General features: G+C 42.2%; 9 protein-coding genes and 1 long non-coding RNA gene across 12 annotated transcripts in view; 3 read left to right on the forward strand and 7 right to left on the reverse strand.

Moving 5' to 3' along the window:
* hoga1 (4-hydroxy-2-oxoglutarate aldolase 1) overlaps window positions 1-580 on the reverse strand; it is a 20,806-nt gene extending 20,226 nt beyond the window's left edge. The window contains exon 1 of one of the 2 annotated variants that reach the window (XM_056371132.1): window positions 1-580. This exon is cut by the window's left edge and continues 28 nt beyond it. In XM_056371132.1, coding sequence (XP_056227107.1) covers window positions 1-189 — 189 coding nt within the window. In that variant the 5' untranslated portion in view covers window positions 190-580. The other variant, XM_056371131.1, reaches the window with a different exon arrangement.
* Window positions 581-2,954: 2,374 nt separating this feature from the next.
* LOC130165532 (metal transporter CNNM1-like) lies at window positions 2,955-24,205 on the forward strand. Its single transcript, XM_056370877.1, has 10 exons — window positions 2,955-5,024; window positions 12,626-12,769; window positions 12,865-13,005; window positions 13,801-13,970; window positions 14,124-14,214; window positions 16,324-16,469; window positions 16,731-17,010; window positions 18,341-18,445; window positions 18,831-18,935; window positions 19,737-24,205. Exons 1-10 carry the CDS (start codon window positions 3,584-3,586, stop codon window positions 19,814-19,816), a joined length of 2,703 nt encoding a protein of 900 aa, XP_056226852.1. The 5' UTR covers window positions 2,955-3,583; the 3' UTR covers window positions 19,817-24,205.
* On the reverse strand, window positions 8,268-16,312 carry LOC130165955 (uncharacterized). Its single transcript, XR_008827076.1, has 5 exons — window positions 14,675-16,312; window positions 13,167-13,245; window positions 12,897-13,039; window positions 9,541-9,782; window positions 8,268-8,406 (listed from the first exon to the last, which is right to left on the reverse strand). It is a non-coding gene; the product is annotated as an uncharacterized LOC130165955 (long non-coding RNA).
* Window positions 24,206-28,048: 3,843 nt separating the features above from the next.
* On the reverse strand, window positions 28,049-32,280 carry LOC130165729 (B-cell receptor CD22-like). The gene is made up of 9 exons (XM_056371121.1): window positions 32,073-32,280; window positions 30,720-31,076; window positions 30,388-30,597; window positions 30,022-30,285; window positions 29,588-29,848; window positions 29,256-29,343; window positions 29,068-29,125; window positions 28,694-28,786; window positions 28,049-28,587 (listed from the first exon to the last, which is right to left on the reverse strand). Exons 1-8 carry the CDS (start codon window positions 32,140-32,142, stop codon window positions 28,706-28,708), a joined length of 1,389 nt encoding a protein of 462 aa, XP_056227096.1. The 5' UTR covers window positions 32,143-32,280; the 3' UTR covers window positions 28,049-28,587; window positions 28,694-28,705.
* An 8,982-nt stretch (window positions 32,281-41,262) lies between these two features.
* LOC130165745 (B-cell receptor CD22-like) lies at window positions 41,263-47,448 on the reverse strand. Its single transcript, XM_056371122.1, has 9 exons — window positions 47,112-47,448; window positions 44,728-45,084; window positions 44,394-44,603; window positions 44,028-44,291; window positions 43,597-43,857; window positions 43,265-43,352; window positions 43,078-43,135; window positions 42,704-42,796; window positions 41,263-42,597 (listed from the first exon to the last, which is right to left on the reverse strand). The coding sequence occupies exons 1-8, from the start codon at window positions 47,179-47,181 to the stop codon at window positions 42,716-42,718; spliced, it is 1,389 nt and encodes a 462-aa protein (XP_056227097.1). The 5' UTR covers window positions 47,182-47,448; the 3' UTR covers window positions 41,263-42,597; window positions 42,704-42,715.
* A 1,220-nt stretch (window positions 47,449-48,668) lies between these two features.
* On the reverse strand, window positions 48,669-52,767 carry LOC130165777 (B-cell receptor CD22-like). The gene is made up of 9 exons (XM_056371124.1): window positions 52,537-52,767; window positions 52,203-52,412; window positions 51,840-52,100; window positions 51,406-51,666; window positions 50,864-51,124; window positions 50,573-50,654; window positions 50,424-50,484; window positions 49,909-50,144; window positions 48,669-49,799 (listed from the first exon to the last, which is right to left on the reverse strand). Exons 2-9 carry the CDS (start codon window positions 52,300-52,302, stop codon window positions 49,724-49,726), a joined length of 1,338 nt encoding a protein of 445 aa, XP_056227099.1. The 5' UTR covers window positions 52,303-52,412; window positions 52,537-52,767; the 3' UTR covers window positions 48,669-49,723.
* A 2,747-nt stretch (window positions 52,768-55,514) lies between these two features.
* LOC130165793 (aspartate aminotransferase, cytoplasmic-like) lies at window positions 55,515-65,304 on the reverse strand. The gene is made up of 9 exons (XM_056371125.1): window positions 65,057-65,304; window positions 62,632-62,813; window positions 60,071-60,194; window positions 59,842-59,954; window positions 59,092-59,196; window positions 58,552-58,702; window positions 58,191-58,356; window positions 57,434-57,576; window positions 55,515-56,791 (listed from the first exon to the last, which is right to left on the reverse strand). The coding sequence occupies exons 1-9, from the start codon at window positions 65,163-65,165 to the stop codon at window positions 56,652-56,654; spliced, it is 1,233 nt and encodes a 410-aa protein (XP_056227100.1). The 5' UTR covers window positions 65,166-65,304; the 3' UTR covers window positions 55,515-56,651.
* A 25,501-nt stretch (window positions 65,305-90,805) lies between these two features.
* On the forward strand, window positions 90,806-94,715 carry LOC130165953 (homeobox protein Nkx-2.3-like). Its single transcript, XM_056371152.1, has 2 exons — window positions 90,806-91,465; window positions 92,891-94,715. The coding sequence occupies exons 1-2, from the start codon at window positions 91,018-91,020 to the stop codon at window positions 93,526-93,528; spliced, it is 1,086 nt and encodes a 361-aa protein (XP_056227127.1). The 5' UTR covers window positions 90,806-91,017; the 3' UTR covers window positions 93,529-94,715.
* Window positions 94,716-105,096: 10,381 nt separating this feature from the next.
* Window positions 105,097-114,910, reverse strand: LOC130165809 (mitoferrin-2-like). The gene is made up of 4 exons (XM_056371127.1): window positions 114,389-114,910; window positions 108,790-109,018; window positions 108,443-108,499; window positions 105,097-107,960 (listed from the first exon to the last, which is right to left on the reverse strand). The coding sequence occupies exons 1-4, from the start codon at window positions 114,728-114,730 to the stop codon at window positions 107,380-107,382; spliced, it is 1,209 nt and encodes a 402-aa protein (XP_056227102.1). The 5' UTR covers window positions 114,731-114,910; the 3' UTR covers window positions 105,097-107,379.
* A 1,202-nt stretch (window positions 114,911-116,112) lies between these two features.
* LOC130165610 (ectonucleoside triphosphate diphosphohydrolase 7-like) lies at window positions 116,113-129,141 on the forward strand. 2 transcript variants are annotated; one of them, XM_056371024.1, is made up of 14 exons: window positions 116,114-116,655; window positions 117,522-117,607; window positions 117,762-117,947; window positions 119,826-120,031; window positions 121,464-121,614; window positions 122,021-122,124; window positions 122,245-122,304; window positions 122,383-122,531; window positions 122,853-123,019; window positions 123,381-123,582; window positions 123,896-124,015; window positions 124,116-124,201; window positions 125,369-125,530; window positions 126,268-129,141. In XM_056371024.1, exons 2-14 carry the CDS (start codon window positions 117,600-117,602, stop codon window positions 126,482-126,484), a joined length of 1,818 nt encoding a protein of 605 aa, XP_056226999.1. In that variant the 5' UTR covers window positions 116,114-116,655; window positions 117,522-117,599; the 3' UTR covers window positions 126,485-129,141. The 2 variants fall into 2 exon arrangements, with proteins under 2 accessions (XP_056227004.1, XP_056226999.1); XM_056371029.1 differs by lacking the exon at window positions 122,245-122,304 and having other exon boundaries at window positions 116,113-116,655.
* Window positions 129,142-130,624: the final 1,483 nt, after the last annotated feature.

Here is a 130,624-nt window from a genome sequence, read left to right on the forward strand (position 1 = left end):
CAGGTTTTCCTCCAGTCTGCGGTAGTCCACGTCCTCCTTGGCGGTGAACGGGGTGGCAATGGGCGGGTAGATCCCGCTCAGGTCCAGCCTGGCAGCAGCAGCGGTGTGGCTCTGGGTCCGTGTCCATGCTGTCAGGTGGCCTCCTCTGCACAGGGGACTCAGACCTCTCCAGACCCGAGCGCACAGCATGTTGAAGCGGGCAGAGTGAGAGTAACTGTCCGTCTGTCTGTCGGTCTGCTGGGACTGTCTGCAGCTGCTGCACCCGGGGACAGTTAATCACTAACCTGCTTCTGTAAATATTGACCAGAGTTGGTGATTTTTTTTTTTTTTTTTTTCTTTTGAGCAACTTTGAAAGTTTCCCAACTCTTCACTTGTGACCGACTCACTCCATCCGGGACCGGAGCGGGTTTCTGCCCGGCCACCTGCTGCTCTGCGCGGTGCAGGTGAGGTGTGCGGTGATTTCACACAAACACCCGCACTGCAGACACCGTCATTCACCTGGGGACGACTGTCATGCGGTTACAGACGGTGATTATCACCGTGCAACGTTAGCAAAGTGTGCAAGCAACAGATCCAGAGCAGAGCTCCGCCCACGATCAACGAGGGCTCATCCGTCAAAAGAAAGCTCCGGAAGTAACGCAAACTGGTTTCTACTCCAGCCACAATCTGCTGTCGCCATATAAACCAGTTCATGGAGGGTCTGGGTGCATTTATGCTGCATCAACTGTGATTTTAAAAAAAAGAAGAAGAAAAAGCTCCACAGAAAACCTTAAAAACACACTATGTACCCACCTACACCAAGTACCACAGGGTCACCACCTGGGATCCACATGGTGTTCCTAGATATACTTTCATTCATTCAAACCTTTATTTATACAGGGGGACACCATGAATACAATACAGCAACAACTGCGTTCAATGCAAACCATATTTATTTTATGAAATTATATTTATTCAATTTAGTATTTTATGCCTTGTGCTTTTATCTTTTACTGTGTTGGAAGGTGTCCTTGAAAGGCATCTATAAATAAATGTATTATGCTTATTATTTATTATTAATCATCATAAGTATTTCATCTATCTCCAACTCTAACTTATAATTAAAAAAAATATACCATGTTCAGATTCTGCTGGTCGACTCACCACATGAATTTTAGGACAGAAATAATTATTTCAACAACAACAGGCAAGAGAGCACTAAAGGGAAACCCACAAGAGGAATAAAAACTGGAAACAAATAGATTATGATTAGATTATTAATGCTACAGAGGTGATGTTGGTTAAATTAGTTTATTATTAACAGCGACAGGTTTATGGTTAGTCTGTGGTGTGATGTGATTTTCCTTCGCAGACTCTGATAGCCTTTACACTACTGCCACCATGTGGACAAACGTTTAATTGCATTAATCATCCATCATTAAACATCCCGGTTTTCTGCAGTTTTGTGATTTTAAATTTGTTTTAATTGGTAAAAATGAGACATAAAGTGTTGGATTTAATCATTACATTGTTTTATATAATCTCCTATAGTTGCTCATCTGGGCTGAAATCTGGTGACTGAATGTGTCGCCTCCCTTTTTCCATCCTTACAGGACGTGGTACTAAAGTATGTGGATTCCCCTCCCCATACTTTTCTCTACTATTGGTATTAAGGTGTTCTTTGTGGTTTGGTGTCGTTCTTTTATTTCCACTTCAGGGGAATCTTAATACTACAGCCTACAACGAAACCTAAGACAATCGTATCAACAGTGAACACAAACAACGCCACGAGGAAAATGGCTTTCCTAGACTGGTCTGCACCGACCTAAATCCCATCCAGCACCTTTGGGATGATCCAGAACGCTGCCCACGACCCCAGAACTCATCACCCGCCTTCAGCGTTGGACTTTTCGTGGATGAGTGGGAGCACATCACCTGAAGCTGGGTTCAACATCTGGTGGGAGGCCTGAAACCAGAAGAGTGGAGACTGTTATAGCAGCAGATTAATGCCCAAGAGTTTAGAAAACACAGTGCATGATTTGTGGCAGTAAATATTTCTGTAAATTGAAGGCAGCAAAGGAGGGAAACGGTAAAAGATGAAGAGTAAACAACTCAATCTCTCAGACTCATTATTTACAGAATCAACATGAAAAGTTTCCAGTTTCAGGTTCAAAGTTAAAGAGGATGATGAGAGAGACGAGAGAAGGATCCACAGTCCTGCTCTCCTCTTCCTCGTTCAGGTCCGATGTTCAATGTTGGACTCAGGTAACGTGGTTCCTGTCTCATGTAGATAATAAACATCACGTTGGAATCAGCTGTTATCACACCTGAAAGTTGAGTCTCAATAACACCTTAACTAAGACTGTGAGACGAGAAAAAAAAAAGACTCTAAAGACAGTAGAGGAATCACATGCGGTTATCACAGCAGATGTTCCAATATCTTACAGTTTCTACAGGTCACTAAATTACACTCATGGCTGCTGGTTATTGCTGGACCTGATGGGAACCACTTTTATATCCTAAACCCGGCCGCAGGTTTTGCTGTGTGGTAATTTGCTTAAACACCACGAATCACAGAACTAAAAGAAAGTTAAGGTCTTGCAACTTGATTTTGACACAGCGACCATCTTCAGGCCGGGGTCTCGAGATCAGGCAATAAGCTTTAGTGGTTCATACTGAAACACATAGTCAAAAAAACGAATAAATAAAACAACATAAACCACCTTGGTTTTGGGTTGCCATTTATAAAAAGGTTTGGATATCATTCACTGTTTCCACTTAATGAGTCTAAATGCTGGAAATCCCTGAACAAATACTCAAACGCTAAAAATATCTGCACTTATTTTAACAACTAGCTCATTGTGATTAAAGAGTTTTTACAATAATTTTTAAAGCATGCAGTTGTAGATGTTGAGAAGTTATTAATAAATAAATCTAGCTCTACAGCTCATTTCCTGAGGGTAAGTGGTCAAAACAATCCATCGGAGGGGGGTATCGCTGAAGTCTGCCCAACCTGGCAACCCAGAAGGTCTCTTTGTTATTTACTTAAACCTGATCCACCTACAGTTTTGAAGCACCTCTAATAACAACAGTGAAGAGACCAGAAAAACCAGTAAACTGTAATTTACTTAAGGAGTACTGAAGCTAGATGGCACTAGATTTCAATAAATGATACAAGGCACAATTAGGTAACTGGGAAGGCTTTAATGAGTGTCATCACTACAACATTTATCAGACTATTCAAGGACTATAATCAGAGTAATACCATTACTACTCCTGGTTCACGATCAAGTCACTTTTTTAAAGGCGCAGACTCGTGTTAAAGTGACAGTTCATCACGAAGTCCTTACAAATACTGCACATGATAAACTGGGGCACTACTGCTGTATTACAGTCATTCTCATGTAGTGAGCTCGAGGCTATTATTAGAAAAGTTACGTCACCGCACAGTGGAGGGCGCATCTCTCCCTCGGTACAGCAGAACATCACAATCACCGGGCGGTAAAGGAGAACTGCTGGTCCCTCCTTTTCCCACATGGACCGGAACCACGCAGCACCACGTGACCCCCGAGCCCTGGACTGACTGAGCATCTCACACCGCATCATGGCTGCGGAGGATGCGGCCGCGCGGTACCGATCCGGAGCCTCGCTCCTCCGCGGGGCTCCGCTCTCTCCGTCCCGCCTGCTGCTGCTCTGCCTGTACGCCTGCACCCTGCTCCCCGCCCCGGCGCTCGGCTTGCTCGGCTTTCGGCCGGAGGAGACCGGGGCGGAGCTGTCCGTGGAGGACGGGGTGCTGAAAGCTACCGAGGGAACCCGCTTCATGCTGCGGGTTTACTACTCCACCTCCCCGCAGAGGCTCAACCGCACCGCGGCGACCCGGGCCAACAACGCCGCGCCCTGGATCGCCTTCATCGAGGAGCCAACTCCCGGGCGAGAGGGACAAGTTCACCCGAAGCGGAACATGTGCATGGACAAGAACGCCAGGACGTCCGACATCGAGGTTTTAGGGTCTTTCAAGTCTGCTTCCAGCCAGAACTCGGTGCTGGTGGAGCTGCTGGCCAAGGACCTGCGGAGGGGGGAGAAGATCAAATATTACTCCATGTGCGCCTTCGACGGATCCAAATGGGAACACTACCGAACCCGGGATTTCTGGGTTGCCGTGGTGGAGCGCTCGGCTGTCCCGGAGCTGTGGCTGCAGGTTCTGGTCTCAGTCCTGCTGCTCGGGCTGTCCGCTTTGTTCAGCGGACTGAACCTGAGCCTGCTGGCGCTGGACCCGGTGGAGCTGCAGGTCCTGCAGAACAGCGGCACCGACAAGGAGCAGAATTACGCGCGGAAAATCGAGTCAGTGCGTCGGCACGGTAACTACGTCCTGTGCACTTTACTGCTGGGGAACGCGATCATCAACGCGTCGCTCGCCGTGTGGATGTGTCAGATCCTGGGCATGACCTGGCTCTCCACGGTCATCTGCGCCTTCGGCATCTTCTTCATCGGGGAGATCCTTCCGCACTCGGTGGCGTCGCGGCACGGCCTGGCCATCGCCTCCAAAACCATCTGGGTGACGCGGCTGCTCATGGTGCTCTCCTTCCCCATCTCCTACCCCATCAGCAAACTGCTGGACCTCATCCTCAACCAGGAGATCTCCAACTTTTACACCAGAGAGAAACTCCTGGAGATGCTGCGCGTCACCGACCCGTACCACGACCTGGTCAAAGAGGAGCTCAACATCATCCAGGGCGCGCTGGAGCTGCGCACCAAAACCGTGGAGGACGTCCTGACGCCGCTGACCGACTGCTTCATGCTGGCCTCGGACGTGGTGCTGGACTTCAACACCATGTCGGAGATCATGCAGAGCGGCTACACGAGGATACCGGTGTTTGAGAACGAGCGCTCCAACATCGTGGACATCCTGTTCGTCAAGGACCTGGCGTTCGTGGACCCGGACGACTGCACCCCGCTGAAGACCATCACCCAGTTCTACAAACACCCGCTGCACTGCGTCTTCAACGACACCAAGCTGGACGCCATGCTGGAGGAGTTCAAGAAAGGTGAGGAGGGCGGGTGTTGTTTATCCGCGTGTCTGTGGCACAGAGGAGTCACTGCAGGGTTATGGTCAGGTTTATCTGGGGTCAGATAAAGTGCAGTGTTGCATCACGGCCACTCTAAAAGAACATTTTTGTTATATCAGAAAAAAAACACATAAAAACCTCTTCACCAGCCGAATAATATTTGTTCTAATAATGACAATATGACTCATTCCCTCACTCTCACACTCCAACAAAAACTTTTCTCTGCACTCTACAGACATGTTTCTGGTACTTTCATCTGCTACAGTTTATAATGTGAGCGGGTGCAGCGGCGCAGTCTGTTGCTGGAGGACATTTAAAGGAAATGAGGGGTACATCTGCAGCTGTGAGTTTTGGCATCGTGCTGGAAAAAGGAAAGGGAAATGTAGCCACTTAGAATCTGGCATCTGATGTGCGGCTAGTGGTAGCCATGGCAACTTGTTGGTCTCAGGTGCCTCCCTGAGCAGGTGAGGTTGGAGAACCCCCGATGATGTGAGGTCATAGGTCAATCCAAACCCAGATTTTCTGATTAGCCTGAAGCTGCTCCCCAGGTGTGCTCACCAAGACCATAAAGGCCAGGTAATCAGTGCTACTTTTTGCGGCGGTCTCATTTCATTTGCCAGTTGAACTTTAAAGTTTTTCAAAAATCTGTCCTTTTTTATTTTAAGATTCCGTTTCAGACCATTGGGAGAGAAAAACATCACAATATTTGCTCAGACATTGATCCAAGTTTGTCAGTCTGAGCATCATTTGTTGTGTTTCTTTGGGCAGGTCTGCTCAGTACAGTAAACATCTATCACTGGCTCCGTGCTGCACAAACACAAAACCAGACATCACATTCAGAGATTCTTATTCCTTAAAGTCTGGGTGGCTGGACTGACTGGACAAATCAAATCAAGACAGCTGAGCAGGATACTTAAACCTCTGTCTGCTTCAATGAGGCTGCTCAGTATTTAACAGTGAGACACTGTGTTACTCAGTGAGTGTGTGTGTCTGAGCTGGAAAAGCTCACACACACACACACTCTGGACAACCCTTCCCTGCATCGATAAAGAGTGAAACCCCAGTCTGCAGAGCCGCTGCAGCAGAGCAGTCTTTCCTCCTGTATGCAGTCCGCTGGCGTTCCTGCTTTATTGTAGAATTTAAGATGGGTGGGGTGCTCGCTGACCAATCACAGCCCTCCCAGCTCGCTCAGGGACCCTGCACAGTCAGCACATTTTTTTTTCTGCTGGGCTTGTGGTGACGACAGGAAGAGACGGAGGTAAACAGAGAAGGACACCATGACCGAGACAAGTAACAGCTTATTTATTTACATTTTAGCTTATTTTGTAAGGACAGGGTGAAGATCTGTGATCACCAACACGTCATATTTTAACTTGACAACTGTTGATGTTTTAATAAAAACATTGACATTGCTTTAAAAAGCTTTTTAAACTCAAGGGTGGAAAGATTTACCCGTAAGATATGCAGAGTTTTATCTTCAGTGTGATCTTTATACTGCTGCTGACTATAAAGGGGCTCTCTCTGTGTGTGTGTGTGTGTGTGTGTGTGTGTGTGTGTGTGTGTGTGTGTGTGTGAAGCCAGATGCCGGTGAACTGATGAACACAGACATGATTCCTGTGTGAGTGTGCCACAGAGAGATTTGGATGATAATCCACACACACCAGAGGATTATAAACAAGTCTCTCCGTCATCCGCTCGCTCGCTCTCTCTCTCTCTCTCTCTGTAACAACCATTTCAGGCACTGCAGCAGAGAGATGCACACTCCCTCCCTCATCTCAATGAGACCTCTGCAGCAGCTGGTGCAGCCACAGAAACAAAAACAAAACAAAAAAAAGACAAAATTATACAAACAGCTGCACAGTGTCAAGGCAGTAATCGTATTTCATCTTCCACCTTCACCCTGTAGCACAAAAGCTAACGAGCCCGCTAACTAGTTGGCCACCTCAGATTATATTCGGGTTGTGTTAACAGTGAATTTGTAAATTCAAACTTCACAACACGTAGATTTAAAGATCATGTCTGGATCCTGAACTGTGGTGAAGACATGGACACACCCTGAATGAAAATGAAAGAGCCACAGAAACCTCAGCAAAACAAACGGAGCCACGCCTCCTGAGCCAGTTTAGGGAAGCTGCACTGCTACATCCAACCTGCTCCACCGTCCCCATCACCTAATCAACATGACCTCACAATTTAACAGTCTATTCCAGCTGTTAGAAAATAGGCCGCTCCTCCTCGCCTCTAACACTGCTGCTGCTGCTTCATTGCAGCATCCACCTGCATACTTTGACTCCAGGCTCCCGAGGGAGATATCTGCTATCACCGCTCCCCCCACTCTCCGTCTCTGTGCTCACAGTAAGTGTGTCTGCTGGGAATAATGAGGCCAGAGCCAAGACACCAGACCGAGACTCTGCTGCGGTGCTGTGAATAAGCTTTCCGCTGCGAGCTGCAGGGAAAGGCAGTAAATGAGGAAGATAAGTGACAGGAGGGGAAGTTACTTTTAAGCACAACCCCGTCAGCTTGGTTTGGGTCATTTGCAAGTGCAGTGACATTCAGACATCAGGGTTAAACCTGCTACATCTGGTCCACTATTACTGAAAGAGCTCATTAGCTGCAGTGGAAGATACTGTAAAAGGTCTGTTGGATAGAAGACAATAACAGAAAGAAAAACATATCTTTGCCAAAAGTTGGTATAACAATGATTTCCCCACATTTAAAAAGACACCAGAGAGATCAGAGAGTCTGCTGAATGCTAAGCAGTATGGGATTCTTTGGCTTGAATGCTAAGCAGTACGTCTGGCACAGTGAAACCGGCCAAGTAACACCTTCCCCGCTGTGAACCACAGCAACAGTAGCTTGCTGGTGCGGGGAACCTTTTCGGTGCCAGGAGAGTCCTGTTTAGACAGATGGGAAGCTGAACGATGAAACGTTACACATAAATCTGCGTCCCCTCTGCCAGAAACTGGACAGACTTTCAGCACAACGAGGAGCCAAAACACACACTACAAGAACAGCAATAGGTTTAAAATGAAGATGATAAATGTCTTTGTGGTTACACTTTAAAACCATATTGAAAATCAGTGGTGAGACCTCAGACTTTCTGTCCGTCACACAACAACATACTGATTTAATCCAAAGGTTCTTTATTTAGTCAATTCCTCCATTGACAGGAATTAATTTCTGGAAAATACACACCTCACTACGCTTCGTCCTCTCCCTCTCCATCCTCTCTGTCCTTGTCACTGTCCAGTCTCCCAGGAGGCAGAGTATAAAATATTCAGTGTGCTGTACTTTCACAGTTTGTCTCCCTGCCATCTGCGCTCTCTCTTCTTTTACACATTTCAGCTGATCAGCTCTTATCCTTCAAACACAAGCAGGTGAAAAATTGTGTAATTTACAGTATATGTCAACATCCATCCACTTTCTTTAAAAAAAAAAAGTCCTCACAATCCTTCATAACCAAAGACATGGATAAAACCAACACAATGTTAAAACAAATACTGCACTGTTATTGCACAGAGTATCAGAATATTCCTCATGTGGACGTAGACACTGCTGTGACGTGCTCTGTGACCATGTAATGTTCCACTATTGCAGTGGTTTAAAATCATAATGGCCGATGGGACTGATGAGATCTTATAACGCTTCAGTCTGTATTTTTGAAACTCAACCCAGAAGGAAAACGCTTGATATTCAAAGAGAAGGATGTGAGATAGATCATTTATTATCTTGTGAGGAGAATGGTGCTCTTCCCTCCTAATAATCCTCAGTACAAGACGAATAAGACTTAGACCGGAGCTGCTCTGACAGGTAACCACACCATGCTCAAATTCAGAACATCATTAAGCTCTAAGACCGACTGACAGAAACAAAAACATCATCAGAATCATCAAAAGCTAACGCTCTCTGGTGATTTGTTTGGATGTGATTGCTGTTAACCTGCCTGTTGAACCTGTAATTCACAGCCTCCCACTCCTCTGAAGGCCACACCTTTACAGGTGTTGTCGACTGAAAGCGCCGGCTCCGGACACGAGATACGGAGAAACAAAGGCTGCATTGCTTCAAGGGAACACTGTATCAAGTAGCCTTTCTTTCTAACGAAGCTCATGCAACACGTCAAATACTATTTACGTATTTGCGATCGTGACTCACAATCAAAAAATGACCTGAGACCGTCTCTCCTCTGGCCGGAAACATGGTGACGTGAACGGGAATCATGACCTCAAAAAGAAATGCTAAATCTGTGTTTATCAAGATGGTCGAGCCACGGTTCAGGAATTAGCTTTGGTATTTAATAAACACTCCTTCTATCTCAACAAGTTTTAAATGTCATAAGCTAACAGCTGTCCCTCTGCCAGTACCAGGTTGATGCTAGTTACCATGCTAATCTATGAGTACAGAAGTGGCTTTTAGGCTAATGAGAGCTAATTTTTTTAAAGCTAACATGACTTTTATCTCACACTGTCAACACTTTTTATAAGTATAAGCATCTTACCTGTGTGCTGCAGCGAGGTAACTCCTCCTGCAGGAACAGCACAGGTGCAGCTGATTAATCATGGCTGTGCTCGGCTGTGTGTGTGTGCAGGTTCTCGGGTCCTTGTGTTGTGGATGCTGGCTCACAGCCTGGCCGCTGGGACACTTGTATGGACCTGGGCCATCGTTAATGTTACTAATTACACCTCCGCTTTGAATGAGTTGCTCGGCGGCACGCCATGGAGTTAGGTCACTGTCTGGGGCCTGTAAAAGACAAACAGGTGCACAAACACAGGAACTTGAATAATATCAATGATTATGAAGAACAAATTTGACCATTTCTAAACAGTTGTTGTACATGACTGGATGACCTGTATGTGTTGCTTGTTTAATGTCAGACGCTGTTTTTCCGCATTGCTGCCCTCACCAGATTTACAGGCATATTTATGGGTTGTATATAAACCACTTGGAGACGCATCTGATGGGCAGCACATTACAGGATTCACAGATTTTAAAGCTGTAACAGTTTGCCATCCACATTGAATGGGATGCTGTAGATTAACCCTGGTGTCTAATTTAATTTCAGGTTTGTGATGCTTCTAAACTGAAGAAACATTTTTTAAAAACTGAAATCTGGGCTCGACCACCCTCCCACCATTCAAAGATGAATGATCATAGATTACATTATTCCTGTGCAGTAAAATCCTTTAAAATTAGAAAATTCAATTAAAGGAAAAGTGATGTTATCTACTGTCTGGCAGTAAAAGACCAATTTACAAAATTAACAAGTGAGACAACAGCAACCTCTGCTTCCAGAAACAGAATCCCAGTTACTTCAGATTTCACTGAGAATTATTTATCTACAAAACTAAAATGAAATCACAAGTTATTATATAGTAATCAGAGACAGATTATCTGGATTATCCAAAAGCAAAATCCAGCGAAGATTGCAAAAGTTGAAGACTTGGCTTGAGTTCATGACCTTTATCACGTGTCGTCCATCAATCCCAATATTCTCCTTAGATTCATCAGTTTCCTCTCAACGTAGCAACACATTTTGGCCATGTAGTGATAAAATTAACTGAACTTTGGTTTATTTATTTGTAATTTTATCCTAGAAAATTGTGCACAGGTTGTCCACTTTACTCTTTGACGTAATAATAATAGTAATCATTTTTGTTTATTAAAACTGGAACTGAAAAAAGTGGAGAAAACTTCTGAACAGTAGTACACATCTTTGCACATATACATAGTGTATGTGCACATACACACAAGCTGAACAAAGATATAAACTCATGTTGCAGCTGTTAAAAGTGGAATCAAGTTTAAATATTAAATTCCGTACATGCATCTTATAAAAGGCTCTTAACTCTGACACAAGGTTCAAAACAGAGAGGGAGAGAGTGAACAGCACATTAGCTGTAAACGTTCTGTCCTCTCCCTGAATTGGTCTGTTCTGTATGTAAGGCTGACCCACTTAGCTGAACGCATCTCTGCCAGAATTGTGTGTGTGTGTGTGTGTGTGTGTGTGTGTGTGTGTGTGTGTGTGTGTGTGTGTGTGTGTGTGTGGTAGCATTTGGCAGGCACAGAGTGTAGAAGCAGAGAGAGAATCTCAGAGAGGAAGCCGACTTGGAGCCAGAGGAGGACTGAACGATACAAACAAGGATTCCCTATGTTTTCTGTCAGTGTGTATATTTGTGCGTGTGTCTGTGTGTGCACATGTACACATTTTTCTTATGACCATAAAGTTGTGAATTATGCAGTGGCTGGATAGTTAGCCAGTAACACACACGCTGGCCTCAGGACAAACACACACACACACCCGTTGCCTGCTTGTTCCTTCTTCTTTGTTTACACATCAAGCCACCATGAATTAAATAAAACATTAATCCCATCTAACATCAGGTCGGTCTGTGTACTGACTGTTCTGTTCTGTTTAATTCTCTTCTTCTGTAAAATGCGCTTACTTTTTGATTATTAATTATTCTGTTATCTTTGGAAAGACCCCAAGACCTCACCACCAGAAACACACACACACACACACACACACACACACACACACACACACACACACACACACACACACACACACACACACACACACACACACACTCCTGGAGGTAAACACAGCAGAAGAGCTGCAGACTCTGGATACATCAGCTGAATGTATTTATATGATGGATTGTGTTTTTGCGTCCAGAGGCTGTGTGTGTTTTGTACTGACCCCCCCCCCCCCCCCCCCCCCCCCGCTGTTACACCCACTCCACTGGGCTCCTGCTGTCGCTCCGCTTACTGAACATCAGACTGCACAGCTCCACTCCCACTCAGTGTGCAAGAGGACACTGAGTCGTTGCACCAATCACAAACCCACACATACTGTACACACACACACACACACACACACACACACACACACACACACACACACAACTGCTCTATGTGCGCATGTGTGGTGGGTTTCTGCATCTGTATTATGCTTTGTATTCAAGTGTGTGTGTGTGTGTGTATGTGTGTGTGTTTTGTGTTTCTTCTGGCTGCAAGACAAATCCCTCCCCCCAGGGATCATAAAGTAAAGCTGAAGTTAAAAAGTTGAAGTTAATAAATAATAATAATAAATAAACTGTAGGCCTGGCAGCTTTTTAAAGTGAAAGAAACTGCTTCCTGAACTGCAGAAGCTTGTGACCGCAAGCCTGGACCCTGGTTTGGGTCCAGGACTGGCTGGAAAAGCCCAGAAGGATAAAGTGAATAAGTAGTGAGCAAAAACATTTCCTCAGTGGCGTTAAGGCTGAGACTGAAATGTACTTTGTGACACAACTTATCTGCCTAGTTTCATGACAAATAATGTATACAATCTCTTCACATAATGTTCAGACCACCAAAAATGTGATTATCTTGTCAGAGTGCTCATTACGAGGTTTTTTAATTTTATTTTTTATTTTCATTATTTACAATTCACTCTTTATATATTTTTCATAACTTTTTTTCCCTCTGCATTATAGAGTTTTTACAGTTACTGATGTTTTACTGGCATTTAAAGTGTGTTGCTCTGTAAAGTGTTGGTTTGGTTGGTTCTGGTCTAAACGTGATCCTGATTCTGTTACATCCAGGAAAGTCGCACCTTGCCATCGTGCAGCGGGTGAACAACGAGGGTGAAGGAGACCCTTTCTACGAGGTGATGGGCATCGTCACCCTGGAGGACGTCATCGAGGAAATCATCAAGTCAGAGATCCTGGATGAGACCGACCTCTACAGTATGTATGCACACGCATAATCCAACACATACATCTGTCAAAGTGTTTGGGACAGTGAATGAAAACGCTAATTTTATTTGCGTCTGTCCTGTCAGCTGATAACCGCACAAAGCGGCGCGTCTCTCACCACGAGCGGAAGCAGCAGGACTTCTCCATCTTCAAACTGTCAGAGAACGAGATGAAGGTGAAGATTTCCCCTCAGCTTCTCCTGGCAACACACCGCTTCCTCTCCACAGGTAACAGCCAATCACCTCGCGTCTTCTCGTAGCTCTACATTTAGGAGAGAGGAGGAAGATCACACAAATTGAGAATATTTTCTCCACTGTTCCTTTACATGAGGTCAATAGTTGAAATTAAACTAAGGCCTAAGCCCAGAGTTTAATGTGATTATATTTACAGGGTCAAAACTCCATCCCAACCATCCCTCACAACTCTCCTGGAAACCTCGAGGTGGTTCAGTTTACATCCCACAAGACCTGAAAAAAAAAAAAAAAAACATTTCATGCTTCACATCTCTTGCAGTTTTAGGGATCAACATTATTTTCAACCCTTTGCAATGTGTCTGGGTTTTTTTTAACCTTCATCTGGCTTTTAAAATAAACATTCTTACCTCAAATTATGAATTTTTAATCCAACGTTTGGGCTTCATTGCATTTGACATTCCACAAAACGCTCTACTTTCAGGACAGGGTTATATTTAGGTTTATAGCTCATAGCTATAGTTTATAGTTGGGGTTCAGACAATGGATGTACAATGGAGGTCCACCCAAGAAAGCCAGAAAACCAGATAGAGCTAAATAGAAACAGTGCAAACTGACTTGATTATTAACACAACATTAATTATTATCAAACTTCCTTGAATAAAGAAAAAATATTCAACAAAAGGGACGAGGTTGCATCCTGATCATGAGCATTGTTAATATGAATATACTCAGCAAATGGGACAACTGGGAGGGAAAATCCTCCTGATTGAGATACAGTATAAGAATATTTTGTCTCTCCATCTCCTTCTCCTCCCCTCCCTCCATCAGAGGTGGAGCCCTTCAAACCGGCTCACATCTCAGAGAAGATCCTGTTGAGACTGATCAAACACCCCAGCGTGGTTCAGGATCTCAAGTTTGATGAGAAGAACAAGCGAGCGCCGCAGCACTTCTTGTTCCAACGCAACAAACCGGTGGACTACTTCATCCTGGTGCTGCAGGTATCTGCTTTTAACTTTTTCCTGAGCAACAATTATCAATGGACATGATGACAATACAGAAAATACTACAAAAAAACTACCTGTTATCTTGTCCTAAATGGAGGCTGGTCAGCTCACATAGGGTTTCTCTGTTCCTCTGGTTTGTTTCTTTAGGGTCGAGTTGAGGTGGAGTTTGGTAAGGAAGCGCTGAAGTTTGAGAATGGAGCGTTCTCCTACTTTGGGGTACCTGCCATCATGCCAACAGGTGAAAACACACACCTATACACCATACCGTGCTTATGGCCGATTGCTGATTTTAAGGTTCTGTAACAGCCACTAGAGGTCGCATTAGACCACCAGCACCTCGGACCAAAACAAATGCTTCGTCGGCCACACCTCCGGCTTTCCTTCCGCCACAACTCTCCTCTCTTCCCGTCCTCAGCCAGCAAGGTGTAACGAAACCCAGTGAAAACGACCATTAAACACATAGCAAGACGTACTGCTGACTTCAGTTACCTTGTGTACACAAGAGTCAACAAAAACAATCCAGGCACAACCATTAGCCCCTGCTAGCATTGCTGTGATATGCAATTCTGACAGTTAGCTAGCTAGCGATAGCATCATTAGCCGAACAACATCATAATAGGGGTAACGGCAGGTTAGCTAGCGTAGCTAATGTTGGCTACTGTAGCAGGTCAACAGTATGTAGCAATCAAGTTACTTACACATGGAGAAGAAGAAAAAGCCACTTCTGAGTCAAGCTGGAGCCTTTCATCCGCTCTCCACCTTGGTAAAGCCGGACCAGTATTGGCTCCACAGTCGGAGTGGGACAGAGATTCAGCCTTGGACTTATCCACCGGGACCGGGCCACGCGAATTCCGCTGAAGAAGCCGGATGTAGCCGGTAAACAAACTCTATGGATGTTCTGACGCCCCACCGGCCGACCAAGATTTGTGCTGGTAGTCCCCATGACCGTCAGTCTGTACTCTGGCCGGATGCCTTTTTAGCCGTAAAACGCACTTTCTTCATTGGAGGAAGTTCAAGGTGGCAGTTTTCACCTGGACGCTACACGCTTCACTCGGCCATACATGGGAAGACGCTCTGTTTATATACGTGAAGGTGAGGGGAAACAAACAGAGACATATTCAGGTGAAGAGGGTGACTTCATTCTCTGCTCAGGACGCCATTACTACACTTGAAAATGAACGTTATACTTTCTTGTGTGTGCCCCCTGTGACGTGCGACATACTGTAATTACTCTGCCATTTGGCGCCAAAGAAGTGTCGGCTTTCCTCGGTCGCCAGTTTGGAAATACGTTGGTGGTCCCTCCCCTTCCGCTACGTCACAAGATGGCGACCGCTGAAGGTGAAGCATAGGGGGTGAAGTGAGCAGCGTTCCACACTCAACTTTTCAATAGTGCACCATCCGGGTACCTATATTACATTTAATGTTTATAGTTTGTCAGTTAAAGAGTACACAGCATATCTTTACATAGAAAATACTTGTTTGCAGCAACATTATTGTTTAAAATGTCGTTTACAGGTGAAAGGGTGATCTTAATTTTGCCCCCAAATGAACATGATGTCACAAAAATGCCCTTATTTGTAAAGCTTATAGTGGATATACAAAGTAACACCCAAACACAAACTCCAAATCATGTCAACATCACCATTTATAAATTTCAAGTTAATTTTACACACAGATACATAAGAGATGTATTTAAATAATTTCAATAAAAATGATAAATCAGAAAAACAAAAGACAAAGAATCTACAGTACTGAAAGCCATGTGTGTGGCAGTTGTTTTTTTTGGGGGGGGGGTGTATAGAGTGAAAACACTCATCAGCAGCACTCACATTCTTCAGTCGTGGCATTTAAATTGCTCTGAACTTATTCAAATGTGTGAACACTTCCAAGTCATTTAACTGCCAAACACCTGAATGCAGCATTCATCAAGTGAAGAGCCTCAAATGAATGAAAGCTTTCAGCTATGACAGCTGAGCCAATCACATGTTAAGGAGGGAAAAATGAAGCAGCATGCCTGAGCCCACTCATGACTTAAAGCTATAATATATAATTTTTCCACATTAAAATGTCTGAAAACGACTAGACCTGTTACATATTTTTTATGAGTTGTGCACTTATATAATTCCAAATGTTTCCAGCAATTTTCAAACGTAGAGAAATACATGATTTTAATCATGGCAACGATCTGTTTCAGTTTCAGTTGGTCATCCCCTTGTGTTGGCGTTGTGGTTCTTTTGTTATAGTTTTGATTTTAATGCTGTGTATTTCACTGTCAACGCCAGCTCTGGTCTGTCCTGGTGAACATGGATGTTTCATAAAGTACTTCCGCTCTCTGCCTCCCCTGCAGTCCACAGATCCCCCTCTCGCAGCAGTGGCCTGGACCGCTCTGAGTCCATGCTGTACGGAGGGAGCATGGGCCAGCTGAACGGAGCGGGGAACGTCTACCTGCCAGATTACTCTGTCAGACAGCTCACACACCTTCAGATCATCAAGGTAACACCTCGGCAGTTTGGGGCTTTTCTTTGCTCGGTTTATTTGTGGATTTCATCAGGAGCTCAGTAAAGGGTGGAAATGCTTTAAATATAAACTTGAAACTAAAAAGAGAAGTCAATGAAAACATGATTATCTCCTGGAAAGAGGAGGAAGGCTTCACTGATATTTGGCCGTTACTGAATAAAATTACTTAAAGTTGGTATTTTGGCCTGAGGAAAGCTGTGTGTTAATAATAATACCCACAATGCTGCTGTGTGCCAGATAACCCGCAGCCACTACCAGAACGCTGTAACGGCCACCAGGATGGACAGCTCTCCTCAGACCCCCGATGCAGACGCTCGTCCCACAGAGGGCAACACCCCGACCCCGGAGCCCCCGACAACGGAGCATGCCGCCACGCTGATGCCCCCGCCACACACCACCGCCACCCTCATGCCTCCGCCCAGGGAGCCCGGGCGGCCCAGCTCAGCGAGAACCCACGGACAGCAGTCCAGCGTCCCACACAGCACCTCCCTGCTGAACGAGAAGAACCGCATCGTCCGTAAGTATCCTCGCGCCCAGAGACAGGCGGCGGCTGGTGAATCCAATAAAAAAAAAGAGAGAGAGAGCTGAACAGGAAATGACAATCATGGAGCAGGTCACACCGAGGTCAGTGAGAGGCAGACAAACAAAGCTGCTCCTTCAAACTAGTTATTTTTTTCTGAATCCATTAGGGTGCAATATTCAGGATGAATAGAGTTCAATAACCCCAAGCAGCTCAAACTGGAGAAACGTTTTCAGAAGAGAGACCGACAGAGATGATGAGAAAACATAAAGACAAGACAGAGGCTACATCTCTGTGACTTCGTTAGTTCTGATGAGAAACCGTGAGTTATTAGTGTCACATAACTTCTATGATTTACGGATAAGAGCTAGTTTTCTGGAAGAACATACATGTATTATATATTGTATAGAAACAGCATGGATGAAAATAGTAAAGGATTATTATCTCATTATTTTTTAATTTAAAATGTTTCGCTCCCAAATCAAAATGTTTGTTTGAAATCAAAATGTTTTAAATAATACCAATAAGCTGATTGGTTGTGTGGTGAGAGAGCAGCTCACGTAGCATATTTCAAGTGCAGATTAAATTTTATTGTGACCACTTAACTATAAATGCAAAGTTTCCCCACGAGTATTTCAAAAAGAATTCCAGTTTTTTATTGCAGTAACTTTATGCTGATGCTCGTGATCGTGCTGATGCATCACAGCTGTCGGTGATGTGTCTTTAAATGCACCACTGGAAGAGCAAACACAATGAGATTACAATGTGTTTAAATATTAACGTTCCACTAGAGTTGAATTACTTTGGACAAAGTGGTCTGCAAAATGGAGACTGACTGTATGTGCGCAGACTTATTGATTCTAGCATGGACTAACGTTTTACTTTAGGAAAGAGCTGAACAGGTGCGGAGAATGGAAAACAGGACATTTAAAAAAGTCACATGCAAACACACCTGAGAACCACCATGTCAGCATATTCTGATTCTAATTATGACTCTAATGTATTCAGTCGATGGACCTACTGTTCGTGGAGTCACATAGGTCAAGAGCCGTTGCTGTAATGATGCCACGTAGGTGTACAGTTCAAACTCAGGTTAAAGCTGTGTATAAGCATTTAATTTTTTCATCGTTATTTTTACTGTATTTGCCCTTTTTTGTCCGATAGTTCACTTTTTAAGCTTGGTGCAGTCAGTCTTAATGTCTAGGGACGCTTCATCCCTCATAATCCATGGGTGGGAGACATTATTTAAAAAATGTGGACAAACCCTGAATAAACAGGACTCACGTTTGTGTGTGTGTGTGTGTGTGTGTGTGTGTGTGTGTTTCAGGGAGTAAATCTGACGGCCAGAAGAGTCCCAGCGACTCAGTGTTTCTCAGGATGGACGAGATCCCGTACATCAGAGAGGACAGATCTGAGACTGACACACACACTGGTACGACGTCTGGCAGCATGACATCTGTCTGGTCACACAGACTGTCACAGCTAATCCACGACATGTGGCGATAATAGTCCGAAATTCTGTGGGTGACACGTGGTAACACTTTATTTTGAAAGAACAGATGAACCGGGTGGTTAGCATGAGCATAGGAAGTTTTCAACGGCATAATTTTCTGAATAAAGCAATTTCATTTTCACATTGAACTTTCCACAAGTTCCTAAAAGTTGTGTTTAGTTTCATCTTGTGGACAGAGACTTGGAGTCATACAGGACTTTAATCTGTCCCCCAGCAGAGGCTAAAGCTGTTCATCATTGACGGGGTCATGACTAGGTCTCTCTCTCCCTCTCTCTCTCTCTCTCTCTCTCTGTCCCTCTCTCAGACATGGCCTCTGTTCCCATAGAAACGGACACGTCTCCTTTCATCAGCAGCCTGTCGCTGAGCGGCTCAGAGGACACACTGGGCAAGAAACTCCTGCTCAAACTCAGTCAGTCCCACACACACACACACACACACACACACACACACACACACACACACACACACACAACCCACTTATTCACCAACCTTTTCTATACTCTCTCTCTCTTTCTCTCGTTCCCTGCTTGGCTCTGATTCACATGCAAACTGAGCTGCAGACTCACAATACACACTCTCACAATCACAGCTTCCCCTCCAGAACCATTTAAACTTACATTTGTGTTTTGGACTTGCCTACTTTGTATTCTCGTGTTGCTTCTTAAAGGACATTTCTAGTGTTTTTCTTTACTCTATGGATGTATACATTACCGCAGAGCAACATGCAAAGCTTAGCACCTGAGCCAAAGTAAATGTAGAGGTGAATGTATTTCCTGCTTGCCACTGATTTCTGTTTGTTTCAGTATGGTAAGAAAAACACAGAGTTACATATGGGTGTATGTTGGGTTTCACTATAGGCGGGGACACAATGAAGTAAGGGGTTCTTCAACCAACAAACAAAAACCAAAAAAAACTATTTTATACATTTACATACATTTATACAGATTCACTGTTTAGAGATATTTTATCAAATCAATCAAACTGAAACTGTAAAATTGATTAAAAAGTATTTTAAAAAGAGATGGAACATGTCACATATATGTTGTAGTTAACTGCATAATGATGTATTTCCAGCGCAATGTGCCGGCTAATCAAACCAGTCCACGATTCCCAGTCTACACTGGTTGAGTGTTGAGTGCAAAGTTAGCAAGAGAATAAAAGCCAGACTGAAAAACGACAATGAACATGTTGACATGTTTTGTCTCCTCAGGCCACAAGAAGAGGAAAAAGTCTCGCGAAGGGGAGAAAACACCAGAGGACATTTCAGAACAGCCGCTGGTTAAAACCTAGCAGGGTGTGTGTGTGTTCGAAACGGACCTGAACACTCCATCATCTGATGGTTCTTTAAGTTGTTTTGTAAAGACCGTGTGGTCGGTGAACTACAGCTATCAGAGTTTTATCTGAGAACACACACACACACACACACACACACACACACACACACACTAACACACACACACACACTAACACACACACACACAGGAGATTATAAGGCTGCAGCTTTGGTGATACGCATCGTTGAAACTGCAGCCTCTCATCTCGACACGTTTTTCATGCTGATGCTCGTATATAAAGGAATGACTGCGAATGTAAAAGATTTGTAGAAAAACATTTTTATACACTGTATACCCTCCTCACATGTGAGCACTTCTCCAATGGAGCTAAAGGAAACGACGGTGCACAGGAAAACGGATGGAAGACACCAAAGATGTTGCTGTTTTGTACACACTCGCTCAAAAATGCACAGGAGGAATCTCAACGAAACAGAAGTTTAACTAGTTGCTTTGCGTTGGGCTTTTACTTTGAAATGTTGCCTGTTTAATGCTTGTTAGATCTATAGCCTAATAATTATAACATAACAGTGTAGAAACATTCTTTTTTTTTTTTTTTTTACCTTTTATTTATCTTCAAACAAGTATTTTCTGCACTTTCCAAATTGCAGATGGACACGCACACTTGTCAACTAAGTATCCCATAATGCCATAAGTATATGGTGTAGCGGTTCTGGAATTAGAGGTTCGACCATCACATATCAGTGTAATGTCGGTTCTCTCTTTACTTTTGGACATTTAGCACATCATAACAGTTTGTGATCAGAGCCGTCGGTCTCCTGTTTGTGTATTTTCCTCCACTGATTAATGCTTTTCTTGTTTCCAGTTGTCACATGTGGGCTGCAGACGCATTAAAGGAACAGTTCAACATGTTGTGAGGTAGTCTATGCTTATTCGCTTTCTTGCTGAGAGTCAGGTGAGAAGATCGGTACTGCACACGCGTCTGTGACCTCAAACCAAGAGGTCATTAGCCGAGCTTAGTGTAAACAAGTATGCTTACAAGTTTACCATTTCAAATAGCTCGGCCAAGAATATTGCTGAGCTACAGTAATTTCAGGTTTTAAAACAGTAACGGCATTTTGTTGTTATATACATGTTATTCTGTTTTGCTTGTTTGAAGTGTGGATGAAGTCTTTACGCTGAGTCTGGACAACGCAAGAGCATCTGTCCTCATCTACCTCATGGCAAAAAAGCAAATGAATGTCCAACTATCATTTGACTTATTTCCCAGATAACAAAGTAAAAACATACACCCGGGCCCTCGGACCAATTCTGGCCCACATATACCTCCACATCTGGGCAGATTCCGGCTGTTATCCTCTGGTATTGGCTGACAGCTGAAAGATTTTGGTCCAGATGTGGAAGTAGCATCTGACATGTCATGCTGTGTATGTGTGTGTGTGTGTGTGTGGGCCAGATCCGGGCCGTGGAACCGGGTGGATACTGAGCCAGAAGAAAACAAGCGTGTGGCTCGGGTACGGGTCTGATTTATTATCTGGGTTGCTATGTGACCAGATGTGTCTCTGCCGGTTGCTTAGATCAGCTGATCTTCAAAGCGTTTAAATTTGCTTTTCATTTGCAAAATGATGCCCCATGTTAGTGTCCAGATGTCACAACTTACGACTGTATGGAACCGATTTTCCATCTGGTTAAAGGATGAGACTGGATTCGTATGGTGCTTTGTTTCTTTTTTTTCCTTTGCTTTGAGGTGAAAGTCATCGCCCCTTTATTGTTCTTGAAACGTCTCCTGCTGACTGGCCTTATTGTTTGTTATCTGAGCCCTATATTTTGAAGATATGTGATCTGAATTGTATTTTATGCCTCGTAAAAATTTAATTTCTTATGTTTTCCTTCTCTGTTTCAGAGAATATCTGACATGGATACACGGTACATTTAGAAATCTGGGGTCGGGCTTTCAGTTCAGATTCATTCATCACACAAGTCTTTAAATAATCATCATCTGAGCTGAGCCTTTTTTCTCTCTTTTTTCTTATCAGAGCCATCTCAATTATTTATGAATCTCCTTCCTTCTGCCTTTTCTTTATTGGAGGTGAAATGAAACTGAGCTTCTGACAGCAGGGACTGTACATTATAAGCATATTATTGGGTTTATGAAGTCAGCACCTTTCACAATATCTGAATGTGATACTCAAACCTCCACATGGCCCAACGTCACTCCACAGTGTCTGCAGCGGTTTCCAAACTCAACATATCAACACGTCAGTGTGAATATGAGATAATGTGCAAGTTTGACGTCGTTAGCTCACATGCAGCGTCTCTGTTCAGCATTAAAAAGATTAAACCAGTAGTTTCCAGCCTTTTTAGCTTCTTACCAGAAAACTATGTGTGTTCGGGGAGTTCAGATTTTCTGTTTTGTTTTATTTTTTGATGGAAGTAGCAGCTTCCCTCTGCTGTCTGTCTTTGTGCTAAGCTAGGCTTCCTAGTGAGGCAGTCTAGGTCTGCTATAGTTAGCTCTGTGTTAGCCTAGCTTAGAATGAGTACTGAAGGTAAAATGAAACCGTAGTTTAGCGCCTTCAAAAGAAGAAACAAAAAACAACACAAACGTAAGTTTAATGGCTAGTTATTTAAATGATGAATTAATGGAAATGAAGGGAAATGGGATCAGTTGGTCTGTCAGGCTACACTGCTAGTTAAGCTAAGAATTTGTAAATCTGTTATTTCAGCTGCTACTTCCATCAAAAAAAAAAATCAAAAAACCATGAACACACCTGAACACATAGCCTACTGTTTATTATGTAAGACGCTAAAAAGGTTGAAAACCAGCAGTTCAATCTTTTAAAGGCTGAGCAGAGATGTGTCTGTGAGCTTACTATGTCAAACTTTTAGGAGAGATCAATAGAAAGTATATAAGAATGTTTTTTGAGGTTAACAACATGGAAAGATTTTGCCGATTAGACCTCGCTGTGATGCATCTGGTTAATAAGCATTAGACCAATAAAGACAGGAGATGAGTAGAATCCAGTGTAGGCTGGATGCTGGTTACGATTGAGTAAAGATGGAACTTTTTCAGCTGAAACCTCTGGATCGACCTGCAGGATGAGGCGGGGATGGGGAGGTGGTGGGTCGCACAGACGTGGGACTGAATGAGGGAAGGCTGGTTGACTCCAGGAAAGTGGGCAAGAAGATAATACGCCAGAAGTGAAGTGGGAAAAAGAAAGTGATGAACTAGGAGGAAATGGAAAAGCAGGAAGTCCCAACAAAAGGAAACGTGATGGACAAAGATCGTCCTTATTGAACTTTCACAAAAGCACATATTTCTTAAACATCTCTCCTTCTTCTTTTTTACCATCTTAAAACATATTGCAAGAATTTGAGACAAAGATTTTATCCAACATCAGTAATTATTCCCTGCAGTACATACTTTCATTGCTGCCCCCTGGTGGCGTGGAGTTGAACATGCACATACAGGTCACTGGGGTGGAAACATCTTGCTGTGCCAACTAAGCAATACTGAAAACACTTAAAGCAATGTTATTGACGTGAATGACCCTGCAGAATGTGGATGACAACCCATGAACATGTTATTAGTAACATCTGTGCTTTCCCCGCTACGATTAGTTGAAACTCATTGTCCAGTAAGAGACATTTCGACGAGCCAGAGGTCTGAATGAGCTCCAGATATACTTAGATTGATGGTCATTTAACAAACAGCCTATAATAATTTGTAGTGTCCATTATATAAAGATGAGATGAGATACACTGGATGTATATTTTCAAGAATAACAGGAAAAAATATGTTTTTTATAAGTTTTATATAAGTGGATGTTATCGTTTTGGGATCCCTACTTGGAAATCAAAGTGTAGCTATTTGGATGTCACATCATTAACTTATTTTAACATTGAAGAAGTTGTGTTGCTTTCTAACTACTTAAAGCACTCCCTTCATGCAGACTGCAGCCTAAAGCAAACAGCTGACAGGAGTTTTGTTTTCTGGAGGTTTTATATTTTACGCAAGTTCAAATTTGATCTTGTAAATGTTTTCAAAATAGAAAAAAAAAGAAATTAGAGTCACATCACTGGAACTCTGGTGTTTCATATTCAGCTGTTATGGTTTGACTTGTGTCTGATCAATTGTCGGGTTCATGAAATATGATAACCTGTGTAAACGCGCGATGCTGCAGGTGTTGTGTCGAAGTCTGTTTCGACTCACCTTCACCTGAATGTGACCTTATCATAACCCTAATCACAGGAGAAGACACGTGTCGATGGGGAAACAGACTCTGACAACACCGTCGCAGGACAAGACTTTTTTAAAGATCCAATCATCACTGAAGCCTATGTCATGAAAGAGAGCCAATAAAAAAAAACTGATATTGTCATATTGATATTTAAGCTGTGTTGATTGATCAATGACATTAACTCGGTAACATAAAAGAAAACAGTCACCCTGATTCACGTTCATCTCTTACTGTAAAAGTCTCTGTGTACTTCCATGATCTTTTATATTTAATATTTGTTTATTTATTAAAATAATAATACACATCTAAAACCAGATTAGTTATCTTTACAAAACGATAAAAACAAACGGAAGAAATCGCCATGGTAACTGATGCTGAACTCCTAACCTGAGGCCTGTACCACGAAGCAGGATTTGAGGTTATTGAGGAAACTCCAGGTTCAACTCATCACTCCTTCGACAGTGTTCAAATCAATCAGGTCACAGAAAAATCCTAATGACTAAAGCTCTGATTACTATCACCAATAGTGGTTTTATTATTTTTATGACTATAATTAGTAGTATTTGTAGTAGTGGTAGTAGTTTGATTATTACTGTAACAACATTTGGCAGCGGTGCAAGTTCAGTATCATTTCATGCACTAGTAACAGCGATACTCAGTTGTGGGTCAAATCATTTTAGATTTGTTATATTTCCAACTTAAATACTCTTTGGGTTTTTCAGTGACATTTTTAGAAGCATCTTTTACATGTTTATCATGTACAGATTAATGTCAAGTGCAAGTTTAGTTAAGTCATAAAGTTTAGTTATGGTTAAGTTACAAAGTTTAGTTATAAAGTTTAGTTAAAGTTTAGTTAAGTTATAAAGTTTAGAGTTTAGTTAAGTTAGAGAGTTTAGTTAAATTAGAAAGTTTAGTTAAGGTTGTTTAGTTAAGTTGGAGAGTTAAGTTTGAAAGTTTAGTTAAGTTAGAGAGTTTAGTTAGGTTAGTTTAGTTAAGGTTGTTTAGTTAAGTTGGAGAGTTAAGTTTGAAAGTTTAGTTAAGTTTGAAAGTTTAGTTAAGTTAGTTTAGTTAAGTTAGAGAGTTAGTTAAGTTAGTTTAGTTAAGGTTGTTTAGTTAAGTTAGACGGTTTAGTTAAGGTTGTTTAGTTAAGTTAGAGAATTTAGTTAAGTTAGAGGGTTTAGAGTTTAGTTAAGTTACAGAGTTCAGTTAAGTTAGAAGGTTTAGAGTTTAGTTACGTTAGAAGGTTTAGTTAAGTTAGTTTAGTTATAAAGTTTAGAGTTTAGTTAAGTTAGAGAGTTTAGTTAAGTTAAAGAGTTTAGTTAAGTTAGAGAGTTTAGTCAAGTTTGAAAGTTTAGTTGAGTTAGTTTAGTTAAGTTAGAGAGTTTAGTTACATTAGAGGGTTTAGAGTTTAGTTAAGTTAGAAAGTTTAGTTAAGTTAGTTTAGTTAAGTTAGAAAGTTTAGTTAAGTTAGTTTAGTTAAGTTAGAACGTTTAGTTAAGTTAGTTTAGTTAAGTTAGAGTGTTTAGTTACATTAGAATGTTTAGAGTTTCGGTAAGTTAGAAAGTTTAGTTAAGTTAGAGAGTTTAGTTAAGTTAGAGAGTTTTGTTACGTTAGAGGGTTTAGAGTTTAGTTAAGTTAGAGAGTTCAGTTAAGTTAGAGGGTTTAGAGTTTAGTTAAGTTAGAGAGTTTAGTTAAGTTAGAGGGTTTAGAGTTTAGTTACGTTAGAAGGTTTAGAGTTTAGTTAAGTTAGAGAGTTTAGTTACGTTAGAAGGTTTGGTTAAATTAGTTTAGTTAGAAAGTTTAGAGTTTAGTTAAGTTAGGTTTAGAGTTTAGTTAAGTTAGAGAGTTTAGTTAAAGAACCTGCTCACTTGACCAACAAGTTATTAAACATGTTAAAATTGATTATTATTATATATAAGTAAGTAACTGATTTTGGAACATCCCAAAAATATCGACTTAGTTTAACTATCATATTTGCTGCTACATAGAGTATAAATATTGACATTAAAAAACAACGGACCAACGCTAACACAGCGAGAGTCTCAAAAGTAGTTTGTGGCTCCAGATTGTCAGGTAATGGTCATTTTATTGATTAGAAGATACTGGGACAGTATGGACATAATCACTCTAACCTGCCACACTGTAGTCTCAAATCCTTCCTCTGAACATGTCCCTGAACCTGCACAGATCTGCACCTCATGTGTTTCCTGCATGATGCTGAGCAGATGGGGACGGACGGGCGTGGCTCCGTCTGACCGAGTTTACAGGATCAGATTTGTGCCAATGCAGCACGGGGGGGGGGGGGGGGGGGTGGGGGTGTTCAGGGAAGGACGAGAGAAGAGGGAAACACAGATAAAGGTCTGAAGTTTCAGTCAAGATGATCAATATAATTTAGTTTTCTGCCTGCACTAACTTGCTGTGTTGCTTGTAAAAATTTTATTTTGGCGGGTCACAGGCATTAAAGAGCTGTATTTGTTTCATGGGAGGTCTCAGCATGTTGGAGCAGTTTAAGTTTTCTATCTTACAAAGAGAAAGGTGTCCAGGGAATCAGTCTGTGTGTATCTAAATATGACCATCATCAAATTTAAAGATCTGTTTGTGATGAATCCTGCATCATCAGCCTCTCCCAGTGGCACTGGCTCTGAAACACATCCTCTCAGGCTGGGGAGGATGAGTCAGTGGGAGGGGCGCTTTCTAACGCTGCTCATTGGCCAATGTAATAGGAGGAGAGAGAGAGAGCGAGAGAGGGATGAAACATCCCTCCTGGGTACAATACATCAAACCTGCTGAGTCACTTTGCTGCATTGGAGCGCCAGCCTCAGCCAATCAGCTTCACCCTCTGAGGTCGAACCCAGACCATGAACTGATCCTGCTGCAGGATGTTGGTGATCAGACTGAAGATTCAGTGACATGTTGCTTCATTACCATGAACACACACACACTGTGGTTTGTTTTGATTCAATCCCACATACACCATCCCACGCATGGAAATACTCACAAGAGCAGTGGTTCTCAAAGTGGGGTTCGGGGACCCCCAGGGGTCCTTGGGGGGGTTGCTGAGGATCCGCAGCAAAAAAGGGAATATTTTATTTTTCACTATAATTCCATCCATAAGTAAAACAATGACAGGATGACTATTTTTGATCATGGGTTTAAACACTTTCTGTAATAAAAGAACTAAAAGATAAAATCTTATCAACTATGGGTCTAGATTGTGTCACATTAGGGGACGTGAAAAAGTAAATAGTCCCCAACAAATTTACTCTTTCCGCCTAATGGATTTATGCTTACTAAGAAGTACAGCGCCAAGCTGTTTCAGGAAATGACTGGGCGTCGTTTTTTAAAGTGACACTACATATTTGGTAAGATTTACTTTAGGCTTCAGCCTTATTGAATATTGTGGTATTTCGCACCAAATGTCATATGTTTCATAATGATCAGGAAAAAAAATTAATGCAGTTTCGCACAGTCTGATCTTCTGTTCATTCCTGCCCTGATGTCACTGTTTTGCTTATTGTTCATTGACCAATAAAACTTTGAACTGCTGTTTAGTGGCAGCATTGCTTACACCTGAAACATAAAATACATATGATTACACATTATAAAATTAAACACCTGAAACATAAAATACGATATGATTACTTATTATTACAGAAAACACCTGAAACATTATATAATTATGTACTGTTAAAGAAGCTACTTGTAAGTTTTGGTATTGCTACATAGCTAAAGTTAGCACTAACAGCTGTTTAGCTTCAGCCATTATGGTGTTTACAATACAAAAGGTTGTAATATGACTTCTGACCAGCTACTTCTTCTGGACCACTACAGTGACTCGGTATCGGAAAGTGACAAGACAGGCCGACCCAGTCGGGGCAAACAGGGCTGACTTGTCGACCCTGGTGAGCCAGGCTTCATAATCATTAAAGTATATAAACATCAGAGATACCAGATCAGAGCCATGAGAAAACATTTTACCATCCACTGATTAATCACATTTACTGTTGGTGCTTTATTTTCACATTTTATGATTGAAACTATTTACACTTTAAGTTATTTACAGAGATTAAGTTCCGGACGTGTCATTAGTTCACACTGCTGACAAACATCTTTGACATATTACAATGGTAAACTCTTCAAATTATAATTAGGGTGTTGCACACACTGTCAACAATGGACTTTTATTCTGAAAAGGTTTCACATTTAGTGAACTACATTCTGCTTTGATGAGTGACCCCAGAGATTTACAGGAAGTTCAGGTCCTCTTCAATAAAAACTGTCTTTGCATCTTCATATCAGTAACATCCTGAATACTAATAAACTACTGCACTGTGGCACATTTCATCCATATAGAGACAAAACTGAGGAAAATTAATCACAACAAAAGAACAGATTTTAACTTTATCTGTCTTCATAGCTGCTAAATAAAATAATAAGATGAAAAATGAACAGAAAAATCTTTAAAGCTGGAACCAATGTTGTTCTACTTCCTGTTTCCACCAGGTGAGTCCCACCTTTGCTTCAACATCATCTAAAAAAGATCACATGAAACCTGTGTAAAGTTACAGTTGTAATTATAAATCTGGAGTCTGTGTGTTATTGATCTATTTCTTTCATTAAGTGTGAGAGGCTCTAACCTGACTGTAACTTCACACCAGGTCTTCCTGCTCCTCTGGTTCTTGTGTCTGTGCTGCAGTGGTGCTGTTCTCATAACCAGGACAAGAGTCTACCTGATGGAGAGAGGTGACAAAATGACACTCACTGGACCTCATTCATCACACCTGCATACAATTACATTTTATTATAATGTTTTTAATCCTGTTTAAAACTGAATCATGTGATGAAATGTGATGTGGTCAAATTCTTTACTGGTTCATAATGAGAAAGTTGTATTTTAAATATAAATTCACTTCACATCTTCTTCAGTTTCCAGAGCGTTTATGAGCCAAGTTATAATAACTGTGATACAGAGTAAGTTGTGTAAGTTTTGTAGGACCTCTCTGTCTCTCACCTCCATCATCTTTACAGCTTCATTTGGTTCAGAGTTTAAACTCAGAGTTTTCTTCTTCCTGGATTCAAACCAACAACAACAAATACAAGATTTAACATGATGAAATTCACAAAAACCAAAAACTGCAGGAAGTTTGAAGAAGAAAATAAAAGAGCAGCGACTGAACTGATGGATCTTTATTGTTTTACCTCGTCCACAGACTCAAGACGACCAGTGGAATCAGCATCAGGACCACCAGAGTCAACCTGATGATATTAATCATTAATACTGATTTACCTGGAGAGTGAGACCAACAGAGAGGAGACATTAGCAGTAAGATTAGACTGATAGATCAGTTTGTCAGGTGATGCTGTCAGTCAGTCAGTCAGTGTCGTCCATGTTCAGTATGATGGAGGTCTCAGTACACAGCTACAAGAAGTCTGGAAATCCTCAGACTTTCTTTGCATCAGTTGAAGTTTCTTTATGTTGATGAGCTCTAGTGCAGTAAACAGGTGTGTGTAGATGAATGTGTGTAACTCACCTGCTACAACAGTCAGATTTAAGGTGGAGTTACGACGTCCTCTTGTGTTCTGGGCTTCACAGTAATAATTCCCACTGTGTTCAGGTCTGAGGTCAGTGATGGTGAAGATCTGTCCTGAAGCTTTTGGTGAGTCTTCATTCTCCTTGTACCAGGTGTAATTAGCTGCTGGGTTAGCATCACTGCTACAGGTCAGATTCACTGAACTGCCCTCCACTATCTCACCAGAGGGACTCACTGACACAGAGAGAAGCTTTGGAGCATCTGGAACAACAAACATTAACAACATACTTTAACTGCAGAGCTACATGTTGTATTTTAATGAGTCACAGTTAATAGTTATGTGTATGGCAACATGAGAAACATTATGGCTGGAAAACATAGTTCTGGTCACTAATCAGCTTTATATAGATTTTAAAATAAACTTCCTCACTCACATTTTACATCAATAAAGACGTGTGCTGATGTCCTCCTCCCCATCTCATTCTCAGCTGTACAGTAATACTCTCCAGACTCAGAGGGCTGGATGGAGCTGAAGAAGAAGAGCTGTGGTTGTTGACTGGGAAGTTTACGGTCATTCTCCTTGTACCAGGTGTAATTAGCTGCTGGGTTAGCATCACTGCTACAGGTCAGAGTCACTGAACTGCCCTCCACTATCTCACCAGAGGGACTCACTGACACAGTGAGAAGCTTTGGAGCATCTGGAGGAGGGAATATGAGGAGAAGTTAAATATTAGACATAAACTGTGTAGTGGAAGGTTTAAGTTTAACATTGTATTAGTGACACTGTGGAGTAAACTCACACACTGGAGGGGAGCGGTGATCCTCATGTCCTTTAAGAGCACAGGAATAGCTGTTGTCATCATTAGCAGAGACTCTAAGGGAAAATGTTTCCTCCTTCATTTTCAGTCCGTTCTTGTACCAGACATATGAAGGACGATCAGCTGCTTTACAGCTGCTGTGACACTTCAGCTCTGTCTGGGTTGATGATCTTTCCACCAGCACCTGGAGGTCTGGACATGTGACGAGAGAACAGACATTAACTAAACTAGAAAAGTACAATCAAAGCAACACACAGATTCTCAGTAGTTAATGATTGGAACCAAATTGATAAATATTCCAGTGAAAACGTTACCTGTGACAGACAAAGTGACTCCAGGTTCACCTGTATATTTCCCACCTTGGTTTGTTGTGAATCTGAACTTGTACTCAGCTGAGTCGCTCTCTCTCAGGTCTCTGATTGTTAGAGTGCAGATGATCCATGTACGACAATTATACTCCACACGACCTCTGTAGTCTGAGTCTGTTCTCAGATCCAATGGTGCATCATTAATGCTTTTAGTAAACCAGAAAGTTTCCTCAACCTTAGTATAGTAACCATTTGTTATGGATGGGTATCTGTAGCTGCAGTGTATTTCCACTGTTGATCCTTTAGAGGCACAGATGTGAGTGCGAGAGTAAAACACTCTCCAGTCCCTCTGACCCTGTATCACTGTAACACAGAGCAGCAGAAACCACAATCAGATTCACGACAGAGAGAAACTTTATGGAGGTTCTTCAACATGGAAACCTGCTACATGACTAAAATACATTTGTAAAACTACTTGGCTCCAACACTTCTCACTGTGAGTTTAAGACAAAGATGTCTGTCATGTTGTTATATATTGTTATATATATGTTACTGAGGTAAAGTCATGTTTTTCTCCTATGGTCTCTTCCTTTTTATTCACTTTTAAACTCATGATGTTAATAATGTTTCTGGCTTCTTGATGTAGTTGCTGTATTAAGCCACAGTGAACACAGACATGGAGAAGTCCAAACAGAAAACCATTGGACCTGTGAATCTTAATGCTGCTGTAATGAACAGTGTGAGAAGAAGAAATTATTATTATTATTACAGCATGTGAAATTTCCTTGTTTAGTTTCAACTCTGTTCACTCTGTGGTCAGGTTGGTGTTTAGTATGTATGTATATCCACGTGGTTGCTACTGTATGTGATAGTAGATCAGGAAGAGCAGGTCACTGTTGACCATACAGGGAGTGGAAACATCACACTGACATCAGCAAGTAACAAAATGAACTGACAACGTTTGGTTATTTTGAGCCTTGGTAGATGTTATCTTGTTCTCTTAAACTGAATGTACAGACATTTGTAGATTAACTCTTCAGTTACTGAATCCTTCAGATGAACCACTTACAGCTCCATTTATACAGTTAATTCAAACAGCACAACTCTTACTGTGCAATAATACTCACCACTAACATGTTGAGGTCAAAGATACTGAGAGATGCTGCATGTGTGAAAACACTGAACAGATCTAAGGACTTTGGTTTAACAGCACAATCAAAAACAGCTAAACAAGTGATGATAGAGAAAAATCACATTAGAAAAACAACATTAACTGCACATTTATTTATTCATCCTGTTTCAGCTTGTTCTCAGTAAGTTTACTGAACGTCCTACAGAGTAAATGTAGATGTACAGTACCTGGTACAGTGAGGAGGAGGACGACAAATCCACTTGATGCTGCTGTTAAACTCATAGCTGCTCCTCTCATCTCTCTGTGTGACTCCAGAGACAATCAAACAATCAGCTGATAAATATATGCAAGAAATATCAATCGAAAAACGATTCTCGTCTTACAAGAGAGAAAGGTGATGTTCCTCTCTGCAAAACGCTGCCAACAGAGGAAAGAATCAAGCTGTGAAAAAAGACAGACTTCCTTCCTCTTCAGATATGCAATATGCATGATGTCTGACTTAAAGTCATTTTGTCGCCATTTTTTAGAGAACAGGTGAAACGTGTTTTTGGCAGGATGTTGCGTTGACCGTCGAACAGTTGGTTCTTAGACAATTGGTTGTCAGACCTTTTCTTGTAAGAGACCCCACACTGATATGCAACAAGCTGTGGACCCACATTTGATGCTTGTGACTCACCAGCTACCAGGCTAAAAACTCATTTACTGACACTAACCACAAATTGGAGTCAAATAAGAATATATTTGTAGACAAAACTGACATGACAGTAATTTTACACAACTTACTAACACACACTACATGTACCTTGTGTTTAGAGTGAAGGAGAAATGAAAAGTCACCTGATGAAAACATGAATACTTTTAATCCTATTTAGACTGGAGTAGTGGTGCACTTCAGCCTCTTGTGGCTGAAATGAGTATTACAACAGTAAACACTTCATGAATAAGAGACCAGCAGTGTCTCTCACACACACACACACACACACACACACACACACACACACACACACACACACAGTTCTCTTCTGAACTCTTGAGTGCCATCTTCTGTTCATAATGGTGAACTGCAGTATGGTTTCTGATCCGAACATCTGCGGCGTGCCTCAGGAGAAATTCCAAGTCACCAGTCAAAGATTGCTTTTTTTAACCTTTTATATGTTGCAGCCTTACGCTAAAATCAAAAACTGTTTTTCTTTTTACCTCATCTACACTCTATACCCCATAATGACAAAATATAGACATTATTGTGACCATCAGATTACTGGTCAGCTCTTTCACCAAGGCCCTTCTCCCCTGATTGCTCAGTCTGGCAGGCAGCTCTAGAAGAGTCATGGTTGTTCCAAACTTCTTCACTTTAAGAATGATGGAGGCCACTGTGCTCTTGGGAACCGTCAATGCAGCTTTCACCAGATCTGTGCCTCAACACAATCCTGTCTGAACTCTGCAGGCAGCTGCTTCGCCCTCATGTCCTGGTTTTTGCTCTGATATACATTTTCAGCTGTGAGATCTTATATAGACACCTGTATGCCTTTCCAAATCAGGTCCAATCAATTGAATTTACCAAAGGTGGACTCCGATCAAGTTATAGAAACATCTCAAAGATGATCAAAAGAAATAGGAGGCACCTGAGCTGAATTTCAAGAGTCAGAGCAAAGTGTCTGAATATTTATGTCAAGCAGCTGCTCTTTTCACTATGAAATGTTTTTGAAGCAGTCTAAGGACTTCAGAACATAAAAGATGTATCAATCATCTATTTAAACCTCATTTAGCATATACTGTAATAAAAACAAGACTATGAATAAATCTGAACTAAAAATTGGTGCGTAAATAGGATCTGAAGTTTACTTGTAACCTTCATAAACTTGCAGATTTATGAAAGCAAGGGGATACTGCATAGCAGCATTAGGAAGAGATGACGACATTATCACAACATTATCACAAAGGCAGACCCAGAAGATAAGGTTTATTGCCAGGTAGGTTTTCATTTACAAGATATGACTTGGTGTAGTATCCAATTAACATTCACAGGAAATAATAAAAAGGTAAAATATTGCAACACTCAAATATAAATATAAAACAATGAAAACGATACTACACAACTATGTACAAAAGTGTTTTAGACCCCGACTTACCTATATCCACCACCTCACTCCACAAACCTTGTTTTAAGTTACTAAATTAGCTCAAAGTCACAAATCGAAAACACACAACCAGCAGCTCCAGCAAGCAGAGGGGGAAAAGAAGTGCTGGCATCACTGCACGCACGGTCCTTTTGTATGGGGAGGTGATTAGCTGGTCCAGGTGCACCCACAAGAACAAATGCACTTTTCTCAGCCAGGCAAGTAACACATTCAATGGACACACACTATATAACCAACAAATTCAGTAGTACAAATATGGATATACTGTATACTTGCATTCAATTTGTGATATACAAACGTTTGTATTCGCCCATTTTGCATTCAGGCCAGTAGATGTTGCACTGCTCACATGAAGCATCAAGATATAAACCCTTTGTGGAACCACTGAGAGGACAACTAAAGTAAGTCATTACTTCTTACCTCCTTCTTCAGGGCTTCTCTCTTGGCCGGACTAACCCGATAGCCGTGCTGCTTTATCGGCCTTGGGTTGGTTAAGACAATATCATGGGTTATGACTGAAATTTGAGAGGGAATGTCACTAAACAGACACAGGAAATCACAGATGAGTGTTTTAACATCATCTTGCTGTTCAACAGGGAGGTGGGACAGGTAGTGAGTCAAATTAGACAAGACTTCAGAGTTTCTTAACCTCACCCCCTGTGGCGTGGCAGTACACATCAATAACCCATCATCATGATCATCAGGAGAGCTCACCTTTTGAAGGGATGCCACAGTTGAGACTATGGCTTTCACTTCCTGAACTGAGGAGCCTCACTGTTTTCGTCACGGGAGCGGTACAGCTTCATCATGTTGACGTGGCACACTCTGGTCTGTCACCTGCGGTCAGGGGTTTTGATGATGTAGTTGGTTTCACTTAGTTTCTTCTGCACAAGATAAGGACCAGAAAATTCAGTAGACAGGGCTGAACCGGGTACAGGCAATAACAGCAAAACTTTGGCATCTGGTTGAAACGAATAAGCTACTGCTTTCTGGTCATAGCGTTGCTTCATCCTCTTCTGAGTAGAGGTCAGGGCGTCTCTAGCCAAGGAACGGGCTATTTGGAGACGGTCTTTGAGCGTGGTGACATACTCTGGAACGCTCGTGACCCCTGATCCTGGTACGACCAGCTGCTCTTGGAGGACCTTTAAAGGGCCCCTAACCTCATGTCCGAACACTAGTTCAGCTGGACTGAAACCCTCTGAAATCCTGTACGGATTCACGGGCGGCAAACAACACAAGTGGAACACCTTCATCCCAATCCTTCTGTGATTCATGACAGTACTTGCGCAACACAGACTTCATGGTTTGGTGGAATCGCTCTAGTGCCCCCTGGCTTTCAGGATGGTAGTGGCTAGATGTAACATGAGTGATACCTAAGGCTTTCAGTACGTGAGCAAATACCTTAGATTTGAAATTGGTGCCTTGATCATTTTGTACAATCTTTGGTAGATCAAACACTGAGAAGAATTTTACCAAATCCTTGATAATGACCGGAGCTGTGATTTTCCGTAGCGGGATGGCTTCGGGGAACCTAGTGGAGACACACATAATGGTTAACAGAAACTGATGTCCAGCTTTGGACCTTGGCAACGGTCCCACACAATCAACAAGCACCTTTTCAAATGGCTCACCCATAACTGGAATGGGGCAGAGTGGAGTTGGGGCAATCACTTGGTTTGGTTTTCCAGCAACCTGACACACACGGCAGGTACGACAGTCCTGAACAACATCTGACTTGAGTCCAGGCCAAAAGAAATGTTTAAGGACCCTGTCATACGTTTTTGTGATTCCCATGTGTCCTGACCATGGATGGTCATGAGCTAAGGACAGCACCTGTGACCAGTAGGCTGTAGGCACAACAACCTGGTAAGTTGCACAATCCACATCCTCAAAAACCTCACCAGCCCAGCGACGAGTCAACAAGCCATCATCAAGTACACGCTAAGCTAGGCGGATACTGTTGCTTATACTTCAAAGAAAGACAGTCAGCGATCACATGACCTTTTTATGGCAGTAGAAGCATTTGCGAGCCTCACGAGGAGGTTACGGTGGTCCCTGGACCTTGTCAAGAGGAGGGTGAGCAGGATCAGGTCTCAATGGGCATGATACTGAGTTTCTGTCTGGGCGGGAAGACAAACATATTTTTATGGGTTAGCATAAATTCATCAGCCAACACAGCTGCTTTGGATAGTGAAGTTACCTTCTGCTCATTTAAGAACATCACCATCTTCTCTGGTAAGGCATTCTTAAAGTCTTCCAAGAGCAGTAACTGACGAAGGGCTTCGAAACTGTTTTTGACTTCATTGGCAGTACACCACTTGTCAAACAGAAACCCTTTCTCACGAGCAAATTCAACAAATGTTTGTCCGCTGTACTTTTTATGGTTCCTGAACTTCTGCCTGTATGCCTCTGGCACAAGCTCATATGCTCACAAAATTGCTTCCTTCAGCACCTCATAAAGTAAGCTGTCCTCTAGGGAAAGACATGACACGACCTCCTGTGCCTTCCCTACTAACTTGCATTGGAGTAGGATAGGCCTCATGTCCTTGGGCCAGGTCAGTGCGGTGGCGATCCTTTCGAATGCATTAAAATAGGAATCAACCTCCGACTCCCAAAATGTTGGCACTAGGGCTATATTTTTGCTGATGTCAAAACTCTGGTTGTGGCAGTTTGTCTGTGAGGGTGCAGATTTTTCAATGCTTGTGCCGTCTGCCCAGAAGAAATTCTCATGGCCTCCACTTCAAGCTGCCGCAACTTTACTTCCTTTTCAGCCTCTATTTCAAGCTCCCGGATCTGTAGCTTGAGGTCATGATCTTCTTTACTTTCCTTTTCTTGTGCCTCTAGCTGAAGGTGAACTATTCGTACTCTAGCTTTGGCACCCTCACCTGAACCAGTCAGTAGTGGAGAAAAAGGTTCAAACCAAGGCAAAGTTGCAGGAGGAGCCTGTGTAAGCACGCCACCAAGTGGTGTGGACAGGTTAACCGCTTCCTCGTGACTCACAGGAAGGAGAGCACATGGTGCAGCACAAGGATCACCAGCTGAAACGTCAGCCACCTGCTGGGCTGAGGCATCAGAGACAACAAGAACTTTTAACTCAATTCGTTTTTCCAAAACCCTGTTTTTGATTTCCCTTTTGACCCCATACTTTTGAACAGAAACATCAAAGTGTGCTGCAATACCCAGTAGATCATCCTTACGACATGCATCGACCTTTTCAAGTGTAGGGTTGTCGATGAAGTCTTGCAAATCAAAAACCATTGTTACTATTATTTCCACAACCACAGTGACTCAATTTTGATTGTCTTTTGGCTCAGGGAAAAAGATCCCGGACGAGCCCCCACTTGTTACGACTCCTTTGGTGGCATGGTAGAAAGGAGACAAAGCGACAACCAAAAACTGAATCAAGTAGCCATGTCATAAGTAAAGAAAAATGGTTTATTAAAACAGAAATCTATTGACAAAATACAATTGCTGAGAAGGATGGGACGAGGTGGTTGTACCAAACAAACTAAAAAGTACAATAAAACTGGGCCTAGCTAGACTCAAAACTTAAACCAAAATCCCGAGTCTTATGTAATAAAGAAGTTTAACCAAAAGTAAATACAAAGATGGCACCAACCCTAAAACCTAGTGTGTATATACAGGGGAGTCCTACGTGAGTGCAATGTATAAAGGGTACCCCGACTTACCTATATCCACCACCTCACTCCACAGACCTTGTTTTAAGTTACTAAATTAGTTCAAAGTCACAAATCGAAAACACACAACAACCAGCAGCTCCAGCAAGCAGAGGGGGAAAAGAAGTGCCCGCAGCACTGCACGCACGGCCCTTTTGTATGGGGAGGTGATTAGCTGGTCCAGGTGCACCCACAAGAACAAATGCACTTTTCTCAGCCAGGCAAGTAACACATTCAATGGACACACACTATATAACCAACAACTTCAGTAGTACAAATATGGATATACTGTATACTTGCATTCAATTTGTGATATACAAACGTTTGTATTCGCCCATTTTGCATTCAGGCCAGTAGATGTTGCACTGCTCACATGAAGCATCAAGATATAAACCCTTTGTGGAACCACTGAGAGGACAACTAAAGTAAGTCATTTCTAATCTAAAAAGAAAAATGCACCAAAGGGCCGAACTGTGATTCTAACCAACCCAAAAACAAAAGAAGCAGCATCCCTGTTCCTAATGTGTCCAACAGTTTTTTCTAAGGGTGTGATGCACAATCAGAATTTTAAACCTAGCCCAGTCCCCAACAATCGCTACCAGCATCTCAAGCCCAATCACAAATTACACACAAATGCTCACAAAGGAGATACAGAGGAGAGCTGCCTATCATGTCAGCATCCACTAATGATGTGCAGACCAGGCTCTTAAACTCTCTTCCTCTGATGCTTGAAGGGCTGCAGCTGTGGTGAGGACTGGTAGGATCATTGCTGCACCAATAGGAGAAACCGGCCATGGAGTCAGAGGCTCCTCCTCTCTGCTCTGACCAATCCCGTCACGGAGTCCGTACAGCCTGATTAACATACAGACAAAACACACTTTAAGATCCAGGTGACTGCGCTGCGCTCAGTTGAACATATCTTTATATCATGTAGAAAGTTGAAAAAGAAAGAGCAGAACTAATGACACAATTACAGAAGATTTCTCCGGTAGAGGATAACACTGAAAGTACTAGAAAATTCCTGGAGAACTTTTGAATGTTCCTGATGCTTGGTGCGTGAACTTCTTTCCTCTCGTTTCAATCTGCACAAAAGACGTTACCTTCAGTTTCATCCATGTCGTAGAGACTCATCCTGACACTGACCTCAGTCACTCAGTTTTATTTTTATTGTTGTGTGGTTTTTATATTAATCAATATTCATTAAATCATTACCCATTACATCATATGGATTGTGATGTTTGATGTGAATGTGAGAAAGTGAATTAAAGATTTACCCTCCACAACAGTCAGATTTAAGGTGGAGTTACGACATCCTCTTGTGTTCTGGGCTTCACAGTAATAATTCCCACTGTGTTCAGGTCTGAGGTCAGCGATGGTGAAGATCTGTCCTGAAGCTTTTGGTGAGTCTTCATTCTCCTTGTACCAGGTGTAATTAGCTGCTGGGTTAGCATCACTGCTACAGGTCAGATTCACTGAACTGCCCTCCACTATCTCACCGGAGGGACTCACTGACACAGAGAGAAGCTTTGGAGCATCTGGAGGATACATTAACATACATACACAATATCAGAATGCTATCATGCTACGAACTTCTAAAGAGAGATTACATCTATAAAGACAATAATAAAATTAAATTAATCACATTTTGGTCAGAACAGATTTGCTTTGTTCACAAAAACCAGATGAAAATGTATCAGATATAATATTGAATTTAACTTCCTCTAGACTAGTGGGTTTAAAACTTCCATCCGATTATATCATTAATGAACAAAGAGGTGTAAACTCACACACTGGAGGAGAACGGAAATCCCCATGTCCTTTTACAGCACAGCGATAGTTGTCTTCAGGACCAAATGTGTATAGATCAAAATATTTTCCTTGTTCATTGCGAACTTCTCGTTCATTCTTGTACCAGATGAAGGAAGAATGATCAGGTAGATGACAACTGCTAACACTAAATCATGGAATTTAAAAAACTAAAACTACAGTATTTTAACAGGCATTTCAACTTGTATTTTTACCACTGGGATATTTATCAATGTTGGTGCTTCAGCTTCAGTCATTTAAGACATAAAAGATGCTGTTTTCAAAATCAGGTGTGGAGCAGCAGAGCAGCCTTAAATCAGGGCTGCATTCAGATCTTACACACACACACACACACACACACACACACACACACACACACACACACACACACACACACACACACACACACACACACACACACACACTATGTAAGTTTGATTTACTATCATAAATGATTTAGTAAATCATGTTTGACTGCTCATGGATTTTTCCCTGTTCTTGGTAGAAATGAGCTTCTGTACATGAAGAATAACATCTTTTTCTCTTTATAAGGTCACATGACTTCCTCACCTGAGCGATATTCAAGAGAAAGACTATTTTACCTTCAACTCCCAGATACAAACTTGATGTAAAGTGATTTTATGTCCACTCTGCCATTATAATACATATATGGTGTATTGCACTATCGATAATAAAAAAGCCTTTTTTAAATAAAAGTCTGACATCAACTTGAAGCAGCAGCTTTGTGCTTACACTTTAACAATCCAGCATCATTTTCTGTAGATGCTTCGTGCCGTGAACATATCCATTAACCTACTTCCTTCCTGCAGAACAGAAGTGACATTTTCTCTGCAGACAGATTGGGAAGTCCTGTGTTTTTTTTTCAGAGCGCTGCGTGCACCTGACAAGTGTATTTAATTAAACAAAACAAGATGGAGCAAAGCGGCTGGTGCCGATCAGTCTCAAGAGACTCCCCCCTTCCTCCCCAGACTCCCCACGTAAAAGTGTCTGCAGACAATATGCGTCCGCTTTCATTTATGATCAATAATTCTAGCAAATTAATAAAAAAATAAACATATCCAAGACTTCTACCCTCTTCTACCCTTAATGTACACAACACTTTAACATACAGTGAAGTAGGTAAAAGGATAAATAATCCACAAACCACTGTGTGTTAACAATCCGGACACAACCAGCGCCCAGTTCACTTCACATGTCCAATTTTAAAGAGACAACAGTGAATATTTAGTGTTAAGTATCTGCTCCATTTGTATCACACTGCATCACTTTACAGTTGAAATCTAAAACTTGGTGATCTGACAATGAATAAATGACTTCTTTATACATTTTTCTCTCTTGAACTGACTTAAGGTTTGGTTTAATACCTTACAACATAAATGTAGATACACAATACCTGGCACAGCGAGAAGGATGACGACGACAAATCCACTCTCTGCTGCGGTTAAGCTCTGAGCTGCTCCTCTCATCTCTGTGTGACTTCAAACACAGTGAAACAAATCTGCAGATAAGAAGTAAATCAGTCACGTCACAAACACTTCAACCTGCAATACAGAAAGAAACTGGAAGCAAAGGACAGAATTCAAGCTGTTAAATATACATCCAACTTCCTTCCTCTTTACATCATTTACATGCAGAATCCAGTAGATTGAACTTCAAGTGAAGAAGAAGGCCTACTGTAACTTGTGGTTTATGCAAAGGTAAACACAGTGCAAGAGAGACGACTTAAAGAGACAGAAGAAAAATACATTTTTTATTTCATCCTCTCTGTTGGAGAGTTCAGTGTCTCAAAAAGATGCAAAACAGTCTCCTTCAAAACACAAAGACAGATGCAAGAAAAGTTAACATTAAAGAAAGACACATCAAAGAAAGATTTAAAATGGAATAAAATATTACATTCAATGAAAATTAATGTTGTAAATGACATTAAAATATAGAAAAAGAAAAAAATGTATAATGATAAAATAAATCATTTTCATATCAATAGATTAAAACGAATGTAAAGGAGAGCATACAAGAACAGATTATTGTAATGAGCAGGTAAGGCAATAGAAACAATTCGAAAATGAGAATAAAAATAGATTCATAACTCACAATAAAGCAGCTGTGATAATAAAAACTGGTTAAAGAAAACTCAGGGAAGAAAAAGAACCTGATGGAGATATTGTATACACAGACAGAAGAGGAACTGACAGTGGAACTGGTGTAATATCAATAAAATATAACTCTTTACTTACATCTACTGGCAGCATTTGGAAACTACAACTAGATGAGAAGAAAAAAATTCCCTCCAAAAGGTGAAGCAACAAAATAATGAGCTACAATTTAAAGGTATAAGGAAGAAATGTGAAGGACCTCAGGTGTGATTTGTTGCCATGGAGAAATATTCCAGCTCACAGGAAATGAGTCACCAAACCTCCAAACCACAGTGCAGCAACAGAAAACATTTGTCAAGCCTGAATTGGCAACACTGGAGCTTCATCAGTAGAGGGCAGTAAAATGTCAGAGGATCAGGGCCGTGAAAAAGCATTTCACCATCCACTGTTTGGTCAAATTTGAATTTACTTTTGGTACTTTATTTTTACATTTTATAATTGAAACTATTGTTTGTTTGTTTTTTTTACACAGATTAAGTTCAGGACATGTCATTGGTTTATATTGCTGAATTAAATCTTAGAAATATTGCACTAGCAAATTCTTACAATTATAATTAAGAGTTGCCCAAGCGATCAATGATGGGCTTTTATTCTGAAAAGACTTCAAATTTAGTGAACTACAATCCATTTTGATTTAATGAGAGACCCTGGAGACTGACAGCTCAAATATAAGATAAGGTCCTCTTCAATATAAACTGTGTCTTTGCATCTTCATATCAGTAACATCATAAATACTAATAAAAATACTGACTGCACTGTGGCACATTTCATCCATTTAGAGACAAAACTGAGGAAAATTAATCACAACAAAAGAACAGATTTAAAATTTATCTGTCTTCATAGCTGCTGAATAAAATCATGAGTTGAAAACGAACAGAAAAAATCTTTAAAGCTGGAATCAATGTTGTTCTACTTCCTGTTTCCACCAGGTGAGTCCCCCCTTTGCTTCAACATCATCTAAAAAAGATCACATGAAACCTGTGTAAAGTTACAGTTGTAATTATAAATCTGGAGTCTGTGTGTTATTGATCTATTTCTTTCATTAAGTGTGAGCGGCTCTAACCTGACTGTAACTTCACACCAGGTCTTCCTGCTCCTCTGGTTCTTGTGTCTGTGCTGCAGTGGTGCTGTTCTCATAACCAGGACAAGAGTCTACCTGATGGAGAGAGGTGACAAAATGACACTCACTGGACCTCATTCATCACACCTGCATACAATTACATTTTATTATTAGGTTTTTAATCCTGTTTAAAACTGAATTATGTGATGAAATGTGATGTGGGCAAATTCTTTACTGGTTCATAATGAGAAAGTTGTATTTTAAATATAAATTCACTTCACATCTTCTTCAGTTTCCAGAGCGTTTATGAGCCAAGTTATAATAACTGTGATACAGAGTAAGTTGTGTAAGTTTTGTAGGACCTCTCTGTCTCTCACCTCCATCATCTTTACAGCTTCATTTGGTTCAGAGTTTAAACTCAGAGTTTTCTTCTTCCTGGATTCAAACCAACAACAACAAATACAAGATTTAACATGATGAAATTCATAAAACCAAAAACTTCTGGAAGTTTGAAGAAGAAAATAAAAGAGCAGCGACTGAACTGATGGATTTTTATTGTTTTACCTCGTCCACAGACTCAAGACGACCAGTGGAATCAGCATCAGGACCACCAGAGTCAACCTGATGATATTAATCATTAATACTGATTTACCTGGAGAGTGAGACCAACAGAGAGGAGACATTAGCAGTAAGATTAGACTGATAGATCAGTTTGTCAGGTGATGCTGTCAGTCAGTCAGTCAGTGTCGTCCATGTTCAGTATGATGGAGGTCTCAGTACACAGCTACAAGAGGTCTGGAAATCCTCAGACTTTCTTTGCATCAGTTAAAGTTTCTTTATGTTAATGAGCTCTAGTGCAGTAAACAGGTGTGTGTAGATGAATGTGTGTAACTCACCTGCTACAACAGTCAGATTTAAGGTGGAGTTACGACCTCCTCTTGTGTTCTGGGCTTCACAGTAATAATTCCCACTGTGTTCAGGTCTGAGGTCAGTGATGGTGAAGATCTGTCCTGAAGCTTTTGGTGAGTCTTCATTCTCCTTGTACCAGGTGTAATTAGCTGCTGGGTTAGCATCACTGCTACAGGTCAGATTCACTGAACTGCCCTTCACTATCTCACCAGAGGGACTCACTGACACAGAGAGAAGCTTTGGAGCATCTGGAACAACAAACATTAACAACATACTTTAACTGCAGAGCTACATATATTTTAATGAGTGACAGTTAATAGTTATGTGTATGGCAACATGAGAAACATTATGGCTGGAAAACATAGTTCTGGTTACAAATCAGCTTTATATAGATTTTAAAATAAACTGCCTCACTCACATTTTACATCAATAAAGACGTGTGCTGATGTCCTCCTCCCCATCTCATTCTCAGCTGTACAGTAATACTCTCCAGACTCAGAGGGCTGGATGGAGCTGAAGAAGAAGAGCTGTGGTTGTTGACTGTGAAGTTCACGGTCATTCTCCTTGTACCAGGTGTAATTAGCTACTGGGTTAGCATCACTGCTACAGGTCAGATTCACTGAACTGCCCTCCATTATCTCACCAGAGGGACTCACTGACACAGAGAGAAGCTTTGGAGCATCTGGAGGAGGGAATATGAGGAGAAGTTAAATATTAGACATAAACTGTGTAGTGGAAGGATTAAGTTTAACATTGTATTAGTGACACTGTGGAGTAAACTCACACACTGGAGGGGAGCGGTGATCCTCATGTCCTTTAAGAGCACAGGAATAGCTGTTGTCATCATTAGCAGAGACTCTAAGGGAAAATGTTTCCTCCTTCATTTTCAGTCCGTTCTTGTACCAGACATATGAACGAGGATCAGCTGCTTTACAGCTGCTGTGACACTTCAGCTCTGTCTGGGTTGATGATCTTTCCACCAGCACCTGGAGGTCTGGACATGTGACGAGAGAACAGACATTAACTAAACTAGAAAAGTACAATCAAAGCAACACACACAGATTCTCAGTAGTTAATGATTGGAACCAAATTGATAAATATTCCAGTGAAAACGTTACCTGTGACAGACAAAGTGACTCCAGGTTCACCTATATATTTCCCACCTGGTTGGTTTGTTGTGAATCTGAACTTGTACACAGCTGAGTCGCTCTCTCTCAGGTCTCTGATTGTCAGAGTGCAGATGTTCCCTGTACGACAATTATACTCCACACGACCTCTGTAGTCTGAGTCTGTTCTCAGATCCACAGCATCATTAATCCATTTAGTGAACCACAATGTTTCTTCAACTGTAGTATAGTAACCATTTATTCTGGGTGGGTATCTGTACTCAGAGTGTATTTCCACTGTTGATCCTTTAGAGACACAGATGTGTTTTCGAGGGTAAGTCACTCTCCAGTTACTCTGACCCTGTATCACTGTAACACGGAGCACAGCAGAAACCACAATCAGATTCACGACAGAGAGAAACTTTATGGAGGTTCTTCAACATGGAAACCTGCTACATGACTAAAATACATTTGTAAAACTACTTGGCTCCAACACTTCTCACTGTGAGTTTAAGACAAAGATGTCTGTGATGTTGTTATATATTGTTATATATATGTTACTGAGTCAAAGTCATGTTTTTCTCCTATGGTCTCTTCCTTTTTATTCACTTTCAAACTCATGATGTTAATTTTGTTCCTTAACTCAAACATGGAGGAGTCCTAACAGAAAAGAATTGGACCTGTGAATCTTAATGCAGCTACTTATCAGTTAGAACAGTGTGTCTCCTTTAATAACACTATATCGACATACTCTGCTGTGAATTAAGGAGTGCTACAGGGCTCTGTTCTTGGTCCTCTGAGTTTCATTCTTTATGTTTCACCTCTTGGTTAAATCATTATTTTGCCTATTAAGGCTGATGATACCTCACAGATTATGAAGTTAGAAGTCTGTTCGTCTGCTGTGAAAATCTGGATGGCTCAAAATTTTCTTCTTCTAAATTCTGATAAAACTGAGAGGTTGTTCGTTGGCCCGACCCAACCAGTTTGAACCTTTTGAATCTACACTCTCCTTCAAACTTAACATTAAAGACCTCACCAAGACCGTCTTTCTTAACCTACGTAACTTAGCTACGATTCTGTCTTTTCTGTCCATGACTGATGCTGAAATCGTAATTCATGTCTTTGTTTCATCAAGACTTGATTATTGTAACGTTTTGTATTCTGGCCTGCCACGTGCTCATATTAAAAGTTTTAGAATGGTTCAGATTGCTGCAGCTAGAATTTTAATAAATCCATAAAATTTCCCTTCATTGGTTCTCTGTCAGTATCAGATCAGACTTTAACGTGCTTTTCATGACATATTAGGTTCTAAATGGACCTGCTCCTTCACACCTCTCTGATCTCCTTTAACCTCATACTCCATCTCGTGTTCCCTGTACCCAGAATTTAGGGCTCCAGTCTGTTCCCAGAGTTAAAAAGACGTCTGGACAGGTCTAGACCTGCTCTATTTGAAAAGTGCTTTGAGATAACTTCTGTTGTGATTTGGGGTTATACAAATTAAAATGGACTTGACTTTAAATTATCATTAATGCCTCTGAAATTTCCATGTTTTGTTTCCTCTCTGTTCACTCTGTGGTCAGGTTGGTGTTGAGTATGTATACATGTATATATATATAATAGAATACAATAGAATAGAAAGCCTTCATTGTCACTGTATTTAAAATACAACAAAAATAGGAGTGCTTCTCCTGATTGCTGTATGTCAGTTACAATGACAAGTACATATGTATTCAGACTTGATTGCATCATATGATATTACATAAGGAAAGGCACGTCACTGTGACAAGTAACAAAATTAACTGACATGGTTGGTTCCTTATTTTGAGCCTTGGTAGATGTTATCTTGTTGGCAGGTTGGTGTTTAGTATGTATGTGTACCCACGTGGTTGCTACTGTATGTGATAGTAGATCAGGAAGGGCAGGTCACTGTTGACCATACAGGAAGTGGAAACATCACACTGACATCAGCTAGTAACAAAATTAACTGACATGGTTGGTTCCTTATTTTGAGCCTTGGTAGATGTGATGTTGTTCTCTTAAACAGAATGTACAGACATTTGTAGATTAACTCTTCAGTTACTGAATCCTTCAGATGAACCACTTACAGCTCCATTTATAAAGTTAATTCAAACAGCACAACTCTTACTGTGCAATAACACTCACCACTAACATGCTGAGGTCAAAGATACTGAGAGATGCTGCATGTGTGAAAACCCTGAACAGATCTAAGGACTTTGGTTTGACAGCACAATAAAAAAACAGCTAAACAAGTGATGATAGAGAAAAATCACATTAGAAAAACAACATTAACTGCACATTTATTTATTCATCCTGTTTTAGCTTGTTCTCAGTAAGTTTACTGAACGTCCTACAGAGTAAATGTAGATGTACAGTACCTGGTACAGTGAGGAGGAGGACGACAAATCCACTTGATGCTGCTGTTAAACTCATAGCTGCTCCTCTCATCTCTCTGTGTGACTCCAGAGACAATCAAACAATCAGCTGGTGAACAATGAAAAATGAAATAAACAAAAGAAATATCAATATTATCAAAAACACGTATTAGATAAGAAAAAGTGATGTTCCTCCGTACGTAGTGCAGCAAACAGAAGACAGAAGTCAAGCTGTTGAAAGAAGATGGATTCCTTCCTCTTTACATTCTTAATATTCATGAAGTCAGTACAAGTCTGACCTACAATCGTTTCGTCATCTTACAAACTACTGCGGAAGTCCTGAGAGGCAAATGACTTAAAAACATCTGAGAAAACAGGTGACAGAACACACAATCTGAATATGAAAATAAAAATGTGTCCAAATGCTTATTCTGTTGTGTACAGCTATCAATAAAATACATAATTACCCTATTCCCATAGAAAATGTCAGAATGTCCCAAACAGAAGGATTTTTTTTTTTTAAATCTTAAAACATTTTACTCAGAAAGGGTGAAGTGTCCGTGTTACCATGACTACATTACAGTAAAATAACGTTAGCTATACAGACAACTTGACCCAGGGCGTAGCTATTGTTTAGCAACGAACAATATGTTTTTAAGTCACTAGCTAGCGGGCTAACGACTACTACGTCACTACATTTTAACAGTTGAAACATTGGTACATAAGACAATTGATTATCAAACCTTTTCATGTCGAGGAAATTGATATGCAACAAGTCGAGGTTCCCTAGTTGATGTTTTTCACTCACTAGCTGCTTCTAGCTAGTAGGCTAACGGCTAACTTCAGTGTAGCTAACACTAAGATCCTAAACATTTATCCATTTCAAAATTCCATATTTTTACAGACTCAAGTATTCTAGACTTCTCAGTAGATTTTTCAGACCATATTTGACATCTGGTCCCGAATCGCCAGATGTTTAAAATACGAATAAATGACTCTAATATCCAACCGTTAACTGTTGTACTCCAAACTCTGAGCGTCATCTTCGGTTAATAATAATGGCAACCTCCGACCTCCAGGGGGCGTCCAAACTCCCACCAACTGTGGCGTCAGTATTTAAAAAAAAAAAAAAAAAAAAAAAAATTAATGATCAAATCACATAAATAGATTCAGTATGTGTGTGTTCAAATACAAACCGATGAGGGCAGAATTGCCTCATTTGCAAATTAATATATTATTGTCGGATTGCAGGCTCTGCCTGTGTCATAATGATGACTAGAGAGGTCAGAGGTCAGGCCAGGCGGTGACCATGGGAATTAAGCGGCAAGGCCGGCTCGTCCTGAACCCCAGCATTTTTTACCCAGAGGCCTCTGTGTTCTTAGTCCAGGCCTGGACGTTTCAGACCCAACACTGTGCCTTCAAGTGAATATCATGCCATGAAAAGTGATGATGCTTTGCACTTCATGAACTAACACAACACAAATGTTGAGTGTATTTTAATCATATTTTATCCTTACAATAATCATACATTATCCAGTTTAACACTGTTTTATTTATGTGGCAATATGACAAGCAGAGTCTTCTTCCTAAGCTTTAACTGAAGTAAAGTTTCAGACAGATTTTTGCAGCAAACATACATGGTTTGATAAAAGCAGGTGTCAGTGAGAAAACATGAATTTTCTTTATAATTTGGTTCAAACTAGTGATGGCGAATTGAAGCTTTCTGAACCAGCGAAGCTTTCAACACAGTTGTATTGAAAAACGGTTCATTACTCAAAGCTTTTTAAATGAGATTTCAATGGGGACATCTGCTGGTCAATGTGAGGAAAAGCGCTGTGATGCAAAACATTCCTCAACCAACCAACACATGAATCTCCTTGAAGCAGAAATGAATGAATTGATAGATGAATGCGTGAATAAATGAATGAATAAGTAAATTGATACATAAATAGATAAACCTCCACAGCATACTCTAAATAACCGAACAACAACAATAAAGGTTATATTTTGCGTTGTGGATTTGTAAACAAGTAAAACTCATGAATTGGGGCAGTAAAATGAAAGGGAGAGAGAAAAGGAACAACATGTATCATAGACCTCAAGTTGGATTCAGACCCAGGAAACTGCCATAAGGCTCTTGACTGCAAGGCACACACCTTATCAGGTGAGCCACCAGAAATCGCAGCTGGTTTCAGGACAGATCTCCTGACTCTAACTCTCTCGACACACCACAATGTAGAAATTCACAATCCACTTCAACAACCCACGAAGGGTCGCAGCTTTATGTGCATTTTTAAACCTTTGAATCAGATTTCGAAGCAGTCACGTGTGTGTGTGTGAAACGAAGCTTCGCACGTCATTGGTCACGTGATTTCGACAGAACGAATCAAACCTCGATACAAAGCTTCACTGAAAATAGATTCATATTTTTTGACACACGCCTCGGAGCTTCGGTGTCACAGGTAACATCACTAGTTCAAACAACCTTTTAAAAAACAACGAGCACACAAACAAGTCTTTACAAACCCTACATAAACCACTGTTGTTTATATGTGTGTATTTTTTCTGATTCTCTTGATGCTGTAAAATCCAAGTATAAATAACAAAGCTCAGATTCATGGTGTGTTTTTGTTGTTGTTGACTGTGCTGTACAGTGCACATGAATCATTTCCATCTTCTTGACGTCTTGTTCTATGAAAGGAAGAATAAACCATTCACTCTGACAGTTTTTAACCTAATGTGTATTTTCTTGTTAAATAAGAGTAGTGATGAAAATGTTGATGTGAGAGGAGCTGCTCACCCTGGTGCACTGCTGGCATTGTTAAATCTGACAGCAGAGTATTCAACCCCATCCTCCTCCTCCTCCTCCTCCTCTTCCTCTGTTTCTCTCTGGGGATGAACTCTGACGTTGGAGTAGACAACATCTCCCTGGTTCTGTGAGAAGCAGATGCTGGCGTAGTGAAGGTCATCCTGCTGTCCTGCTGCTTGTCTCTGTGCTGCAGATGACGGGGTGTCACACACTGGACCCACGTTCAGCTGACGGGACAAACAGAACTCAATTATAACAAGACTTTTATTGTGCTGTTGCACAAAATGACCGTACAGTAAAATACTTGCTGGATGGGATCAGGGGAGTTTGTTCTTCAGTTCTTATTCTTTACTTCAACAGGTACTGAGAGTTTCTGGAAACAGTTCTCACACTAACAAAAAGCTTTCTGTTGTAATTCCTACTGGCCACCAGCAGAGGTCGATAATATTCACAGATTGATTAATATTGATCTTTTGCACTGGAAAACTTGAACTCTTCTTTCTCACCTGTGCTCTGTTGTCAGGTCTCTCTCCACACTTACACTGCTGTGTGAAGGAGTTCTCTCTTCTAGACAGGAGGAAAAGCAATCGAGTGAATTAACTAATACATTTAGAAGCATTAGTGAACATAATCATGGTGACACAGAATTACTCACCTGATCCACAGGAAGACAGCGAGGAGGATGAGAACCAGGAGAACAGCAGTGATTGATCCAGCAGCTGCTGATTTCCATGCACCTGGATAATCAGAAGGAAATAATGACGACTGAGGAGGGAATTACAGGATGTTTGAGTAAACATGAGCTTAATACACAGCTCCACAATCTCCAAGAGGTGTTGAGGTCAGGGTTAGTTGTGTGTGTCTGCCACCGTCTGTAATAGTACAAAATAATGCAAAATAAAAGCTGCAGTAAACAGGTGTGTGTAGATGAATGTGTGTAACTCACCTGCTACAACAGTCAGATTTAAGGTGGAGTTACGACGTCCTCTTGTGTTCTGGGCTTCACAGTAATAATTCCCACTGTGTTCAGGTCTGAGGTCAGTGATGGTGAAGATCTGTCCTGAAGCTTTTGGTGAGTCTTCATTCTCCTTGTACCAGGTGTAATTAGCTGCTGGGTTAGCATCACTGCTACAGGTCAGATTCACTGAACTGCCCTCCACTATCTCACCAGAGGGACTCACTGACACAGAGAGAAGCTTTGGAGCATCTGGTGAAAATTAAGGACAGAAATACAACTAATGGATTCTGTGTGCAGACCTGATTTTATCAAAGTAAATCACCTTGTATTCTCTGGTTTTTGTAATTGCTATATAAATAAACTTGTGTGAAGGAAGTAACTTCAAACTTTAAAAAGCTGAATTTTAAATCAGCAGCTGGACTGTTGCTTCTTTTTAACATGTTATAAGATGAAACTCATATTTCAACATCCACTGTTTTTACTTTTAAATACAGAGTGTCCAAAGTTATTTGCTCATGTTTTCTACTCACACTGGACATCTAAGAATAGAGACGCAGAGTTGATCTGTCCATGTTTATTCTCAGACTTGCAGTAGTAGTTCCCTCTGTCCTCAGAGCTGATGGAGGAGAAATGATAAACTCTTTCTGGTCCTTGAAACAGTGTTTGGTTCTCCTTGTACCAGGTGTAATTAGCTGCTGGGTTAGCATCACTGCTACAGGTCAGATTCACTGAACTGCCCTCCACTATCTCACCAGAGGGACTCACTGACACAGAGAGAAGCTTTGGAGCATCTGGAACAACAAACATTAACAACATACTTTAACTGCAGAGCTACGTGTTGTATTTTAATGAGTAACAGTTAATAGTTATGTGTATGGCAACATGAGAAACATTATGGCTGGAAAACATAGTTCTGGTTACAAATCAGCTTTATATAGATTTTAAAATAAACTGCCTCACTCACATTTTACATCAATAAAGACGTGTGCTGATCTCCTCCCCATCTCATTCTCAGCTGTACAGTAATACTCTCCAGACTCAGAGGGCTGGATGGAGCTGAAGAAGAAGAGCTGTGGTTGTTGACTGGGAAGTTTATGGTCATTCTCCTTGTACCAGGTGTATTTAGCTGCTGGGTTAGCATCACTGCTACAGGTCAGATTCACTGAACTGCCCTCCACTATCTCACCAGAGGGACTCGCTGACACAGAGAGAAGCTTTGGAGCATCTGGAGGAGGGAATATGAGGAGAAGTTAAATATTAGACATAAACTGTGTAGTGGAAGGTTTAAGTTTAACATTGTATTAGTGACACTGTGGAGTAAACTCACACACTGGAGGGGAGCGGTGATCCTCATGTCCTTTAAGAGCACAGGAATAGCTGTTGTCATCATTAACAGAGACTCTAAGGGAAAATGTTTCCTCCTTCATTTTCAGTCCGTTCTTGTACCAGACATATGAAGGAGGATCAGCTACTTTACAGCTGCTGTGACACTTCAGCTCTGTCTGGGTTGATGATCTTTCCACCAGCACCTGGAGGTCTGGACATGTGACGAGAGAACAGACATTAACTGAACTAGAAAAGTACAATCAAAGCAACACACACAGATTCTCAGTAGTTAATGATTTGAACCAAATTGATAAATATTCCAGTGAAAACGTTACCTGTGACAGACAAAGTGACTCCAGGTTCACCTGTATATTTCCCACCTGGTTGGTTTGTTGTGAATCTGAACTTGTACACAGCTGAGTCGCTCTCTCTCAGGTCTCTGATTGTCAGAGTGCAGATGTTCCCTGTACGACAATCATACTCCACACGACCTCTGTAGTCTGAGTCTGTTCTCAGATCCACAGCATCATTAATCCATTTAGTAAACCAGAATGTTTTCTTAACCTTAGTATAGTGACCATTTATTATGGATGGGTAACTGTAGCTGCAGCGTGTTTCCACTGTTGATCCTTTAGAGGCACAGATGTGAGTGTGAGGGTAAGTCACTCCCCAGTCCCTCTGACCCTGTATCACTGTAACACAGAGCAGCAGAAACCACAATCAGATTCACAACAACAGAGAGAAACTTTATGGAGGTTCTTCAACATGGAAACCTGCTACATGACTAAAATACATTTGTAAAACTACTTGGCTCCAACACTTCTCACTGTGAGTTTAAGACAAAGATGTCTGTCATGTTGATATATATTGTTATATATATGTTACTGAGGTAAAGTCATGTTTTTCTCCTATGGTCTCTTCCTTTTTATTCACTTTTAAACTCATGATGTTAATGTTTCTGGCTTCTTGATGTAGTTGCTGTATTAAGCCACAGTGAACACAGACATGGAGAAGTCCAAACAGAAAACCATTGGACCTGTGAATCTTAATGCAGCTGTAATGAACAGTGTGAGAGGACGAAATTATTATTAGAGCGTGTGACACTTGCGTGTTTAGTTTCCTCTCTGTTCACGCTGTGGTCAGGTTGGTGTTTAGTATGTATGTATGTATATCCACGTGGTTGCTACTATATGTGATAGTAGATCAGGAAAAGCAGGTCACTGTTGACCATACAGGAAGTGGAAACATCACACTGACATCTAAGAGTAACACATTTAACTGCCAACGTTTGGTTATTTTGAGCCTTGGTAGATGTGATCTTGTTCTCTTAAACAGAATGTACAGACATTTGTAGATTAACTCTTCAGTTACTGAATCCTTCAGATGAACCACTTACAGCTCCATTTATACAGTTAATTCAAACAGCACAACTCTTACTGTGCAATAACACTCACCACTAACATGTTGAGGTCAAAGATATTGAGAGATGCTGCATGTGTGAAAACACTGAACAGATCTAAGGACTTTGGTTTAACAGCACAATAAAAAAACAGCTAAACAAATGATGAGAGAAAAATCACATTAGAAAAACAACATTAACTGCACATTTATTTATTCATCCTGTTTCAGCTTGTTCTCAGTAAGTTTACTGAACGTCCTACAGAGTAAATGTAGATGTACAGTACCTGGTACAGTGAGGAGGAGGACGACAAATCCACTTGATGCTGCTGTTAAACTCATAGCTGCTCCTCTCATCTCTCTGTGTGACTCCAGAGACAATCAAACAATCAGCTGATAAATATATGCAAGAAATATCAATCTTATCAAAGAACCGAGTCTCGTCTTACAAGAGAGGAAGGTGATGTTCCTCTGTGCAGAGGACAGAAGTCAAGCTGTTAAAAGAAGACGATTCCTTCCTCTTTACATTATGAATATTCATGAAGTCAGTACAAGTCTGAGCTACAGTCATTTAGTCGTCTTACAAACTACTGTGGAAGTCCTGAGAGGCAAATGAGAACTTAAGAACAGATGAAAAAAAAAAGGTTTTCAAAGATAATCTTTCTAAAATTAATTAATTATTTTTTCATCTGTCAAAACAGGTGAAAGAAAAAGTTTAGGAAGTGAAAAAAAATCTTCTGTCAGAATCTTGGCAGAACAAATTTGAGGTTTTTGACAGTTCAACTATTGATACTTACAACTGACAATTGGTCAAACCTTTTCATGTCATAGATCCTCAAATTGATATGAACCAAGTCGTGGACCACATTTGATGTTTTTCACTCACTAACAAGTGGAAAAACAGCTGACATCAGTGTAACCAAAACTAATGGACGATTAGCGCAGATTGAAACATTTCTAGCTAATGGTTCAACTGTCAACTCGTACAAAAGACGTTACCTTCAAGTTTCATTCATGTCGTAGAGACTCATCCTGACACTGACCTCAGTCACTGCAGGTGTCCCTCAAACAGCCTTTTGAAGCTGTCACGACTGGTCAAAATAACCTCACACTGATGGTTTCAAACACAAATGTGTCCCCACAACCACAGCAAGTCATGTACACACACATGTACACATCCTTACAGAAGTTGATCTGTAATAAAGCTATACCACTATATCCCCATATAGACGATCGTTTCTAAGATCTAACTGCTATTACCTACTTTACCTCTTACCTTTTAGAGACTCTTACTTTGAAAGTGGTTGTGCTTCTGGGTTTGGCAGAATAAATTGCATCAGGTTTTGTAAAACATTGCCAATAATATTCCCTCTCATCATCTTGTGACTTTTATTTTGAAGGTTAATCCAAATCGTGGAGATGGCGTTTTTGCGTTTCTGCCTATATATACGTGTGTGTGTGTGTGTGTGTGTGTGTGTGTGTGTGTGTGTGTGTGTGCGTGTGTAGCGGTAGAGCGGCCCAACAGAACCTCCATTAGGTTCTTTTTGCCTGGTTGAGACTCTTATTTTGAAGGTGAATATCAAAAAAGTAAGATGGCGTTTGTGTGTGTGCATGTGCATGTGCGTGTGTGTAGTGTTGTGTTGGCAGTAGAGGTGTCTAACATAGAGCCTCCAAAAAGCTTGTGTTACCAGGTTGAGACACTTACACAGTTAATATCCATATGGTAGTGATGGACTTTCTGTGTCTGTCAATATAACAATATAAGTGTGTGCGTGGTGTCAGGAATTGCCAAAGGTTATCCTTCAAACAGCCCTTTGAAGTTGACAGACTCACACATTATTAGTTTTTGAACGTTTCGGAGGAAGGTTTTGGTGGAAAAGAAGAAGCAGGCAGAGAGCAGAGATCAGTCGGTTCCTGTGGTTTATAATTTATTTCAGTATGAACACATACTGTCGTGCGCCATTGCAAACAACGCCACATGATGAGAGTGTGGCTGAGTAGCTAACAAGTGTCAGAGTGGCTCGTTACAAACGATTTGACTTTACATTGGCTTTCTGTAACACAATAAGGGCACTGCGGGGTGGAAAGAGAAAAACAACAACAGAGAGGTGAGTTTTGTTCACGGATGGCACACAAAGTCGCTGTGTGAACTTCCAACTGACACTATGATCCAAGACATAGCTGCACAGTTCGGACAAGGCAAAAAAAAAAAAAAAAAAAAAAAATCCAACATGAGGCACATGCATTTCCTTTAAAAGGACCTTTCAACCGGGTCACATGACAGAGATGAGAACCGTTAATAACCTTCTATAATAGATCTGCTGGGATGAGTTGATTGTGCTGATTTGTTGTCTCCAACAACAACAACTGTAAAAACAATGTGTAGCTTCATTTATATAATGAGAAAGATTTCAGCATCATGATTATTGTTATACTGAAATCAGGATTTTCGTATGACCTGAAGTGAAGCTGGAGTTCAGCGCTTGAGCAGGAAATGGTCGGACCTCTAACGGTGACTACATCTACTTACATTAATGTATCTGTGCTGCAATTTGTTCAGGGCCACAGATACATTATATCTAATCCCTTGAAGTGCTGTAAATTATTGTGGAAGCACAATAATCTCACTGGCCGACGTTCTGCTGTCCAGTGTGAAACAATCATAAACTGAAGCGAACAGAAAACAATGTGGAAAGCACAAAGACAGGCGACCTAGAGAAGAAGGGACCTGGACAAAAAGACGTTTTAGCTTTTTTATCTCCTACACATCGGGGCACACGGAGCTCTGCTGACAGCGATACCTCGCGGTTCAAGTGTTTTCCTAAAGTCATTGCACCTCCCAAAGATTTTTTATTTTTGTGTGAGAACAGAAACACAATCCGCCCTCCCATTGGTTCAACTGCAAAAAAAAATAAAAAATCCTGCTGCAGTTTATCCAGTCAGAGGAGAGGATAAGCAAGGGATGGGCACAGAGAGGAGGGGGCACAGACATGATGAGACTTCCTGTGGGGCACAGGAGGCAGGAAGTGGGCGGACAGCGAGAAGCAGCCTTTTACTGGACCTTGGTGACGGCCTCGTGGATGGACTGAGCGACATAGTCGATGTTCTTGGTGGTCAGGCCGCACATGTTGATGCGACCGCTGGCCATCAGGTACACGTGCTTCTCTTTGATCATGAACTCCACCTGTTTGGCTGCAAGACACATGACAACACAGTGACGGTCTCGCAGGGCGTAGAAGAAGAGCTGATGCTTTCTCCTTCTTTGGGTCTTTTTGACAAAACAATCCACACTAAAATGTTCACTTACTCACTTAGTCTGGAACTACTTTTTTCAACTGAGCAAACTCCATTTACTGCTAAAAACAGAGCATGTAGACGAGACAGAACTTTACTGAGCTGGATGAAAGCTCTGGAAGAAGCTAGAAGTGGACCTTGAGTATAGATTGTTTTGCCAAACTTCAATTTCAAAGGTCAAGAATGAAACAATAAAAAGAAATCCAATGGGGGCTGGAAACGTCAGTAGTGATTATTCATACATTTTTTAAATAAACTCAGAGTTAGCCAAACTTAATTGGAAGAGAATGATTTGCTTTGACAAAGAGTGGTTTAGATAATGTGGATAAACTGTTGGTTTAGAGATGTTTCCATTTTCCTGGATCTAAATAAAATTCTTTGGGTGATAGTGTTATGATAACTGTTAGAAATGATGAACAAAACTATGTTAATAAAAACACTTCAGCTTGGCAGGTGACTGCTGACACAGGTCTGATATATGCAGTGTGTGTGTGTGTGTGTGTGTGTGTGTGTGTGTGTGTGTGTGTGTTTAGTACTCACGGTTCAGGCCGGTGAAGCTGAACATGCCAATCTGCTGGGTGATGTGGTCCCAGGTCCCCGGGGTGCCCAGAGCCTGCAGCTTGGCCTTCAGCTGATCCCTCATCAACAAAACCCGGTCCGCCATGGTCTTCACGTTACCCTTCCTACAAGGGGGAGGAGAGGAGAGGAGAGGGGAGGGGGAGGAGGGAGTTAGGAAAAAGAGAGAGACAGACAATGAGAATAACAGTTCTTATATGTTATACTTTCCAACTAACTGTCTCTAATGCTAACTGTCTCTAGTACTAACCATCTCTCGTGATAACTGTCCCTCATGCTAACTGTCTCTCATGTTAATTGGTTCTAATGCTAACTGTCTCTAATGCTAACTGTCTCTTATGCTAAATGGCTCCAGTGCTAACTGGCTGTAATGCTAACTGTCTCTTATGCTAAATAGCTCCAATGCTAACTGTCTGTAAGGGTAACAGGCTCAATGCTAACTGTATCTCATGCTAACTGTCTCATATGCTGTCTCTAATGCTAACTGGCTCTAGTACTAACCATCTCTCGTGATAACTGTCTGGCTGCAATGCTAACTGTCTCTCATGTTAATTGGTTCTAATGCTAACTGTCTCTCATGCTAACTGTCTCTAATGCTATCTGGCTCCCATGCTAACTGGCTATCATGCTAACTGTCTCTAATGCTATCTGGCTCCCATGCTAACTGGCTATCATGCTAAGTGGCTCTAATGCTAACTGGCTGATGTCAGAGGTTATGTACCATTCAGCGAACAGCTCGGGGCAGTTGAGGGTCTTGCTGACGATGCGTGCTCCCTGGGATGGGGGGTTGGACCAGGTCGTCCTGACGATCTTCTCCATTTGAGACAGGATGCGGGTCAGATTCTCGTTGTCCTGGGCAACCACCGTCAGATTCCCCACTCTCTCATCTGACAACAGCAGCAGAAAGAAGAGGAATTACACAACTGATGTTTATACTGTATGTACAGGGTAAAGGGTTAAACTTACTTCTGGCAAATACAATTTTGAGTTTACTAGACCTGGGGGGCACGATGCACACTAAACCAAGCAAGATTAAAGTATGTGTTCAAAATGGCACCTGTTTGTGTGTTACATGTACTCACTGTACAGGCCGAAGTTTTTGGAGAAGGACTGAGCCACAAAGAGCTCAAAACCCTCGGAGATAAAGTACCGGATGGCCCACGCGTCTTTATCCAGGCTGCCGGAGGCGAAGCCCTGATAGGCCGAGTCAAAGAACACAAACAACTTCCTCCTCTGAAGAAGGAGAGAGAGAGAAATACAAAACATGGAGGGATTTACAAATGTAAAAAAGTAAGAATTACATTAATTAGATGTTGAAATAGTAATATCAGCTTAGTTTGCTCCAACACAAACATTATGTGAAGTGTGTACAACTTAAGAAGATTTCTTTTGACAACTCCTAACAAGAGAACACTTCACATTAGCATGTTGAAGACAACACACATATTCACAATGAGGTAATCGAGACAAATCCAGCAGATATACTGGACACACTTTGTGCTTTAATCCGTGGAAAAGCCTGAGAAGAGTGAACTCATGTGACAGAACATGTTCGAGGCTCTGACATCACTAACACCATCATCACCTGATCTGAGGAACTACATGAACAGCGCTGTCTTTACCTTCATGATCTCTGCGATCTGCTTCCACTCGTCCGGGGTGGGGTCAGTGCCGGTGGGGTTGTGTGCGCAGGCGTGGAGGACGAAGATGGAGTGTTCTGGAGCTTTCTGTTGACGGAGGAAGAGTCAGAGCCAAACGTCATTAAAAATATATGAAACCTTGATGTTAGTTTTAACTGTTCCTGTTCCTGCAAATATTGTTTTCTTTCTTCTATGTTCTCACTTTTCTATTTTTACCCTTCTATCACCGTCTGCTGGTTCCTCACAACTGACTGAACAGCGGTCCTGTAGCAGGCTTGCTAAACAAATAGTATGTCGTGAATTTTCAGATTTAATATAAAATGGTCAGATCTCCACATCAGAACACAATCAGTAACATAGGACAGATGTCCGTCATGTGTGACGCGAGAGGCAAACAAGATTAGAAACAACAGGAGTCACAGGACCAAGTGCAATGAGGAGGATTATTTCACAGTCCAGTCACACTGTCAGCTGCCTTCAGAGTCTGTTTCTTTCACAGACAAACTGTGTGATTTTATCTGACGATTTATGAAATCTGATACTTAAACTGCAACATAACCACAGAAATGATCTTTTACATTCTTGTTTTAAAAGATGTCACAGGATACCACACCCATCCATGTTTTTATTAGATGACTTGTTACCTAACCTCTAAATCCTTTTTTTTTTCTGTGGATTCACCGTCATGGCATGAAAGTGACAGTGAGCTCTTTAACACCAGTCCCTCCTCACCTCCAGGTCATCCAGGAGCCCGGTGAGGTCCAGGCCCCTTTTAGCAGCATCCCAGTAGTGGTAAGGCCGGATGTCTTTGAAGCCAGCATCAGCAAACACACCGTTGTGATTCTCTGGGAGGAAGATGTTTAAATCCTTGAATTAGCTATGAAACTGAGTGAAACACATTCATCCTGAAAACAAACAAACTAACTTATCACATCACACTTTCTTTGAAGCCGACACTAACCCCAGGTGGGCGCTGAGACGTAGACGGGCGTGGCCGTGTTGTTGGTGCCGTTGTACCAGCGCCGCAGGAAATCTGCCCCGATCCTCAAGGCACCGGTGCCACCCAGAGCCTGGACCCCTCCAACCTGAGAGAGACGACAGCGGGAGGGAAACAGGACGGACGAAAAGAGAGAGAGATATCGAGAATCTGGTCAACAGCATGAAAGATTAGCGCAACGTCTTCAGGGCAGACTGGAGGCTACAGTGAGTCACTATCGGAGAGTGAGGAGACTGGCTGCAACAAGCTGACGCTAGCAGGTTAGCATGCTAACTTCAGTAAAGGAATATACCTGATAGAGACAAGATATAACATTGGCGTTGCTCTCCACCTCTTAAGAAGATGAAGTTTGAAGCTGAACTCGCAACGTCTCTTCTGGACTGGTCAGTAAACAGCTGCTAATGCTAACGTTAGCTATGTAGCAACAGTAAAAACTTACAAATAGCTCCTTTAAACTAGAGATCGACCGATATGGTTTTTTCAGGGCCGATACCGATACCGATTATTAGTAGTCAAGGAGGCCGATAACCGATATTTGGAGCCGATATTTATTTGCAATAAAAGGGAAAATATTGGCGTGAAAATTTTGAATAATGGAGAAAATTCCACTTAACTTTGTTCAAATGCCTTTAATCATATGTTTATTTAACAGCTTTTCAGATTTGCAACATGTTAAAGTTTTTTTTTCTTAGACAATAGATATCTTTGTTTTAAAATTCTAACAAAAAATGCAGGGAGCTCCCAGGCTCAGCAGCATGTCTTATAAAGTTAAATGAAAACTTAAACAAATAAATAGCTCACTAAAGTTTTCTACAGTAAATAAAGTTTTCCAAAATTTCAATATAACTGAAATGTTAATCTTTCACTTATCTTTGTTTTAAGTTCAAACAAAAACAAAAAGTGCAAGGAGTTCCCAGGGTCAGCAGCATCTCTTATAAAGTTAACTGAAAATTTAAATAAATAAATAAATAAATAGTTCCCTGAAGTTTGCAGTTTGAAGAATGCAGTTCATGTAGGCTTTATGATGCAGTTACATTATGTCTTAAGTCTTGAACAGCAATATCCTGCTCCTCTCTACAAGAAACTATCAAAGACAGATTCAGGACACACTTCATCTAACAATATGTCATTTTCTGCTGCTTGGGATCTCTCAATCAACACAGAAAAAGGTAAAGTACTTGGTAGTTAAACAGCCATTATTGCCCTACAGTTTTCTCTCAGACAGACGGTACTTGCTGTCAGTTTCTGCAGCTTCTCATGTGGCTTACACAAACACACACACACACACACACACACACACAAACACAAACACACACACACTATTCACTAGCCATCCCCTCAACGTGCTTCCCTGCAATCTCTCTCTCTCTCTGTGTCTCTCTTTCTCACACACACTTCTTACTTTTATAACTATTTCAGTATCAATGTTATCAGTAACCTTGTTTCAAGGGATTAAACACTAAATAGCCTAAAGCATCTTCACTTTAATAATCAGTGTTTATCGTAGGAACAGACAGCTGCCGCCAACGTATTGGGCCTCACAGTAACGTTAGTAGTCGTGAGTTGTAGAGTTTCTCATGTGACTTCCACACAAACACACACTATTCTCTACCATAACAGACAGTCTCCCCATTGCTACAGTCTGCTGAGCATCTAGAGCCGCGGACCGATGGGTTAACGTTACGCTAAAAGCTAACCAGCCTTCACCTCGACGGGCTTCCCTGCAATAAAACCGGACATATCGATATTATCAGCAACCTTGTTTCAAGTGATTAACAGGCTCGTCTGGAGGGACTGCGAGCAGCAGAGCTGCCGCTTATGTTTATATAACGTTAATGGGCTCACAGTAATCTTACTAGTAGTTGTGAGTTGTAGAGGACTGGGATTTTTATTACAATTTCGGGAAACTCTGCTGCCTTAACTTACCTTCAAAACAAGTATTTGCTCTCCGGACCTTCTCCACCGTGTGTGTAAGGACTGTTCATGCACCGCTTACACTGCTGATTGGCTGTTACCGTGGCTCTGCTTGTAACCAATCAGATGGTGCAGTGGGTGGGACAATGCTGGCGACAGAGTAGTGACAGCAGACAGAGAGGCGCGGCTGCATCAGAGCCAAAATAACCCAGTTTTAAATTGATCTCTTATCGGCTGTCGAATTTTAAAAAAGGCCGATGCCGATATGCGTCAAAATGCTGAATATCGGCGGCGATAATCGGCCCGGCCGATAATCGGTCGATCCCTACTTTAAACCACTGCAACCATGAATCTATATACTGTAGCTAGACTGCAACTAGTTAGTAAAGGAACTGAATATTATTTATTGAGTAAAACAATAAAATCAAAAACAACAATATTAGCCAATACTCACAGATGACATGTAATTAAAAGTGCTTCAGATGGAGGCAAATCACACAGATACAAAAAGACAGGTACCATACTGCTTTGTGCCACAAAACCCTGCCAACAGCTCGACCTAATCAAACATCAGGTGAGCCTGCACCACCTGCTGAATGTGTGCGTCTCACCCTGTTCTCCTTGATGGCGGCGCTGTCGTCTCCCAGCGCCACCTTGGAGGAGGCGGAGCGGAACTCTGGCAGGCCGAGGATGGGCAGGTACTCGTGGTTCAGGCTGGCGTCCTCCACAATCAGACGCTCCACCTTCTTCACCACAGGCAGCACCCAGGGCTGGCAGTCATCAGTACGGTAAGCTGTAGGGAACACAAAGCAACACAAGATGATACACAAGCGTTAGCGTTAACGCAGGACGTCACATCTGGATTTCAATCTGGGAAAAACACAAACCAATAAAAGCTTTTGTGCAACATATTAACAGTTATAAATATGTGTTTTTCTATTGTTTATTGTCAACTGACACAATAGCAAAAAAAAAAAAAAAAACGTAATATCTACACTGTGCTGCTGCTGTTCTTCTGCTTCCTTTTGCTTCTCAATTCAGTGTGTATCGTCGTGCTGCCTGACACTACAGCACCACTTCTCAATTCAGTGTGTATCGTCGTGCTGCCTGACACTACAGCACCACTTCTCAAGGCTGAAGATGTTTTACTTCAAAGAGTAAAACAAGATAATCTTTCAGTGTGAAACAATAAAACGAAGCGAGAGTGTGCGAGAGAAACACAGTATTTAATTCCAGGTCCTGTCACGCACTCTGAAGGTCACCCTGAGTAACCAGACTAAACTAAGTGCGTGCGTGCACGTGCACATAGTTGACTCCTTAAGAACTCGTGCTCCCTCGCACTGTACTGAGGCCTGTGCAGAGCTGGATCAGATATCAGGCCTGCACCACAGCCGTAGACTGTTACTGTGAATCAAAGGGCAGACGCAATCGTACGGTCAAAACAAGTCTGACTGTGGGTTTTGGATCAGTGGATCAGCTGGGCGGCAAAATCATTTCAAAGTCCATCAGAGTGACACAGATGTTTCTGCGCCAGGTGAGAGCTGCACACACTTCACACAGAATCTTACTAACACATTCGGTGCAGGACACAGCGGTGACATCTACTGATTGCAGCTTATTGATCCTTTTATTTTTTACTTGTCAGTTAGCACGATAATGTAGCTGAATCAATAAGCATCTCCTGCCACTGTAACGGCTGGTGTCCCATTTAACAGAATCCTTAACTTGACAACAACGTGTCAAACAGGTAAGGCTCTCTGGGTAGTCTTTTATTTCCAGTCCGAACTGGTTTGTTCACTCAGATGTGTTTTGGCAACGAGCTACAAAAGTGCAGCAAAGGTCTGAGTCCGTGTTGCATCATTAGAGGTGAACTTTAATAACCCTGTAGGTCAATTTCACTTTAGGATTAATAAAAGAACCTCTATTTATCTAACTATCTATCTGTCATGAGAATGATGAAACACTCCCAGCTACATACAATTACATATTTTCATGGATGACAGGACATTAAATTCCTAGACTTTTTTTTTGTGGTCCATGGTGTAAAGACAGTAAAGATGCTGCAGTTCAAGTGCATGGGTGACATCACATCGTGACATTGCAGTACTTGCTTTTGCTTCTTACTATGTTTACTGTTGCACCAAAACACCAAAACAAATTCCTTGTATGAGAAAACATACTTGGCAATAAACCTGATTCTGATTCTGGCAAAAAAGACATGATAAAATCATATACAAGTTACAGACATCATGTTTTAACCTTCTGTTGTTGTGGTTATTCATAGTTTTATCTCAGCTCCTTAAAGAGTTCAGTTCGTCCAACCCTATGAAAACGGTGTTTAAGATATTCAAGGGCTCTGTTGTTATTAATATTGTTTATTGCACTTGGCTGCAGGTGTACAGCCCCAGTCCCTCACAGGTAACCAAGCAAGCTGCCACCATGTTAACTATTACTGAGGCATCCTGTATTATAAGAGCACGGTGATCTGACAGCTTCAGAACCAGCAGAAAAGGTCTCATTAGATGCTTAACAGAGCAAAAAGTCTCAGTCCTGTCACCATCTACACCCTGGCTCTGTTTTAGTGGAGGATGCGTTCAAGGACACAGAGCGGAAACAAGTTCAAAACACCTGCTATACGTTTTCAGCTACATCACGACAAACAGGCTCTCTTTAACCGAGAAGTGATTCACGGACAGCGCAGTCACAAGACGAGGCCCTGCTTGTCTAATGAGTGTCGTTTCATCCAGTATCAGAGACGTGACTGATACGTGTAGCTGTCAAAATGAACGGAAGCTAGTTTATGCTGCAGCTCGTTAGCTTCGCAGCTAGCTTGTAGCGAAGGTCAAATCAAAGAGCTGCTAATGTTTGTTAGCATGATAACACCAGCGCCGCTCCGGAGGTGATACACAGATCCTGGTAGCTAACCGAGGCTAGGAAGCACAGCCGGCGGCGGCAGCGTTTGGAGGACTGACACACCGCCACAGCAAGCTAACTTAGCTTTAGCGTTAGCATTAGCAGACAGCTACCGTCTCTTACCTCCAACTCCCAGATTCACCTTCTGCGGGTTGCTGTCCTCTCTGAAGTCGGCCGTCAGTTTGAAGACCGCCACGGGAGGGGCCTGCGGGACATCGCTGAATATGGACATGGCTCGGGGCTAAAGCAGATGATCCCGGTGCGGTGCAGGAGGAGGAGACGGGAGAGGGTGCTTCAAGCGACAGGCAGAGAGAGAGAGAGAGTGACACGGGCCGGCTTCACCTTCACTCGGCTAGCTCAGGACAAACTAAACAGAAATAGGCGTCAATCCGACAGCCAATAGGAAGGCACGTAAATCTGACGTAGTCTGAGAGAGCCAATGATAGCAAAGTAATGAAAAATAATAGGCATACAATATTTTGGGTTTGTTATAATTATTTAATTTTATGTAATCAGTTTAATTAATTAAAATTTCGATTTAATTAGAATTCAGATTTAATATATTTTTTAATTTACTTTATATTTGTGATAGATAGATAGATAGATAGATAGATAGATAGATAGATAGATAGATAGATAGATAGATAGATAGATAAATAGATAGATAGTATCTATCAGTAATGGCAGCTTTTTCACTCGTTTAAAAGAAAAGATGAGATTCTTTTATAGATAAAAAATATATTAAGTTAGGTAGAAAGGTAAAAGGTTAAAGGAAAAAAAAACATTTCTCTCTAAAAGCAGAAGTAGAAAGTAGCAAAAAGAAACTGCCACTGTAAATAATTACATAAATGAATGTCTTTACATTAATGCTCATGTAGCTATTAATGAAGATGATGATTACAGCCTTTAATTTAGAGTTCAGCCGATACTTGAAATCTGTGCTTTATATAATCACTGAGTCCAAAGCAGTAAACGGTTCAGATAAGCTGAGTGTGTTATCAAACACATCAGAGTGGAGGATTGATGAGTATCTGTGTGTAACGTGTCAAAGCAGGACCTGTGTTCTGCCACAAGAGGTCAGTGTGACCATGCAGACCATGTTTCCATCTTGCTGACGCAATTAGTCAATTAATCAATTAGTTGAAACAATAAGCAACTATGGTTTCACCATTTTAAATCATTTTCAAGTAAAGATGTCAAGTGTGTTTCCAGTTTCAGAGACGTCAAGATTTGGTGCCTTTACTTGTCTTACATTACACTGAGTTTAATATCTTTGGTCTTTAGACTGTTAGTCAGACAGAACAAGCAACTGGAAGACGCCATCTTGGGTGTTGTAAACTTGTTCTGGTGCATTTTTCAGTAGTTTGCTCTGAATGAAGTGAGGAGTTAATATACAGATTAATCAATAAAGAAAAAAATAGCTAATTAAAACAACTTCATATACTGTTCAGTTGTTTCAGCTATAACAGTGGATCTTATTTCAAAAACTGATTACTGATGCTTTGAACGGAAAGTCTTGTAGTCGAGTAAAAGTGAAATATTTGCCTTTGAAATCTGGTGGAATAGAAGTGTCATCATCATCACTACATTACAACGCCATGTGTAGGTGCTTCAAGCTTCTTCTCCTTCATTCTACTGTTAGAAAACTTTGTACAAACATCCAGGTGTGTTTTCTCTTCCCCTCTCTCTCTCTGTCTCTCTCTCTCTCTCTCTCTCTCTCTCTCTCTCCTTTGTTTGATCTGAAGTGTTTGATGAATAGCCTCAACTTCACGTCTGTGCAGCCTCCACTTCCAGCCCTCCTGCAGTTAGAGCAGCATGTTTTTGTGTCAGTGAAGTGTGACACTCACACTCACTCACACACACACACACACACACACACACACACACACACACACACACACACACACACACATAACCTTCATTTTCCCATTAATAAAAACTGACCCAAACTTTCACACAGATTCAGATTAAACTGACTTCACTTTTCACAAACGTCTAAAGCTCAAAGTGGTTTTCACAAAGACAACAGGACACACACACACACACACACACACACACACACACACACACACACACACACACACACAGATCTCCTGCAGCTCCCCTCTCACTCTGTCACTGCCTGAGATGATGAGGCCTCCTTCTCTCCTCCACTTTTCCCCTTTTTCCTTTCCCTCTCCAGAAACACTCCGGTGAACCGTCAACAGTGTTGAATTTCAAAGGGGCGAGGGGCTAATGCTCCTGGATGAAGCTGATTGAGTCAATTTGTCGACATGATGGACGTTTTGCGGCCTCGGCTCCTGCTCTCCTGCTGACTGCAGGCTACGGGGCTGACAGAGGCTTTTCAGACATTTCTTCAGGAGAGTAAAGAGAGAGAGAGAGAGAGATGTTTTACTGGCCCGTGAGCGGCAGAGGGGAACGATCTGCTGGACCAAACCTGATCTGACAGATCTGAATCTGAATGTGGATCAGGTTGGTAATAACCAAGTGCAGAGTTGACTGTACTTTACATCAGGAACCATTTCAAACAGGAAAACAAACATTATCTGTGTCAGAATTATAGACAAATAAGAGAGAAATTCAAAGGGGTGGGTTCACTCAAATGCCATTACCCCACATGTACCCAGCTCTGCAGTCTGAATTACATATTAACCTCCTGCAGCTCCATGCTCTACACAGCAGGGCCACTGCTGCAGTGGTGAGCAGCTGTATACATGTACCAGCAATACACCATGATGCACACTGTGCGTAGCTTTGAGCTAAGTGCAGCAGAGACTCATGGGAATGTCTCCGGTTTCACATGTATTTGATCATAAACAAAAGTACTGGACAAAATAAAGTTTTGACCTGATGATGGCAGCAGATGAAAAGTCACCAGAGTCATCACAGTTCATCCTGACGAGGAGGGGAACGTGTTTTATAAGAACCCCACATACATGTGTAGTATTTGAACATATATTGAATTTCCATATGCACATATAAAATAACAACATATAAGTAAAATTACATATAAAAATTAGAAATTGGACAGATAGAGCAAAACTTTTTAATATCTAATGTGTAAACGAAGCCTGAATACTGGCCGAAGATCATAACGTCGAAGGAATGATAATAATAATTAGTGAAAGTCGACCGGTCGGATAATCTGACTTCCTCCAGCTGGAAAAACAAAAGCTGCTACGGCTGCATGTTCTCAGTCAACACCCGTTATCCTGCACCAAGGCCCTCTGAACAGCAGCGGCTGGTGTGTGTGTGTGTGTGTGTGTGAGTGTGTGTGTGTGTGTTTGTGTGTGTGTGTGTGTGTGAGTTTCACAAGGGCATATAGGGGGCAAAGCACCTGCATGGTGACTTTCATACTGTTCCCTCTCACACCACAGCACACACACCATCTCCCGCCAAAATGTTCTTTCAAGCTTCAGATGTTTTCATTCCTCTCCATGTTTCATGTGTGAAACGTCTGAGGAATGAGTGTATGTGTGTGTGTGTGTGTGTGTGTGTGTGTGTGTGTGTCTCATGTATGGAAAAGTAAAGGAGGGATCTAATGTGTCCTTTCATGTGTGTCAGCCACTGTACATCTGTATTAAGTTGTAAGCCTGTTCTCAGGGGGCTGTTCAGCGCCCATAGGGGAGGGGTCTGAGCACAGGGGTTTCAGTGGGTGTTTAGGGGGGTCAGGGGGGTTTCATTGTCAGGTCAGTAATTATCAGATTTGCCAGGGCCCCGGCAGGAGCAGGACACACACACACACACACGCACAGAGAAATACACACATCTTTACCAGCCCCGGGCCAGCCGAGGCGAGGCTGAGCGAGGAGAGCCGTCAGTGGGACGAGTTGACAGGCCGACCCCCTGGGGAAGACGATAGCCAGCGCTGCTCTGACAGCTGCTTAGTGGGAGATTCTGCCTGCTCATGCTCAGTAACACACACACACACACAAACACACACTCCAACAAGCTCTGACACACACATGAAGGAACACACAAGACTAGATTTACACATCTAGATATATACTTCAACATGTGTGCTGCATGTAAGAAAGTACACACGGAAATACACATTAAAAACAGACGTATACACTCAGCAGATGTGACGTACGAACAAGCAAGTTACGTTACAGCAAAGTTAAAGTACGGCTATAATATAAGTAAAGTTAAAGTTAAAGTTATAGTTTAAGTTAAATTATTGTAAGTTATATATGTTACGTTACTTTAAAGTTAAATTAAGTTAAAGTTAAGTCAAGTCAAGTTAAAGTTAAGTTATAATTGCAATAACTATTTTTTGGCCACACAACATCAACCCACAGTTGATACAAGTATTAGTGATAAGTTGTTTGCGTTGTAAGTCCAGTATTCACTCTGTGCTACGTTCACCAGCTCATCTCTAACCAGCGTGAGACTGAAGCAGGACAGTGAAGTTGCTGTGGACCGAACAGTCAAACACTGGGCTGAAAGTCACAATGAACAGGATCCGACCCGGGAACATGAATGGACTGAAATCATCACAGAGACTCCACCAGTCTCTGAGAACAAAAATATCAATGTCATCAAAATAATATAGATAATCACAAGCTTACTATTTTAATATCAGGTGCAGTTTGTGTTTGTGAGTCTGAATTATAGGTGGTCACATCGGTCCTGGTTCAGGTCCATCTGAGTCTTCCTCCTCTCACTTCCTGCCGCCTCTTCACTCTCCTGTTCCCTGAATATATTAGAAACACTGAATAACAGCGAACTACACATGAGCGGGAAACACAGAGCTGTTCCTTACATGTTTTTGAAGGGAGTCTCTTCAGCGTCTGAGTGTCCCTGAAAGCCTCTTTGGTCATCACCTCCCGGACTGTCTGTGGGTCTCTGTGGACGCGGTCTGCCATTGACAGTTAATGGGGTGTGGTTTGTCAGCACGCTATAGGTCCATTTCCTGCTCCGTCAAACCTGAGCGCACAACAACTTGTCAACACAGTCATTTACACTGCAAAGCCAGGATCAAGAGTGTACGCAAAGTGTAGGTTGTGGAGTGTGTGTGTGTGTGTGTGTGTGTGTGTACTGAGACATACAGTACACACACACACACACACACACACACACACACAGACACTGTGCGGAGTCTGGGTGATCTCTGACAGGAAGTGATCCGTGTTGCTGCATACACATCAACAAACAGGACCTCGGCCTGTAAGGAGGAGGGTGGAGGTGGTGGTGGAGGTGGCTGGCTGGGTCAGAGGTCAAAGTGGGAGGGGCCTGTTGAGTGACAGCCTTTAGCAGCAGCGTGTCTGCTGTTTGTTTGACCAGAGGCCCGTCCTGTCATCAGGCCTCAGCTCGAAAGTGGAGAGGAGACGAGAAGACGACTCAGAGTCAGGTTGTTGGTGTGTGTGTGTGGGGGGGGGGGGGTTAAAAAGGTGGTTTTGTTAATTGAAGTGATAATTGGCCTTTTCACTTATCATTCACCAATTAGACGCTCTGATTATACCTGTTGCTTCTTGGTTTATCTGTGAGCTGCAGGAGTCCAGCAGCATCAAGCAGGAGATCCTGATGGCTGCAGCACAGAGGTGTGACGCCTCTGCTCAGTTAATCAAGTTAATCAGCAAGAAACCTTGAAAAACACAGTTAACCCTCCTGTTGTCAAATGTTTTTATATCAGAAATATTTTCTCTCGCTCTTTGTTTTCATTTTATTTTGGGTGTTTGATCCAGATTTATAGCGCCTGTTCCTGGGTCAGTGTTTGGCTCTTTTTAAACTCAAAAACAGGATATATTTTTAACAGAAAGAGTAACAGTCACGCTCATGAGACTGAAAAGGTGTGATGCAGTTATTGGGTGATAATTTAGTGTTTTATAAACAGTTCAAACAGATCAGGTGGAAGACAAAAGTTAGCGAAGACAAAACCAAGGTTAACAGTTAGAAACAATTAAAAATTGAGACGTTAAGAAACTGAGTTACACGTGAGTGGATCTTTTCTTTCAGCTGCACATCAGTTGTTCTCAGTCAGTGTGTGAATGTACAGTCATGTTATGCAGACGCAGGCTCGTATCCCTGAATTGTGTGGGCGGGGTTTGTTTGACTGATGTCCTCATTGTTGCCATGCCAGCAGGCCGCTTCCAAGGTTACCGGGCTACAAGATGGCCCGACTCCGAGAACAGCCAGCTCCTATTTTTGGGTCTCCAGGGCCACTTTCTGAGGGGAACTGACACGGCCTTGCCAGCGACTGATGGGAACTGGATTGTGTGTGTGTGTGTGTGTGTGTGTGGTCCTGTGCATGTGTGTGTTTGTTCTTAACTTGGCATGCAACAGTAAGACACGGCAAAAGCCCCAGTCATCTCCGCCGCAGATTCTCTCCACTAGAGGACGACTGTGTTTTCAGCAAGTCGAGCTCCAGAGTCCGATGTGAAGACTTGATTGGAAATTATATTTCTGACACTCAAAGATGATTAAAAAAAGAGGTAAATTGATGCAAAGATGCGAAGTTTTCTAATGTAAAAGTCGGTTTACTTCTTTGTTCCAGTATAAAATGTACATTAAAACAGATTAGGAAGCAGCATCTTAGGAAAAATCATGTCAACATCCATTTAATTCTAGTTTTCTAACACTAAGACAGAAAAGAAATACTTTTTTTTATAATTAAGGAAAGAAAATAGAAGAAAAAAGAAAAGTACAATAAATTAACAACAAAAGAAAATAAAAACAGGGAGAAAAATAACAAGAAATAATTAAAGAAAACAATAAATAAATGATTCACCTCTACGACTTACGTCACCTGCACAAAACTTGTTATTAATGGACGAGATAGAAACATACTTATTGAATAAATCTAGAGAATTCATGAAACAACTTCGATAAGAAATTAAACAGAATAATTTATTTTGAAATCTAGTGGATTTTCCAAAGATGCAAAACTTCAGGCTGAAATTCCAGGAAATGTTAATAATAAAATGATGCACAAGTCAAATCTGGATCATTTCCATTTGATAGAAGAACGCAGAGATAAGAAAATAAAATGTCCTGAAGTTGAATATTTCACCGTCCACATCAGATAACGGTCAGACAGAGAGGAATCAGATCATCTCTCAACACTTTAACTTACTGAAGATGGAAAGTGGGGGAGGGTTCATGCGTCTGGATGTTTTTTTTCGCACATAAATGTAAATGGGAGCCACGAACTGGGACCAGTATCAGTGTCTGGATCCTGCTGGTGTCGGTTTTTACCACAGGAGTTCAGAGACCTTGAAGCCTGCTGTCCTGCATCCGCCGAGCATCTGACAAGGCTGCAGCTGCAACTGTGTGTGTGTGTGTGTGTGTGTGTGTGTGTGTGTGTCGTCATATGTTATGTGTGTGTTTATGTGAGACACGCTGGCCCCCTGAATCCCCCGTCTATTTTTCTGTGTAGTTTACGGTCCCCAAACATTTTGGGGAAAAGGCATTTCTTGTCCAAAAAAAAAAAGAAACAAAACCTCAGCGTCCCGGTCTAAACCTCCGAGTCTGGGAGCGTTTTATTTACAGCGTTGGCGTGTGATGGAGGAGCCACGCGGTCTCTCCCAATAACAGATTGTCATTTTGACGGCGACGCCACAGGGGGAGAGAGAAACAGCCTGAGTCCATCCCACTGAAACAATGTTTACTGCCTGCGAGGTCACACGGCCGCATCGCAGCGCACGCTTCCCTGCACGCATGTAAATAAACTTTATATTTCACCATGCAGCTCCATTACCATATATGTGTCGGATTCCTGTTTTTCTCATTTACAGGACAAATATTTAAAGCGTGTAACCTTCTTAATGAATCAAGTAAACTGGCCTCAGAGAAGGAAATGTACGCGATCGATCATCATCTCTTGTCTCGGCTCGTTATTCTGTGTATCTCAGCCCGAAGCAGCAAGGATGCATGGGAGTTTTAAAGTGCCACTGCAGTACAATCAATCAGAAATAACATGTAGTCTATAGATAGATTTGTGTAAAGCTACAGTCATTAGAACATGCTGACACACACACACACACATATACACAAGTAGACAACTTCCTTTCACATGAGTTATAGCCACTCCACAATAGCTCCAATAATAGTTTCCCATCTCTGCGCTGGTGACAGCCGCGACCCCTCCCTGACCCTTCGCTTCTGGTTTCATTCATACCAACCAGGCAGCAAACAGCAAACAGAGGGGACAGTGAGGACGGGGTCTGGTCCAGCAGAGAGACCCAGCAGGACGCCGCCGGTTTGGACAAATGAGGAAGAAAGAGGAGGATTTATATCAGGGGTTCGTGTCCCACACAAAGATTTTGGCTTTGGAAAGATGAGAAAGTTGATTCAGCTGCAACAAAAACCCCAAAGCCTTACCCGCTGATTGAGCTGTGTAGTCTTTTATTAATTAAATCAATCACATGTATATGATCCTTTACTTTATTCCACACATTCGTCTTTCTGGTGCCTACATTACCCACGATGCAACGCGACCACTGACAGCTCCTTTAGAGATTTGGGTGTGTTATGGTGCGTTCCCTTTAAGTCGGAATTTACAAAGAAGAACCCCGACCTCAGAATCCAAGATGGCTGCCAGTAACAGAGTGTTCATCGGCCTTGTTTGGGTCGTACAACATTCTGTCTGGAGCCTACATTACCCACGATGCAACTCGACCACTGACGGTTCATGCAGACGCTGGACACAGAAGGCCTCGCTGTTCCTCATGTTTCTGCCACAAGTGGTGCAAATGCGTTATCTTGTCTTTTAACTTCCTGTCTGCAGGGAACGTGTCGTGTTGTGTCGTTTTAGCAGATGTGTGACCAGTTTAATGATTTCATGCTCAGTGTGAAGGGCTGAGAGAGCTGGAGGAACGTTAGCCTCAGAGCTCATGATGCTACAACACACAGAAATGAAACCTCTGGCCCAACATATGCCTGGCTCCTCGGCCCGAGTCTGGCCCAGGTGTGCGTGCCAGAATTGGCCCAGCAACACAAAAGCTCGACCAGCTTCCCTGGTAGGAAAGTTAATCTCATATATTGTGTTTTCGCCCCGGTTCCTCGACCCACGTCCGGCCACATCTGGAGTCAGATCGTATGACCTCCTTAAAAAGTTCCCAATTTTGAGAAAATCTACAGCAGCATGTGAACTGATCAGGATCATGGTGTTTTACTTGTATTTACTGCAGCGACAAGAAGCTGAGAGACAAAACAGGAAACGGAACAAACACATAAATGGGAAGGTCACGTGAGGTCAACACGACTTGAAATCAGAAATGCGTCGTGCTCTCCAACACCTGTACGGAGAGTTTCCTTTTAAAGCTGCTCTAATCTGCACGTATATGTTCATATCAAGTTGCTAAGTTTCCCCTTCGATGTCACTCATATAATTTGATCGATTGTTAATATGAAAATATTGATCCCATGACTGATTTGAGTCAAACTCACGGATGTTTGCTGACCAGCCAAAGATGAGCCCGTGTCACTTCTGCTCAGTGGCATTTATTTGTTATTAAGGGACATGTACAATATTCAAAATGAACTTTGCAATTTAATGTGTTGAACCAGCGTTAGCTCGAAGCTAACGTGATGGTTATAGAAAATAAAAATCTCCACTAACATCTCAACGTCTCACAGTCTAAAGGTTCGGTGACCTAACATCATTTTAATTAAACATGTTGAAGATATAATAATATTTATAATCAAGCTAATATTTCATCATAATTACAGAGTGTCGTTCCCACAATAAACAAACAAACGAAGCTGCTTCAGAGCAGGAACATGTCACGGATCACTGCTGTTTACTCTCTCATGTCCCTAAACAATCCTGAGGAGGCGCAGACTGTGTGGCTTCTGTTTATCACACAACAATAAAGTGAGTAAATAAAGTTCAGAGCTCAGTCTGTTCCTTTGTGCTCGGTCCAACCTGGATTTTCCATGAAGATCTCCCCCGACAGAGAAGGTGAATCAGGGATTAAAGATGAAAGCTTTCATTCAGTGCGGAATAATTAACCTGCGGAGAGACGCTGGATTCACCACAAACACTAAAGACCGGCTTCTGCTTCAAAAGCCTGATTCAAAACCACAAGTGAGATGATCAGTCAATCCGAGCTTTATCCTCCTCACGCTGCTGTGAACCTGCAGAGCAACAGACAGTCTCTTCATCCGGCTTTCCTCCTTCTTCATCCTGCTCTTCAGTTTGCTGCTACTGTGTTGTGTTAAGGACATAGCTGAAGAACCTAATGTCACTTTCTCTTCCAAAGAAAACATATAATGCCACAAACTGTAATAAATAAAATGAGTCAGTTAAGATTTTAATTTAAATATAATTTATATTAATTCATAACAGCGGAGAGGGACTTGCTTTGCACCGATGTCATTTCTCTCTCTGCAGGTGTTTTGTGTCACAAAATCTATTTATTTTAATATTTTTTAATATTTTGTGTCACAGAATTTCTTTTAAATCACTGATGCTCTGTCTCACATGAAAGTGGTATTTTATTTTTGGCCGTTGTTACAATATTATTTTTTACAGTGCACTTCCTAAATTCAAAAAATTAAATAAAACCAAAAACGTTTTAATAATAATAATATGATCATATTCATTTATAGAGCAAAGTGTTTGACAAAGACAGGAAGTGATAAAATAAATTAATTCAATAGATTTTTCAAAGAGAAGATAAATTGTTTATTCAATATTATAAATATAAAATATGAATCATTTTATACATTTTCTGAGTCATTTCTTTAAAGCAAACTGCACAGCACAGAATATTGTGTTTCTCAGTGTGAAGCTGAGCTGCTGTTTTTTTTAATTATTATTATTGTTAATTAAAAATCCTTGGATTTGTTGTTCTGACAAAATAATATAATTTTTTCCTGTCACCATCAATTATTTCACTATTTTCTGACCTGTTATATCTAATCTAAAGAAATAATCAAATCATAAAAGTAAGAGATAATTAAGATAATTAACCTTTGCCCTAACATCTGTGATCAAATGCAGCCTGTGACACTCAGCGCCTCGTGTGAGGAAGGAAAGAGAGTTTCTTCTTTGATCAAAAGCAGCAGCACAAAAAAAACATCACACACACACACACACACACACACCTGTTGGCTGTGTCTGGTTGGTCCTGAGGGAGGTTTTGGGGGGGGGGGGGTTCCCCACATCCTGCGACAGCTGAGCTCCCAGGTGCCTCGGCTCGGTCCGGGGGAGTCGTGACGTCAACAGAGAAACGATCATCAAACAGGAAGAAGAGCTGGAGGACGGACGATGGGGGAGAGAGGGGGTGTCAGGATTTAATCTGATGTTTAATTGAATGAGAGGAGTGTGAGGTTTCTCCACATGGAGGTCAGAGGTCAGAGGTCAAGTTCAGAACAACAGGTCGGACCGTCTCAGGCTCAAACGGATGAAAGCTGTGATGTTTAGAAGGAACATTTCTCTTTTCATTTCAGCTACTTTTTCAGGAAGTAGTCGGTACCAGTCCCTGCTCTTCACATGAATGGAGACGCAGCATCAGGAGAGCGTCTACTGCTCGATGGGCTTCTCCCAGAGTCTTGGATCAGCACTGAATATAAAGACAAATACAAGCTGCAACGCAACAGCTCACATGTTCTCTTTCAGACCGTGACAATATAATATATTTAATAAAGAGACACTGTGAGACGCTGTGAGACGCTGTGAGACAGTGTGAGACGCTGTGAGACGCTGTGAGACAGTGTGAGACAGTGTGAGACGCTGTGAGACAGTGTGAGACACTGTGAGACGCTGTGAGACAGTGTGAGACAGTGTGAGACACTGTGAGACGCTGTGAGACGCTGTGAGACGCTGTGAGACGCTGTGAGACAGTGTGAGACACTGTGAGACGCTGTGAGACGCTGTGAGACAGTGTGAGACGCTGTGAGACAGTGTGAGACGCTGTGAGACAGTGTGAGACGCTGTGAGACACTGTGAGACAGTGTGAGACAGTGTGAGACACTGTGAGACAGTGTGAGACACTGTGAGACGCTGTGAGACAGTGTGAGACGCTGTGAGACAGTGTGAGACACTGTGAGACGCTGTGAGACAGTGTGAGACGCTGTGAGACAGTGTGAGACACTGTGAGACATTGTGAGACACTGTGAGACGCTGTGAGACAGTGTGAGACGCTGTGAGACAGTGTGAGACACTGTGAGACGCTGTGAGACAGTGTGAGACAGTGTGAGACAGTGTGAGACACTGTGAGACGCTGTGAGACAGTGTGAGACACTGTGAGACGCTGTGAGACAGTGTGAGACAGTGTGAGACAGTGTGAGACAGTGTGAGACACTGTGAGACAGTGTGAGACGCTGTGAGACAGTGTGAGACGCTGTGAGACAGTGTGAGACGCTGTGAGACAGTGTGAGACAGTGTGAGACAGTGTGAGACAGTGTGAGACAGCAGCTCTGTAATAAAGAAACGTCTCTTTATTCGTCAGAGCAGCAGCCATATTGTTTTCTGGTTGTCCACTGTCCGTCACTTTCTCGTGGACACGATATCTCAGTAACGCCTTGACGGAACTTCTTCAAATTTGGCAGAAACATTCACCAGGACACGAGGATGAACTGATTAGATTTTGGGGGTCAGGGGTCGAAGGTCAAGGTCACTGGACCTCACAAAATGCGGTTTTGGCCTTGTGAACGGAATATCTCAACAATGCTGTGAAGGAATTTCTTCAAATTTGGTGAAAACGTTCCTCTGGACTCACAGGCCCACTGACTAGATTTTGGTGGCTAAAGGTCAAAGGTCACGTTGACCTCAGAAAACACTTTTCAGCCATTACTCAAGACTTCACACAGAATTTATGACCCAGTGTCACACAAATGGTTCATATTGTATCTGACTCTGGATAAACAGGGATGTCGGTCGATCACACGCACGTCTGCAGAGCTGCAGAAGGAAACGTGACTCCGGGCGCCGCAGAACATGGCCGACACTTCCTGACATGGCATTCCTGTCGCTGCTCACGTGCAGCGAGAGAGAGAGCGTTGTCATGTTTACAGCTCTGTGATCAGTTGGCCAACACACACACACACACACACGCACACACACACGCAGACACACACACACACACACACATACATACACACACACACACACACACACACACACACACACACACACACACACACACACACACACACACACACACACACACACACACACACGCAGACACAGAGCAGCAAGGACAGGCCTGTACATGATGTGAGGTGTGTGTGTGTGTGTGTGTGTGTGTGTCATTCTTTCTCTGTTAGGCCAAGGACTATTTAAGGGTGCAGGCAAAAAACTCAGAGTGTGTGTGTGTGTATGTGTGTGTGCGTGTGTGTGTGCGGACATCAGGCCCCGCCCACTACACACCGGCAAACATGTCAATCAAACCATCAGCACTGCAACAATACTGGCTCATGTCAAGGCCTCAAACTACAGGGCTCCTTTAAATAAATGCGTGTGTGTGTGTGTGTGTGTGTGTGTGTGTGTGTGTGTGTGTGTGTGTGTGTGTGTGTGTGTGTGTGTGTGTGTAGTAGTATTAGACACCTTACCTCTGCTATGATTAGACCTGCAGAATCATTCCACAGATATATTAGCTGCTTAATCCACCGAAGGTCACGAAAGGTCACACACAACCTGCTGCAGGATGAAGACACACACACACACACACACACACACACACACACACACACACACACACACACACACACACACACACACACGACAAACCATATACACAATAACCTGTGTGGTTCATAGTGATATTTGAGAATAGAAAAGCACATAGAGAATCATTTTTTTATTCATTTATATGTATTAATATAAATGTGAAATGTAAGAAGTCACTATGAAAAAACAAGTTTCACTTATTTGTGAATGAACTTTATTTCACACATTCACATACACGTGTGCTCGCTTCATGTCGCTTCAGATGTGGTTATTAAAGACGTTACTGTGACTGAGGATCATTTCACATGTGAATTAACTTCACAATAAAATTACAACTAAATTAAAGCACAAATAAAACTTCAAAATAGCAAAGAAAATGATTTTTTATGAGTCAAAATACTGATAAATATATGATATAATGAAGAGAACACATGATCTGGTGAAATGAACATGAACCACGTGTTGACTAAAAGCAGGTTCTTGAATATTATGAATGATGTTCATCAGTGTTTCCTCTGTGAGCAGTGAATTGTTAAAGTATAAAGCGTTTAAACATTTTCTCACTTATTTAAATTAAAACATTCAGTTGAATTTAAATTTTACAAACTTTCCACAAAACAGTTTTGATAAAATAAAGAAAATGGACGTTCATAATTTACAAAAAACTGAATTGTTTATTAAAAACAAATGTGTTTCTTCCATTTTTCTGATGCAATTTGTTTATATTAAACGTATAAATGAGTTGTTTATATTATAATATTATAAATATTACAGTGTTTACACGGGAGCTGACAGGCCCAGAGGTCAGTGACTCTTTCAGCTTTTCCTCCATTAAGAGTTTCTGGGTAAAGAAACAAAAGAGGACGGAGAAACTTATCTGTAGTGTGTATTGTTGAACGCTCACAATGGAGCTGACACACACACACACACACACACACACACACATTAATGAAGTGTCAGGTGGAGGACCACCATCATCATTACATGTCTCTACAGCTAATTACGTGTCCAACAGGCTCATTAGCTGATTCACTGGACTGAGTTACAGCATCAAGTTCAGCTGAGAGGAAACTCGACCCCACAACACCTGACACACACACACACACACACACACACACACACACATACAGTACACCCTTCACACACAGCCCAAGGTAGATGTAGACACACACACACATACACACACACTCATATGTAGAAACACACACTGGTCAAATAGCTTCAGGAACAGACGGAGACAGAGACGGGGACGGAGACGGAGGTGATGTGGAGACGTTCAGATGAACCTGCTCATCAACTTCCTGTCAACAGAGACGATTTCTACTCAACTGAAACTGTTTATTCGACTTTTTCTATGTCAGCGATTTTGATTTTATATGATTCAGCCATTTTTCACTCACAGTCACATGTTGCTCTGATTCTCTCTCTCTCTCTCTCTCTCTCTCTCTCTCTCTCTCTCTCTCTCTCTCTCTCTCTCTCTCTCTCTCTCTCTCTCTCTCTCTCTCTCTCTCTCTCTCTCTCTCTCTCTCTCTCTCTCTCTCTCTCTCTCTCTCTCTCTCTCTCTCTGTTTTAAAGGACGACTTCACCCCAATAACAAAGAAAAGTTCTGGTTTTATTTGCCCATGTTTTTAGGAAACTACAACATGTGAGACGCAGAGGAGGAGAGAGAGTCTCTGCGGAGGAAAAGGTTTCCTGAGAAAAGTCATTTAAATGTTTAACAGCAGCAGGAAGGAAGAAGCTGCTTCAATGGGTCCCTTGGTTTTCTGTTTTAATTTTTAAAGTGTGTTTTAATATGTTGTTTATCATCGTATGTACAAACCTCCCACTGAGCCGTTAAAACCACTTTGTTGTTATTGTTTCATTTTACTTTCCTTTTTCAGAGTTTCAGATTTTAATCAGATGTTTAGGGAAAAAAGAAATAAAATAATGTAGATTTTTATCCTAAATTGACATGATGTGATCCCTTCATGTGAAATCCTAAATAACTGTGTAGGTTGTTGTCACATAAATCTTGTTAATCTTGTTGGAGAGAAACTTTACAGTCTCATCATCTTCACTGATGATCTGAGTGTTTATAGTCAAAATGATTTATTTCTCTTCAATTCAGAATCTGTCAGATGTTCTGGATCTAAAGATCTGGAATCAAAATAAAATCACGTCTCAGGAGCATCAAGGAAAACTGGAATTCAACTTTATGACTTTTTAAAATATCTGACAGTCGGACTGACCTGAGCTGTAGGAGTGGATCAACAGTTTCCTGCATCAGCCTCTCAGTCTTATTAAAAATCACTGGGATTCAGAATCAGCTATTCTGTGTGACAGCAGCTGATCCGGGACCAGCTCCGGGTTCACACTGAACACCTTGTAAATGTCTTCGCTCTGGAAGTGAAAGTGAAAGTTAATGGCAGGAAACTTCCCTGAGAAGCAGCAATAAACATCCTCCACCCCTCTGCCCTGCTGTCATCCCGGGGGCGTAAGGATGACAAACTCCCGAGCAGCGGCGGTGCAGGGGGGCCCTTGACCCCCCTCCTGGTCCAGAGACTTCCCAGCTGTGAGCCTCGATATGCCTGCCCGCCTCCCGGGAGGCCCCGGTGGTCAGAGTGATCTATTGCCGGTGTCCATCCGGCCAGAGGCGGCCCGGTCCCGCCTGAGCGCGGCGCTCCGGAGGCCCGTGTTTAGCCTGATCCAGGAAACAGGCCCTTCCTCCGCCTAAACACATGAGAGCCGCCCGGGGACCGGCAGCGGCACGCCGCGGGCAGCGAGGTTCCCCGGCCTCTAGCAGAGGTGGGGTAACTGGCAGGTCAGCGAGACGGGCATGATATGACGTGCACGCGCGCCAGGAGACGCTTGACCTCCCGTGCGTAATCTGACCTGTGCGTAAAAGTGACCAAAGCGCGCTGAGGTTTAAATCACGGAAAGACGCCGATGCTCTTTTACAGTTATTTTAACCACAAACATGATTTTAACAATTATATTCGTGTTTAATGAATAAATTCACACTTGATTTTGTAGCAGATGTTTCCGCGGGAACCTGCTGCTGCAGCTCGTGGTTGAGACGCAGCGGGAGAAACATTCTGCCTCCATCCAGAGTTCATCCATCAGAGCTGACAGAGGTCGTGTGAGTGGGAACTTTCTCTGCGTCTTCTGGACACGTGAGTTCCTGCAGGACAGCAGAGCAGTTTCTGGGGTGGCCCTGAAGCCCCCACCGGCCCGCGCGCCGCACTAGAGCTGGAGAAAATACATCCCGAGTCCGTCTGATGGTTCTTTAAATAATGGATAAGATGGTTTAGGAGACAAAACATAAACAGTTCAAAAAAAAAATACAGAACACAAACATCTCGAAATGAAAATGTAAAGGTCTTAAAAGTTTCTTTGAAGGAAGAAGAACAAAGTCTGAGCAGCTGACGCCACTTTGATGAGTTTAAAAACATTTGTTCTAATGGATCAAGATTTTTAAAAAGCACAAATGCATCAGTCTTCAACTTCAACTGTGTTTAACTTTAAATAAGAGACACAAAGAGAGAAAAGAGCCTTTTAACGTCTCAAATTCTGGGGGTTTTTTTCTTTCTCCTTTTTGGCTTTAAAGTTCTTTTTCTGCTCCTCGGATGACGTCATATTTCATCAAATACTCTTGGATAATATGATGTTGGAAACAGTTCAGGATGATTCTGTAGCAGCTCATGAAGCCGAAATGTTTCAGTCAAAATATGAAACATTTTTATGATATTAACCTAAATTACTTCCAGTCAGTGAAGCAGTAAAGATGAGAGTTTATTGGCACATTCGTTCCGTTTCCGGATATAGGGAACTTTTATTTTCATATGTGTAATGTGTTTCCATTTCACCACAGACTTTTTGCATCTAGAAAAATCCCCACAGTAACTCCCAGTCTGTTGCTGCTCGGGCTCCGGGCTCCTAACACCCGGACAGACAGAGACAGGGACCGGGTCCGGGCCTGGCAGAGCTCAGGCCGCGGTGACTGATGGTTAAACCCTCGGCAGGTTGTAAAGCAGCCAGGACGGACGCTGTTTGGGAGATAGAGAGCTGATAAAGGAGGCGCTCGGCGAGAGAGAGAGAGAAAAAAGGGGGCGAAGGGGCTCTAATGGTGCAGGAGGGGAATCCGGACTGTCTGCGCCGTGATGGAGTGGTCTGTCTCCCCCCCTGGAGGCACTAATGCCCCCCAGTTTATACACAGACACGCAGGCTTCTCCTCAGAGCAGACGGGAGGGACCATCACGTGGCCTGAGTTTATCTCTGGGGAAATTATTCTTCATAAAAACGCTTCACTCCTCCAAAGCTCTGAGAAAATTAATCCGCGCGCTGTGATAAGACCGAAGAGCCTTAAAAGCTCATTTGTTTTTCCTGTAGGTGATGAGTCTCTCGCCCTCCGCGCGCATTTCTCATCAAATTAGAGCAGCGACTCTCTGGAAACTTCTACTTGAGTTGAGAAACAACACGGTCATAAATCAGAGCGCCGCGGCTCTAACGACTTGTTTCCTCTGCAGTAATAACAATGGAAGTGGAGGCTTTAGGAGTCGATATAGTGGGCGGCGGCGGCGGCTCCCCCTCCCCCTCCTGCATCCAGCTCCAGTTTATTCCTCCTTCATCGCCACAATATGAGAAACAAAATAACAAAACACACATCCATCACTCCTGGCCTCCGCTGCTGTGGCGCGTTTATATACAAATGTGCCGGTTTTAATGGCCGCGGGGTGGAGATCATTTACTTTATTTGCATGGTGAAGAAGAAGAAGAAGAAGAAGAAGAGAAAAAAAAAACTCGTTTCTCTCTCGTTTCATTTCCCACATAAATCAGGAATTCCTCTGCCGGTAAAAGTCGGTCGTTTGTCAGCGGACTCTGGCGTGGCGGGTGACAGAAAACGAGAAACAGAAGTCCCATTAGGTAAACCATTCAACGCCACAATTTATACAGCAGGCCGGGCGGGTTCATAAACAGAGCCGGTTGCGTCATGGCGTGTATTTGGGGTTGTGTGTGAGAGATATAGAGGCCTGTCCCGCACTTTTAACGACTCAGAGCTCTGAATGATCCAAATACATCAGCTCAGAGGAGGCCGACTGTAAACTCACTGTGTCATGTGAAATCTCTTTTGTTTGGGTTTTTTTTTTTTTCGTATATTGCGAGAAAAAATGCGCTTTTTCTTTTTTTTTTGTGTTTTCTTTTTATTTATAATGTTGGACAAGAGGGAGAAAAAATGTCCAGTGTTGCTTTAATTTTCTGATTATCCCGTGTCCATGTTTTCAGGATGAATCGAGGCTTTATTTTGGAAATGAAACGTTGGTTTTCGGAGAGGTGCGTGTGGCCGCCGGCCGCGTCCCGCCGGGCGGACATAGACTTTACGGATCACCGAGATAGTGTCTTCCCACTCTGCTTAATGGAGCTATTACTGGCTGCAGGCCTCTGCTATCTAAACACACGCACGCACTCACGAGCACACGCGTGCTCGGGAAGCCTTTAAGCCGCAGGCACCGAGACTCGTGAACTTTTTACGCACGGCCGCTGGACAGGAGGGAGACAGCGGAGAGAATCAAATCCCCTCTGAACAAAGACTTACACATTTTAATTAAAAAAAAAAAAATCTTTGTGTGTTTAAATGTATTTTTTAACACAAATAATCACAGTGATAATCACACCGGATGTTTATTATTCTCCTTTTAACAAATATCGGTCCTTCTTCACTTTGAGTAAATGAAACAGCAGTTTGGAGAGAATGTTCTTCTCATAATAATATAATTAATAATAATAATAATAATAATAGGAATACATGTTGTGGCGTTTCCTATAACGAAACAGAGAGATAAAACGTATAGAAGCTGTTTAAATAAATTAATGTGATGATATAATTCGTCAGTGTAATGGAATCAATCCAGTAGGAAAAGTCCATGAAAGTTGTATTTGTGTGATTATTCTAGTTTAGCTGAACAGACAGCTGGAGTCATGACGCACCGACAACTTCTTCTTTCTCCACGTTCGTGATTATTTCCATTAAAACTTACAAATTCAAAACGGAAAAACGTTTTTTACGTGTTGACAAATTTAAGAAAATGTTTCTGACACGAGGGAAAAAAAGAATTAAAATAAATTTATTTTATTCTACGATCTGACTAAATAAAAATCTGCCAAAAAAAACGCGATAAAAAATAATAAATAAACTTAAATTCAAATCCGCTTCTTCACGGAAAAGTGTATCTATAGAATAGAATAAATACATCCTGAATATTTGCTTGAATGATTTTGTATCTTATATTTCATTTATACATTTATTATTTGATTCTTTCTTTTTAATCTTGAACTTTATTGGAATCAATCATTTTCTGTCACTTTTCATTTTTACATTTTTGAATTTCCCCTTCACGCGCCGCTGATATTGATTATAACCTGTATTATGTAGAGTTCTGTACTTTTTATCGAAGCCGTTTTATAATAAAAATTTTCTTTGTTGGTGGAACAACTGTTTCAGTTCTGTGATTATAGAACCTGAACAGATACATCATTTGTATGTGATTTATATATATATATATACATGTGTGTGTCGTTGCTCTTTTAACGACCTAATAAAGTTCCTTCTGCTCGTTGACACTCACCTCAAACACTGAGTCTTCTGAAAACACCACGCACACGCGCGCGCACACACGCATGCGCGCGCGCGGTGTATATTGAGGCGGATGGCTGAGATTATCTCTCTTCTCTCTCCATCCAACCATCCACAGCCGCCTGGCGCCTCCGCTGGGCCGCAAATGACAGCAGACAAGAGGTGTAGCATTTCCTATTGTTACCTCCTCCATCTATAAGACACACAGAGAGAGAGAGAGAGAGAGAGAGAGATTCCATCAGTACATCGATAATAACCTGCGCCATGTTCTCTAAAATCTGATAAGTAATTGATTAATTGATTATGCAACAGAAACTGCGCCAGAAAACAAACAATTCTCACAATTTAAATCTAATGCAATTATGGTGAATATTGTAAAAACATAATTTAAAATATCTGTAAGTGTAATTAATTCTCGCCCTGAAAGGACGATCGATCTTAGTCTAACATCAGAAAAAACGGAAATCTATGATCAATCTAACACTTGGTATAACATGGAGATGTTCTGCTTATTATACAGGTCCCCACATGAATATAATAACAATATCACATTTACTTTTACTGCCTGTTATGCAACAAGAGGAGAATCTAAGCATCTAAATTCAAAAACCAAAAGTTTTTACAAAACAATATTAACAAAAGTCTTGTTATCCTTGTTTTTATTCAAGTTTCATCTTTTAAGAAAAGTTGGTTTTCATTGTTGAAAATGTTCAGTTTTTAGAAGCTGAGCCTAAATGTCTTCAGACTGTTTTTTTTTACAGGCTTATCTGTGTTAGTGTGAAAGATAAAGGCACAAACAGAAGCTCCACAGAGGTCACGCTCTTCTCTGCAGCTCTGTCAGCACCAGGCAGGTCGTACAAGCTAAACTACCTCCTTCCTCCTGACACACGGTTATCTGAGTCACACATAAAACTTACAGTCCTCTGCGTTGTCTCCCTGCACAGCTTCAAACGTGACGGTGAAACCTCAGTGGACCCAGTCAGGATCCCTGAGGTCCACCAGTGACAAATGTCCAACTAGATTTCTAAAATATCTATAAACGCTGGACTTTGTACACCAGCTGCTGTTTGGTGTAAGTCGGACAGCAGGTCGATCAGAGCAAAACAATCAGATAAAAGAGACTAAAAATCAAAAAAAAGCTGCAGAATTTGGGGTAGATTAAATGTAATTAGTTAGTAGACTGCCAAAAAGCAAACATGGTGACTTGGATATGGTGACTGTGCAGTAGCTGTAGGAGTTTTGAGATGGGATGTGTGGTTCTCGGTGGTGAATGTGAAGTGACACTGACGTTTTTTTTTATCAATTCAGACTGAATATTCTGCTGGTTTTATTGTTTTAAGGTTGAGGTTGATCCGGTTTTTGTTCTCTGAGTCCACACTGAGTTTTAAATCTCAGCTGAGATTCAGGCAAAACGATCCAAAGACGACAAAACCTCAGAGGTCCCAGTCAGGATCCCTGAGGTCCAACAGTGACAAATGTCCAACTAGATTTCTAAAATATCTATAAATGCTGCACTTTCTAAAAGAGACTAAAAATCACAAAAAAGCTGCAGAATTTGGGGTAAATTAAACTAAAGTAGTGAGTAGACTGCCAAAATGCAAGCATGGTGACTTGGATATGGTGATTCTGCTATAAGGTGATGGAGATTTGGGTCCGTGAAAAGTTGGTCACTCAGAAATGCCTCTGCAGCAGCTGTAGGAGTCTTGAGATGGGATGTGTGGTTCTCAGTGGTGAATGTGAAGTGACACTGACGTTTTTTATCAAATCAGACAGAACATTCTACCAATTTTAGTGGTTTATGGTTCAGGTTGATCTGGTTTTTGTTCGATTCAGACGAAATGATTCAAAGATGACGAAACCTCAGAGGTCCCAGTCAGGATCCCTGAGGTCCACCTACGCACAAACAGTGAGAAAATGTCCAACTAGATTTCTAAAATATCTTTAACACTACACTTTGTACACCACCTGCTGTTTGGTACAGGTTGGCTAGTGAACAGTGGGTCGATCAGAGCAAAACAATCAGATCAAAGAGATTAACAATCACAAAAGAGCTGCAGAACTTGAGGGTAATGAAACTAAAGTAGTGAGTTGACTGTTAAAAAGCAAACATGGTGACTTGTTTGAGACAAATATTCAGGCCTTTTCTTTCCTGGTATCAGGTCACAGATGTTTTGGGATCTATGAAAATCAAAATGAATGGTGCCCATGCAAGAAATGTGTTGTTTTAGTGAATGTGAAGTGACACTGATCAGACTGAAGATTCTGCCAGTTTTAGTGGTTCAAGGTTCAGTCTGATCCGGTTTTTGTTCTCCGAGTCCACACTGTCTCCTCTCGTTCACATCAGACAAAACCTGAGTTTTAAATCTCAGCTGAGATCAGGCTAAATGATCCAAAGACCTCAACCTGCCAGGAAACCCTTCAAGGACCCCTGGAACTCCCTGAACCCCAGTTTGGGAAACTTGGAAATAACCATCCAACCAAAACCAAACGTCTTGTCACTTGAACTAAAACAGTTTTATTTTCTTTCCCACTGCGGAGTGTTGGCTCATCTGACACTCAGCCTGGCGTCGTTGGATTTAATGCTTATTTAAAGTAAATGGAGGCGGCCGTGTGCCAGTCTAAACACTATCCGGCCATGTTTGGCACTTTTTTATGAGGACGCGCTGATGATGATATAGCGTGAATTGGAGAGAGTCGCCGGGGAGTCTACAGCGACAATCACACTCACATCTGTCTGTTCCCAGCTTCCATAGATAGAGCTGCACAGCAGGATATTTACTACCTGTCGGGATGCACACACACACCCAGCCCAGTGAGAGAGAGGCCCCACGGTGTGTTTCTGCTGTCTTAGTTTTTATTTTTTGGTTTAGTGATACTGTGAAGTTTGCAGAATGAAAATGCAGCTATCTCACAGTTAATGACACTAAAGATCCACCTCACTGCTCTGCAGAGTCCTTTTCTGTTTGTAATACGTCCAAAAATGTGCAATTTGTTTCAGCCAAAACCAAAAATGTGTTATTCAATCAGTGTCAAAGATTTGATGACAGAATATCAAGGTTCTTTTTGTACAAACCTGGCAACACTAAATCCTGATGCAACAAAATTTGGGGGTGTAATTGGGAATATAACTATATATTATAATTAAAAAAACAAAGAATTAAAACAGAAAGCGTCAGACAACAAGAGAGGAGGTTTGTTTGGAGGCTGAGAGACTGAGCCTCAGCTGTTTTTAAGATTGATAAAAAGTTTTGTAATAAAAAAACATCAAAAAAATCATTGTGAACAGAATCAAAGAGCAACAAACTGATGTTATTCAGCAGAGATAAAGGAAGATAAATGACAGGAAGTAACATTTCAGAATACGCTTCAGTATCTGGAGAAACCCTCACTTCCATAAACTGTCAGTTTCCAGTTGTTTCCATGGAGCTGCGAAGCGTCCTGAACAAAGACAAGATATTACAACAGACGAGTCAGTGTCTCCAGCCGCCTGTTCAGTGACGGCAGTCTGACCCTCTGTGTTGGAGCTCAGCCTGAGGGAAGCAGCACGTTCACCGCTGCTGCAGCTTGACTTCACTGTCTTTGTTGTTAGGACTGAAATAAAACATCATCAGACTGTTATTTGTGTGCGTAGGTTGAGAGAGAAACAAACAAACAAACGATGCTGGTTCTGTGAGTGTGGCTTCATGAGCACACACCAAGGTCATGACCTCAGTCGTATCTCTGGGAGAAATTTATTGTCTAAAGGGAAAAATGACAAAAACACCCAAAGATACTGATTTAAAATAGAAGGATTTTCAGTCTCATCTAGAATCACATACCTGCAATATATGAAAATGTGAAGAGAAAAAATATAATCGAATGTTTTGATTCATTTCACACAATGAGATGTGAAGTTTTGTGTTTAAATAGTTGATTTTTTTTAGGTTTAGCTGGAGTCAGAGTGTCTGAGTGGGTTTTAAAGGGAACCTCAGCATTTCTAAAATCCTGTCTGAGGCCGAGGGAGGCATCAAAAGGTGTTTAACACATACAAACTGCTAATGATGAAGTTTCATTAACTGATTCTTGTTTGAAAATGTGTATCACCTCATGAAAGGTTAAACTGCCCCTTTATCATCCCTGTAATTTGAACTTTTTAATCATAAAACATGTTCTTCTTTAATTAAAAATGTCCAAATGAATCTTTTTTTATTCAAGGAGAAAATCTTATTTCATTGGTTTCCAGCTCTGCCCCGGAGCCCAGCAGCAAGGCACCGTCCACCTGCTCAGTGTCCGGGCAGGAAAAACCCGCCGCAGGAGGAAGGGTGGAGGGCGCGGGGTGACAGAGGCGAGGGGTCCCGCTGCAAAACGGAAAGGGGGAGCTGATAGGAGCAGATTAGGTCGGGCTAAAAACGTCAGTCAGTTTTCCTGGAGGAATTTTAATTGCCCCGGGGGGCCCTGCTTATCTGCCCTGGGCGGTTATTAATACAACACCAGCGATAAAGAGGACGGAGAGACACCGAGCACAGACGGCTGCTGCAGGGAAACACAGGAGAGGAGAATCAAATGTAGACTTAGTTCATACAGAATGGAAACGGCTTATTTAACCTCTTAAGCCCCCCCCCCCCCATATTTACACGTTATTCCTTTGAGAATTTATTCATTATTATTATTTTATTAGTGGAGTTTTTCTGGAGTTTTGTCGTTTTCTGAATAAGTGAAATCTTTTTAACGGCTCCTCCGTGAGAAAGTCTGTATGTTTTTATTTTACACGCATCTTCCCGCTGTACAGTCTGACAGGTTTGTCTCTGGCACATCATCTAAAATGCAGAAACAAACATTAAAGTTTTGAAAGTTTGAGGGTCTCAACGAACCTGCGGCTTCGTGACGCGTCCCGGCTCCAGTGGAGTTTCCTCAGCGCACTGATGTCTGAACATATAAAAGCATCTTTAGATCAGGAGTCTGGTTATTATCATCTTCACGGCCTATACTGTAATACAAGTTTAACTCTAGTGAAAGTCAGGACCGCGTGAGGCCGGATCATCACATCCTTCATTAGACGGCATTTCCGCGCCAAATCAAGCACTGTAGATTTACCACCAGTGCACTGGGTGAAGTTAACAAGGTAAAGAGTCCCCCCTTAGATTCTCTTATCTCTTGACCTGACCGTTGACCTTGACGCGCCACCGCACGCGCAGGGGCTGAGCCGCGTGGTGCGCCTCTGCAAGGAGCGCAGAGATTTACGCACGACCCTGCATGAGCACCACAGGGTGCTGGCCAGGTGTGGGATGATTAAAAGTGAAAATATCATGTTTAAAAACACAACAGATGTACCGGGAACATATCTGCAGGGACAGAGCGGGACTGTTCACGTGTCTCCTGGGACAGAATCTGTGCGTAAAAAGGCGACTGGAGCCCATTGAGCCCGAACACAAGGGTAAACACGGCGGGCAGCGGTGGAACAGGGTGTCAGTACAGTTCCAGCGACCACCATATTCACACAAGTCTGAATATAAACCAGTATGTGAACATACGTCACGTCACGTACGTACGCTCCACCTACCCACTCTCTGACTCTCTCTCTCCCTCTCTCTCCCTTCCAGCCCACACGGACTTTCCGTTTCACACACACCCCTCCCCCTGACATCAGAGGAGGCAGAGGCGCTCCCTCGCCCCGGTCCAAACTCCACTTACAAAGCCCGACATTATATCTGTCAGAGAGGAGACCTGCATGGACTAACCCGGGACTAATACCCATGTTTTCCTGCGATTTACGGCAATGTGGCATTCCAGAGGCTTAACGCACCTCCAATTACCAAAGAAAGGGCTATTAAGCTCAATTATTTGTTAGAACAAGAAGGAAAAGAGGAAGGGGAGTGCATGTTACTCGGCGGGCTTCATTTCCTCGATGCTGAACAGCAGGAGCTGGATGACATGATGCTGCAGAGCCCGCTCACCTCCACGCCGTTTTCTGTCAAGGATATCCTCAAGCTGGAGCAGCAGCAGCAGCAGCAGCAGCAGCAGCAGCAGCAGACCGGGTCCCTGGAGCTCCAGCACCGGGCCCACACCCAGCAGCACTTGGCCGGGTCTCCTCCCCAGCAGCAGCAGCAGCAGCAGCGACATTTCCAAACCCCGCCGTCCTGCATGCTCGCTGGGGCCCGGGACAGCCCTGCCTTCTCGGACGGAGAGGACAACCTGGCCTACCTCAGCGCGCTGGCGGTGCGGGAGGAGGACCGCGGGGAAACCAGTCTGTCCCCGGACATGTACGTCCACCCCGGCCTGCAGGGAGCCAAGCTGGAGGCCGCCGAGCTGGAGGAGCAGGAGAGCAGTGAGTTGACGCACAAGCTGCTACTGTAACGGCTAGACAAAAGGCAACAAAGGACACGTGTAACAAAAATCACACACACTGCACTTTTTACAGACAACCACTGAGGTGTTCGACATAAAACGCAAATAGAAGCAGCTGTTTCAGACGCTGAAGCTCCGTTTGAAGTGGCTACACAATGATTTGCATGAGCCACAAAAACAACTGAACCTGTGACCTGTGAACCTTCACCAAAGACGGTTACTGCAAAACTGTAGCAGCGTTTCTTCTGTTACGCACAATTTAGATTTATCATGTAAATTACATATAAAAATCTAATAATTCATATTGTCTTCACATGTATTTAATGGGTCGTTTAGTGTGTGAGCCAATAACACACAAAAGAAAATATGTTGTGCGACATTTTCTAAAAAACTCCTGCAGCTCTTTTGTGTTTTAGATTTATTTATATTTGTTATTCCGGTATTTTTCATTAATATGTGATTGTTTGATCTCTTAGCTGCCGTCAAGATAAATTCCATAGTTGCTCAGAATTTAACTTCTGCAACATAAAATAAAAATTCTGGTTTGACAGAGTGAAAATAGGTTGGGTTTCCCGGGTATTTTCCAATCTGTGTAGAGCAGCACGTCCTGGTCTCGGCTCTTCCGCCTCCAGACACGATCAGAACACGGAGCTTTCACACGGTGGGAGTCGGTGTCGCCGCGGCCACAGGCCCCGAGACGAATCCTGTAAAGTCTGGAGATGTCAAACACTTTTCTAGTGGCTGAGCCGCGCGCACGTTACGCGGAGTCTGTTATGATGTGTGGACCATAAACCGACAATTAGTTTAAAGAGGCTTGTAAAAGAAATGACACGGAGAAGTGGCGCTAATAAACACAGCCACAGTCACAGGGAGAGAGACGCGGAGGCCTCGCGGAGACACGTCCTCTCCACAGGGAATTATTCATGACACAGAATCAGGTTTTAAAATGGTTCCGTGTTCAGGAAGTCACTGGAAATTTAACAACAATCCAAAATCTGTATTTTACGCGAGAGAGATTTGGATATTTGGATATTTGTGACTCTGCCTTTTTATATTTTACCGTCTCATTTTTACTACGAAGATCATTTCTGATGTTTTTTTTTTTTCTTGGTGAAAGATTTTGTAATTTAAATGAGATTTCACGGGAAACACGTGTGTGTGTGTGTGTGTGTGTGTGTGTGTGTGTGTGTGTGTGTGTGTGTGTGTGTGTGTCCTCTGCACTGAACAGATTTTTTAGAGCTGACAGGTACTGAGTGAAGTTTAAGAGTGTTGTGGCTTCTGTTCAAAGCTTCTGGCTGTGGACTGAAAGAATTTGCGTAATATTCTTTATTTCCGCGCAGAGAGAAGATTTCATGATTTGAGTTCAAAGCTTTAACGCTTCTTCTCTGTTTCTCAACCTGCACAGAGAGCTGCGCGCTGTCCCGGGAGGAGGCAGCGGAGGGCGGGCAGGGCGACTCGGAGAGGCCGGTGCAGAAGCAGAGGAGCCGGCGGAGACCCAGGGTGCTCTTCTCCCAGGCGCAGGTCTTCGAGCTGGAGCGGCGCTTCAAGCAGCAGCGCTACCTGTCCGCCCCGGAGCGGGAGCACCTGGCGACCACCCTCAAGCTCACCTCGAACCAGGTGAAGATCTGGTTCCAGAACCGCCGCTACAAGTGCAAACGGCAGCGGCAGGACAAGTCTCTGGAGGCGGCGGGGCAGCACCACCCTCCTCCGCCCCGGCGCGTCGCGGTGCCGGTTCTAGTCCGAGATGGAAAGCCGTGTCTGGGCGGTGCGCAGAGCTACCCCGCCGCTGCTCCGTACGCATCCAACCCGTACAGTTATAACGGATACCCGGCATATACATACAACAGCCCGGCTTACAACACCAACTACAGCTGCACGTACACTAGCATCCCCACCCTCCCCCCCTCCAGCACCCCCAACGCCTTCATGAACATGAACTTGGGAAACGTGAGCGGCCTCGGCGGCTCCCCGCAGGCCCAGGCACATCAGGGGACAGCGGTCACATCGTGCCAGGGCTCCCTGCAGGGGATCCGGGCCTGGTAGCCCCTCACCACCACCACAACAACTGGTGTCCTTTTTTTTTTTTTTTAATGGAGCTCTTTCAGTTTTGGTTAACCTCTGACCTTTTAGAAGCGCGAGTTAACTCAGCCTCAGAAAACAGTGTCGCTCATAGAACAGCTGTGAGTTTGGATTCACCGGTCAGCTGATCACGAAACTTTCTTCACGTGTATTACCGCCGAAATCAGTGCGCGTGAAGGCTGGACGTCACACAGCTGGGGTGAGATGTAATGTTGAGGGTCCAAGTACTGTCGGTGCTGCGCGCGCACTGAGGCCCGGAGGCTCGTGTCTCCTCAACACAACTCAAAGAGCAGATTGGTTGTTTTATTTTTTAAATGTTTGTTTTTAACATGGTATATTTTTAGTTTATGGAGAGATTGAATTGCTTTGAATTGTTTGTTTTTTTTTTTGGTTCAACAGAGAATTGTTTTAGTCTATTTCACATCTATTCAAATAAATCCAAGAAATGAGAGAAGGTGCGTTTTCATTCTGTTTTCAGGCAACAAAAAAAAAAAAAGAAAGAACAGATTGAATTTTTTTTGGATGTTTATCTTTCAGCTGTAGAGGCTGAAACATTCAAATTTAAATACGACACTGTCACCGAGCTGAAACTAAATAATTAACAGAAATAATATTAGAGCTGTATTATTGTTTCCATGCGGGGTCACTGTGAATCAGATGCACGGTGGCAAATTTTGCTCATAAACATATTAAGGGGAGAGCTGCTGGAGGAGGCCAGGCCACAGGAACTCTTTGTCCCGGTGCCAGGCGACGTGAAAGGAGGAAGTTATTCTCCATTTGAGGTCCTTAAAAGGACGCGATTAAGCACCTAAAATACCCCCGAAGAGCGAGCTGCAGCCGGGCTGGGGAGCGGGAATAATGGCTCTTATTGGATTGTCGGACAAAAGGTGTGTGGTAGGCAGAGCCGGGCACTCAGCAAAGACAAAGGCGCACAGGGGCCGTGAGATTGACGTCCTAATATTCCCATTTGAGGGACAGGCAGCGGGTTACTCTGCGCGGAGAAGGGGACACGGAGGAAAAATGTGGTCACTTTTGTTCCCCTTCAGGAGGCTTTTTTTTGTTCGCGGAGAAAGGCGCTCCGAGATCCCAAGCCGCGAGGGTTCGGGGGCAGCCGGGCTGGAGGTGATGGCAGCAGGGAGGCGTTTGTGTGAAAGAAGGGGGTATTATTGCTACAAGTTTCACCATTTATCCCGATGAAGGAAATGGACGGGAGAATTTTAAGGGGGGGAGAGACCGGTAAGAGGCAGGGAGGGGGGGGGGGGGGGGGGGGGGGGGGGGTCCTGAAGCCTATTATTTCAGTGTGAGTGTTATTTCATGTTATTCTCACAGGTAACAGTCTGATCCTGGACAGGAGAGCGGCTCCAGTCTTCAGGTCTCATTTACAGGGAAATTTAACATTTCACTGAAAAACTGTGTAAAGAGGTTTTTATATTTCGCGCCACTGAGGAAAGTGAAGCTGTGAGTGGGTTATTATAGGAATGATCTGCTCTGGTTCAGGATCCATTGGCTCTCTGACGCTAAATGAGACCAAACTAAATCTAATTTAGTTTTTAATTTGGTTTAATGATAAAAAAAAAAAATAAATAAATAATAATAATAATGACTTGACTAATTGATAATTCCGTCAGAAAATTAATGGAGAAAAATTTTAGAACAATCATCAGAAAAAAAACCTAAATGTTTTTTGGCTCCTGCTTTTTAAAATAAAATCTATTTTATCTCAGAATAAATTGAATAACTTTTGTTTAATGTGCCAGAGAATCTGATGACGTCACTTTGGATCCCACAGGGAGATGTGATGAGTATTGTTCGTTATTTTCAGACTAAATCATTAATCAATCAATAGGAAATGACTAATGACGGAGCTGCAGAGCCACGGTCTGCGGGAGACGGTTAACAGAGAAGAATTCCTCTTTATTTGAGGTGGCGCAGCCTAATTGGTCCCGTTAATTAGCTATTACGCACAAATGAAGGCTTGAAAAAAAAAATTACATTCAGGGGCCAATTCCAGACCAAAACTCGTCCCAAACACGTTTTGTGTGAGTTGCGGGTGCAGGATATTTGCTGGAAAGATTCCCAAGAAGAAGAATGATGACGGAGTTTGTGAGAAAACGAGGAGGCGAAAGCAGCAATTGCTGTTTTTCTCTGCGCGTTAATTGTTCCTCCGACCTGAGAACAGTTGTTTCCCGATGATATCTTTGTATAATTACAGCCACAAGCTCGAGTCCTGATGTGAGGCAGCAGCTAAGACTGAGAGCAAACAGCGGGAGCCAAGTCCGCCACAGTCACAGGGGGTTTCTGGGTAAAAGAGGAGCAGATGATGGATGACAGCAGCTCAGTGGTTCCTCATTGTAATAAATGATTATTTGTAGAAGGATAATTGTCAAACAAAAGCTCCTCTGCTGCAATATTTCAAGATATGGCTTCAAAATAAAAGATTATTTCCTGGTCTTAAACCCCATGAATAATTTATCAGCCACTTCACGCACGTGCTGTTGCTCTCGGGTGAATTAAAATCTGCATAACAGGTCTAACGCCGCTCCATTAAGACCAGGTAGAACAAGTATCCATCAGTAAACCTGTTATCGGCGCTGATCGCAGCGGCTCCTCTGCTCCAGACAACCGGTCTCTGGGCGCAGATTGAGATCTGTCAGTCTGAGCCGCTGCTCACCAGCTGATCTCCTGTTTGGGACAAAACACAGTTAAAGTCCATCAGCAGAGGCCTCGTGCCCCCGACTTACTAATGGGGATTAATTGAGAGGTAAACGCAGAGAGGCCGATAAGCCGCGCGCCCTGAGGTGCTGCCCGGCCGCAGGACAGAGACTGATGGACGCAAATAAAGACGGAGACAGGGAGGCGTCCGGCAGGTAAACACTCCACCTGTTACCTGATAATGATAATGATAATGATAATAAAAATAATAGCAATAAATATAACAATAATAATAATACATATGATAATAATAATAATAATAAACATAACAACAATAATAATAATAATAATAATAGATATAACCATATATAATAATAAATATAATTATAATAATTATTACATTATAATAAAGAAATATTGTTGGTTCAAAAATAATTATAACAATTTATAATATCAATATAATTTAACTGCATTATATGATGCAATAGAGAGAATTCTATTTTTACATTCAAGAAAAAATGAATCTATTGTACAATCAATTTGCCTCAGTTTAAAATAAAAAACTATATTTCAATCCAAAGTAAAAATATTTCAAACTACAACTTCAAAAATTAACCAAAAAAAGTTGAAAGTTTCCACAAGCTGTTATTTATTATGAGGCTGGACATGACGTTTTAAAGGGTGTTCCTGTTATTTTGTCCGTCCCACTCTGCAGCCAACTGTTCATCTGCCAACTACAACTAATATTACAGCACTTGTATTTTCACTAATAATCACTGGCAGAAGAAACATTCACCTTCAAGTTTCTTTACTCATATAATTGTAAAAATATTTGTTTACAACAAACGTTCAAAAAGTATCACAAGTATTTATTATACAGCAAGAGAGTCATAATTATTATTATTAATTTTATTGTAAGACTATTATTAATCATGCATAAACATGTAAGCAGTGTTTTCATGTTGCAGCTGAAGTGAAGTGTTTTATACACAGTCTGGAAGTTTAATTCATACCAATAAATCATATTTTATTGGCTCATCATAAACTTCAGATGTAAAATCTTCATCTGTGAAGAAAATATAGTGACGGTAGTTTAAAAATTTTTAAAAACTAAATTATTTTTTCCCTCTTTGGATTAAAAATATAAAATATAAAGTAGCAGAAAATAGAAAAACACAGCATGAAGTAAATGTAGCTGAAGTTCACATTCCTCCACAGATCATCTTATTACTGCTGATTTCACTCACTCACTCATACACACACACACACACACACACACACACACACACACACGCGTCATTATCTTGTATTATTTGCTCCATGAGATGTGTTTACTCTGCAGCCGACAGTAAACCACAGCTGCTGTCTGCCTCCGCCCGACCAAACACACACCATGTCATCATCCATGTGCACAGCAGGCCGCACGTGTGTGTGTGTGTGTGTGTGTGTGTGTGTGTGTGTGTGTGTGTTTTGGTTTCTAACTCTGATTTGTTTGAATCTCTCTTAGATTCTGGGTTTTTTTTTTTAACAAGTTTTCCACAAAGATGCAACTTGAAATGTTGTTGACGTGTCTGAGATCCGACACACGGCGTGACTCAGAAACAGGCTGTTACTATAAGAGTCAATCTGGAAATATTTATCACTGATTCAAAATATTTTTTTTGCTTCAACATATTAAACATTGGTGCATGAGCCTCTCACCTTGACACCCGTCAGTCACAGCTGCTGTTTTCATCGCCTCTCGTGTGTCTGTAGATAAACGCCGCAGCTCTCGGCCACTGGTCACCCTGAGGTTAGACCCAGCCGTGCCTTTATTCTGTGGGACAGACGTGTGCACACACGAGAGACATCATTAGGGAATATTATATTAGAATTATTTCTCAGTCTATTGCCTGGGGGGTAAACACTGACCAGAATATGAAACATGGCTGCTTCAATTCTTTCTTTTTTTCTCTCTCAACATTAAAGAGCTTCTGAAAAAGTAAAACAAAACAAATCTTCATCCTCTTCCTCATTAATTCCCATCCTGTCAGGCTTTAGTCCGCTGCAGGATTGTTTCAAATGACTGTTTATATATTTTGAGTCAAATCAATGGGATCACAACTTCCCCTGAAAGTGACTGAAATGACAGAAGAGCAGTTACTGCAAGTGTGAAAATATAAATATCATACGGCAAAAGAGAAAAATGTATAGAATTTATAAATAAAATATCATGAGTTAAGGTCAAAATGCCAAAAAAAAAAGTTTTGATAATACAGGGAGCAAATCAATTGATGTAGAACAAAACATTAGAAACTAACACCAGAGTTTGAGTCTGTTAAAGAGCAAAAATCCCCGTTAGCTTCAGGCTAATTGGACTGTTTTCTCTTTTATATGAGTGGATGATAAATATACGCCGTTGTTTGCAGTGCACAACGTTTTATAACAACACTAAAGTAATCTATGTTTATTTGACAATAGAGATGTAATGTGTGTTACAAACATATAATATCAGCCGACATATGAAAACACTACTAAATGTATTTTCTGAGATCAAGGCTGAAATGTTAAAGCTCACAAAGTGTCCAGTCAGTGCCACATAGATTAAATATCATTATTAACTCGATATGACATCACAGTTTCAGTAGAAAACACTGATTTCCTGTCACATGATTACTGGAGCTTTACTCAAACTGCATCAGAGTCGCAGAGAAAAGATTCAAGTGCGAGTCTAATGAATAAAAAAAAAAGAAAATCATGTGTTAATGTTTCTCTTCTGTGTGTCATTATCAGTTTGGAGAGTGTTTCTTGGCTCGCCCTCTGCCTCTGTCATAACACCCACATGTTGCTGCAGAAGGTGCTGTATGTGCTGCTGCCTCCTCTCACATGGCTCTTATGATTGGTCATCAGGGAGCAACTCCGCCCATCAGCGGACATTCAATAAGCTGCAGTGCTGAGTACTGACAGGCCCAGACAGGCTGCGTTCAACACGCACACAGACACTTCAACATATAGCAAAAGTGATCTGAACTCACTGCAGGGGCTTCAGCACACGTTGTGTTCAAGCTTTAATGCTGGAATAACGTCCGGGCCAAGATCTGGTGCCTGGTGAATTCAATAAATGAAATTAATTTAATATAGAGCAGCACAGCAACATCAAGCGACACCAGCATTTAAATCTATTTACTTCTATGCAATCGCTGCAATTAGTGGATTCCCTCATAGGACAGGGGGCAAAGGAAATCTGTGTCGAGTTCAACTTTGCAGAACTTTTGCACGTGGATTTGAGCTGCTACAGCAAAACATCTCCAACACACGGCTGGAGAATCCAAAATGGAGGATGCTATCAGAGATTAGTGGCTGTGTTGCACCATTTGTTTTTATTTTACACGCTCACGTTGGAGTAGAAGCTGCTTCACGAGAGAGGAACGGCTTTGACTGAACAGTATGAACTTATTGATGCGTTAGCGATGTCGGTCTGTGAGTTTTCAATCGCTACAATAACTAGAATATAAAGAGAGTAAACAGAAAGAAGCCGAGGGAATCACTGTGACTAGCGCATGTGCTAGCTGGCTAGGTAGCCGTTAGCTCGCCAAGCTGCAGCCGTTTACAGACCGGCCCTGCGAGTGTAGTCTCTAGCTCTGTCCAGACTCAGGGGCCTCATCCTTGGTAGGACACAGTCTGCGAAGGATGAGGCCTTCCAGCTAAACCAGAAATGACGGTTCGCGTCACAGAGCGCTGCTCCTGTCGCCTAGCAACCTTGACCACTTGAACTTGAAGGTTTTAACAGCTGTACCGTTAGCTGTTGAACTGAGCTGAAACCAAGTATTTACATTTAAAAGTGTCAGCGCTGTTTGCAGCCATATTAATTTCATTACCAGTTTTGCAATTAATCTTGGGATTGATTGGAGTCTTCGTTGCCCAGGAAAAGAAGGACGCATTTCTCTGCTGCGTTTGAAGGAGCCTTCGAGATGGGACTGTCTAGTCGCGCCGCTGTGACGCAGTGGGTCCTTGAACGCAGCGCGCCGAAGGACGTGGCCCCTGCTAATAAAGACAGGATCTTTATCATTCCCAAAGAAACTTGCAGATAAATTATCAGCATCACGTCTGGAGGTTTCAAAGCTGCCCCGCTAACATTAGCACGTTATCATGCTAAGTATTACGTTTTCAGATTTACAGTGCGAGCACAGTCAGTATGATAATTTAACACACTACTACTAATAAATAATAATGGGTTAACATCAGTACATTAAAATTCAGTAGTTGTTCATTAATATGCGTATTAACATATGAAAAGAATTCAACCAAAATCATCCATACACGGATTAATTACAATTTACAGTCTAACGATGTAGAGCTGTCCCAACATGGCCGCCATACAGAGAATAAACTGGGTGTCAAACTTTTCCTCGTGACACCCTCTGGACAGACTACACATTTTTATTTTGGATTACACATTAATGGATGTGTGTAATGAGCATTAAAAAAAAAAAAAACACTGGACGAACTAATAAAGGTCGATTTAAAGATCAATTATCGGCTGTAAGTGTAAAAAGTTTAAAACGGTGACAGATATGAGAGAAGACTCTGTGGATCGCAGCCTGTGGGAGTCCAGCTCTTCAATGAGAAATCCACCAATTGAAAATTTGACACCTACGAGCTTTAGTGTAAAGTGCTCTTTGGAGACTGCACAGTGTCTCCTCCGTCAGCTCACATGTAATGCTGACTGACGTCAGCGTAATAGATTTTGCAATGGACGTGGATGTTTGGAAATGTCTTTTTTAACTGGTTTCCCGTGTCCTGGGGAGGGAGACGGGAGGAAGACCAGCCAAGAGAACGACTCAGGCTCGTCCATCAGCCGGAGATATCTAAATATTTATCCTGTGATCCACATTTATCCATTCACTGGTGCAGCTTTCTGGGTCAAAAACATTATGTTTCTGGGAAGATACACGAGTATACTGGTGTTTATCCAATGCTACCCACAGAGATTTATCCTAAACTGTCAGGGTTTACAATAACACACATAAATTGTAGTGCGTGTCTCACTAAAAATCATTAGGCTCATTAATTTGAGTCCTGCAGCAGCTGGGAAAATCTGCGCAGGAGAAATGAATGAGTAACGCTTTGGCCTCCATCAGCAGCTGATATCCAGGTGCCTCTTGAGCAAGGCACGTAAATCAAAACCGATAAAACTGATTAACCAACAATTACGAGATCGCGGTTCTCCCAGGAAACTTAAAGGTGCAGTATGACGAACAGATTTACCCGAATATATGTTCCAGAAAGAACAATAAATGTTGACCCCTACACCCATGGGTGCTAACAGACATTTTAACAGCAAAGACATAGGCCTTCACCCGAGGACAGGGTGCGGCACAAAACTCAAGGCCCTCAAGTGGGTGATAAAGAATAAAAAGCCTTCGGTAAACACTACACTGTACATGATGATCCTCCCAGGGAAGAATGCGTGCTCGTTCTGTGTCCGTGTGTTTTTACACGTATTAGCTCACATTAGCTTAATGGGCTAATACCATGTAGCTTTAACGCCGCTCCCTGAACAGCCGGGTAGATTTCAGAGCTGGGAGTCGCAGCACGACTCAAACTGAGAGTGAAATGTGTTTTTACTTTCTGTCTTCCACCAGCTGTGAGTTACAACTTTTTTCAGAAATGAATATGGAAAAAAGAAAATAATGATTCTTTTGATTAAGCAGGTGGAAAAGTAAATTTTCTGTTTCTATACGCAAATGTTCTCGTTCGTCTACATGTTTAAATCTTCAACACTTGGTTTTACTAACAGCCTTTCTCTTGCTTCACAAGCTGATCAGCACCATCGCATCCTGTTACTGTATATTTTGCATCTGGTGAGTAGAATTACATCTAATCTAAATAAATAAACCTTCATGTATTTTCTTTAAAAAGCAGCAAACGTCTCCAAGAGGCTGCAGAGTTCATGAGCCGGTCCACACTGAAATACCTCAACCAATACTGAACGGATCACTATGAGATTTTGCAGAAAAGTTCATGGTCCCGACACGATGAACCTCCCTGACTTTGGTGATCTCCCTAATTTGTCCTCTAGCGCCACCACGAGGTTGACATTCGTGCTTTTTTTAACTTTCTAACTGAAGTTCAGACATTCGTGCTCCCCAGAGGATGAACTGTGGAGGGATGAACTCTTCTGTCTCGCACCATCATCAGGTTTGGTCGCCTGGTTCTCGCACGAGGCACGAGACGAAGATCATAAGAGTAACTGAAGCGAAGTGTTTCGGCCTGCAGGGAAAGGTCGGGGGAATCACCAGTGATTGTACGTTATTGGGTTTTATCCTCTGGGGATCATGAATATTCATGTGGGGATATTTCACTGTGGAGAAAAGTGATGGACAAACCAACCAATGAACCAATCAGTCGATGGTAACGAGGAAGAGCTGGAAAAGACTTGAGCGGTAAACAAGTTTCCGAAAATCGGCGGCACCCTCATATTTTATTTCAGTAAATATGAAGGATTCAAATCTCACCTGACAAATATACATAAAGTCATGTGATAAAAGACGCCCTGAGATGAGTAAATCGCAGGCTAGTTAAGTGGAGCTGGTCTGCGGACGGGTAATTCATCACCACGTGCGAACACATTCATCATCCCCCGGTGGGTTTTCAGGGTGTGTTCCTCTGGAGTGGCCCAACTGTAAAACATGACATTTCATAAAGCGGCGAGCACGTGGGGGCACTGACGCCGCGACATGCCACATTGCCAAACTGAATTGTGATTAATGCTGTTTATACAAATCTTTACAGTTATATGAAGAGCGGGATCGCCTATATTTGTGTGGCTTTGCAGACCGAGCGTCACCGATGGAGAGATTAGAAACTCATCCCACATTTAAACACACCATTTATCAAACCCGGCGGACGGCAGCCGGGGAGCTGCTGTTGGTCCAAATCTCTTCTTCTTCTTCTTCTGTCTTTTTCCAACCAAACATACACACATTACATTCTCTGGACGTCCATTTTGAAGGATTAGGAGAATGTGAGCCGGGTGTCTGTCACCTCATTTGTCTTTGTATTTCATCCACACACACACGCCTGATGTTGACCGTGGCTCTGACCAGACCTGTTGCCGTGCGCCCTCCAGACGAGGCCTGACCTCACTTGCCAAGACCTTCCTGTCGGGACTAAATGGATCACCTTACGTTTCAGAGCACCGACGCTGGAAAGGAACAACAGAGGGAGGGCAGAGGTGGCGGTGGGGGGGGGTAAAGTGAGACAGGAGACATGAAAGACAACATTTTAACTTGTAGGCCGCGGGGGAATGACAACAAACACGGGGCCTCGAGTGACACAGGATCTGCTGCTGCTGCGGAGGGGAAGACGGAGGTGGTGCTTTCTGTCAGGTCCGCTTGGGCTTCCCTGCAGAGTCTTCAACCAGCAGCAAGACACCTCAGGTAAATATCCTGTGACTGTAACACATGGTGCATTAAAGTGTCACTGATGAAGATCATGGTAAGGTAATTAGACTTCTCTCACACTGGCATCAGAAAATAACTACATCATGTTTCTGACCAAATAAAGACTTTGTGATGTTTTTTAATTTATGAAAAGATAAACTTCTTATAGGCAAGTAAGTCATTTTTTCAAGCGAGACCAGAGTTCATTAAGTTTAATTACATTAATCCATTAATTACAAAAAAAGATCAAAATTGACCATCAGAAACTCATGTCAAAGTGCTTGTTTTATATAAAGATCTTAAATTTACAATAGAAAATAGAAAAACTAATTTTAAGAAGCTGGAATCAGATTTCAATTTATCAACTTTTTTAAAAAATAAAAGTAAAAAATAAAACAAAAATTTATGAATTTTAAAACCAGTTTTACTCATGTCACCTCTGATCTTCCATTAATGTATTTCCCGCTTTAAGGAAAACATCGCAACACTGCGGTAAATTATCATTGTCCTGTACATCTTTTATTTATTTATTTATTTTTTAATCCAACCTGTGTTTTATCAATAAAGTTTTAAACACCCTTTCTATTGGTTATGATGAATTTGCTGAGAAGTGTTGGTACCGACCGGTCAGTGAAGGCGTCCTGTGGCCGTCGTCTCGGTTTTAGCGCCTCCTGCTGGTTGGTTGTGACAGTTGCATTGCAAAAAGTTCATTTCCTCTGGCAAACAGTGAAAATAACCCCAAAGATATTTCATCTTCCATCACAGAAGATATAGAAAATGTGCAAATCCTAATTCAATTGAACAAATTGCTCATTTATCAGTTAATCAAATATATATATTTTTTCATATTTAAACACTGGTATTTATTAATATCGTGCTTTTTAAAGTGTTTTGGGACCAAGAATATTTCCTCATTTAACTGATTAAACCACTTAGACTATAAACTATTAAAAAAATGCATTTACAACTGCTTAGAGCCCAAGGTGATGTTCAGTTTGCTTGTTTAGATACTGAGTTCACTGTCATATAATAAGACAAGCAGTAAATCCTCCACATTTGAGAAGCTGAAACTAGAAACATTTTAGCATCTTTTGCTTGAAAATTACTTTAATGATTCAATTAATCAACAAAAATCGACTGATCAATAAAGTTCAATCCATGAAGTTTCTCTTAGGCTTTTTTTTTTTTGTTGTTGCATCTTAAATAATAAATGGTTTAATTTCTTGCCACATTCACTCATTCACTCACACATCCACGCATCGCACCGCGATGGAACAGCCATACGGGGCAGCTGGGGGGCAGCTGGGGGGCAGCTGGGGGGCAGCTGGGGGCCCGGAGGAGACGGGGATCGAACCACCGACCCGCTCCGCCTCCTGACCTCCGCGGCCGCCGCCCGCCGGCGTCTTGCTGAAAGAGAGGATGAGGACGAGGAAAAGAAAGACCAGCAGACAAAAGGTTTCAGTTCTCTCAGCGCTCAGAGAGCCAGCACCAAGAGAAGACCCTGCTTCTGCGAGGAGCTGCCTTAGCGAGTTTATTTACAATTTCACAAAATACAGGTGTCGCTTTCAAACAGTGTTCAAGCATTTTCACATTAGTGTCGTCTTCTGACAAACCACCGCTTCCTCTCCTGTTTCGTCCCCCGCCTGCTCTCAGTCTTTGGTTTCCCGATGTTGAAACTTGGCTTAACACGAGGAACTCTCCTACAATCATTTTTAAATACTCTTTATCCACTTTATTTCTCACACACACCCCCACATATATGGTCTGTCTCAATTTAAATTAATCCAGGTTTTCCTTTTTGCTTCCTTCCAGATGAGGAGTTTGTGCGCTTTCTACAAAAACCTGCTTTTGTTTAATTCTATTTTATTTTTTACAGCGTTGTTTCATAAAACTCGTACAGTTTCATATTTGTACATTTCAACATACAAGTTAGCTCCAAAACTTAGCTGGTTAGAGATTTTGGGTTTGTTTATATTTGCCCATATTTATATATATTTATTTAATAGGTACAATTGTTTTTTGTTTTTTTTTCTTATTTTATGGCTTCAAAACACAATATTATCTCTATATCTGAGGATCTCTTTGTAGTAGTTGTGCGTTGGATGTATGGCGGCTAACTGAAGGCATGTGTAGAAGTAGTCAGTATTCTCCGTACTGGTGTCAAAGTCTTAACAAAGATAAAGAAGTTGCTATCAAGTGCTATGATGCTGTGCGTTAAACAATGAAAACTCAATAAAACTAAAACAAAAAAAGTGATTGTCGAAGGTGAACACTCTTTCCTTTTTTGTTCTGCCTGTGATAAAAAGATTCTTGTTCCAAAACCTACGTACGTGTGCAGCTCCTTAGTTTACAAACACTTCTCCGTACGAAACATCAACATTTCCAGTTTGTTGAAGTGTTGTAATTTTGTAAAACAAGGACTTTCAAAAAAATATGTTGCATCATTTCTGCTTTACTGACAGTGACACTGTCCATATGATGAATGTTTCAGAATGAAAATCTCATTTAAAAATGTACCAGCAGTGTGACTCCTCTTTCCGTTACGTTGCCGTGTTCTCGTGGGATAACACGGCGGACAGCGGAGTCGGGGGCCGCGCTGAGATCAGAAACCCAATTTCAACTCACGCAAATCACGTAACACACGTGCACGCGTACACTCGCACACCTGTTCCGCTCAAGGGTTGAATACTCGAGCGTTTTCCAATCCATCACTAATAAAAACGAGGAGTAACTTACAGGCTGTGTCGCCCTCAGGGAGAGACAGGGATCTCAGTAATTTACCGCCGTGTTTAACTTGTGTTTTTTTTTAAATGTTCCTTCCTCTTGAGGAGAGTGTTACTGTTCCTGTACACCAGCACAAGTGTCTAATCCAATACTGCTGACTGTGTAAAATCCATTTGTTTTTCCACTGTGCAGTACAGCGGCGGAGCTGTGTGCGCCCCCCGGTGGTCAGAAGGTAACACGGTTTTAATACTATTCAGAAGTGCAACATGTGCGGTTGAGAAAGGGCGTGAACCTGGTTTACGCTGCAGTTCTACAGTATTTGGATTGAGATACTTCTTTGTTTAGGCTCCGTGCTCCAACACAGTGGATCACAACTGTGAGGTTAAAGTGGCGACTTTCATCTTTAGGTTGGTCAGTGGAGGACTTTCTGACCTTTTGGGGGGGTCTGTATAAAAAGGCTACAGTTTCAACACAGTTCATTAAGTGTGAAAGTAAACACTGTGGAGTTGAAGCTCAGTCAGCACTTTGACCTCAGAGTCATGGTTTCTTTAATCCAGTGTGCGGGAGTTCAGCATCTGTCTAAAGCTAACAAACAGCTCTGTAGGTGGTCAAGAGGAAGTCCGCATGTCTTTGTTCAAAGGGACGAACTCAACTTTAACTTTTCCTTATTACCCTCCATTAACGACCTGCTTTTTGAAAGCAAAGAATCAGATTTTAACGGGGCAGGTTCATGGAACCAGGACTTCCTCTTATGGATGGACCTTTAATCCACACGCCTAATAAAAGACATGTCTCTTCACAGCTGTTCATGTCCTCACCTGCTATGAACTAGATCCCACTGTTTTTAATTGATCTCAGTAAACAACATAAAAGTCGACCTTCTGCTTTAAGAACCTAAATTCTGTTTTTTTTTTGTTTTTTCAAACCTTCAGATGAAAGATCGATACCGACACCGGTGACCGGTACGGTGCAATAAACCTTTGTGTTGCTGACGCTCAATCCTCCTGCCAGAGGTTTATTTGTCTCCGTCACGGTCTCCGCGCAGCCGTCTCTCGTGCTGCCGCTTGGTGATGATGTATTTGAAGAACTCGTAGACTGACCAGCTGATGGCCGTGGAGGGCATCTGGTAGATGACCCGGGCTTGGACGCCCTTGAAGAAAGCCGGCACGCCTCCCATCCTGTACACCGTCCGAAAAGCCTCGCCCAGGCCAGAGATGTGGCGGCTGCCGGCGGCCGCCCCGACCGCTCCGGCCGCCGTCGCCGCCTCGGCCTGGATCACGTGAATAGCCTGAGCCTCCTGCGTGTTGAGGAGGGTCTTGCAGACGTCGAGGGGAGTGGTGGCGGCGGCAGCCAGGGCTCCGGCCAGCGCGCCGGACACGACGTGGGAGGAGGGGTTGTACTGTCTGTGGGGGTTGAGGAGCTCCTGGAGGTACTCGTAGGTCATGAAGTGGAGCGCCTGGAAGGGCACGTTCATGGTCAGCTGGGTGGTGTAGCTGCGGTAGAAAGCGGCGGGGCCCTCGCGCCTCAGCAACGAACCCATGCAGTCCAACACACTGCGGTAAGGAGAGTTGAACATCTGCATTCGCTGTTTCACAACTTAAAAATGAAAAGAAAGAGGAGGCGAGGTGAAGGAGAGGAAACTAGGAAGGAAAAAAACAGCAGATTATATTTACATGACTCTGCAGCCAGAGAAGGAACCTGAAGAAGAACCGGGGGGACGGTGACACTAGAGAGGAGGTCAGTCACTGAGAGTGCTCCATGTTATTTTCTTAGAAGTCTGTAAATACTGAAGAAACATGATCAGTATGAATCATCGTTTGCTGTAGTAACATCTGGCTCCCGGCTCACAGCTGCCTCAGTAGCTCCACCTTGTGGCCTGACGGCAGAACTGCAGCACCTGATTTTCTTTTGAGGCCTTTAAAGGAGGTTGAGAACTTCTATAAATGGAGCTACACTATGTCTTAGCTCGGTCAGTGTGTGTGTGTGTGTGTGTGTGTGTGTGTGTGTGTGTGTGTGTGTGTGTGTGTGTGTGTGTGTGTGAGAGAGAGTGAGAGAGAGAGAGAGCCGTGTGGTTTTACCTTCGGCTGGGTTCATCATGGCGTCGTGCAGCACTGTGGCCATGCAGCCCGCCACCCCTGCAGAGCACAGAAAATAGGAAGTTAAAGTTTCAACCAGGAGATGATGTCAAGTTTCCTTCCTCTTCCATTAACCCCAGACTGACATTTATGTTCTTATCATGTGAGCTGTTAAAAAAAAAAACAGCTCTTTTTTTTTTTTTTTTACCAGCAGTAAACTGCAACGTTTTCCAGTTTTTTTAACATTTAACCCTTCAGTCCATGTTCCGTCTCTTTCAGTTCAATTTTAACAAAAAAAGGGAAGTCACCGCAGTAAAACTTCACATGGACGTTGCTGGGAGGCGTCTCACCATTAGCAAAGTGGCTGTTGGTGCCCGGGTGAATAGCGTCACTGAGGGAAAACTTGATCTTCTCGTAGCAGGCGAAGTAGAGAGCGTGGGCGGGACCCGCACCCACCGCCAGCACGTTCACGCCTCTGATCGGCCGCCACACGCCTTCTGTCCGCACGATCTGCCGCAGGGCGTCCATCACGTTCCTGTAGCGCGCCCCCGGCTCGGGATGTAGGCTCTGCATACGAGTCTGGAGAGAGAGAGAGAGAGAGAGGAACAAACATAGATGCGTAAAATAAATGATGACATTCAGCCAAATTAGTTTTTACAGATGGTCGGCAAAGTGTTGCAGAATGATTTGCATTTCCAGCATCATGGAAACATGTCGTTCAGATTTTAGGATTTCGACTCTCTAGATAATAATCCAGCAGGAGCAAAAACACAGACGAGAGACACAAAAAAGATCTATAGAGAGAAATGCAAAAATGAATCACCAACTTGTGATTATTAAGTTTTAAGCCCAAATTTTAAATCAAAAGACGATAAAATAAATCGAATAAATCAAAGATCCTGCATTTCAAAGTCTTCAAATAGAAACTTTAACCTAAAAATGATCCAGTTTCAAAAACCAACAGTGTGTGGATTTCGTTCCAAAACAAATGAAACTCCTATTACTGTAAAACACTGAGGTAAAACAAACAGGCAGCGGTGCGTTTGTGTTCCTGCATCTCACTCCGACAGCCTGTCACACCAACTCCGGCCTCTGCTCATTTAAAGTGTTTATGGTTCTGCCTCAACTTCACACTCAGAGGGAAACAATTGTCGGCAACCACAAGCCACCAATAAGGCCCGAGTGCCGATCAAAACCCTCAGCTACCAGAGCCATGAGCGCCATTCAAAAGCTCCAGACGAAGATTGTGCAATCCTGAAACTTTCTCTAACACGCAATAGGTGAACTGCCCCAGCCTACCCTCCCCTCAGGGGCAAATATCTAGAGCGGAGGAGGGAGCGCGCCTGCCTCCTGCAGGCTCCTGTGGACATTCCCGGCTCCTGCTTCTGGGAAATGGAAACTCACGAGGAATGTGCTCAGTCATCTGGTGGGTTTTTCCTTTTGTGTTCTAGTTTTGGGAGCAGAGTGACCGAGTTCATGAGATTGCTCAACCTGAAAACTGACACGGACACTTGTACCAAAGTACACAGTCAGTTGTCATTGAATCATATGGTTCGAACTTATTCAACAAAAAAAAACCTTGAGTGTGTGTGTGTGACCAGACCAGACACTAGTCACTGGTCTGTGGACAGTTTTCCAACATGTACCTTATTTAGACTCTGGGAAAGTCCAGCATGAATCCAAACAAGGTGTGTGCTGCTATTTTAAAGCTGCATTTGTCCAGGAAATAAAAATCCAGAGGAATCTCAGCTGAAGGCCAGACATGACGGAATCACTCCCTCCTGTGACATATGGTTTTATGTATTAACTATTCCTGAGTGGAACAGAAGGAAGACTTCCTGAACACATGCATCACTTTACCTAAAACATCTGAACAGCTCTTGATTTTACTCTTGCAGGTGCAGGCTTCGAAATGTAGCATGAATGGTCAGTTTGTTATGTTGTGCAGTAATCTTTCAAAAAATGTCTGTCTCTCTTGTTGGATTTGCTTTTGGCCTGTAGGACTAAAAGGATGATCTTCGACCCGGCAGTTGGAGCTGGAATGGGCCTGGTTTACTAACAAATGGTCCTTGATTTTACTGGTGAATAAAGGAGTAATAATGTTAATCTTTACTATCCACACCGCCTGAAGAACCATGTCTCTGCCGTTAGGTCGGTACAGCAAATCTAATAGAAGTAACAACAGATTTCACTCCTTGGATCGTTGCCATTATGATCACAGGACAAATTACCAATTACAAGACAACATGCTGTCTTTCATTATTGTGCAGTATGAGGAAAAACAACTACCACTTTTCAAAATAATCAATTACAATGCACATAATAAGTCTCACTGATTTGTTTTCTGCCGTTTGTGTTAGGGCCACAACAGACGAGGCTCTGCGTAACGCTAAATCGACCATAACCAGAAGGAAAAGACGCATCTGTAAAGGTTTATGTCAAAAACGCTCCAGGAAACACATTCCTAACAAACAGGTTTTTATATGCGTCACATCACATTAATTTCCTCATGTTTACGGTATGTTTGTTGGCAGGAACTGATTTTAATTTCCTTCCAGGCTTGAAACAATCAAGTGTTTCCTCTATAGCGTTTGGTTAATTAGCAGCACCTGGGGCTAATGAGCCAATCAGCAACACATCAAAACACAGGTGTTTGTCTTCACGTCGTATGGAAACATGTTAGTGTTCGGGTTTTAATGGTGAAAGTATTTTTGTCATTTTATACTGGGGACTTGTTGCTTTTGTATTTAAACAAAAAGTTTTGTGTCCACCACCACGACCCTGAAAGAAACTATTTGGTGCAGTGGTGCGTCACTAAGAGATTTGTAAACTGGGTCATGGTACGATTATATAGAAACAAATGAAATGCTATGACCCTAAATGATGCCAGTGTTCTCCAAAATGGGCTTTTCATCATCGACAAGTGTGTGAATTAACTGGAAAGAAGTGGAACAAAGGGTGGTTTAGTAAACACTGTTCCAACATTTATAAATGATTCAGGCACTTGACTATCAACTGCTCCCAACAATCAACAAGAAAGATACACGATTAGAGATGTAATGATTAGTTGATAGTCAATCAGTCGATCGACAGAAATATAATCTGCAACTATTGTGATAGGTGATTAATTATTTCAGACTGTTTATCAGTTTATTGGGATGGACGTTATTGACAATTTTCTGATCTTAAATGACCTGAAGCAGATAAGGGAAACATTGTCTTTATGGTTTAAAGAAGAGCAATGAGGAAACAGAGTAAATAATGACCTCAGGCATCACACACACTAACAGGCGAAGACGTTGGCCAACCGGCTGCGACAGCAACAGGAAATTAAGATTGTGAAAATAAAGAAAGTTCAGGATAGAGGAAGTTGTCTGCAAACATTAATGTAATGGAAAACCAAACTGACTTCCTTGAGCTAAAACATTTTCACCCACAAAAATTTGCACTACATTACTTCCTCCTACTTTGACACCAAAAAATGTAAAAAGCCTTCAGTTCTTATGTCGAAACCACACCTACAGTTTACTTTTCTTTTTGAATTCAGCTTCATGGCGCCCAATTACAAAGGCATCACGGTTTGCAAACAAAACTCAAACACGTAGGTTTTAGTTGAACATAGCTTTCCTGACCCAAACATCCTGCCAGGCATAAGATTTAACTGCAAATTTGGGGGGGGGGGGGTTTCGTCTTGAGTCAGTTCCTCAGTGCTTCTTAAAAATGAGGAAGTGCTATAAATGTTTGTTGAACAAGTTGTTTTAATATAAAAGGTATCTTTCTTGATCATCTATAATTAAATTTCACATATTAACTAAAGCATTTTAACAAGTAATTATCGTTTCATTCAGAAGGATGATATCTACCTATTATGACTAATAATAATAATATCTTTATATACAATTATTTTTACCTACACTGCTGCTAGTCAAAACACTGAGGGTCATATGGCAAATGCTTACTGATTGAGAATTAGAAAATAAGTCGTATTCCAACCTGGTGACGCACAATAATGTTTTCAGAGATCTGAGAATCACAACAAGACAAATCTGCTGCGCATGGTTTGTCTGATGCAAAACTTTGCAATAGGAACTGCTCTTGTAAACATGGGTGAGATCAGCTTCAAGGCTGTTTTGCCAAAAAATGCTATGAACCGGAAGAGCTAATCATTAAGGAATTTGTAATGAATAAGAGCTTTGTTTGATTTATCAGAGAACTGCACAAGTCAGGTTCATTTTATAAGTCTGAAATGAGTGCGTAGTTTGGTCAGCTCATGTTCATGCCCAGTAGATATGACACGTATGACACAGAGAAGCTGTGTCGCAGTTACGAACTCCAGGCTAATGCAGTACAGTGTGTGCTATCATTCTTATCCTCACAGAATGAATGTTTTCACATGCAGACTGCTGGAAATAGATGTTCATTCCTGTTTTGTAGAACAGGAAATGATAAACATAAACCAAAAGACATAAGCAAAAATTTATCCAAGGATGTTCCTGTTCTCACCAATGTCCGCAATTTGTTGTTAATTTCTTTCCACTTAATACTTTAATACTTCCACACTCTAACACCTTTGAATGTGCTTAATTATTATCTGTTTTCCAGTTTAAGCTTGCAACATACTCTTTGTTCGAATCAGTAATGTAATATACGACTAACACAGTGAGAGGTTAAGGTCAAGTTTGAGAGACATGTTTAAGAGGGACTCCACAGACACAGCTGCCATATTGCATAACAAGCCTCTTCAAAAACGTATGGTTATACAGTAGAACACCTACTGGTTAAAATCACTGCTCCTGATGCAGGTACATTAAACTTAACTGAGTGACTACTGGCGAGAGGGTTAGTTTTAACCTGAAATTGATTGACGTGGTTGAGTAATCATTAAAATATCCAATAAATGGTATCTATATTGGTTTACAGTAAATTCATACACTTCCTACTACCAGGTGTCTCACTTCCAAGAACCGCCTTTTCTGGACGACAGTCTGTTTAATCTAGTTACTGCTGTCCCACCTGAGTTAATCATCCACTCTTTCCTGTTTCTTCACACTGAATTTATGACATGATCTTTCCTGACAGTTCAAGTCCTCAATGATATCTCTACACTACAACACACCTCACAACAACACCTAACAATATAAACAAGATTCTGCCTGAGAACAGATCTATGTTTATACAGTCTGTGTTAATTTGTTTGGTGCGTTGAGCACATAGCTGATGTTACATCTTTGTTAATTCAGCTTTTGCACGAGCTTCCTTTACCAATAGTCCCTGATAAGTAGCGTTATTTGTTTACAAAAATACAAGGGTTAAGGTCTGTAACCCGGAATAACAAAGTCCTAATCAAACTTAAGTGGTACGTGGCTATATCCAACTGAGTTTGAACTGCGATAAAGTCGTTTTAGGTTACAAAATGTGGCATATGCCTTCCCCCTGGTCTATTTAAAAAACAGTGCCATGGTGAGAAGTTTCATTCATCATGTTAGTTCACAGTAATACAGATGAGAAATACCAACGAAAGACGTGTCCGATAATAGACTCATAGCTAAAGATTGCTTCTGCTGCTTTAGCCGGTAAGCTAGTTTGTGTGTAGCGTGCTAGCACAGTGAGAGGAGACGCAACTGTCAAACCCATTAGTCCGTTACTACACAAATATCTGCCAATACGAAAGCTGAGCTGAGGTAAACATGCACCCTCACGTTTAGATTTTCACTTTGACTATGTTGTGTCGCGTTGTTTCCCTTTTTAAGCGACGCTTATTAGTTAACTGACCTCTGTTAGCAAGGTTACCACTGTTAGCATGTAGCATTACCAGGCTCAGGCTTGTTTTCAGGCCTACGTTTATACTCCAGGTTTATGAAGCCAGTGGCTGCGTACAGTGTGACATAAACTGGGCCCGGACGTGCTATAAAAATAAACTGAGAGTTGTATTTTTTTTAGTGCTGATACCTTGACACAGTCGATGGGGTACATGAGGCAGTGCTCCATGATTCCAGCCACGGCTCCTGCCAGCATGTGTGTGCTGGTGGCTACTCCCTGAGGCAGCCCTTCATAGTCTATTTCTGGCTCCACAGAGGTCGAGGTCTCCGGAGTTGCTCGATGCAGCACCGGGGCAAAGTCCTGTTCCCCTGTCATTCTTGGTGGAAGAGACCCGACAAATCCCCCGGTGGCGTCCAGTAGCCTGCCGCCTAGCCATCGAAACTCTGCCCCGGCTGCGGCGCCTGCAACCCGGCTATCGACGCCCGGTGTTTCCACGGACGTTCGCCGGGACACGAAACCGTCCGCTTCCATTCAAATGACAAAGAGTTTAGTCCGTGAAGTGTGTTCAATCAGAGCACTTTAGCAACCCGCCTGTCGTTGTTTTCTCCCTGGGAGTTTAATTAGTATCCCAGCCGGCCAGAGAAAGTATTGGCGGGTCGCAGCTTCTGCGCGGCGGGCTGTGGTGTGTCCCGGGAACCGGGAGAGTAAGCTGGTGGGTTTGTACGTGAGTCACGCTAGAATACTGACGCTGATTGGACAACAGGACTGTCAATCACCGAGAGTCCCCTCAAAATCTCATAAAAAGAGGCGGGGCAAATAAAGCGGGCTGCGATACTGCGTCAGTGGGTGTTGACGCTTTTGTAACAGCAGGAGCTCACATGTATGTACGGGAAGAGTTTTAAACAGGACGTCCCACATTCAATCTGTAACACTGCATCATAAATACTTTAAAATACATAATTTTGGACCTAAAATATAAGTGAAAAATAACTTGTTCACTTGATTACCAAAACGTATTTAAAAAGTTGTTTAGATTTAAGAGTTTTTTTGTGTCTCTTTGTGGTTATTTTGTGCCTTTTGGTGAGCGTTTTGTCTCTGTTTGTGGTGATTTAGTGTCTATAAGTGAGCTCTTTGATATAGTCCTGTAGGCCATGACCTCTCATGTTAAGACATATTAAAAATACAAAAAATCTAACTGATCAAATGGATCAGTAGCTGTTGAAGTTGAATTTTGAGAAAGGCTATAGACTATTACAATCTCCCAGTCTGAGTGTACAACTTGAATGGCTCAAATTAATGTTACTTGTGAACCTTTTGTTTTTGTTTTATGGGTTTTATAATGTCAGTTGATATTGTAGACAGAATATTCTTAGTCTGCAAGGAGAAAACTAATCTCATATTTGATCATTAGAATAGGCTATATGATAAAGTTTTCTAAGTCATCTTAATTGATGGATTTGTGTCATTAAACTCTAACAGAAGTTTGATGGTAATTGACAATACAGTGGCCTTACTGATATGTTAATCCATTTTTTTTACTCCTATAGAATATCATTGTTTACACAGTGTGTTGTATTCAGGCTGAATAAAGGGATTAGTGACAATCATAAACTCCATAAGACAACAGTCATCTAGAGTCATAAATCATCTACAGCAGGTTCTCATGTCTCCACTAGATGGCTTGTGCTGCCTTCAGGTGTTTCTCAAACTCCCTGCAAATTATAAACATTTCTGATCCAAATTTCTTAACTTTGTAATGTATGCCAGTTTATTTGTCATCCTAACAGTTAATCAAACCCAAATTCAAAATGGATTGTATTTATTTATTAATCTGCAAATAAGAAATACAATTATTCTAAAAACAAAAAAAAAAAAAAATATATATACTGTATGTACGGAAAGACATTCACATACAGTGGCTTCCGGTAGTATCACTTCCTGCACAATTTATTGTGTTGTAAATGGAATTTCAAATGGATAAAACTGATATTTTGCCCTTCAGTATTAACTCAATAATCCATAATGGCAAATGTTTTACAACATTTTTGCAAATAAATCAAAAACTGTGCAGCACCACGATACTGAATGGCGCCATTTTGTTCTAGCAAGCAAGTTAGATAGATAGCTAACTGTATGATAGCGGTGTCAAAAAGTTCTCCCAATTCCAAACTTACACTTTGACGGGTGGTTCACGTGAGTATTCATTTTTCCTACAGCACCGGAACGCAGCAGTCGTCCACCTCCGGATAAAATTACGTATCTGATGACGTGGTGTACGAGCCGAACCGGAAAGCTGTCGGATTTCTTCGGTCATTTCCTCTTCTTCGGCTCGCCGTCGTGTTTTTAAAAAAAAATCCTCTCCGTGAAGTCCAAGGACCTATTATCTCTCCCGTCGAAGCAACAACACATTTCACCGGCGGAGTTTAACCGTAACGGCGGAGGAGAGGCTCCGTCAGGTAACTTTATATCACAGCGTGCTAGCATAGTGATGCTCTCTAACGGTCATAAACGTATCATTAGCCGGTGACAGTTGCTACACTGGTAGACGCGTCAGCGGTTAAGCTAACGGGGATCATATACAACATCAATTCTCTGTATGTGTTTGTTCCGTCCAGCTCTTCTGTTTTTATGCAACCGCTTTAGCTTATGTAATTGTATCGAGATAAGCTAGTTGACCTCTTTATAACGGCTTGTATGGAAAACATACACTATTTGTAGAGGGATGTCATAGAAATATCACAGGATAATATGAAAATATCGTGGTGGTAGACCATAAGGAGATGGAGGAATACTAGAAAGTACAGTATTGATAGGGCAGTATGTTCAATTATTGATGCTACTGGGATATTGCAACAGTAAGTTTGCATAAATCAACAAACAAATTGGGTGAATTAAAAAATATTAGATCTACAAAGGGCTATAGATTGCCAGACTCCCATAGTAATATCGCTTATATTAGACATTTTTTAAAATTAAAGTAAAATATGTTTGTGTTTATTTCACCCGCTTTAATTAAGATGTTATGGATGGTGAATGAAATGCAGTTATATAGTGCTCTTCTGATCTTATCGGCCACTCAAAGCACTTACATGCCACATTCACCAATTGACACGTAGAGTTATAAACACACTCTTACACTGATGGGACAGCCATCAGGAACCATGAGGGGTTCTGTATCTGGCCCAAGGATACTTTTACATTGGGGAACGAGCTGGGGATCAAACCACCGACCTTCTGATTCGTGGACTAACCGCTTTACCTCTTTAGCCAGTATGGCGCTGTTAAACAGTGTAGAGATTTTTCTCCTTCTTCTTCCCCTCAGGCAGAAGAAAAGGATCGTCATCAGACTGCAGGCGCCATGAGGTGACGACTGTGACTTGTCTTCTGCCGAGGTGGACTTATGGCAAGGTAATAAACTAATAATAAACTTGAAAAGCCCTGGTGTTTGACCCTTTATTATATCTGCTGTAGCTTTTTTTTTATATATAACAATATCTGATTAGAGTTAGCCACACTTCACTGTGTTTATCGTAGTTTCATGTCGTGTTGTCCTCCTCTGCAGGATCACTTTCTCCTGCCTGCCGGCCTCTTGGTACTGCAGCGTGTCCCTGCTGTCTCTGGGCTGCGCTCCCAGACAGAGGCTGCTGCTGCTGCTGCTGCTCCTCATCACCTCCACTCTCCTCTTCCTGGGGACCTACCAGAGGCAGCTGTGGGGCCCCCAGCGAAGGCCCGGGTCCCGAGTCAACAAGTGAGTGGACAGATATGGTGATTACTGGAGATGAGAGATTAAAGAAAGTAGTTGTAAAAGCGAAGACACATGTCATCTTTAGCCCCCATTTAGCTGACCTAGATACATGTTAAAGACCAAACTGTCATTTTACAGCACATATATCCACATGATGTTCACTGACACCCATGTTATTACATTCTCGTTTACATATTTCTGGTCCTATAAACAGTACATGTTCACCAAGAGTCATTCAGTGGCTGCTGTGCTGCCGTAATAAAATCCTTATTTTAAAATCATATCACCATCTAATAAAATCAACATAAATTTGGGTTAGTGACAACAGTTCCGCTGTGTATTTCTCTATAGTGACATTTAAATGAGCAATCACAGAGAACACGTTAATGTCACTGGCTCACAGCCAACGATCCTCACTGGCCTGGTTTACATTGTGATTTTGGAAGAGCTCTGTTCACCCTGAACACCGTGTACAGAGAGGCAGAGTGACAGAGGGTTTCGATCCACTTCACACATCTCGAAGTTTAAAAGAGTGTAAAAGTACAAGCGTCCTTTAATATAATTTTACAATTAGATTAGAGCTGCACAATTAATTGAAATATAATTGAAATGGCAACATGGGCAAGTGCAAAATCCACATCGCAGGAGCTGCATTGTTAGCATCAGAAGCGTTGTGGTGCTACGGAAACGCCTACAAATTATATTCTCCAAATGATTGTTTGGTACAAGCCCCGACAAAAATCACATCATAATCATTTCCACAAATTAAGAAATTGAAACTGTGACTCATATTGCAATATCTGCCAAAAATAATTGCAACATGATTTTTTTTCTGTATATCGTGCAGCCCTAAATTAGATGCCGTTTGGAGCTCTTTAGGTGCAGTACCTGTTTCCAGTTACCATCAACAAGGATCATTAATGGTCTCGAAGCTTTAGATCTCAGAGCTGCCTTTTCACTAAGCTAAACAACTTATTGTCTGTGGAGTCAGTTCAAGGAAGCAGCACTGACCACCACAGGATGGTGAGGTGACGTGTTGTAACACGCTGTGACTGTAAGTGTATTTCATAATCAGCTAACTGTCAGAGAGACGTTCAGAGTCAAGTTTATCACTCAAGAAACATTTATTATTAATAAAAACATTATATAACTCAGGCATGTTTCCATCTGTGTGTAACTCACAGTCACAGCTGGCCCCTCTGTAAACAGAGCCAGTTGATAATCATGTTTGTGAGCTGAGTTATCAGTTTTGTTTTTTAAACTCAAAGTGACTTGAACTCCGTTTGTGAGACTGACTGCAGCTGCTCTGCTCAGCAGCCAAGGACAGATATGAGCACAAAGATAATTTATACGAGTTAAACACACTCTGTCGTGTTGTTTCCAAATCCCCGGCAACAGGCTGAAACTTTGTTTTTGTAATTTAACACACTAGCTTAAAGTAAAGGGAGGAGGGTGCCGCGGATGATTCTCACCGTGTTACATGAAGACCGGAAGGTGTGCACTCACACCCTCAGCCTGTGGCGTCTCAAATGTTTTCCACCTGCTGTTTGCTCAAGGATTTGAGCCAAAGCATCAGGCGTAATGTCATGAGTGTGATATAAACCTGTGGCAGTGAGCTGCATATGATCACACTTGTTGTTCAGGAATAGTATCGATGTGATAGAGAATATGGTGTGAAAATATAACATCTATGAATAACAGAGTCAAATATAAAAACGCGTGATGCAGTGATGATTTTAGAAAAGAAAGTTGTTATTTAAGTATATTTGAATACATAGATCTCAGGGTTTATTAGTTGTGCTTTGTCCAAGTACAGTAAATAAACATTCATACATGAGCATGAATCTGTTCTTCAGCTTCAAAATGTTTGTTCTCCTGCAGGTACCTCTCCGTCGCTGAGTCTATGGAGGCCACCGACGTCCTCAACCCCGCTCTGAACTATGGGATTGTGGTGGACTGCGGCAGCAGCGGCTCTCGGGTCTTCGTGTACTACTGGCCTCCCCATAACGGGAACCCCCACACCCTGCTGGACATCCGACAGATGAGGGACCACGACCACAAACCTGTCGTCAAGAAGATCAAACCTGGTGAGGAAGTGAAGCTCAGTCATCATCCTGTCATGTGACCTGTGATCTTTATGAAACTAAACCGTGTGTTTGTGCTTCACAGCTGAAGCGTGTGTGTTCATCCCGTAGTCTTAAACACAAACCAGTGATCAAACAAAGCTTGGCTCTTGGTTTGCTGAGGTTTTAAATCTGTAAGATCATGCATGAGTGTTTCTGCTGTCGTCCACGGACAACTGTAGTTCCTTTGTGCAGAACAGACTCATTATTTCCAGTGAACGGCAGCAAAGAAGAAGAGTTTTTTGATCAAGAGTCAATCAAGACAAAAGCAGAAACTCTCTGTGGCTCTACTTATTTAGCGTCAGTGTTTTAATTGTTTAAGAGTTTTTATTTTAAAAAAAGATATGTTCAGTGCAAATGCTTCACAAATGGGAATGATGCAAAAATTCTACAGTGATTTGGTCATGTTGTGGGTCTTGAACTGTCCCTGTTGTCTTATTGTGTGACTTTACAATGGAGCCATTGAGCGACAGAGAGTTAGTCAGACTTCACTGAGTGTTGTCCAACATGTTGGTGCCAGCATGAGGATCATTGCTTATCATTGTGTGTCCGTTTGGCTCCGAGCCAACAAGCGAGAGTGTGTGAACGAGAGAAGAGAGAACACTCAAGATTTCAAACACGTTTTATTTTATGACTGTTTTTGCTTTTATGGGAAATTTGTCGTTTCATCTTGCAGATGAGATGTTCCTTGTTTTGATGATATTAGTTGAATTCATTAGTCACAGTCTGTTTTACATCAGTCACAGTAGACAGATTAGATTCGCTGTGTTTGTTCCAGGAGCAGCCGTTAAAGGCCACGTGGCGTTTTGAACCCCGGGACGTCACAGACGGGCTTCACGCTGTTGTCATGGCAGACATTATTCATTTACATTCACAGTTTGATTTCAGCTGGAGCCCAATTAATGAACTGAGCCGCTTGTCATTATCGGGAAATATTGACTTGTCTCAGATACTTCTATGACATCATGTATGATAAGTAACAAGGAAAAAATACTGTTTGAGATGATTTAGAAACAGAATCTCAACTGGATATTTTGACCATAAAATTCTTTAAATAATTCTTTAATAACCAGAATAATATCAGCTGATTCAATTCTTACCATCGAGTTTTTACTCTGAAATATCGACATCAGTACCGACCTGAACAATCCAGCAACTGTCACGATGTTTTGGATTTGGATTTTTTGACCTTTATTGACCCCCAAATCCATGACTCATGATGGACTTTTATTTTGAAAGCACTGACAGATAAAGCATCTTAATTTCTATGTTTGCGTTGTAATTAACCTTCTGCATGTGTCTGGTTGTATCTGTAGTTGTTTGTCTTGTGAAAACAAACGTGAATCTCGTTTGATTCGTTTGTGCTGACGTGTGTACGTACCTGTGGTCCTCACAGGTATCTCCACTCTGGCGAAGACGCCGACGCGGGCCAGTGACTACCTCCACCCTCTCCTCAGCTTCGCCGCCGCTCACGTCCCGAAGAGCAAACACAAGGAGACGCCGCTCTACATCCTCTGCACCGCCGGCATGAGGCTGCTGCCGGAGAGGTAGATAGAAAAGCATGTGATGGTGCAGCGTGCGTCAACTTTTATAAAAATAAAATCATGTTTTAATAGGAAATACCTTATAATATTTTTTAGTTTTCAGCCTGTGGACACGTCTTGATTGGTGCATTCAAGGAAACTCCAACATCCTAGTTTTAATGGTTCACTGCTGAAAAGTCTCCCTCCCTGTTATTTTGTGATACAGGAAGAAAAAATATTTACACGCAACATAACTACAAACTACACGCTTCATTTTTTTAGTCTTGGTCTCTCGGATTGATGGCAGAGCTGCTGTATCAGACTTCAGTTTTCTCCAGCTTTTTGTGGCTGTTTTTAATGTTTAAGCAGCAGTTTTAATTCTGCTCGGAGCTGCATGTGTCACATATGTTCTGTACTTCTCCATGTGTAGCCAACAGGCGGCCATCTTGGAGGACCTGGTCACTGATGTTCCCCTGGAGTTTGATTTCCTGTTCTCTAGTTCACATGCCGAGGTCATCTCAGGGAAACAGGAGGGTGAGAGGACGTTTTATTATTATTATTATTTCACTCTGGTGTTGTTGTTTCTCACTGATGGTTTCAGTGGTTAATGAACTATCACCTGCCTGTTTCCATCATGGCTGCTTAACCCTGAAGGAGTGTACGCATGGATCGGCATTAACTTTGTGTTGGGCCGCTTCGATCACGCTGACGAGGGTGAGTGTGGAGGATTACATTTGACCCAATAATCAAATCCCAATTTTGTTAAGTTGTTAAATCTGTTGTGTTTCTCAGAGGACGCCACGGTCGAGGTGACAACCGGGTCTCAGAACCAGCGGCCAATCAGCAGGCGGCGTACAGTGGGAATCATGGATATGGGCGGAGCTTCACTGCAGATTGCCTACGAGGTGCCCAGTGCCATCACCTTCAACTCACCGGAGGAGGTGAGACAGCTGTTACTGCAGGAGGAACTGTGTTAACTCCAGACTCTGGAGAGCTGTTATTGATTAAGGCTGCAAATAATGTTTATTTTTGATTGATCTGCTGATTATTTTTCTGGATTAATCGTTTAGTCTATAAAACTCTACATCAACAAACGCAGCATTCTCTCATCTGAGGGCTTGAAAGCATCAAATATTTGGCATCTTTTCTGACAAAAATGGCAAATCAACTATCAAAATAGCTGCTAATTAATTTCCTGTACATCATTGTCATCATGTTCATCATCGTCTGCAGCAGTGTAACGCGTCAGTGTGTGTTTCCAGGAGGAGGCAGGGAAGAGTGTTCTCGCAGAGTTTAATCTGGGCTGCGACGTCGAGCACACGCAACACGTGTACCGAGTCTACGTCACCACATTCCTCGGCTTCGGAGGAAACATGGCCAGGCAGCGTTACGAGGACCAGCTGGTCAACAAGACATTCGCCAAGAACAGGTTCACACATTCACACACATTCACACACATTCACACATTCACACACACACAATGTGTGTATGACGAGGCTCCAGATGATTGGTCGCCTCTCTTATGTTGTCTCATACCAGTAGTATTATTGGTGTTATTCAAAATTAAGACTACATTTCCCACAAACCCCAGGAAGTATTTACTTTTTCTTATCTGTGAAATTCGGCCAGGTGGTCCGTGATGTAAAATATAGTTTACAGGCCGGTCAGTCTGTTGTTTATGGTAATTATACTAAGATGAAGTCTGATTTAATTCTTTAATAATCCACGATAGAGACTCACTGTGACGTCTGAACATACATAACATGGGTACGATGCTCCTGTCGGTCCAGGTTTCTAACCGCACAGACGGGCCTGAGCGAGGAGAAACCATACCTGGACCCGTGTCTGCCCGTCGGTCTGTCTGAGTCGGTTGTCAGGGGCAACCACACCTTGCACCTGCGGGGTCAGGGTGACTGGGCTCGATGTCAGGAAGCTGTGCAGCCCTTCCTCGGCCTCCACAACGGCACCATGTCTCCAGGGGGCATTTATCAGGTACAAACTCGCTTCAACTGCTTCCTTGTCGTGTGAGCGAGCGCCAGTGTCATCGCTAAGCTCGTTAGCATCACTTTTATAATCATTAAATATTGTTTTAAATCCTCTTTCTCAGATAAAGAATCACATATTTTACCTTTGAAAACATGGGTAATTATTATTAGTAAAATATACTCATTAACAGCAAAACATGGCAGTTCACAGTGATGTTTATTTCTGGCAAATGTCCCTATTTATTTCAGAAATAAACAAAATTAAAATCACGCACTCTCTTTCAGTTGTTTCATTACATTTCTTGTGTTTTCTTTTTCAGGCTCCCATCAACTTCAGCAACAGCGAGTTCTACGGCTTCTCAGAGTTTTATTACTGTATGGAGGACGTGCTGAGGATCGGAGGGCAGTACGACAGTGACAAATATTCCCGAGCTGCTAAGGTGACCACAAACGCACCACTGTCACGTCATATAGAGCGACCGTGATTGCGCTGGTGTTGGTTTGTTTGTTTACCGGCGTTTGTGGCGGTTTGTTTACCAGGACTACTGCTCCACCAAGTGGTCGACACTGAAACAGCGTCTGGACGACCAGCTTTTCGCTCAGCAGGCCGACATCAGCAGACTCAAGTAGGTTCACCTCTCTTCATCCCGAGCTGGAAGTCTTCATCAGTGTGAGAACAGATCAGTCCTGGGCCTTTTTCCCTGATGCTGTTTAGACTCTTAGATTCAGTTATAAATAATTAGAAAACTGTGATTTAATTACAGGCAATAATGCAGAATTAGAACTGGTTCTTAATGGAAAGCCCTGCTGTGTAATACCTTATACCCAATAGGTTTTAATGGCATGTTACAGCTGCGTGTAGAAAGCTGCAGAGCCTCCACAGGGGGGAGCTGTTCAGTCATTGTCAACAGGAATGGGAAGCAGCAGCAGTTTCGACCTGCAGATGTGGACATGTCGGTATCATCACTACAGGCCTCTGTGTAAACACGTGATCCGGGTTTGTGTTCAGCAGTTAATAAAAATGGAAATCACAGAGTCACTCAAACCTCCAGTGGATGTCAAATATTCAAATAGAAATTCAGTTCAGCTAATGGCTGTAAACACCAGATATTTTGAGGATTTTTTTGTGAATGAATTTATGATTAATTTCACTTTCTACACACGAGCCGGGCTCCACATTAACCTGTGGATCTGACAGAGACGTGATCTTCAGGAAATGAACACCGAGGCTCGTGTGACATCTGAGCCTGAGTGTAAACGTCCTGGAGAAAGAGTCAGAGTCACAGCAACGTATGATGAGCAGGAGGCACACACACACACACATCCAGACATTTTTGTAAATGCTAGGTAACAATAATACTTTAGTACTCACGTTTGTAGATCACCACCAACGCATATTAATGATGTAGTTGTAATCTCCTTCACCACAGTCACCAGCTCCTTGTTCCTGGAGGACAGAGGAGACGACGCTCTGATCATGTGCTCCAGTTCACATTTTAGTTTAAGATATTAAATATAGAACGTCAAAAACACAACAGCACATTTAAAAAGGTTTCTGCTGGTAAAACTGAGTGTCTGCAGGTGAAAAACTGCAGGAGCTGTTACTTGTATTTTCTTGTGGATGGGGCTCGGTGGAGCGTCTCCGTCTGCAGGTGTGAACCGCTGCTTCTCGCCTGTAGGTGGAGCAGGTCGGACTAGATCGACACCGCTGGAGGTGGCAGCTTTGCAACACACTGATATTCACTGTGAATACCGGCTCATTTATCCCTCTTTGCTGCTGCTTGTCAACACAGGTATCAGTGCTTCAAGTCGGCCTGGATGTACGAGGTGCTGCACTCTGGCTTCCGTTTCCCCACCGACTACCCGAGTCTGAAAACAGCCCAGCTGGTTTATGACAAGGAGGTCCAGTGGACTCTGGGAGCCATCCTTTTCAAAACCCGCTTCCTGCCTCTCAGGTAACGCCCTCACTACAATACACACACACACACAGACACACACAGACACACAAACACACACACACACACACACACACACACACACACACACACAGACCAGGGCAGGATCTCCAATAACATGCAGGTCTTGTGACCAGGAAACAAATTACAATATGCAAATGAGCTCCGAGACACATGCAAAGTGTGACATCAAACTCCCAAATTAAACTTAGCAGTTAATATTTAATAAAGAAATGAAAGATAATAGAAAAATATTATTATAATAATAATATATTTTCTAATCAAAAGATTGAAATGGTTTCCCAATAAATAAATGGTCACTTTGTTGTAGGTTATGGTTCAAATGTTAAAGGTCCCATTAAACAAATAAATATATAAATAAATAAAGAATCTTAATTAGCTCTAATCAGCTGAACAGTTTGTGTTAATGTTCTCTTATTTCATTGGTTATCAAAAGTAAATTAAATGAGCCTAAATGGTAAAAGAGTTCGGAGAGACAGTAGTTTTGTTTTTGTTTTTCTCAGAGTCAGAAACGAAAGAAATCCCGAGGACAGAGCTTTTATGTGCTCAGGCCCTCAGTGTCAGGTTGCTGCAGGGCATCACAGAAAACGCTTCATTGATGGGACGAATGGATGATTTTGTGTTTTCATGTTGCTGCTGTCGCTGTGTGAAACATGTGTCAGCTCGTCTGTTCACGTCTTCCTCTGCCGCCCCCTCCCCTCCTCCTGTTCCTCCAGGGACCTGCAGCAGGAAACGTTGCGGCAGAGCCACCCCAGCTGGCTGCGCTCCTCCTTCGTCTACAACCACCACCTGTTCTCGCTCTGCATCCTGGTGGTGGTGCTGGCCATCCTGCTCTACATCCTGCGCCTGCGGAGGATCCACCAGCGGGAGCAGCGGCAGGCCGAGGCCCTGAACCTCCTCTGGGCCGAGGAGGGAGAGGCGCTCCTCCCCTGAGGCTCCAGACCCAAAAACCTGCAGGATGTTTTTTCACCACGTGACGTGTTTGACTTACTGTAACAGGAAGAAGTGAAGTGAAGTTTTTATTGCATGGAAAAAACATGACAGAGACAGTTTAATGAGCCTGGAAATCAAACTCTGTTCACTCTTTGATCATGCGGCTTTAAACTCGGAGCTCGTCTGAGACTGGAAAGATCCTCTCCGGGTTCACTTTCTTCTCTTCAAGACAATTTTTGGATGAAAAGAATCAGGTCCGCATCACAGATCAAATGCTGCTGGCTCCTTTTAAGGTCTGGTTTCCAGTTTCATGTCGGTCTGAACCTGGATTCAGTGTCATGGTAACGTCATTACTGCTGAGCAGGAAGGCAGCAAGGACTGAGGGTGAGTCAGCATCCGTCCAGGTAAAGTTACCTGAAGGTTCATAGGAGAGAAAAAAGCAAATCACCCACATGTGATTCAGATTTTCACAATACGTGATTTAAAACACAGCTGCAGTGTGAGGTCACGGCTAATGAAGCTTTAGTGTCATATGAGATTCTTCCTCATGTATGTGGCTCTGCTGACGTGACGCTTGATGCAGAGCTCACAAAGATACGCAGCTTTGAACAAATCAAAATTCATATCCAGGTAAATGCTAATACATGTGGAGGCCGCCGAGGTGGAGGGAGTTAAACTTCTGGAAGCAGCCGGCGGCGGCGGCGGTTTATGTGAAACACTTAGTATGAGACAGAGGTCAAGGACATGATGTATGGCACATGTGACTGTAAAGCAACTTCCATGCCTCGTTTACAGAGAGGCTTCTCTACCAGAGCCAAGTTCCATATGTCACAGCTTTCATAAAGGCTCTTTACAGATCAGACACTGGCTCCGGTGTCACATGAACGCAGCTTTACGCAACACGTGAAATATTAGAAGGCTCATGCTAGCATGTTAGCTTGTAATGGGTAACTCTTCGCATTCCACCATGCTAATGTTAGCATTCACATGACACCATCAGACCATCCACTCTGGCGCCACGCCGACGCTAAACTCAACAGTTTTACCCCACTAATGGAAAAAATGTCAGTGTAATGTGTATGTGTGTGTGTATATATATATATATATATATACACACACATCTGACTTCATCATCTGCGTCCAGACTCTGTCTTTAACAAACACACGTGACTCTGTCTGATCTTGGGGACAAGAAACAGATTTGGAAGCACAAAGGTGAAGAAGCTGCAACAGTTAAAACGTTCACACCCCCAAATACTGATTAAGCTTCGGTCTTCAGTGTGAGGTGATATCACAGCGTGTGTGCGGCACAACGTCTCCACCATCACAGATCGCGTTTCGTTTGCACCCGCTCTCCGGTTTCCTCGAAAGCCGTCCTGCGGGCCGATGATGTCAGCGGCACAGCTCTGGCCTCAGATTGTGCTTTGATACTTGAATGCCACTGTTGTCCTGCCAAGACCCCCGTCCAGCCCAGATTTTTATCAGAGCAAAGACAGAGCCAGGAGGCGTTTTAGCCGCAATAAGCTGAGAGATCTGCTCAGCGTTTTGGACGGAGGCGCTGAAAACAGGCGCAGACCCCGGAGGCCTGATTTAAACAGATCTAAACGCAGAAAACTCCACAAACAGGGACAGAGCTCGTCTGATCCCAGGGGCCAAGATGGACGCTGACACAAAAAAAATCTCAGCATGTGTTGAACATGTAATGTGGGTTTCAAAATGAACTCCTTTAAAGCCATTGTTAAGAAGAAAAGAGAAGCCTCACCCAGGGATAAAAAAAAAGGGTCCATTTTATTGCGTTGTTTCGTCTTCTGTATTTCAGAGCTGTAAATGAAGCTCGTGTTTGTTCAGTGAGTCTTGGCATCGTGTTTTGTGCTGACAGACTGATACAGCTGTGCAACAACTGTGACGATGCAAATCTGTGTCCGAGTAGCACCTGCTGAAACTTCCTGAGAAGTTAAATAATGTGTCGATCCCACAGTGGGAGTTTTTTTAAATTTTTTTAGACCATGATTCGTGGTTAATTTTGTTGCTTTTAGTCAGACGTGGGACGTGATTCATCACATGAAATGATGATGATGATGATGATTCTTGTTGTAAAAAGAAAAAGCTTTCTGTCTGTGTGAATGTTTTCAAATGTGATTCCACTTGAGCTAAATATGTTCTGTACACACTTCCTTTCTCTTCGCCCTGACACAGATGAGTTCTGACGCGACCTTGTCAAACTGTCAGCGCGAGTTTGTAACCTCCGTCTTCATCTGCGCTTCAGTCGCACTTTCTCCCACTCGCGACTCCCGAACCAGTAAACCTCCGACACAGCAGCCAAAAAGTCTGAAACCTGAGCTCTGACAGAGTCGGTTCTGCCCTTCACTCCTGATGTGTCTCATTTACCTCGCCATTGTCAAACTGAATCAGAAACTTAAGACCTCGTCCTGATTCATCCTGATGTGGACTGTAGGATTTCTGCTGCTCCTCTGTTTTCACTCCTGACAAGGGAACAATCGCTGAGTGTCGTCTGTCCAGCGCTGGGCGTCGTGCAATGTTGAACTGTGATTCACTGACGGGAACACTTGACTTTGATGTTTGTAATTAAGGTACCTTTTAACATCAATGTGAATAGAAACAATTCCAATCCAATAAAGGATCGTTTTTGTAAGAAATGTCGACTCCTGTGTTGTTTCCACTGCAGACAGGAAGGGCTGTGTTCGACGGCTGGTCTTGATGAAGTTTGTGTAAAAGGGCATTTACGCCTCCACGCCGCCTCACACACAAACCGTGGCCTTTACACCCAGTCGGCTGGTTCCCAACAGTCACGTCACCTCTGAGGAAACAAAGATCCACACGATCCCTTTAGTAGCTGCTCTGGAGCTTTCAGTTTTTGAAGTTCCTTCCAGTGTAAAGGTCTGTGTCCATGTGTAGTGTGATTATAGATCAGCTCTAGCTTCTATATTAATACTGTGAAAGTATCAAAGCCTCAGTCCACAGAGAAATGCACACAGCCTGTATTCAGAAACTGAGCCTTAAAATCAGCCGTCAGGACTTCTGGAACTTTGTGATGTCACAACAAAGCAGTCACCAAGCCCCGCCCACCTGGACCCACCATCCAAACCTTGCAGGATTTGGTTTCTCTGAGTGTTTTTACCTGAAATCTGCTTTATTTTTATTGGATCACTCAGAAAACAGTCAGCCAATCAGAAGAGAGGCTCAGAGCCTCCTCTCTTCTGATTGGCTCACCGACCTGTTGTTGCTAGAGCTGCAGAGAGAAGCCTGAGAGAGGAGATGTAAAACTACACTGAGATGGTTTTTGGTTCTTGAAACCACAAATATATCTTCTTATGGATCAACACTTCAAATAAAACACAGAAGAAGAAGAAAATATGGAGCTTTAAATCAACATAGAACAAAAGAAGTGCTCAGTAAAAAGTGAAAACTGGGCAAACTCCACCTGCTGATGAAGATCTTCTGATATGACTGAAAGCTCCAGAACAGCTACTAAATGATGAGTTTGTTTTCTCAGCTGCTGTTTCCAAGGTCGAGGATGAATTTGACCTCCAGTGGTGTCTGACCATGGAGCTTTGGTTCTGGTTCTGGTTTTCTTTGCCCTGGTTTTGAGAAATGTCCTTAAGGAAAACTACACTCTGAGGTTTGTGGCTCTTAACGATATTTGTTAAGATTCTGATTGTCAGAGCTTCTCACTGTGGGAGGAAGTGTGAAAGCTGCTCCCCTGTCAGACAACACTGAGGGCTTCAGAGGAGGAGCACGGCCGACAGTTGGCACTTGTCAGCAGGGAACCGGGACGAGTCGGTTCCTGCGGCGAGAGCCGTCGCCAGCCTGTAAAACAATCGCTGCCGGTGGACGCCAAAACTCACAGAGGGCGGTCGCTGCCTTCATTCCCTCAGGATGAAGTTATGTAAAAAGCCACTTTCATAACTGCTGCTGTGACGTGGTGCGACCTGCTGGTGGTGCTGTGGAGCATCGATGACCTGCAGCTGGTCACAGCTGGAAATACAAAATCCTGACTCAAGAGAAAACACCTGACACTTCCCAACAGATCACACCTGAAACACTCTCGTCAAGAGTTTTACCTTCGTTTACAGCAGCGGATCTCAAACTTATTCTCATCAGAGACCCCTGAACTGACAC

The sequence above is a fragment of the Seriola aureovittata genome, chromosome 3, assembly GCF_021018895.1.
Source record: "Seriola aureovittata isolate HTS-2021-v1 ecotype China chromosome 3, ASM2101889v1, whole genome shotgun sequence".
In the NCBI taxonomy this organism is placed as follows: Eukaryota; Metazoa; Chordata; class Actinopteri; order Carangiformes; family Carangidae; genus Seriola; species Seriola aureovittata.

Bases quoted from the DNA above. Each gene is read 5' to 3' on its own strand.
- LOC130165809 (XM_056371127.1), bottom strand. From the start codon at position 114,730: ATGGAAGCGGACGGTTTCGTGTCCCGGCGAACGTCCGTGGAAACACCG. The intron at 108,500-108,789 runs GTGAGACGCCTC...TGTGCTCTGCAG, and splicing joins CAACAGCCACTTTGCTAATG to GGGTGGCGGGCTGCATGGCC. The intron at 107,961-108,442 runs GTAAAACCACAC...TTCATTTTTAAG, and splicing joins CATGATGAACCCAGCCGAAG to TTGTGAAACAGCGAATGCAG.
- LOC130165953 (XM_056371152.1), top strand. From the start codon at position 91,018: ATGTTACTCGGCGGGCTTCATTTCCTCGATGCTGAACAGCAGGAGCTG. The intron at 91,466-92,890 runs GTGAGTTGACGC...CAACCTGCACAG, and splicing joins GCTGGAGGAGCAGGAGAGCA to AGAGCTGCGCGCTGTCCCGG.
- LOC130165532 (XM_056370877.1), top strand. From the start codon at position 3,584: ATGGCTGCGGAGGATGCGGCCGCGCGGTACCGATCCGGAGCCTCGCTC. The intron at 12,770-12,864 runs GTATGTATGCAC...CTGTCCTGTCAG, and splicing joins GGATGAGACCGACCTCTACA to CTGATAACCGCACAAAGCGG. The intron at 18,446-18,830 runs GTACGACGTCTG...TCCCTCTCTCAG, and splicing joins TGAGACTGACACACACACTG to ACATGGCCTCTGTTCCCATA.
- LOC130165610 (XM_056371024.1), top strand. The intron at 123,020-123,380 runs GTTCACACATTC...CTGTCGGTCCAG, and splicing joins AAGACATTCGCCAAGAACAG to GTTTCTAACCGCACAGACGG. The intron at 124,202-125,368 runs GTAGGTTCACCT...TTGTCAACACAG, and splicing joins GCCGACATCAGCAGACTCAA to GTATCAGTGCTTCAAGTCGG.
- LOC130165729 (XM_056371121.1), bottom strand. From the start codon at position 32,142: ATGAGAGGAGCAGCTATGAGTTTAACAGCAGCATCAAGTGGATTTGTC. The intron at 31,077-32,072 runs GTACTGTACATC...TCTGTGTTACAG, and splicing joins CCTCCTCCTCACTGTACCAG to TGATACAGGGTCAGAGGGAC. The intron at 28,787-29,067 runs GTGAGAGACAGA...TCTCTCCATCAG, and splicing joins AAGCTGTAAAGATGATGGAG to GTAGACTCTTGTCCTGGTTA.
- LOC130165745 (XM_056371122.1), bottom strand. From the start codon at position 47,181: ATGAGAGGAGCAGCTATGAGTTTAACAGCAGCATCAAGTGGATTTGTC. The intron at 43,858-44,027 runs GTGAGTGAGGCA...TTGTTGTTCCAG, and splicing joins CGTCTTTATTGATGTAAAAT to ATGCTCCAAAGCTTCTCTCT. The intron at 43,353-43,596 runs GTGAGTTACACA...CTCACTCTCCAG, and splicing joins AAATCTGACTGTTGTAGCAG to GTAAATCAGTATTAATGATT.
- LOC130165777 (XM_056371124.1), bottom strand. From the start codon at position 52,302: ATGAAGGAGGAAACATTTTCCCTTAGAGTCTCTGTTAATGATGACAAC. The intron at 51,125-51,405 runs GTGAGTAGAAAA...AATTTTCACCAG, and splicing joins TCTATTCTTAGATGTCCAGT to ATGCTCCAAAGCTTCTCTCT. The intron at 50,655-50,863 runs GTGAGTTACACA...CTGATTATCCAG, and splicing joins AAATCTGACTGTTGTAGCAG to GTGCATGGAAATCAGCAGCT.
- LOC130165793 (XM_056371125.1), bottom strand. From the start codon at position 65,165: ATGTCCATATTCAGCGATGTCCCGCAGGCCCCTCCCGTGGCGGTCTTC. The intron at 62,814-65,056 runs GTAAGAGACGGT...TGTTCCCTACAG, and splicing joins GGTGAATCTGGGAGTTGGAG to CTTACCGTACTGATGACTGC. The intron at 57,577-58,190 runs GTACATAACCTC...TCCCCCTTGTAG, and splicing joins CCCGAGCTGTTCGCTGAATG to GAAGGGTAACGTGAAGACCA.